The following is a 144,179-nucleotide window of genomic DNA, read 5'->3' on the forward strand; positions in this document are numbered from 1 at the left end:
CACCTCTATTCAGAGCTGTTAAGGAAGCCAAACAGAAGTTTGGCAACAGAGCAAACTTAGCATTTCCAGATTTACACAAAATTATTTCTTGTGAGTTCTTCTTCTAGCCTTGCATCTCTCCTGTGTGGAGCTACTGTTCTAAGTAAATGAGAAAACGTGTGCCTCTTTACATCTGTTTAATTTACTTGCTGCTAGCTCCTAATTACTTGCTAACAGCCCCCACCTTGGAAGTCATTAGCACATTCATTAGAAAGTAAATAAACTCAGTAATTGTAAACATGGACCATAATACTCAAAGGAAAAGCACAGGCTATTTCATAGATTGACAAAGCATACACAGTCAAAAATCCCAAACTCCCAACAGCTGCAATATATTTAACGCGTTCTCATTTGAATTAAATTAAAAAATAATACTTTTTTCATTAAAGATAAAATTCGGCTCCTATTCCCACCCGGTATCTCTACAACATTTTAAATTTACAGGAGGATGTTTCTGTAATAGTATCGTCGATTTGCAGTCAGTCATCTGACAGAAAACAAAAGCATTATATCTAAAAGGTTTTTCAATGTCACTCTGTTTCTGAGAATAAGACACCTGATTTGAAAATGAAGGCTACCCACATGGTAGCCTAAACAGCAGATGCTTTTAACATATAGTTACTGTAAACAGCCGTGAAGACTGATTTTTATAGCTATTTTCTCTATTTTTTCTTCACAAATGTCATACCATCAGAACTTCTCTTACTCAGAGGTACGAATATTTATCAGAGAAAAAAACTTCTGAGTCAGACTTGACTTAAAATTTATTATCTACCAACAAGTTTTGGAAGGTGTTCAAGATCATGATATAGAAAGCTGTCAAATCTGAAATGAATTATTTAGTTAGAAGGAAGCAGAAAGAACTGGTGGATTCAGCCAAATTAGTGAAACATTATTCACTTTCAGTGTCTGACAGAAATACATATTAATTCTGTGGAGCATAATATTTCTGACTTTGTGAAAAGATGTAGTGTCCTTGATCCTAATTAGGATTTTCTTTTTCATTCAAATTTTGTGGTATTGTTATGTATACTCTTCAAAGCATTTTTTAGAGTGAGCTCTCAAGCCCTTAGACAACCCAATTTTTTATCACAGTGAGTTATTTGTATATACCCCAAACTGGAATGAAGAATATATGAGAGGACTTCTAAATCTAGCGGACTTCTTCAGTGTGGCTAAGATTTCACCCTTCTAGCAACTCACTTATTCATCACTGAAATCTGCTGTCTCCATAATAATCACTCCATATTTTTTATTCAGCTTATTAAAAGTCAGAATACCTCTAAATTGAAAGATGCTGAGGAGGTCAGCCTTGTCCAAGCAGAAATGCTTCTGGGGCTGAGTAGGAGGACTTCAGAGTCTAGAAGACCGAGGGGTTTATGAGTTTAAGTATGTGTATTATGAGACAGCAGCTGTGGAGAGGTTCTCAGGATTGAAATTTGGGATTTGAAGGCTAAATGTTGCCTAAAGCCCTTTTTCAGAGGTACACATACTTTTTTAATATCCCTAATTAAAATTTAAGTTTTTTATTTTCCACCCAGAAAGCAGAAATACTAGCGTTTCTTGCATCACTCGCACACCGTGAATGAAAATGTTAGGACTGCAAGATGATCCAGACACATCTGCAACCTGCCTTATGAAGCTGCTAAGCTAAACCAATTCAATCTACTGAAGCTAAACCAATTCAGCCTATAGCAGCTCCATCCTTCCGAGCATCTGAAGACTTGGACACTCATTTAATGTGTGATAATTCATAAGCAATCCTCTCTGGAGTAAACTTGATCACTCTGAACAGACATTTAACTCTTTACAAAATATTTGAAAAAGGCTTCCAGAACTGTGAACCCTAGAGAAATAAGTTATCATTTACATTTTCTGTTGAGAAAAGCAGTGTCCTGACAAAAAAAAAAAAATCCTAAACACTTATTTAGATATTCAAATATATATGAAATACATATGTTCTTCTATGTTCTCCATATATTCTGAGATTGTTTCACTACAGATTCGTTGCCCTTGCATGTGGAATGCTGACACCAAGAAGCATATTGCAGTAGTTCTGTAAACCACAGCAGAGAATTTGCAGCCTTAAGCAGATATAAGTAATAAACCAGCTATGATTCTTGAATCTACGGGACTGAAAAGCCAGACAACAGAAATGAACACGGAAAATCAATATTTAGCTGACTCTAACAACACATCTATTCATATCTCCAAAATGTACAGTAGTAAGATATTACATATTAATAGAGAAAACAATATATTTGCTTTTAGATCAAGTAACAGTAAAAAAATCTTTATTCAGCATAGGTGAAAAGATTAACTTTTTCTTTCCTCTGTCTAGGCTACTTCTTCAATCTAATTTTCTAATTACTTATGTCTGTAGTTTTTTAGGACTCTGTAGAACATTTGTGGTTCCATATCCTTTCAACTCTCCATAGGCAAATACATCATCTTTTAGGTGCTCATTTTCATAAACACAAATATTATTGCCTTTTTCTTATGGAATACTGACCTCAAAGGGATTTTTCATAGTTTTTATTAATTCTCTCTTAATCTCTTATAGAACTACATCAGAGTATTAGGAATAGAATCTAATAACTACTTATGCAGCTACCAGTTTGGGGTTTTTTCCTCACTTCAAATGTAATTGTAAAACTAAATTATATCCATTAGTTTGTTGTAAGTGACTTGACAACAGCCTCATAAATACTTTCAACTTGCGGGACATATAGACATGCATTTGTCAGCTTGCATATTGCTGAATGTACAGAGCACAGGTATGGGAATACAAGCAGCCCTGTTGTTCTGTGCACAGAAATTGCTCCCAGAATCTCCTTTGCAGTTCCTGTGCAGTTGTCGTTGCACTCCCGTTGCTGGTGCTGGGTTCAGTATCAGTGTCTTCTACTTTGCGTGGGTCATTCTGCAGTACTTCATTATCATTTTCTAATTGTTTGTGATAGCACAAGGGACACAGCACTGTATTTGTGCAAATTCAAAGACCTACAAACTCATGACTTACTGAGCACATAGCCCTTACTGAGTGTGGTTAGGCAGTCAGTGACTATACAATCACAGGATACTCCACCTTATCCCTTGCTCTTTGGACTGGGGTACTGCATCGATTCTGCCAGTTTATTTCATAGGAGGCACATGCGATTGTAAGTTTACAGCAAGTTTTCCCCTCCTAACACTTCCACTGACCATGTGGATCTTTGTGATCTATGGATATCTGTGAGTTAGCAAATGGCAATTAAACAATTATTTACGTGAGATAACAGACACATCCGTACTAGGATACTATACACACATTATAAAAGATCCAAATTTGTCAACTGAAATAAAAGGTGCTCTAATTTTGTGCTGTATAACAAATGAGCAGCCTAACAGTCTGATTTTCCCCATCAATGTGCCATTATAAATGATAAACTGACATAGTTTAATAAAAGCACAAAATAGAACTAACTACATACAATAGAATTGTATATTAAGGCATATTTATTTATTCACTTTGAAGAACTCTTCTGCCCTACAATCAGTGTTATTTCCTGATGCTGTAAGAAATTGCTGCCAAATAAGTTTTTCATTTTCAGATTTGTCTGTCTACTTAAATTGTCAAGTAAACCATCTAATTCTGACTTTCAAATGTCAGCTAACTTAATCTATACTGCTGAGTAAGTTGTGCTAATGAACAGTTGTACTTAGCCTAGTTTACGAGGGTGTAGCTTCAGTTTCCAGTCTGCTATTTGCAACATCTGCTAAACTATCAATCTCCAAAATCTTTTCTCAGAAGGTAAATGTAGAGCACAGTCCAAAACACAGCTGACATGTCCCTTACTACAGTGGAATGATTTAGTTGTTTCTGGTCTCCAGCAATGTAAAACAGGATAATCATTGCTACAAAGCATGAAAACCAAATAAAAATATTACATTCTATTGTTTCAATTCTGCTCAAGGTCGTTGCTTATAGGCCAACCGGACTTTTTAAACCTTATGTCATTAACTTGGAATCTTAGACCACTTGGAAAGGCTCTCTGATTTTATGGTATCAGTACAAAATAAAATATGATGATGTCATCTTCAGAAATTTAACAGATGGTTTTCTAGTTAAAACAAAGTTCAGAAATATTTCGGTAGAATGTGGAGGCTGAAAATTTTCCAGACTCCTAGAACTAAAAGTCAGTAGTTCAGAGATGGCATTATTTTCAGGGACAGAAAAATTATTCTGGGAAGAAAAAGTAGATTTGAGCAGAAACTGAAGTACCTGATAAAACTAAATGCCAAAGGATTAAAGAACCCCCTGAAAATGGATGGTTCCTTTCTCCTCTGTTTCCTAGATGACGTATTTCTTCACAACTGTACAGCACACAGTTTGCCTCCACAGGTCATCCCCTCCTGCTACTCCACTCTGAACAGCACATTCATTCCAAGCAGTACAACCTCTCACACGGGCTGCATGGTACATGTGTCTGACAGGCCGTGGGACTTTGTAAGCATCATCATAAACATTGCCTTTAATTATGACCAAACATGGATATGGAAAACAGCTATCTGAGAATCTTGTAGTGATTATTCATTGCTGTGTTATGCTTTCTCAGACCCAGATATATAAATATATCTCTGTCTTGATATATCTGTCTCAGACTGTCTTATTGTCAGTCTTCTAATTTAGCTGCTTTGCTGGCCCCTCCTGCTGTTTTATCTTTGTATTATTGATTTTATGTTTTTTTAACTGAGAGACAAGGCAGCGAGATGAAGATTAAAGAAAACAAAATGCCTATGCTCCTCAAACTACATGTATTCCCATTACAGACTATAAATACCAACTCCTCTTCACACAGCTGTTAGAAGTGAAGGTTCACATCACACAGTGGAGCATATCACACCAGATTATCCCCTACAAGCCTTGTAGATTAACTGTGAAGTTGATTTCTTCTGGGAAGCTTCACTTTATCCGTAAGTCATCTGTATTTCAGTTGCATGGATAAGACTTGAAGCTCTCTCAGTTCATCAGAGAACTTTCCATGTTGAAGATAAAGAATGCATGAACATGACACATTTGTAATAGTGAACTGGCAATTTGCAAACAAAATGCAAACAAAGTTAAAAGTTAAAAATACTTTTACAAATAATAATAGCTTATTAAGTGGCATTGGTCTCACATGGCCACTGTAATTGCCCATGTAAAATTAACTTCTAAAATAGCTATGCTTTGCTGTTTTCATTTAGCTTGGCAGAAACTATAATTCATCCAAGAAAAGGTTATCAGCTTTTTTAAATCAATAGTTTAAAAGAATCAGTAAATCTCTCAAAAAAGCATCTAGGACAGGATCACTATTCCTTACAGAAGAAAAATACGGCTGTTAAGGAAGTTGAGGAAAGTGTATCTTTTATCTGTACTATTGTATATGTACCAGCTAACACTTGGCACCTGAATCTGTTTCCCATTAGACAGCTTTCTGGTCCTCTTTCAGATCCTCTTTGAGCTATTCATTCTCATTTCAGGATCTAAATTCTGCTTTCTTTAAGCTCCATAATAATACTTCCCTTAATACTGCTTTGGTCAGAAATTCCACCGGAGTTGTATAAACACAGGCAAAATAAAAACTGTCCAAGGAGCAGCAATTGCAGATTTCACTGAGTTAAACCTACTGAAGGCATTGAGTAATAATGTCTCACATGCCAGTTTGTGAAACATTAATAGTCAATGACTAAAGCAAATTTAGAGCAGGCGCTCATGATAAGTCTTTAATATAATGGATAAAATACCAAATAGTAGCAAATATTCAGGACTTGTAAAGGAAATAAATAGATTTATATTTCTTATTACCAGGCTATCAGCTCTGAAATAATTCAAAGTGAATGGTTTCCAAGATTCTTATATTTCTTTCCAAACCTTTTTAAGAGCCAGTAAGAGTATGAAACATTAATGTCTTAATTTTAAATATATTTCCACTTGTAGTAGGGTTTTTCCAGGTCATCAGCATATATTTAAAATCATGCTTCATTTTACATGAGAGGAAACACCCTGAGAATGAAAAAAATACTTTTACAAGGAAAAGGGATGAGTAGGAGAGATGTCCTTCTCCTACTCTGGTACTCCTGAAAATGTTAGCTAGTTCTCCTTTCCCCCCTCTGGTGGAACACAGCTGAGTCTCCAAGTGATGTTTTTCCATTCCGGTGGAAGCCAATGATGCTTCCCAACACCACTGAGTTATTTCTTGTATTTCCTATCTTGCACACTGTGGTTTGGGTTAATTTGCATAAACCATTTCCATTTTCCAGACACATTTATAAAGTCATTTACATAGCTGACAACTGCATTTCAGTGAAAGATTCAGACTGTAGCTTCTGATCTCCTGCTAATTGAGGTTAGAAAGGCATTACTGATGTAAAAATAGTATTGATATCCTGCAACTCAATACAAACCTGCTAATAATTCAGCTGTGGAAAGAAAATAATCTTTTCATATTCATTAAACGTCATTTAAAAGCCTCATTAGTATTCCATGAAATAAGATCTTAACTGTTAGTGCAATACAGTCTACCAGTAAGAGGTTTAATTGTTTTGCTGATGGTTCACATTGTATGTAAACACTTTTATTTGACTTCAAGTTAATATTCTTCAGAATTTTAGGAAAAATAAGCTCCTAAAAGATTGAAGGCAAAGAGCTGGACTATTTTAAAAGCCTCAGCTAGAATTTATTTCTATCAAAGTTCACATAGGATATTCCTGAAAACCAGTTTTGCACAACACAGTTCAATGAAGAACCTCAAAATAAGATATAACAACTTTAATGAACCTCTTGGCAAAAGTGACTCACAAAGGAACATAATCTCATTTTCAGCTGCCTACAATATTCACATCCCTTGTGTCATATGTGAGTGTACAGCAAGAATTTTATGAGAAGTCTGCCAGGCAGGGACAGTTGAACATCTCATCTCCCTTAAAACATCTCATACACAGCATATGGTTTTGTACTGACCATGCAGAAGGCTTCAAGTAATTTCTGGCTCTCCACAAATTTTCTTCCAGCCTAAGGAGGTCTCTCTCCCTTCTTCCCCCCTACTTCTCCAGGAGAGGGGTCTTGCCCAGCTACTGGGAGGATATCTGTCTTCAGTCCCTGAATCCATTTGAACACAAGCACTAGCTAATTGCTATCAAATTTGAAAAGGTTATGGCCCTAATAAGGTTAAATTCCCCCAAGTATCCTGAAAATATCTGACTAGTAAAAAACCCCTTATAACTCACCAGTGGAGGAAGAGCTGTTTTGCAAGTTCTTAAGCTTTTTAGGCTACAGAGAAAAACCAGGAGAGAAAGACAACATTGCCTTCATTGCTCACAGGAAAGCTTGAAGCTGACTACACCTCAGGCATCTGTCAAGGCCCCTCCCTTGTTCCTTCCTTCCCTCTCTCTTCCTCCTTGTTTCCCTCGGGATGAGCACCAAGGCTGCTGTCTGACTGCCAAAAGCGGGGGCAGCGGGTACACTCATCCCAGCACCTGTACCGGTGGGTGTATCAGGGTGTAGGGATCCTTCTGAATACTACTGGCTGCTTTCCTCCCCCCGGTAGTGCCCTAAGGGAGAGATAAATTTCCCCTTTGTGACAATCACTGGTTGAAGGGTGCAATGAAGTTCAGGAGAAAGCTTTGACAAAATCGATCGACAGTATACAGTAGTGTATTGTATCTGTGTAGTGTAAGAATCTGCCTGTTCTTAACTGTCTAAATTTTTAGAAGTTCTTATGAAACTGTTAAAGGGTGATAGGTATCAAATATTTCTTTATAACTCCTAAAATGGACTTCTACTCCATGAATTATGTGATTCCTAGATTAGATTCTCATTACCAACACTGTAAGTGCACACAGAGATTTTGTATTTAGTCCACAATAAAACATAACCTTGGACAGCCTCGTGTAAAAGCTCTTTGTGTATAGCTGTTTGGTGGTATGGGTGAACATGATTTTGTAAACTTATCTGCATATTCCATATTGTTTTAATAAAACTGGAAATTCCAACGCAGCAGCATCAAGACATATAAGCTTCTTTTATCAAGGTATACATTATTAATAATAAAAAAAATCTACTTTATTCTAAATTATGTATTATATTATATTAATGTATTTTTATTAAGTTTGTGCTCCTGTTTATTTTTCCTTCCAATGTCTTCCTCGTTGCTAAAATGTGGCATAAATGTAATGCTCACAGTAACATAATAGATACTACAGGAATCAGAAGATTTATAAGGCATCTGGGAGAGGTGTCGTGCCTTTGTGTACAACTTACAAGATGGACCATGCCATCTGACTCTATTGTAATGCAAAAAAATGATCATTCCTCTCCCACTGATTCTGAGGGAGGAGTCATGTCTCCTTATATAATCTATATGATGGATCAGGTCATTTGATTCTACTGTAATGCAAATAGTGGTCATTCTTCTTCCACTGACTTTGAATAATACTTTTCTTTCCTAAGCCACATTTCAAGGCATTAGAGCATATTAGTAAAAATGATTAAATAAGCCTCTTAAAATCCTTGGCAAGAAATTAACATTTTAGTGACAGGGAAAAAGAGGAACAGAGATGTTACAGATTTGGCTCCATTCTAGAATTTATTTTGAAATTTTAGAATCCAATCATGCTCTCTCCCCATCCTGCATGTCACTTTCTTGGCACACTTTCTGAGCTGGCATCTGCACTGTGTGCTGCAGGAGTGATGAGGAAATGCTGCTCTTTCTCCAGGCAGCATATGAGCCCATACTGAACCTCACTTCTCATGTGCCATGATGTTAGGAGGCACAAACTTGCTCTCCTGGGAGGTCACCAAGATTTTCCTTGGAGACTTGGCCCAGAATATTTTATGTTTCCTATGATTCATAAACACCATGAGTCAGACCCCAGAGTGACACGTGCACAAGCATTTTGAACTTGTACACACATGGCACATGCTGGATATGTTAGATTCACATCAAATCAACTGCACACCAGCAGTGGCTCCAGTACCTCTCCTGCCTGAAATTTGGCACAGGATATGCCAAGTAAATGCCAGGCATGAGAGCCAGGTGCCTCAGACCTGCCTTGTTTGCTGTCTGGTTTTGCTATCCTTTCCAGACTTCTTTCCATTACTAATTTCTTAAGAACTGTAGTCTCTGGAAAAAGCCTGAAGCAATTTGTACAACGCGTTTGGACAATGTTTTCAGGCACATGGTGTGATTCTTGGGTCTGTCCTGTGCAGGGCCAGGAGCTGGATTCGATGATCCTTGTGGGACCCTTCCAACTCAGGATATTCTATGATTAATATACAGTCAGTCACACTGTAGCTGGTCATGATTTGCCAAGTTACAGAAAACTGAACTTTGTAAAACAGGATCATGTGGCCAGAATCATCCCTGTGGTCAGTGGTGATCTATGAAGGAGGAATGTCGTCTAAAGCTTATAACGCTGACACTGTTCAGCAGGAAGACATCAGAGGAACTTTAGAAACCAGATCCATGATCATGTATCCTGTCAGGAAATAGGGATGCTGACTAGGGCACTGGGAGAATGTTTATTTTAATAATTACTAAAGCATAACTTTTACATACATACGGAATATGTAACTTAAAAGACAGTCAGATTGAATAACAGATTTAATTTTTAATAAATTAGGTTATCCTAATAACCTTGTTTAAAGAAAAATTATCTTTATAAATGAAGATTCATGGATATGAAATTCAGATATCTTGTCTACATCTTCTTTTACATCAGTGGAGTATATGGACACTGAGCATTGCTGTAGTAAGCTAACACTTGCATTTTAATTTAATGAATTTCCAACTGAAGTATAAGTAATTAGCACATGGATTCAAGTCAGAAGCATCACTTTAAGTAGAGTTTACTTGTGTATAGTGTCCTCTCCATCCTTCCCGAACCATTCTGGGAAAAGTTACTGTCTAGAAACCACCAACCTGACCCTTTCCCCTCGTTCAGGATTTCAGAGAAGAGATTTGGATAAGAGGGTTCAGCTAAATATTTGTATTTCCTGTGTAAAAGGACTTTAAAATACCAACCCATCTTTACTTGGCTATGTAGAACTACAGGTGGTAATTACTGAAGAAGATGGTGGTCACTGAGCAGCAGGGATATAAAATGGTGTTGTCTAGGATGGATAAACTGAATAAGGCCTCTTTAGCAAAACATAAAAGGGAAGCAAAAAGTGTCACAAGTCAAAGAGCAGGGTATGGAGTTTCACTAGGCCAAGGCCAGCACTCAGCGATAAAAGACATAAAAGCTGTCTGGTGAGCTTTGAGCTGTAAGCCAGGACCCAATACACAACAAAGCAATAGCTGGTGGACCTTGAACCAAGGAGCAATCCACCACTGGATATGGGCTAGTGGATCTCAAGCCATCCACAACAAGATGTGGGTTTGGTGCACTTGAACTGGGGTTAAATGGGGTAAAAACCTTTTATCTGTAGGCAGTTCTCCAGACCTTTTACCAAACATTTTCCCTAAAGGGACAGAGGATTGTGGTTATTGTCCAATTATGGGTTTCCAAGTAGAGTTTTTATCCATACAATAGATGGATTGTTGTGGTAGCATAAATGTGTAGACTGTAATTTAATTCTAACTCATATATAATGTATTTTTTTGACATACAAGTGACAATGACTTTTCATGGTACTTTCAAGCAAAAGTTACTTCTGTTGGTGAATGGGCTGTGGGAGATGGAATCTTTTTACATGGTGTAGCATAAAACATACCCTTAGCTTGCTTTTAGCTACATTTATAGCAAACCATGAAGAGAACATGCAACTTCTTATTCTGAAACATAATGATCCTTTCTACTCCATAATTACTTCAGTTTTCAATCCCATGCCATAAAAATTGATGTGATTTTGTTACGGACTTTATTAAAAGCTAGATAATGTGCTCAGGTTTTTAGTAAGTTAAAAGAGCATTTTCTTAGAAATGCATTAATGCATCTTTGTGAAGAACAATGTTACACCTTCTTCCCAGTTGCTGCACTGCATCTGGCAAATAATTCAAATACAGAAATGAAGTGTATTCTTATGGCACAGTGTAGTGCTATGCAGAAACACACAAGTAAACTCTGAATGAGCCACCACAGAACAGGAAGTCACATTGTCCCCTTAGCACTGTGCTCCATCCAGTACAGGTAATCAGCCTGGCTGCTGCAGTCTGTGCAACAGCCTAAGAAAACAATCTTTATTAATATGCTTTGGATGGGTAATTTGTTTATAATGGTCTTTCTGGAAAACAAGGGGCTTGCAAAAGCTTTTGCAGATTTATGTTCAAGCATTAGCTTCTCTAATTAGTCATCAAATAAATTGTTTTGTGCATGATTTGTTGACTCATGAGAAAACTAAAGAGAATTAAAGAAGTACATGATGGTTTGTTTTTATTTTTTTAAGTAATTCTTCAGTGGACAAGCACAAAGCTAGAATAAAGCTAGCTCCAACAGCCAGAAATCTTGATTCACATTTTCAGTTTTGCTGGACAAAGAAAAAAGGATGATGTCTGTTCCACTTGTCTTGAGAAATACACTGTAGGAAACTGCTCCACCTAGATACAGGTCTGCAAAATAGTGCTCCTCTCCCTGAAAATCATGGCACTCAAAGTCTCTGTTTTTATTATCTCTGCTTTGACTGACGAAAGCCTTTCCCATGTATCTGGAAGGTCAACATAAACAGAACATAAATCATCAAATTAGTATTTAATTGCATCTTATGAACCATTGGGACTCTATGCTTCATTCATCCCATACATTTGTTCTACTAAAATGAAAAATTACTTTGACTTCCACTTTTTATTTTAAACATATTAGTCCTCCTCTTTAGACATTACTGTTATTAATGCTCAGGCTGCTGCAATGGCTCTGAATTCTTATCATTCATTCAGCTGATATTATTACCCAGTCAAAGCTCACATCAGAAATGGTACCTTAATATTAGAGAAAGAAATCGTGACTGGAATTATTCATAGATTACACAGCATACACTACTTGGAAGACAAAGAATCAGCAGAGGCGTTTTTTTAATAAGAATTTATAGCCTGATCCAAAGTCAATACAAAAATTCTCCATGACTTCGGTAAATTTTGATTTTAGCCCTTTGTAATGAAATTTAGGAGGGAGACCAGCAGTTGCGTCCATACTCTTTCTTCTCTATTTTGATATAATTTAGCAGTACTGACAAGAAATTTATAAAAATACAGCAGAGATTTCTGTGTGTGTTCCCTGCAGAATTAAACAAGATACGGAGCAGCTTATGATACTGAAAAGTAACTAAAGGAAAGAATAAGCAGAATCACAGCATTTTTTCAATAATAATAAAGTAAATAATAATTATACTTACATTGCCCATGAGCTAATATAAAGCTCAATACTTCCCAAACATAACTTATATAAAAGTGAGAAGAAAGATGTTTTCACTGTTAACAAAATTTAAAAGTGTTGTAAAGGTGAAAGAGACTGTACTTTCTTTCTAGATATTTTCTACTGATGCAACTACAGATATTGTTTCTCTTTCCCTCAGCTGGTCCTTCACTGTTGATGTGTATCTGACAAATCAAGCTTCCTGAGGTCTCCCTCAGGATAACCTCCACTATAACTGTAAAACAGAGATGATTCTGAAATCAAGAACAAGAAAATAAAGTGGAATATGTTAAAGCCACAACTTTATATAAATACACCCTTTATATAAATGCACACTGGAAATTTTGCTCTTAGCATATTTACTGACTTTTAAAATCTTATTATGAGTTTACTTGATTTTTCAACCCGTAATCCTACACAGATCCAAAGCTATGAGATAGGAAGTCTTTGTAGTTACAAAGTGTTAATAATCCCTTGAACTGTGTATGGAAAGGCCTAGGATGACTAGGCAGGGATGAATATGATTACATATGTTTGAGGAAGCTCTGAGTCCCAGCAACATGGTTTTATCAAAGATAACAGGAGCCCAGGAAAATATCTCCTTGCTTATCTTTTAAAAACAATAAAAGGCTATTTTGGCAGATATTTGGTAACAGTTTTATTAAAAGAACATTATATTAAAAAAAAAAGAAAGTAGTTGGAAAACACAATGAGACAAGATGACTCTTATCCCAGGAAGAAGTTGTCATCTATGATGGAAGTGCATTAAGATCAGAAACAGCTATGGTTCTCTGACAGTATTTAATAAAGTTTTGAGTCATTTTGATGGGTGAAACTGGCAGTTCTGTCGGTACTTGCAATGATTTACATATGGTGTCATCATTAGAGAACTTGAAAGACAATTGCACACAGTATTCCTCTAGTGACTTGAATGATCAATTCTTTTCTTGACAGTCTGGGTGGCAATGAGCAGTGGCTGGGATCAGCCTCCTTCAGTCATTTAAGGTCTTACAGAAGGTGTAGTTTTACACAGCATCTGGTTTTCTTGACGACACTATTTGGAGAATACAACCAGGAAGAGCAAGACTGATAACATCCTGAGCCCACTATCAGTTTTGTCAGCTTAAGAATATGGGAGCAAACTCCTGAGTGATCTGAGTTTGTTGGAATAGGAGCATTTTGAGTGCTCTCATTTGCTAAATAGCATTAGAACAAAACAGGATGTTAAGTTACAAGGATACTGATGAAAGATGCTGGCATCACTCCTTTTTGAAGATACTGAATTCTAATTAAAAATAGTCTGTTACCTAGCTCTGCTTCTGTGTGTTTAATGTTTTAGTTTTATTTAAAATGTCTCGTCAGCTGTTACTTAATTGCACAATGGATCAAGATTTAATTAGCAAGTGGGTTTTTCTTAATAATTGAAGCTTACCGCTTAACAAAACAGCAATTGAAATATTTGATACTAACATAATATCATGCAATATCAGCTTTTCAACTTGCTAATGATGCCTGTGACTAGATAGGCTGTTTTCATAATCTGTAATTGTTGAAAGTAGCAAGTTAATAATGAAGACTGAAAACCTGTTTAGCAAACATGTAAGAATACTGACATTCTGGTTACTTATTTAATAATTTGATGAAAATCATGTCATTATTATTATCATCTTAATAAGATTCAAGGGCTTTCAGATATGTATTGGAAGACTATACAGGAACATTATACAGGACCTTTTCAGATGGTTTCCCTGCTTGTTTTTTTTTCCTTTTTATTCCTTTTGCAATAGAGTCATGGAGTAATCTGCTAATAAAATATATGGTCTGTTTGTTATGTAAATGTACTCATCTAATTTAATTAGAGTTAGTAATGACAATCAAAAAATGGTAGCAGTGGTAAGAGAGTTGGTAAGACATGTGGAACACCCCTTTTATAATAGACACCTTTTTTTTTAAACAAGGAGTTCATTAATAGTTTGGGAAAATGAGACTGACATACAAATTGCCTCAGCACGGTGTCTGAAAATGACACACCTATAGTAGGCTGCTATTAAAAGATTATAAGAGCATCAACAGGATGGGTAAGCTGCAGTCTGCATACATCTTTGTTTATTTCTTTAACATGCTTTTTCTTCCTGTACGTTGTCACTGTTAAACAAAACATTGATGAGTCAGTCATTTTAAACCACTTGCTGACTACTCATTTAGGCTTCCTGGCAGGAAGAACCGAAGATAGTAAGAAACAGCTGCAGACACACTGGCTGACTGACTATGCACAGCTGGTTTGCAAAGCTGGGGAGCTCAGGGCACGGCCTCCATGTGGGGGGCTGCCAGGGAATGGGCCAGAAAGCCAACAGGAGTACAGTTAATCATCTCAACAGAAAAATTGTATTCATCTCACAGGCTCATACTGTGAAATTATTAATATGAATACAAACCAATCAATGGAAATATAACATAAACATAGTAAATAATAATCACAGAATCGCAAAGTCATAGAATATGCTGAGTTGGATGGGACCCCCAGGGATCATCGAGTGCAACCTTTAGCCCTGCACAGGGCCATCCCCAAGAGTCACACCGTGTGCCTGAGAGTATCATCCAAACTCTGTCAGGCTTGGTGCTGTGACCATTTCCCTGGAGAAACTGTGTGCTGGACATTTTGTCCAGAGGGATACTGTGAGAAACAGTATCAAAAGCTTTTTTGAAATCCAAAAAACATTCCACTAACTGGCTTCCCTTGATCAACTAGGTGGGTTACCTTGTCTTATCAGGAAATCAAGTTGGATAAGCAGGACTTTCCTCTCATGAAGCTGTACTGGTTGTGACCAATGACTGCATTGCCATTCGGGTGCTTTTCAATACTTCCCAGAATAATCTTCTCCATAACTTTATCAGGCACTGAAGTGAGACCAACAGGCCTGTAGTTTTCAGGGTCTTGCCTCTTGACTTTCTTGAGAATTGGGATATGAGACCCAGTTATCTCTATGTCTAGATGGAATCACGAGTTCATTATTGTAGTACTATGAGATCTAAAAAATTAGCTTTCCTATGAGATACTTTCAGTGTATGAAATAAACATAAATTCAATATGATTAAAATGGATTTGAAACATTAATCATGTCAGTATCATTTCCACACTTTGCTGTAAGAAGCTGTAGAATTCAATGTGCTATTTATAAATTGCATATTGACTCAAGATGTTATTTCACAACATCATAAGGAGATTATATGTCTAAACACTCTGAGTTGTGAACACCTTACATATGGTTAATTGGGATATTATTTTATAGAAAATGTAAGTAAAAATGAAAAATAAGCCCCTTAATGATGTAACTAATACCATAGTTGAAATTTTGGATAAACTGCTTAAATTATCAAATATCAAAAAAACTAGAGGACCATTTTCTACAGTAACCAAATTTTCTTTTTGTAATGTTGTTTGAGACATAGGCATCCAGTGTGACTGAGAAGTAAATAATGAGTACCTTCTCAACATCTGTCCAAAAGTTGGGCAGACACAAGACTAATGACCCAATTGCACTTTGACAAGTGGAGAGAAAAGAAATGGTACATTTATTTATTGTTTTGTGCACTGCAAAGAAGATACATGGGGTACCCTACAGCAATTAAACAGGATGTCAGCAGGAGGCCATAGGCCTTCTCATTGACCAGAGTTATTGCATCCTTCCTTCTGCAGCTCTACTATCTAGATGAATACTTCTGGCATACTGCAAGCTCATTGAAGTAGGAGCTTTGGTCCGTATTTATATATCTTGTACAAATACCAGTGCATCTTGGTCCAATACTGAGCGTCCCAGTTCCTACCACAACACAAATATGAAAGCAATTAATGATATGGCAACACGTTGTAATTGAAAAAGACAGTGCAGCTTCTTTAGACCAGCGGACACCACAGCTGAAATAGGAAACTCTGAATGGGCTCTGTGATGTTGTTTGCTTTTCACTGGAGTACTGATTAATCCTTGTGGTATCACCCTGGGAAATAAATTCAATCCACTGCCATATGTAGTGATCCACATCTTTAGTGAAAGCAAGTGAAACACATTTATGCTAAAGCAGCTCAAGGGGTTAAAGAATGAAGGGGAAATGATCTTTGCAGGTCAGACTTAAATCATTCAGACAGCTGAAGATCCAATAGTAATAAAATCTTCAAGTTTCCAGTTCGAGTTGCTGTATGCTGCAGCAACGTGGTCGTTACTTCTAAATACACTGGGGGGCAGGGGAGGAAGGTGGAAAAGCTCCACTGAGCACTGAATTTTCATGGTTTTGTCTGTCACAGCCCTCGGCGCGGGACTACAACCCCCAGCAGCCCCCGCGCGGCCCGGCGGCCCGTTCGCGCACCCAGCGTGCCGCGCGCGGGGCGCTGTCGTGGCGCTCGTGGGTGAATGAGGCGCGGCCGCGCCGCCGAGCCCCGCTGCGGCCCCGCCGAAGTTTCGGCCGCCGCCTCCTCATCCTCCTCCTCTCCGGCTGCCTCCTTCTCCTCCTCCCGTGGCAGGCTCTGGGCAGAACCATGAGGCGCGCGGGGCTGGGTAAGCGCGGCGGCAGGGCCGGGCTGGGCTACCTCACGGGCAGGGCCCGGCCCCGGGGAGGGTCTGGGGCAGGTGGGGCGTGAGAGAGGCTGTGCCCGTGGGCGCAGGGCTGCAACGGAGCTGGGAAGCTTTTTGGGGGAAACGCCGTCACCCCTGCTTCTGCCTCTTTCTAGCTGAGCTGGATTTACGGAGCAGCGCTGGGGTTTGTATTTATCATAGAATCATAGAATGATTTAGTCTGGAAGGGACCTTAAGGATCATCTAGTTCCAATCCCCCTGCCATGGGCAGGGACACCTTCAACTAGACGGGTTGCTCAGAGCCCCGTCCAACCTGTCCTTGAACACCTCCAGCGATGGGGCGTCCACAGCTTCCCTGGGCAGCCTATTCCAGTGCTGCACCACCCTCACAGTAAAGAATTTTTTCTTAATATCCAGTCTAAACCTACTCTATTTCAATTTGAACCCATTCCCCCTTCTCCTGTCACTGCATGCTCTTGTAAACAGTCTTGGCTTATTTAGCTCTGATCATGATGTTCCAACGTGGTGTTAATTTGAGCCGCGTTCCCATGGATGGACAGATTTGTCACTCTTCAGTCAAGTCCTTTCCAATTTGGAGTTTGTTTTTTTTATTTTAGTACTTCCATATGTTTTCCCGTTATGTTTGCGGGGGGGGAACAAAAAACCCCAACTATTATAAATTTGTTACAAATACAATCTGGTGCAAATGCAGAAATCTTTGCAGGGTTCCTGCTGAGTGTTTTGAGCAGCTTAGGCCTCATTTTTCAACCAGCAGTCATGTGGATGACTGTAAGGAAACTTTGAACTCCCACGTCGTGTTCTACAACCACGTGGGTGCTATGACAGCATTGTTAAGCTTAGGGGATGTTTATGCCCCAGAAGTTTATGACTTAGTTCTGGTGCTTCTTCCTAGAAAGTATTTAGAGGCGGTAAATGCCACATGGCTAAACCAAGTGTGTCTAACACCAGCTTACGTTTACTTCTACATTTTAGATTTGTGTCGTGCAATGGTATTTTCATGACATAAAACAAGTCTTGGGAACACTTCTTAGTAGAGCAAGAGAGGTGTTGGGATATTTATCATAAAAAAGTGGGTATTTGATAGGGCTTAGATCTTCAGTCCTTTCCTTTGTCAGACTGACAGTTTGCTGTTGAGTATGAACTGAGAGGGATTGGACTGGAGGCCACCCAGTGCAGTGTGCTATTTCTGAAGAGGTGATGGATGTTGGTGCAAGGAGCACTGAAGAAAGAGCATGCTTTCTTTTAGGTTGATTCTGGCAAACAATGCCTTAAGAATCATCCTGAAACTGCTTTTTAAAAAAGTCTGCTGGAAGGTCAAGCAGAAGACTTAAATGTCTGTTATCAGCTGCAGTAAAATTTTCTGCTTTACCTTGACATTTCAGCTGTCAGTTTAGAACTATTTTTTATGTAATAGTCTGGAAATAGAAGCTGGGCACCAGCACTTAGACTGTTGTCATCATCTACCTGGTACCTCTTTTTTAGCCTGCAGTTGTGTTATGGCCATGTCCCTATTACGTGTCAATGAGCAGTGTTGTGGGACTGTCCGTAGAACTGCCACGCTGGACTTTCTGCCCTTCCCATAAACAGCTGTAGCCAAATGTCTTCATTGTGCTTCCTATGACATTTAAAGAAGCAGCCATGCCTGTTGAAAAGCTTTGGGGCAGTTGTTCATATCTGCATTGTCACAGTCCATGTAAGAATCATAGTGTTTTGGCATGAAGCTGTGTGTTGTATTAACTTGTAGACACACTCAAAATTGTGTCACAAAATACTGTAGTTAGATGCACTTGTAAAACAGACACAAGTGAGAACAACCCTAATTCTCTAAATGATAGAATTTTAGTCAGATTTCTCTATATATGACATTGGCACTTTTGATTTAAGTGGGGGGAAAAAAGGCTTCTTGACTCAATGTGGTGAAATGAAAACATATATTTCATTGCAGTCAACAACTCCCTTATGAGGAGAAGAGGAGGGGCCGGCACTGATCTCCTCTGATGACCAGTGACAGGACTGAGGGAATGGCCTGAGACTGTGTTTAGTGGAGGTTTAGGCTGGATATTAGGAAAAGATTTTTCACCCAGAGGGTGACTGGACACTGGAACAGGCTCCCCAGGGAACTGGTCACAGCACCAAGCCTGACAGTTCTGGAAGCGTTTGGACAATGCTCTCAGGCACATGGTGTGATTCTTGGGGTTTTCCTGTGTCATACTTAGATTTAAGGAATGGCTTCATGGGTTCATAAAATGATATCTATTGTCAAAATAGCATTGTAATTCTCTTTTAAAATATTAATATTATGTATGCCAAGCACACAATGAAATTATTTGAAATGGAGTTTTCTCTGTCATTGGGATCGGTGTCTCTCTTCTCACCCTTTTTCCTCAAAAAGAAAAAAAACCTCCACAAACACAAAAATCTTTACAGCGTATTTAAAGTGCAATCAAAGGCATTCAATTTTAGTGTGCCATTCTGGCTAACTATATAAGTATATATTAATGTTATAAATGGATTGTTAGTTGAATTAATCTAGTGGGATCTTTGTCATAAAGCTTATAGTAGTTCTTTTCTGTTTGCCTTTCTAAATCTTGATCTCTCTTCATTTTTTTCAAATCTTAGATTTGAGGTCTAAGACTGATTTTTGTCCTGACTGGACGTGGCTTTAATTCTCCAGTGCCTATGCTGCTGTCCAGCTGCTGTCTGTAGGGAATCTTTATTAGAGGTTGGAGGAAGTGAATGTGTGGAGCTGAGCAGCTTTCACTCCTTTCTGCCCTGCATACTCTGCTGCCTCAGTTGTCTGGAGGACAGTCCTGAATCTCCATCACCCAAAACGCCCAGGCAGGAGTGGGAATAGAACTGCAGAATGGTGACTGAAACAGAAATGCTCTGCTCAGAGGCCTGGCTTCTGCTCTCAGGTCTTGTTTGTAGAGAAACTCATGTAAGGATCAGAGTATGGTTTTTCCTTTAAATATGTAATCAAGTGATATTTGTCTTTGTTAGAGGATGGTCTCAACTCTCCTATTTTCAGTTTAGTTTCCCACATGTAGTGGCCTCAATGCTTCCTTCACATCTGTGTAATGCCTGGGTTGATTCCACAGAACTCATCTGAAAACACTGTCAGGAGAAAAATTTGATAGTGCTAAATTACAGCCATTCTCAGTTTTTCTTCTTTTATTTGCATATTGAAAGGTAACTTTCACATTTGGAAAAGGTAACTTACACATTTGAGTCTCTGTCTCAGGAGCATGCAAATCACTTGTTCCAATGGTGTTTTCTGTCTGTAACTACAGACTGTTGTGTTTACAGGTGAGGGAGCACCTGCAGGTAACTATGGCTATACCAGCAGTGGATACAGTGTTTATGAAGAAGAGAATGACAGGTTAACAGAAAGTCTGCGTACAAAAGTCAGTGCCATTAAGTCGGTACGTATTTAATTACAGTGATATTGTCACATTTATTGAATTAAATTATATGAATCATTGAAGCAGTAGACTTAGTTTAAAACATAAATTTAATACTGTGGAGAGTTAACCATGGCTGGATGCCAGGTGCCCACCAAAGCTGCTCTGTCAATCCTCTCCTCGGGTGGATGGGGACATAAAAATAAGACAAAAGACTCATGTGTTAAGATAAGGGCGGGGAGAGATCACTCACCAGTTACCATCATGGGCAAAACAGACTCGACTTGGGGAAATTAATTTAATTTATTGACAGTCAAATCAGTAGGGTCATGAGAAATAAAACCAAATCTTAAAATGCCTTCACCCTACCCCTCCCTTCTTCCTGGCCTCAACTTCCTCCCCCTCAGCAATGCAGAGGGACTGGGAATGAGAGTTGCAGTTTGTTCATCACACGTTGTCTCTGCCACTCCTTCCTCCTCGCACTCTTGCCCTGCTCCAGTGTCCTGCCATGGGAGACAGTCCTCCATGAATTTCTCTAACATGGGTCCTTTCCACGGGCTTCAGTTCTGCACTGACTGTTCCTGCATGGGTCCTTCACTAATTGTTCCGATGTGTGTCCCTTTCATGGGATGCAGTCCCTCAGGAACAGGCTGTTCCAAGGTGGGTCCCTCACGGGGTCACAACTCCTGACAGCACACCTGCTCCAGCTTGGGCTCCTCTCTCCTTGGAATCACAGGTCCTGCCAGGAGCCTGCTCCAGTGTGGCCTTCCCACAGGGTCACAGCCTCCTTTGGGCATCCACCTGCTCTGGCCTGGGGTCCTCCATGGGCTGCAGGTGGATCTCTGCTCCACTGTGGACCTCCGTGGCTGCAAGTGGACAGCCTGCTTCACCATGATCTGCACCATGGACTTCAGGGGAATCTTTGCTCTGGTGCCTGGAGCACCTCCTCCTGCTTCTTCTCTGGCCGTGGTGTCTGCAGTGATCTTTCTCCTACATGTTCTCACTCCTCTCTATGCAATTGGTCTTTTGCAGTTTTTTTGCCCTTCTTAACTATGTTATCCCAGAGGTGGTACCACTGTTTCTGATGGGCACTGCCCTGACCAGTCATGAGTCTGTCTTGGAGCAGCTGACATTGGCCCTTTTGGACATTGGGGAAGCTTCTGGCAGCTTCTCACAGAAGCCACTCCTGTAGCCCCCCCACCAGTACCAAAAGTTTTCAAAAGTTTCCAAACCCAATACAAATACAAGAAGTAATTAATGTCAGCCAGGATGCACAATTATTCATGTGTAAAACTGATTCTTTCTTTAATTAGTTTTTTAAGCTAGAGATGCCCTTTTTTGTCTACCTTGAGCACACCTGTGGTTTAACTTATGGCTTACTGTCCTACAGAATCTAAAATCTTTGAGTTTAGGTCAGTAACCCTGTTTCATTTAAGAAAATGGACTACTACTTTTTGGTCTTACAGCAGAAACCGGTGAGCTGTAGCGATATCTGCTTATAAATGTGTAATGTGAAAACTGCTCTTAGAAACAGCATGCTAATAGCCTCTGAAGAAGTTGTTCTAATGATTCTGATTCCTTCCAGAGACTGAGGACTTCTTTCAAACAAGTCTAACTGAAAGACAGCTCTGTGATTAAAATTATGTCAGTTTCTTATTCTTAAAAACTACAAATTTTGTCAAATACATTCTTAGCAATTTGTCAAATTTTGCAGGTACTGTTTCTACATGTAGAGTACAAGCTAATGAATTCTTTCCATTGAAATTCTGAACTCATTCAAAGTCCTATTGCTAATACTGCTGCTTAAATGTAATTTGTTTAGTCTCAACTAGAAACTAAAACAGATTTAGAATAAGAATTTAGAATAAGTTAAGAGGGTAAAAAGAAAAGTTTTGACCTTTGTTAGCAAATTTTATTTCTTGTCTTCTTCTTGGTATGTTACATTTCAAAATCGATGTATGTCAACAGTGCAGTTGGCAGTGCCCCAAGGAGCAGCACATGTGCTCTTTCTGCAGTTGCATCTTTTAGTGCAACATAATAATCTTGGCGTATGGAGTAACCTTCAGATAATCTTCCCAAAAGCCTCATGTAAAATCAGTTTCACTCTTGCTTTACTATAGATTGCACTGAAATGCAGCAGTAAGAAATAATGAGATTCAGGCTGTGACACATAAAACCAAACGTGTTCAGTCTAATCCAAAGCATGGGGGCCTGGAGCACATTTCTCTCCATTCTAGGAGTTGAGCTGGTTGTTCAAGGCCAGTGTGCTGCTAAGAACTGTGGCAGAGGAAAAGCTGCTAAAAATTAGGATCAGTGTCAGTTCTCCCTTATTTGATTCCAGAGCTGCTTTTAAGCCAAGGCTCTTCTGGCTGGCTCCTGTCTTTGAGATGTTGCAGCTGTGTTGCAGCTCCATCTGTGCCTGGTCTCATATCTCCCTGATTCCAACCCTAACCCAGGTTCACTTTGTGGCTTGACCTTGGACTGTCTCGGGCTGCTCACCAGGCTGTTGCTGGCCCTGGTCATGATCAGGACTGACTGGTCAGTCAGGACTCTCCCTGGCCTATGCAGCTTTCCTCTTGGTCCTGTGGCTCCCTTGCTGTGAGGAGGGCTAGACAAGTTCACTAAAGAAAATCCCATTTATAGCATAACAGGAATTTGTCAAAAGAGATGCTTTAGCAGGTTATATGTGTCAGCTCGGGCTACACTGAGTCAAACGGGTGCTCATGGTCCTTTGTGCTGTGTGCCAGCAGTTTTAACAGTTGTTCCAGGAAATGGGCAATTGCTACTTTAGACTTGACTAGATCTTGAATTTTTGAAAGTCCATGCAATAATTCTAATAAGACATTATCTGGAAGAGGACCATTGAGCACCTTCTGTGACTCTTTAGACTCACCTGATGAAAAATCTTCTCTTATGAGTTATTGATAGAATACTATGCATGTTATTTTGTTTTTTGAAAATATCAGGTACTGTTTTCACATTTTTCCTGGGGAAATGCTAGTCATGTTATGTATTTTAGACTGGGTTCTCTAATCTATGTATTATTACTCATGCTTCATACTTTTTGGTGTTTTTTAACAGCTTTCCATTGAAATTGGAACAGAAGTTAAAAACCAAAATAAAATGTTATCAGAAATGGTAAGTATGTAGTAACTAAATTTCTTTAAATACAGGGCAGGATTGAGAAGTTAGTAATGTAAAGTATCCGGGTTTTTAGTATGAACATTTTTATTAAAATGTTGACAGCTTATTGACTGTAACATGTGACTGATTTGGTAACAGTATTTCTGTTCAGAAAGATAAGATGTGCAAATATGTTACTTTCAAGGCACAACCAAGGCCTTTTTACTTCAGATATGACTTGATTTTCAATTAGAAAATGTATAGTACTATTAAAGAGGCAGTTCTATATTTAATTGTATTCAAGAATAGAAGAAGGAAGCAAAAAAATTAGAAAGTCAGAAATGCCTTTTTTTCTTGCACTTTGCTTTGGCTTGGGGAAAAATGAAGTTTTTCGTGGTTAATTTTTGCCTCTAAAATAATTTTAGTTTTGGAAATTTTGAAAAAAACAAGGAAAACTACACTTAGCGAGCTGTAAGGGTATTTCTTTTCTCAGAGTAACCTGTTTTTTATTGCTTTGTTTGCTTGGTTTTTTTTTTAAATGTAGGAGAATGATTTCGACTCTACAGGTGGACTTTTAGGTGCAACTATGGGCAGACTGAGAACACTCTCCAGAGGAAGCCAGACAAAGCTATTATGTTATATGATGCTCTTTTCATTGTTTGTTTTTTTTGTAATATACTGGATTATTAAACTGAGGTGATGCACGGTACCTCTGTTTTACATTGTGTAATTTCAACTACAGTCTTAATTAATGAAGACACTGATCTAAAGTGGCATATTCTGTTGATAAAAAATGGTGAAATTGTTCTAAATTGCATTAACTATTAATGCAATGGTATATATAGTTTTCTTAATATGTCAGAATTTTTCCCATCATCCCCTGTTTTGGGGGGATGGATTGTAAATACACAGAAAGTGCATAGTAGGTGGCTTTTTTAAGGGAAAATAGTTTTTAGAATTGATTTTAAAAATACAGAAAGCAAGGTTTTTTCGAATATGAAGTAATTGCAGAATTACAAGGCTTTCTCTTTCATTCTGCTTTTCATTCTGCACCATGCTCTAAATTAGAGCTCCAGTTTCAGGCATGTAGTAATTTCTAGATTGCAAAAGCAATTGGCTTAATCTGGGGATTTTTAAAAGGCTGGCCTGAAGCTAACAAATGTAAAAGTGGTACCACCAAAAATTACTTTTGTGGCTAGATCTGATAGTGTTTAAGTAGATTAAACTGTGTGCTTAAATGGTATTTTGGGGAGAAGTTACTTAAAACTGGATTTTATTTTTTAATTCAAATGTGAGAAATTATGCTTACACATCTCTTTTAAGCAAATGCCTTTGATCATTTGGGTCAATCAGTATGGACACAGTACAAATGTTTTCTTTATATTTAAAGTATCAGAACTTAATGATTCCATTGAATCACAAACTTTTATCATTAGGATGTTTACTTTTCAATTTGTGATGGTCCCTAGATCTACACTGCATGATGCCTGAAATACAAGGGCAGATATTTTGAATTTTATATTAAAGTTATGATGCACCTGTTGGAGGTGCAATCACAGTAAGGTTTTTTTATTTTGAAGACTTAGCTTTGGCTCACCAAATAGTTTCTAATCGTTGAAGCTATTATATTAATGAGTTTAACGTACAAAAAAATTAAGTTTCCTAGATATTCAAGTTGTATCTACAATTTTTGAAAGACTTTTCTAGAAATACTGTATAATGTGTTGCCATTAATGACTAATTATGAAGTGTCAAATAAAGTGTCTTGTAGTATTATTCTAGCTAGTGTTGTTCATATACATTCTTCTCTATTGTAGAATACCAGTATAATTTTTGGAAATGGTGCTGCATTTAAGGGGCAATTTTTTTTTTTTTAAATCCATAATACAGGCTGTCTCTTCTGGCTTAAATGACTGTTCTAGGAAGAGTTTAAGTAATTACGCGCAATTTTCATATTAACACGTTTAATATTTGTCTTTAATAATTACGCACAAAACATGCTACTTTGCTGCTGAAGTTCAGGCCTCCAAAATCTTCAGATACAATTAAAGAGTTGTTTATGGAATTCTGCAAATAAAAATCAACCACTACTCTCATCACCAAACATCCATGACAGAGTTGATGTGAACTTGGCAAAGATGACACAGGTCATTGTCACGATTGCTTGCTAAAAGTGAAAGATAGGGAAGGTACCTGTAATTGAGAGCAAAGGCACTGTTCTAGTATTTGGACATGGCAGAGAATCATTTGTGCCTTAATTACAGGTCTTAAAAGCAAAGCTATGCTGAAATTAGATTAAACTACTAATGAAATTGTAGCCGTATCCATATAGAAGTTCTGTTTCTTTATTGGTGGCGCAGATGCTCTAAAATGTAGATAAAGCTTGATTAAAGAACACATTTTTTCTGTGTGCTTAGCATGGATCCTTGAAAAACTTCAGTAACCTACTGAAAAAATGGAAAAATACCTTGCAGGAGGCTACATTCTCTCAGGCTGCTCTATATCAACAGAATTTTGACATTGGAGAACACATAGAATGGTAATGCTGAAAGACCTGGATGTGCATTTTGATGACAAAATTACCGTTAAGTTTTCTACTCAAAATGTACTGGCTGTTTACCTTCACTGTGCAGCACAAGCCATGCTCTTGCTGTCCTAATTTTCCAGAAAGAGTGGAGCTGTTTCACTTGCTTGGAAGTATTTCCATGTATTTGCATATGATGGAAAGCATGGTTTCATCTGTCCCACCTCCTATTGACATCAATCTCAAGTCTCTGTAGAAATACAAAGAGTAGATTTAAACATGTGCATGCTGTTGTGATGGTTTTCTGCTGGGAAACCTGATGAGATTACCTACATGTGTCATACTAATTCCAGATGCCTGCAGAACACCTCATCCACTGCCTCCTCCTGGGGAGGTGGTCTGTGATACTTCCCTCAATATCCCTGCTGGTCCTCTCCCCAAGCGGTAGGTGCCTAAGCCTGCAGTTGAACTTTAAGAGGGGAGGGAGTTTTTCCAGGGCCAGCAGCAAAAAGTGTTGCAGCCCTTAACTTTGATGAACTGTGTGGTAAATAAGAGTCAATCAGTACACGAGAATCGTACAGAGAAGGTACAATTTTCATTCAGGTTTTTTAACCAGTAAGCATCCTGGTCTCCCTAATGGCTAATGTGAGACCTAGCAGAACACATATATATTATATAGCAGTATAGTGTTGTATATAGTATTCTAGTATAGTTTTATATAGTCTGTAAAGCTGCTGTGCTTTAAAAAGCAATGGCTGCTCCAAGAATATTTACTTTCAGTTTGATACATCTAATCACAGTCATTTAAAACCTGCCATTAACATCACTGAGTCATCCCTAACAGTATTGCCTAAGTTTCCTGTGCTAGCCAGATTGCAAAATACTGCAACCTCAAGCAACTTTACTCACAAATTTCCTTTCTCCTTTGGGGAGAATTAAAAACCACCATCGTCAACAAAAAAACCTACCCAAACAGTTCTAAACTACCCCTACTTAATAATCTGAAGATTCCCCACCTTCCTACAGGCCTTGTTGAAGGCTGCGGAGCTGGAACAGTGGTAGGTTACTTGTTCTTAGTGCTGCAGTGTTGTCTGCTTTGTCAAGCTGCAGAAAGCCCCTGCCCATGCTCAGCATTTTGCATCTTCACTGTAGCACCAGCAAGTAACTAATCCTTAGGACTCCTCTGTGATGCCAGTAAGAATCCTCCATTTGCAGCAGGATTCCTGGACACATGGCTTGTTTATAAGATGTTAGAAATGGGCACTGGTTTTCGTGGTGTGTGTGACAAACAAGTCAGGTTGTCATGTATAAAGACACGTTTTAAAAAAATAAAACACCTTTCACATATGTTTTGTGCATGTGTGTGTCTTTACAAAGTTCCTAGTAATTATGTTTTTGTAGGAGTGAGATAAGGAGTATTTCTTACATAATCTACAGAGAAGTGACTAATGGTGATCTCTCTCCTGGGGAGACAGGGTGGAAGGTTTCTCCTAATTTAACCAGATCAAGATGACAAAAGACTCAAGTGATTTTAATCTAGCAACCCTCTTCTGGGAAAGAGGCTTTCAGAAGAAGAAAACAAAATCATAGGACCAGCTATCCTGCCAGGAACTGCAAGGAAGCTGGGAAAGAGGACATAGTAGTAAAGTAAGCTTTTATATCAGCTATTTATTGTATGCTTTTGGTTTGATAGTTTATATTATATCAATAGTGCATAGTTAATATGGCACATAAATATTTTAATACCTATAGATATTAGAACTTAATTGCTTTACTTAAGCTACCTCTATAATCTTTTCATCTGGCACAGTGATACTTTGCTTTCTGATTTCTCCATCGCCTTGTTACTGCCTCATGACAGAGCAGCAAGTCCTGCTCTACTACAGCCCCACTGAGGTGAGCACTGACCTGTCATGGCTTCACCCTGACCAAGGACAGTTAGGAACCTGCCTGCAATACACCATGCAGTTTTGTGAAGGTGTCATTCTGAGGGACCAAACCTCTAGCTGCTTGTTGAATGCTGAGAGAGTGGGAGTTAGCCTGAGGAAAGAGAGAAATCCAGCTATTGTGTTCTATCCCTCTAAAACACTCCCTGCAAAGAGTTTCTTCTCATTCGGGAAATGCCATGCATCTGATACACTCACTATAGATTATAAGACTTATCCTACTCAACCAAATCAAGAGATGTAAATGTTAAAAAAGTAATCCAACTTTTTGACAAAGAAAAAATTCTTAAAAGCCGAGTTAAAAAACTACACTTATAAGGGAGCGTAAGGAGCCATTCCCACTCAATCCAGGTTATCAATAATTTCTAGTTATGTAGCAAAAGGAACAAAGAGAACCCTCTGTGTTGTCAAATCATGTTTCCCATCTCCATAGGTAATGTCATATAGCCTTCAGAAACGTGTCAAGCACTGCTTTGAGGAGAAAAAACAAGCTCCCTTTAATCTTGGACTGTCCTAATTTGAAGGCTGTCAGATAACAAAGTTATTCTAATGATTAGGAACCCTCTAATTTACAGCCTGAATGTGTTTCTGAGTAGTATAATCCAATATAGTCTGCAGGTTAACATTCCTCTGTTGGCTGATGTTGACCTCTCTGCGTTCTGAGGGCCATTCAGCCTTTGCTTCGCACAAGCTAAGCCATGTCCATTACACTGCCTGTAAAGCAGGCAGCAAGTTTTGGTTTTCAAGCCCTGGTTTTCCCTAGTAGCCTGGCTTCATGGCAGTAGTCCCTCAGGAGTGGTGCTCTCTGCTTCCCTGGTTAGGAGGCCATTGGTAAATCCATACCAAGGTTTATGTGGCTTAGAGTAGCACTGCTTCCCAGAAGGACATTTTTTACACTGCTTCTTTTCAGCACAAATTGCACTTGATTACAAAATGTTTACCCTTTTTTTCTCAACAATTACTAGTTTTAGGTTGCATTACTGGCAAGATTTTTCTCCACAAAATATACTGATGCACCCTCAAGCTTAATATTTTGTGATTTCTTCAATTTTCAGACTCAGCTAGTTTGCCTATAGGCTGTCCAAATCAAGCAAAATCTAAAGGAGACTGATCCACAGGGGGAAGTTTGAGCTGATGCCACCCAGTACAGTAGGTCTCTGGCCAGGCTGCCACAGCCCAGACACCCGAGGCTGTGCCTGCTAGTTCCCATGGCCCTACTCTTTCCATTTAGGGACATTCTGAAGACCTAGCTGAAGAAATGGGCATCACCTTGGCCTGCTCTGGAGTGTAGCTCTGCTGTAAAGTCATCACTGTACGGTTGCTTGCTTTGATTTGCCATCTTAGAGCTAGGTGTCACGTGCTTTATCTCCTAAATTCCCTGTCAAGATACTCATAAAAGTTAAACAAAGTGGTAGACAGGCATCTGTCTGTCTCAAAGCCTCTGCAGAAAAAGGCTGAAACTACAGATTTTGTTTCACAGATGACAGAAATTGATATTAAGCCTTACCTCAACAATTAGCTACAGACTTCAAAGCAAATTGGTTTTGTCAGCAGAAATGGATGGATAGGTTTCATTTTGTTTGGAACAACCATAAATGGTTATAATGACAAAAACTGATTAAAAAACCCAATTGTCTAGACTCACTCAAGTTTAGAGATTCTTTGTAAAGAAAGACTATAAACAAAAAAATAAACTGAATAAAATATTTCAAATTACTTTTTAAATATGTGAAGGATACAAAAACAGAAGGAAATGCATTACTTATAAAAAATCCACTTAAAACTGTACAGAAGTTTGTTTTTTTAACTATCCTCAGTTACAGGTAGAACTTCATATTGCAATAACGGGAAAATTGAAATCTATGTTTGTTCTGCAGCTGTGTGCATTTGCAATGCTACTTACACTTCTATTTCACATGAATAGTCAATATTTTTCACTGCTGCTTTCTTGATTCTTTCACAATGCAGCAAGTAAAGAAATGATAGCATTCTCCTCCTCACAGCCCACAAGAGTAAAACTTGTAAGAACTGGCAGCAGTTAGACATGGTGATTAGTAACATTAGTCACAATCTTAATTTAAAAAAAAATCATCTCTTTTAAGAAGGCCACACAAGTTCTTCCTATAACAATTGAAGTGAACATAATTAGTATTATAATCACTATTAGATCACTACCTGAAATTTTTAAAAACTCTTTAAATCTGAAAAATTGCAATAAACTTGCTACTAGTAGGTTTCTTCCCTCTGATCTCTCATAAACTGGGGTTTTCATATAGATGATGGGTTTGTTCAGTAATTGATTTTTCCCAAGTCATGATGTCTTTGAGGCCTTTCAGACAAGGGAGAGAAAAATAAACACTCATGACTCCAGGCTAGTGCTCTCCTTCTCTAGAATCCTGCTAGTAGGGTATATGCTGGAAAGTCCATTCTTTATGGTTTTTATATTGGCTTTTTTATTGGCTTTTATTTTTCTATGAAACCCTTTGATATTTGGGCTCTCAACTTTTTTAAAAAACCCATTCTCCTTATCAGAGTTCGTACAACTGAAAATAAACATTTACATATATATACAATCAGCCCCAGTATAGACACCTACATGGTGAAGCAGCTCTCTTTATGCCTTCTAGAGAATACTGCACTTAAGAAATGTCAGTTGTTCCACAAGGTTTAAAATACTCATGATTAAAATTACAGAAATGAATAAAGTAAGCTGGCAAACAGTTTTGTTCCATTTCTGTTAATTATCTCTGACCGACAGTAATAACTAAAATTGAAAGACTTCATGCACTAACCATGCATTGTGCTGTGTGTTCTTTGAGAAGTCTTTGAGCCCAACATGTCAAAGACTGTCCAGCATTTCCTTGGAAACTTTGTGAGGATTATGCTACAAAAATATTTGTGCATTAGGACTAGATGTCATGCTGTGCAGTTATACTGCTACTACTTAAGAAATATCACAGTGACGTGAATGGTTACTCAAACTGCTGTACTGAAAAGAACAGATTTGGGAAAGTTGCTGCATTGCTTATCGGTACAGATTAACAAGATTCTCACTTGAACTTGTAATTGTTTATTTAGGTAATACTCTACTTGTCCTTTCCTGGACCTTTGGTTACTCAATGATGGAATTTTACTGATTCACAGAACAGTTTAGAGTATAAATATCTTACCACCTTCAGCCTCATTTATAAAGGTGTTTGTATTAGAAGCAGAAAGATACGTTTCTTTAGCCAGCTGATCATGTATACCAATAGGAAACACTCTGGATTTCTCCTCAGGAAAAATGTGACTGTGCTGGTCTACTTGGAAACCACTCTGGAATCCACAGAGAAAACCTGTGCTCACAGCTAGCAATGCTATGCTGGGCTAGGAAATCTTAAGACAAAACAAAGCTATATATAGCACATACACATTAATCTGTACAGACTACAACATTTACAGTAAGTGCTTCAAGACAGAGATTCATTTTATTCAGAGTGCCTACTGCAGTAGCTTTTAACACCTCCATCACCAGGGACCATTAGCTGTTAATAGAGGCTGTGAATAACATAACTAAGAAAAACCATCATAATGAAAGCTAGCTTAAAACCACCACCATAAAACAGGCTGTACCTTCACTAGGAAATTTCAGGAATCCACAAGTCAAAAAACGTTGAGTTTCTCTCTGATTTACTACAATGGCATTCTTGTTCATAAAATGCTATTAAAAATAGAAAAAGTAACTCAACCTTCTAAGAAGAAACAAGCTTTTTGCAGATTTTCTTGAGTGTTCTGCTCTCACTTTACACAGATACATTTACCAAAACTTTCAACTAGCTGAACCACTTATTTTGCTAACCTTTGATTAGGTATTTTGTATGTAAGGGCTGAGTGTAAATCTGTTACTGCAAGAAAATTCAAGTTCTATTTTGGTCCATCTACAGAACATAAGACACTGGAGCCAGAACTTTCCTAAAGCTACCAAGGAAGCTGTTTGCTTAGAGAGAATTTTGCTCTAAGTAGATATAGAGTAAAATTTGAAGGGACTTCAATTAATTTGCAAAAAGGCCTCTGTACCATTTTAATGGTCTAACAACTTGCTGGAAGCAACTACCTGTCTCACAGGTCTCACACAGTATCTGGTGTGACTAACCAGGTGGAAACTGCTATCAGAAAAGACAACTGCAGAAGCTAAGTGGGGAACTCCAGTTTCACACACACGTGGGGAAAAAGATAAAGCTGATTTTCATTCATTTTGGAAGAAAGCTTCTGGTTTATTTCTGTCCTTATAATCAAGACTACAAGCAAACAAAAAGCAATGAGAAAAGAAAAAATCACTTGCTGCTAGCCCTTTTTTCCTTTGTTCTACTGTCTGGCAGATACCAGAGGACCATCAGGGAAAATATTGAGTTTATTTGACATCTAAGCCAACCTGTGGATAGTTCAGACTTCACAATTGTAATGCAAAGCCAAGATTTGGCAAAGGAATAGTCAGCCTGTGTCGTGACACACATCACCCCAAAATCAATTGCACTGTGTGTCCTTGCATCCACAATGCACGTCAGTGACGTACCATTCCGTAGAACAACACCGTTCACACTGGCTGGGAGCTGGTGCCCTTTTCAAGTAGGTTATCTTTTAGCAGGACGTTTAAGAGGCCAAATTTCACCACTTGCTTACCTGTAAAACCTGCTCACCAGAACTTCACTGGTGAATCCCATTCCTCCCCAAAACTGGAGACAGCTGTCAGTCACTTCACGGGCCAGACGTCCTGCCTTTAGCTTAGCCATGGAAGCATATTTGGTCACGTCATTTCCTTCTACATACAGAGCTAATAAAAAAAAAGAGGATAAAAAAGGAGTCACTGGCCACAGCCTGCCTCTCTGGAAAGCACCTCCCTGTGTTGCTTTAGCCTGACGAGGTTCTTTGCATGAAGAGAAGCACATCTGAGAAGGCAGATGTGGGAGCTCACCAACAGCACGGTGCAGCAGCGAGCGAAGGAGCTCCACTTCGGTTGCCAGCTCGGCCAGGCGGAAGTGCACGGTTTGGTTGTGCAGGACAGACTGGTCAAACACCTTCCGCTGGCGGGTGTAGTCAATAGTTTCTTGTATTATAGTTTCCAGTGGTGTCAGGACTTGAAGAAGCAAAGCACAGAACAAGACATGGTTTTAGCCAGATCTGTTGTTTAGCTTCTTGTTGAAAAAGATGTTTTTCTCACATTGTATAACCAATACATTAGGTTTTCTAAAGCAAGTTGTTCTACACACTTAGTTGGGGTGCAACTTCAATTCTGAAAAAAGCCCTCCTTGTACCTTAAAGCCATCTATCTCACCTCAGCCCCAAACTGCCAAAACTTGGAAGAGAATCAAGGGAGGTGGATAGAAGGGAAGGAAAGTCATAGAAAGCAGTACATCATGATGAGTATGTAAACTTTATCCTTAATGCCTCATTTGGGGCCTTAGCAAAAGCCTGTGGTAACTCCTACTTTCCATTCTGCCTGTGTCCTGAGGGTTTGTTACAATCCCTGAAAAAATCTGAAGGCAGACAGTGTAGTGTGCTCAGTGAGGGATGCTGTAGAAATGTAAATTGCAGGAAGCTTTCAGGGAGAAGGCAGAAACCTATTCCAAGATCAAGGAACACAAATTTACTGCTTATTATATCTGCATTCTGTAATTGGATTCCAGCATAGAAAGGAAGGGAAAAGATTCACAGCCACTTTTAATAAATGTTAAATAGTTCTTCTAATGGGAACAGAATCAAAATAGGATACTGCTGGAAAACAGGTTAGAGAGATGGCAGATGCTGCTTTAAAGCAAGAGAACTAGTTTGCTGCTTCTCTTTGTGCAAACTGAAAGACACCCCATTTTAAACAAGAAGAAAAGGGAGAAGTTTCTTTTCCAAGGCCAGCCTTGAAGTGAAGGACTAGGCTATCAGTCTCTTGCAGCTTAGCTAGGATAAGAGCAGGTGCTGAATATGTGGAGAAATTTGTTTGGCAAATGTGGGCCCATGTCCCCATGGCAAGGAGCAGTGACAGTTCACAAATCCATCTGTGTAAGAAGGGTCACATTTTCTCTTTTCAAAATATGCATATCCACCTCAATTTACATTTAGAGTCTAAACCACAAAACTCTGAATCTGAAATGCAAAATAGAACCAAGCCCTGGACTACTACAAAATCCCTTTTCCTACCTGTCAGTTACTCACATGAGAGTCCCTTACAGGAGCCTGATGTGGTTCCATATTCCTTTTTGCATTGCTTTCAAGATCACCTCTATTTAAATTTCATCTCTGTTCTGCTCTCATATGCAGACTCCACATCCCACCAATTTCCCCGTGCCATGATCATTTACCAGCTCTTCCACAGAGCATCATTTTTCACGTGATGTCCCCACATTCCGTAATCATCAGCTTTTGTCATTTCCTAAGTATTTTCCCTTTCTTTCTCATACAACTAGCCTCAATGCTTATTTTTCAAAAGAGCATATACAGTAATGTCCTCATTTCTTCTGTGTTATTACACTATGCTGCCACACTAATGCTGGTTTTCTGGACAGGAAACTAAATTTCTGTTTTCAGGAACATCTCTTGAACAGAAATATTGTTATTCCAAAGGATTATGTCACACAACACTGTGGTATGTATAATACCAACAGCTTTTTCACTTGTATTTCTATGGTCTCCACCTTGAGAGATGCTAAAGAAACAGGAAGAGGTGTCCAGGTACCCCTTGTCCCCTGCCCCCAGACCAAAACCTGGGAAGCATACAGCTGAGTCTGAGCTGCTGGGAGAGAAACTAAACTGAACATGCCAGTGCTAGAAGAGCAGAAGGAAGGCAGTAGGGATAAGGACAATCTTTAGCTGATCTGTCAGAACAAGGTGCTCTAGCACAGCTTGTGTGGTTCCCAGCATCCAGTACCAGGGAAAGAGGAGATGGGAAACAACAAAGAGGAGGAAGGAGCAGGACCAGATGGGAGGGAACAGAACAACAACTGTTTAGGTCCTGCTTGCAAACGGTCTGAAGATCATGAAGGGGCTTTGGCCCATCTCTGCTCAGGCTGTCACCATGCGTCATGGCTCAGAGCGGGTTCCTGAGAAAACTGCTCCCATAGTGTCCACCTCTCCACTTCACTGCCTCCTTCCTGCCCCTGCTGATCCAACCTCCTATTTCCTTAGCTGCCCTTCTGCTTTTTCCAGGAACTGCCATTTGCACACAGAAATAAACAGAGAAAATCTTAGGACTGCCCTGGGCTGCATCAAAAGCAGCATGGCCACCAGGTCAAGGGAGGTGATTGTCCTCCTCTACTCCATTCTTCAGAGACCCCACCTGCATCCAGAGCTGGAGCCCACAGTACAAAGCAGACACTGAGCAGGTCCAAAGGAGGATCCTGAAGAAGCTTAAAGGGATGGAGCATTTCTCCCATGAGAACAGGCTGAGAGAGTAGGGGTTGTTCAGCCTGGAGCAGTGAAGGCTCTGGGGAGACCTTATTGCAGCCTTTCCATATATAAAGGGAGCTTGCAAGAAAGACTGTGACTTTTTACCAGAAGTAGTGACAGAATAAGGGGCACTAGTTTTAAACTGAAAGAGAGGAAATTTAGATTGAACATAGGAAGAATGGTATTGGGGTAGGAACTAGATGATCTTTAAGGTCCCTTCCAACCCAAGCCATTCTATCATTCTATGAGTCTAAGAAATCCTTATGATGAAAGTGGTGAACAGGTTGCCCAGAGAAATTGTGGATGTCCCATCCCAACAAGGAGGTTGGATGAGGCTCTGAGCAACCTGGTCTAGTGCAAGATGTTGGACTTGATGCTCTTTAAAGGTCCCTTCCAACACGAACTATTCTGTGATGATATGACTACAGGTATTTAGAGCTATGAACATAGCTCTAATGTGGCAAGGTCTAGCTGTGCAGCAAACAGCAATGAAATCCAGCAGATCATGAATACCATGATGGCCAACAGCCTTGTGCAACATAACAGCACACAATACTTCGCTGGTCATACCAGTACAGAGAAATGCCATTCACAACACTGAAACCCATTTCCCCTAAGAACTTTTTCCCCCGTATATTTGTTTCCATTTTTCATCATAAAGTGTTCTCCACATCATCAGACAAATGTAGCCCCATGGGTTTCACCTGACAGGATATCCAGGAAATCTTACTCTAGGGCAGCCTAAGGAATGCATGATCTACCACACAGCTGAGAACTGTGAAAGCACTTGAAGTTGCCAAATGCAGAATAATCTTTTCCTCATACCTTCATCCAACTTATATTTTTCCACTTGAAACTTCTTCTCAATGTAAAGATGCTTTGCTTTGCTATGTTTCCTCTCAAAAGAAAAGGAAATAGATATATTTTTCTTAGGTTGTGGCTGTAGTGAGACGTCCAGTGAGCTCTTAAGCTGAGCAATCTGTCTCTTAAGGACATGTGTTGCCCATGCAAAAGGACCTGTCATCCTGGTTACTGGCCATGACTCAATGGTGCTCGTAAAATTGAGATTGCAGGAGCAGATAGAAGTAATTAGAAAAGTGCCATTCTGCTCTCTCATGGACACTGAGACACCCTCTTTGTCTCCAAGTTAAGCAATTCACAGAACAAGTGTTTGCTTTCTTGTCATAGCAACATTCTTTTCCTGTGATCAGTGCAACAGGTCCTCAAATGGACAGTATTTACCGAGTGTCACAACATGGCAGACACATGTGGCAGCTCTTCTCTTTCCATGAAGCAAGAAGCACAGCAACTTTGACCAATGTCTTTGATTATGCGTCACTCAGAAGGAAAGACCACACCTGGGACCAAATTTTGTGATTCCAGGAAGTTAGTTTTCCATCTGTATTTTAAATCTGTTTGACCAAAAATACATTTTAAAAGAAAAAAAATCAGTGAAGAAGGAAACTGGCCACAAAGAATATAATTAATAAAGAGAAGGCTGGGGCACATGGTACTTGAAACTAAAAATACATAAAAACCAACCAACCAAACCAAAAAACCCCACCCACAACAACAAAGAAAAACCAAACACAACAAAACTACACCCAAAACCGAAAGGTAGACAAGAATGGTGATCAACTGCCTTCTCCAAGTTTTAGGAAGCAGTGAAAGTGAGGATGCCAGGACTGATCTGGAAAGTGTTTAAAAGCAGACTGAAAATTTTCAGTGTCGCATGAATAGCCATGAACTGGGAAGGAATGGAAACATCATTCTGAGGGGAAGAAGTGACGATGAGGATTAAATGTGCAGACCTAACCACAAAACTACTGAAGGCATGTACATTGTTTTGCACATCTGAGAGCCTTCAGCGAAACACTCGTGGTTGGACATATGTAAAACTATTTGCAGGAGTGGAAGTTAACAGCTAGATGTTGTGGTGTAACAAATCTCACTGATCAAATATTGGGCTCCCTTCTAAACAAGGGTTTCTAGTTTACCACAAATGGTTACTCCCAAAGTTTGGAACTCTGCCCAAACCATAGGTCTTGTCCCTGCTCCCGGTGCTTTCATGCATTTTATATCAGAGAGTGGATAAAAGCAAAAGCAGGGGGCTCAGCAAGGTATAACACAGTAGCCAGCACACTGCAGGAGGCAGATCCCTCTCTCTTGGTGAGCTCCAAGGCTCTTCCTCCGTGATGGCCTCTCCCTGGCCTTCCCAGGCTGCTCATCCAAGGTAAGGGTTCACCTGCTTCCACTGGGTTGTTCTAGGGAAAAAGAAGAATTGAAATCTTGTGTCCCATTTCCTGGCAGAGCACGGTGACTGCCAAGCAGTTGTGCAAGGCTGGACAGTACCAAGCTGTCAGTGTTTTTAACAGGAATGATCTAACCTGCCAGGCTTTGTGTGTCAACGCTGTTAGTGCACGTCACTTTTGCCTGGGGCATGACTAATGCTGCGAGCTACTCTGCTGCCTGGGGAGACTCACTGCAACGCAGAGCTTCTGATGGTTTGTCTAATTTAGACTTCAAACCAAGCATAAAAATGCACAATGCACATCCTTGCAGTCTGCGTACTCCTTGATTAAAACAGGACCAGTGGTAGGATCACATCTCTGGCTTGCCTGAGCCTGCAGTGACATCCCTTGCAAGTGTAACCTCCGGTCCTTTGCTAAAACTACTCTCAGGCTTCCTATTTATCTCAGGCTCTCAAACCAAAGATTTTTGTTTTAAAGCATTTGAACTCCAAAATATTTGGTCTGGGATCAACTCAAAACAGAGAGTCATTTTTTATTTGCTCACTGAATCAAAACACCACTTCTTAGTATTCCAAATTCCCCAGCCACACACAGACAGTAGAGACAGGGAATGCACAAGAGCACAAACACAGTGACATGATTAAGACAACCCCGAAATTTAAAGAGGACCAATTTTCTTACCATGAACCACATTATATTTAACTTCAAGAAGCAAACACTGGTGGATAGGGGGAAAGTTTGGAGGTTGAAAATGGACCATCCACACTTGGATCTGGTTTTCTGGAATATCCACAAGCCATACAACTCAAGTACATGGATTTGAGTACTGCCTGAGTTCTGAGTAACAGAAACACTGAAAACATAATTTCAGGGAAAGGAATTTGGTGCTGTACAGAGGTAAAACAGATCTGCAAAAACAAAGCTCTGGCATCCTGTAAGAGACACTTCTTTACACAGCCAATAAGTTAAATTTCTAAAATCCAGGATAAATATCATAATTTACTGTACTACAGGAGAAGTCAACGTCCTTCTATTTCATGCCAGTATTTTGTTAGCCTTTGCACTATATTTGTAGCAAACATAACAGGATGCCATATTTTCTTATCAGCAGAGAAGCACCAAGAGAAGGAAACAAAACAGCCTCTGTGATGCCTCACAAAATGCCTTCTATTTCAGGTTTTTCTAGAGAAATTGAAGTTTGTCTGTATCTAGGCTATGACAGATTTCAAAAACAGATCATAAAACATCATTGCAGTTTACAAGAAAAGGAAAGTGCTGTTAGTCATGCGAAGAGTGACCCTTGTGTCCCTACCCAGCCGCAGAAGCGCAAATGATGACTTACCAGTGGCTACTCCCCACAGCCGCTCTTCTTGGAATTGCAACATCTGATATGTAAAACCCTTTCCTTCCTCACCAATGAGGTTTTTGCTGGGGACCTTTACATCTTCAAAAAAGATCTGAGCTGTATCCGATGATCTCATGCCCAGTTTGTCTATCTTTTTAGCAACATGAATGCCTAAAGAAAAAAGGGTATTAGAAAGGCCTCAAAAAATGAAAGCGCTATGAACAAGTACAGCGTTTTCAGAAAGAAAAGTTTGCAGATGTGAAGGTACGTTCCAAGACTACAGTGAAACCTATCTTTAGGAAAAACCCAACAGTATTCTGGAGTAAAATGGCCCAAAACCCCTTTTGAAGACTTTTTCCATTTTATTTAACCAGCAAATCAGAAACTTGAATTGTAAAGGTCCCACTTTTCATTATGTCCCCAAATAATAAATGTTTACTAGTCATAATAATCTCACTTCAGGCACACATTCAAACAATGCATTATTTATTTGCTTATGTTTGATTTTTATCTAGCATTGTAATATAGTGCTGGAATTCAATCTGGCAGTATTTGCTGAGTGCCTGCACTGCTGTGAAACAGTAGAGAAATATTCAATAATGACAAAAATAGAGCTATGTTTTAAGGTGCAACTAGAGAATTTCTCCCTCTGGAAATCCTCTTCCTTCTCTCTCTTCCTCATTTGTTCTCCCCTTTCTATCCCATCCTGATTTTTTCTGGAACAATGATCATTATTCATTCCTCTGATTTTTCATGTGGACGTGTTTGTGGGAGGGTTTGCTTCCACAGAGACCTTCCTACACTGCACTGAATCTGACCCCACATGCAATGGTCTGTTGAAGATGAACCCATTTCCTTCAGGTCTGTCTATGTAAGAGTTCAGCTACCCCATCACACCAGGCAGAACTCCTTCCTGTTGTTTGTTTTTTCATAGCTTCAAGTTCTTTCTTCCTATTGTTCAGATGCAAGCATGGCTTATACCACTGTGCCATGAGAGTTTAACAGGCACCTACTGTTTTCTTGTGGCAATTCCATTGCCTTCAGGTTTTACCTTCCTGTTGCTCTGAGGCTAATGCAATTTTTCAGGATGAAAGCCAAGAATGGTTCAAAGGTAAAAGAAGGACAGCAACCAGGCACGAAATATCGAGCAAAACCTGCTAATTTACAACTGCCAAGTCAATACGTAGAAAAACTGTCTTCCAAATCAACATGTGTATCTTTGCAGAAAACCAAGCCTTTTTGCTATCCACATACATAGTAATCTAATCAGTTTTGTGATGAGGAGGTGTTCTGTTAATATTTTTCTCTTTATTCTATCTTTTTCAATCCTCTACTACTCTCTAACATGGCTCAGTAGGAGCTGGTCACCACACACGGATTGTTGTGGTCCCTCTGTACTGGTTTGTACCTTGCTATCCTTCCTGGATTTCAGAGAACATCTATTTCGAACTAATGTAGACATCTCAACTTCTACTCATAGGAGGCTTTCAGCCATGTGAAAATCACTTTGGTTTTGCAGGCAGAAGAAGTTGGCAGTCATTTCCTTCAAATTCACTCTCTGGCTGCACTGAATAAGGTTGTGGAAAGTTTCATCTCTTCACAGAGATGAAATACTGACAGTATTTCCAAATGCCAAGACTGCTCTCAGAATAAGGTCCACATAGAAATCCACAATTTTCACTCAAGATTTTCCCCCGCCAATCAATCTGTAAACAGATTATGAGTTAGGAATACTTGCTTTGATATGTGTTCAATGCGGGAAGAAAATCAGGACAGCTGTAAAAAAATTCTTGACTCTTGAATTGAAAATTATCCAGCAATTTGCACCCAGTCAGCCAAAAAAGCATTTATGGTTTGTTTCTGTATTAAAATCAGAGCTAAACAACCACATACTGAGCCATTTACAGGCCCAAATGATTTCTGGAACATTGTTTCCCATTGGAATATTACTACTTGGTTTCTTTGAGAGTCTCAAAGATCATGTCTTTGGTCTAAAGCCAGCTGGTTTTATGCAATCACTGTTCCTCACTCATATGAAGATGCACTTACTGCTCTTGTTAGTGGGTGGTTTACTAAGGTCTCTTCTGGAAAAAGCACAACTGCTGCCAGTTCTTATATTACTAAATCAATCCTGTTTTCTTCCCAGATCCACATACAACAACAACTGCTGAGGAGAGCTCTAACAGGTTTGGTTGAACTAGCTAAATGTGCTAATAATTTCTATTTGTAATTCTTCCAGATTGGGTTGTGTGTTCAAGTTTCATGAATCCAGCAGTATCTTCCTTTGTCATGCCCCACCAGTTTCACTTGCTCTTAGATTAATTCATGTTTCTCTCACAGAAGGAGGCCAAACTGCACCAGCCTCCTATAATACTCCTTCTGTTGCTAGCACAGGCTTTACATTTTGGAAGACAGTGATACATAATTATCTCTTTGGCCAACATATGGGCATAAAAATCTTCCTTTACTTCATTTAATTATCTTCCTTCTCTTCATAAGGGGTACTATAAATGAAAAATTACCAGCAGCAGTACATGCCCAGATAACTCCTGGAATTTGTCTGTATTAAATAAATCACACACAATAACAAAAAAATCTTTATTTATTAAGGCCAAGTGCTTGACTCACTAAAAGCATTCTAACAGAGCTATTTATGCTTCTTGCACCAGTATCACTGGATGGATAGAGATGGATTGCTCTATTTATTCCTGGGTAGTTCTTCCCAGACATCTTTGATTTTTCATTTTCTCCCACTCCTCAAGCCATCTGACAATCTCTTTTATTTCCTATATTCTATCTCACGAGAAAGGCAGTTGCTCTCTCCTAACACCATTTAGTGCCATTACAAATGGAAACAGACATGTTTGAAATTGCAACCTGAGAAATGTGCTCTTTTCCTTCTCCTGGATGCTTTTCTCTTTATTAACTCCTCCTTGCAACCTACTCTAGTGCTATCTGAGGGCTCAGAGGACAAATACTTACCAGATTAGAGCTGCAAGCCATTTGTCTATATACCTTACACACAGACATTTTACAACTTGTTAGATTATTTTTCCTCCTATGAAAAATTCAGATTTTTTTTTTTTTAAAGAAACTGTAAGTATGAGGACTATTCACCTAATTTGGATATCTACTGTGCATCCACACTGCTGCTACTGAAATTCCCCTTATGAGAAATGTATTCAGCAGTCTCTGTCAAACTTGGCCATGATTTGCTTCACCTCAGAATAGACAGTGTATACATCTAAAATTAGACAAAGCAAACCCTACTTCATATCTCCAATGAACTATCAATTGCTGAAATTAATAATTTGCTTTCAGACTTGAAACTTTTTTCTCTTTTTTTCCCCCACCACATCACAGAAGTATGAAATTATTTAGATTTTCATGAAAAATTATGGACCTGCATGATGGATCATTCATTACCCAGACATATAGGCTGGTGACTGCAGCAGTGAGTCAGACATTTGCTCTCCATTGCAGCTGTTCTGGAGCTTTGACACACGTACATCCACAGACGTTTGAAAGTGCATCATTCGGTGATATCCTCCAGACACTTCCTGTAAGTCTTGGTCTGCTGCCCTCCACAGAGTACAATCTTTGGCCAACAGACATCCTTAGGATGTATCAAAACAGATGGAGCTTCCTGAAAAACCTCACTGATACAACTCACCACTGAGCACAATCAGCTGTCTCAATACTTCATTTCAAAAGATCACCAATCTTGGTAGAGTGACCCTTTTGTAGAAAAATGTCTATATCACACATTAGAATTAAAATATACACTTTGAGGAGTGCAATTTTTGTTTATAGGAAGACTTCTACACTTCCTGCAGATCAGCTTCAATCAGGCAATCTTTCTACTCTAAATCTATTTAATGCAGGTAAAGAAGGTCTGCTTTGTGGCTGTGAGATCTAAAAACTTCCCCTTCCTAAAAGTTAGAACAATTCATGTGTCTTTTTGGAATAGGCAAAGTAGCTGAAAACCTGTAAGTCAATTTCTGCATATTTGATTTGCCACTGACAGCGGGTCAGCTGCTTTGTTTTTTAGGGAGACTGATCTCAGAGTAGTAGTATTGGATCTGCATTCTGACCCTTTCGTGAAAAATCACAAGAAGGACTTCATTCACTTATCAGCACACAAATCTGATAAGTGAATTTATCTGGAAATTCAGGGAGATTCTGGCTCTGAGTTATATGTTCACTGATCATTTATCGGCAAGGACAGTCTACAACTAGTGAAGCAGTTCAGGTCCGTCTCCTGTGAGCTCCCATTCAAAGCCTGTCCCAAATGAGCAGAGGTTGTAGAAACACAACCCACTCAGAACTTGCTTAATTCCCAGAGCAACTCACTTGCTCAACTTACTCCATACTGAAATTCACTTAAAAGACATTCCCTTAGGAAGCTCTCATCATTCTCTTTTGCAACACTGGAGACCTGGGTTTTGTTCTCAGTCGAATCTGAACATACCACATTCACATCACTGCCGTGGTGGTGTTCCTACATGTGAAATGCCCGTAATGCCAATAACGATATATATTTTGTATGTAAAATACTCTGAACTGAATTAACAAAAATGCCATAAGCTTAAATATTTTATATGTAAAATAATATACATTATTCAATATTAAAACAACATTAAATTTTAAATTATGTATTAAATATATTATATATATTATATATTACATAAATGAATACATTGCATATTTTAAATATTAAAATGAATGACTACCAAAAAGATTTTAAAACTTTTGAACAGGTGTCAAACTGCAAAAGATCCCCACTACTACAACCTTAAGTGCATCCTCTGAATAATGTCCTTCATGCATACAGCATATTATGTCTGCAAGGTCTGCAGACTACTCAGGAACAGACACTGTGGACTGTACCACTGAAACTTGTACCCATGGATCAGGATGTGTTTCTTCCACATCTTCACCCAAATTATTAGTCTTCTTCAAAACCAAATCCCTACTTCCAAGATATTTGAATCTTTTGCTCCAGCCCACATTTAACTCACAGGCTGTTTTTGTAATTTAGACTGATAGTGCCCTGGCAAAAAGATCCCTTTGCACAGCACAGCCATGAAGCACTCAGTATGCCTGCACTTCTTTTCAGCAAGCCCATCAGGCTGGGTGGTGGAGGATGGTTATCGGAGGAAGATCAGGACCACCCACACAGCACAGCATTGCATCCTTCTAGCATTTAATCCAACTGGTCAGTAAACCCACCCCAACAGCATCAGATCTGCTAATGGGTTCCTGGGAGGAAGGTAATGGCGTATGGGATTAGAACTATTTTGAGAGGTATTTCCCAAGTTTGAAATCTTTAAATTCTTTATCCTTCTATTTTCATATGGTTATTAAGTATTCCCATGCAAACATATCTTAAAAGCATCTATAAATTCATTGGTGGTGAAAAGGGCTCTCCATGTAAAATTATCTGGGAGTCACAAGCTGAAGTCTGCAAAATATTTAAATTTCTTCCCCTTTCTATTTTTTCATAGAAGTGTGCAAATGCAATTCAGTATCAAATTTGTATGACGCCTAACTTAGAATAACATTTATGGGTGCAGTCAAACACCTGTCAAACACCTTTCCTTCTTGTATTAGGCATATAAAAAAACACCAATAAAATCAAATTAGATGTGTTATTACCAGGTAGATTCATTGGCAGACATATGAGAGATTTATTTCGATGGGGAGGTCCTTCACTGGTGTTTGCCAGCAGGCACATCCAGTCTGCTTGGCTCCCAGACGTAATCCACATCTTACCGCCATTTATGACATATTCATCACCTTTTCTCACAGCTGTTGTCTTGATATCTATTTCAAAACATAGGAAATGAAGCATTATTCCTGTGAAGGGAAGATAAGTTGGTCCCTATACAACTGGCAGAGTCACACTCTTGCTCTGACAGACAACTAATATTTGGTTCTCCCTCGTACCTCCCAAGTCCTCTAACCATTCCAGGCACAAGGTAAACCAGTATGGACAACTCTTAGAAGACAATCCAGGGAAACAGGACCACTACTCTTACCCTCCTTTAGGTGGAGTCTTCATCCCAATGGATGAAAGCAGAAAACTCCCTAAGTAAATGTGGTGGTCAAAAACTTGGGACAGAAGCATTCCACTCTGAGGTGATCTATTAGTGGTTCTGTGCACATTAGTCACTGAGGAGGCCTTTAATTTCAGAGCCCTGACTTAAACATAAGTCTCAATACCTGTGTATGAATAAAGATATATCTACGTGCACTTCCTGCATGTTCTTGGTCAGAATGGTGCAATAAGTTCAAAGCTGGTTAACTATCAAAAGGCTAAGTCTAAATGCTATGAATGGCTGTACATGATGGAGTTCTAAACACCTACTATTTATAGCCACTGGCAAAAAATTATTTTCTTCTGTGTGTTTGCACAGCCCTGGCTGCAACAGACAGCCAGAGTGAATCATTAGTTATTATTTACACTTCAGCAGAATTTCCAAAGAACTGGCTTTTTTCCCCTGCAATTGAATTTCTTCAACTAGAACCCCATCTGAGGAAGACTCTCCAGTATATCCAGCTATAAATTGGTGATGTATAAGAGAACCCACCATACCCCTGATAGCATCTATAAATCTAACGAGACTATAAAGTCTGTAAGAGCCCACCTACTGAGGACAACTGTAGATTTGGAGAGTGGGAATCAGAAAGCAAAGTGGAAGCACATTTGAGTCATGTAGTTATACTTTCATACACACTCAATCTGCACATGAATGTTCTTCCAAAGGCTCTAAATACAAACCAAAAGCAAAACCAAGTATCTGATCTTCATTTACAAGACAAACTAGGACTGAGGTAAGCATGGCTGAAAAACAGTCTTGTTAATGAAGGAACAGGGGAAAAATGATGGGAAAAAATTGTATAAGGTATAAAACAAAGGACTATGAGATATAGCTACGGCTAAAGGAATGTACAAGCAGATAATGATGAACAGCAAAGAGATAGTACTAATGTGAATAAAAACAGCAGCCATAGAGCTATTCAGTCTGTGAAAGGACTATGCCAAATCTGTCCAAGGGACAGATATGAAATCTGTATAATAATGAAGTCCAAGAAAGTGAAGGAATCTAAAGTACTGACGCTCATAATACATGGACACAGACACTGGACAATCATATACATGGAGACTAAATAACAAGCGAAGGACATAAAGAGCTGGAAAAAAAAATACAACTATACTGAAATAGTGTTACAGGGATGGCAGCATACACAGCAATTTACATCACACATGTCTTTGTTGTGGAACAGCTAACGAAGAGATTAGATAGAGGTTCCATGGAAGGTCTGCAGAGGAATAATGAGCACTGTGATGTTACCACAAATGTAAATAGTTCTTGCAAGCATGGCGTCACAGGCTGCTAGTCACCCAAATACAGATTAAAGAACAAATGCCTTACTAATGAGAATGTTCAAGTACTCTCAGATTCAATGGTTGACATTTTACTTCAAACACTTGAGAAACAACTATTAAAAATGAACATATGAAGAGTTGATTCTTTTTAATTACAGGAAAGATGATCAAGTCAATATGTTTTATGTTTAAAATACAGCAGGCTTTGGAAACCTACTTAACAACTTACTAAAGTCAAGTGGACTCAGTCTCAGGGATATGGCTATGAAGATAATTTGGAATGTTTGACTAACTATTCTCCCTGATAGAGCATAGCTCTGGGAAAAGCCTACTTCAGTGAGTATTTCATTTTTGCAAACCCACACCACTGACTCTCTAGATTTTCTAACTCAACAACTTACAGAGCATGCTGTAAGAACCCCTTCTATGAAAGAGCACAGGGCATTACTGAAAGGCATACGATACAGTTAGTGCCATATAAGCAATCAGGGCTGGTCACTTCACTACTCAAATCACATATACTCGAGCCTCAACTTTCTTTTCCACTGTTCTCTTGAGTCCAGCCATGCTTTAAATAGATTTGACTAAAGGCAAGGTTGGCTCCAACTTCTAAGGTTAATGTTATAATCAAAGATAAGCAACATATATTCTCAAAGTAAAATACGAAGAACACATATCTGGAATTTGCATCATTAGCAAAGGAAAAAAAAATCCAAACTTTAAAGAAATACCTTCAAGTCTAACTGAATGAATAATCACTTCAAAAAAAACATGAGATGACCTGCAGGAAAGGAACAATTAATCATCAAAGTAAGCTACAGTTTGGAGGTCGGAAATAAGAACCGTGACGAGTCAAACAAAGTTAAATCTTTTAGATGAGAACTAACAAAATCAAAGAAGACTGAGGTGGCAAACAAAACTCTTTTAGCCACAGAAATAAAAAGTGAATGGGAAAAAAATGAGGCATATAGAAGACACCTCAAAAAGTAAATATTCCACAGGAGATTACAGAGAGATTCATGATATAGATGACAAAGTAAAACAGCTACAGGAAGGACTGTACAGAAATTGAAATTAGTGTAAAGAGAAGTTGCTGGTTTTGGCAATCTGTGCAGCCTCAGAATACATTTGTAAAGAAAAGAGAATTAAATTTTTCTGTGATATCTTGCTTAAACCCACCTGATTTATTATGAAAAGGGATTTTCTAGAGAAGAGCAGAACATGAAAAATCCTGTTAGACCACTCAAGCTAAAATTGACACTTCTAGGTAACTATGAATTAAAATTTGAAAAGAATTAGGAAAAAAGTGGAAATGTGCATAAGGACCTAGTCAAAAGGGGAAATTGCATCAGGTCACATTAAAAGAGGAAGTGCTGATGTGCAGGGAGGGCACTGGTTGAGGTCCTCATTGAATATGAGCCTTTGGACAAAAATTATTGAATATTTCCATTAATGATCTTTAAAAGGATAGGAATACACTAAAGAAATTTGCAGGTGACACAAACCTGGGAAACATCATCAACACAGACAACTGAGATATTGCCTAGCAAGAAAGGAAAGATCTTTTTTCAAATTCAACATGGTAAGTACAAGTACCTCGACCCAGAAAAAGAGAAGGTCTGGATTCCACTGAGACAAAATGGGGCAAGATATCTATGTTAAAGAGGTAGATATAAACAGCCTTATTAGGTACAGTTGCCTGGAAGATAGAACTTGAAGAAAGAGGAAGTGTCTTCCATGCTGTGTTCTTACATATCCCCCACAGATAATCCGCAAAACATTCTATAAATTGTGGAATAGTAGTGAGATAGAATGAGACAAAATCATTAAAACTAACACAAATGTGTATGATATGTGGTACCAAGAATCCAATCATTAAAACTAACACAAATGTGTATAATTTGTGGTACCAAGAATCCTGAAATTAAAGACATATTCCATACCAACCGTACTGTACCGTTCTTCTTCTCAAGCCAAATCTGTACCAGATTTGTTGCACATAGTCATTGTACTATGTACATTGTATTATGTACAATATACAACAACTAAATTTAAAAGCAGACAGGTGTTTCTTCAAATTGACATGAATTTTGTATTAGACTAATGGTCACAGTACTTTTTGTTCTGATGAATTTTGAATGAATTAGTTTAAGGCACATTTCAGTTCTCATGTAGATAAACACTTCCTTTTTCTTCCGTGTTCATATCACCTTCAGTAATCTTGGAACTGGCAGCAGAAAATGCTAGAGATACCTTCCTCTGTGTTATTATTAAGTATAAAATATACCAGCTCACAGAGCAGAAGCATGTCCCCAACTCACTATGTCCCTCCACTTATCTGAGGGAGACAAACATCCTAAGAGCATAAGAAACCAAAGCAAGTACCATGAGCATCTTCACACAGTCTGCTTTAGAGCTGGACCACCTGAAGATGGTATATTCTCTACCTTGTGCAAAACAGTGCTACTCAGAACACAAGCTAGTGCTGCTCATTACTAAGTTGTCCATTAAATTATTCTTTGGAAGCACCGTAAGTTGTTTCTGAATTTATACCAGTAATCGGATCTTCCATGACAGGTTAGAAAGCATTGTCATTTCACCCTGCAGTCTGCCTTCAAGCTGCAGCATAGGTTCATCAGATAATCCTAGTTGATTCCAAATTTGTTTGTAATTGCACTAATTCAGGTATATCATACCAATTAAACTAGATGATAAACAACAAGAATATTTATGTTACTTATTATCTGGAACACTGCATCAAACAAATTATATTCATAATTAGAAATTTCTGATAATCACCTAATTAAACTAGAGAGGTATTCATTAAAATAAATGATGTTGTATTTCCTACATTAGCAAAATTCAAATTTCTGATTGTTTTAATGAAAAACAAGTCTTTAAAAATTATGGAATTTTTCTTATGAACAAATTCAATTAACTAGAAAGGAAAACAGCAATGATCATTTAGTCCCATTATTTCATTATCCCCATTAACTCTCTTGAAATCTACCTGCTGCACCACTGCTCGAGCACTGGAAAATTATCTATTTGTCTTGAGACAACAACATGAGTTCGGTCAAGGAGATAGACATAGGACTCCTCTGATCAAGAAACTTCTGTCAAACTCAGCAAGTTTGTCTACAGGAAGACATTGTCTCAGGAATTTTTAATGTTCAAATTAGCCATGCTCTGTTCAATAAGTAAGCCTCTAAAAGTGGTTTCTTATCAATCCCTTTTCCTTGAAGCCCATGATTCATTGTCAGAAGAGACACCTTTCACGTCTTCTACAACGTGTTTTAATTTAATTCTTCAAATTTTCTACTGCCTCAGGCACTTCAGAATAAAAGTTTCATTTGTCCGTATTTTTAAACATATTCTTGCACTAAACCAAGAAAAAAAGATGCATGCGAAGTAACTAAATCACAAAGCTAATAGATCTGACATGCCAAATTCTTCATTAGCTCTAAATAAAATAATCACCAATTCAGAGATATTTTTGCTTCTCAGGAATGACAGAAGGGGCTGTGGTGAATTAAGGATGAGCGAGAGGAACCCATTGTGAAAGTGATGCCATCACTTTCAGAACAGAGTGGCTCCACAGTTTGCCCACATTTAATGGAGAGGTCTGTTTTAAGGCAGTGCAAGTTTTAGTACAGTTGAACAGCTCATGTTACCTGTCATGTACATGTGCAAATTTGCATGCCTGACAGTGGCTGTGCAACCACCACGGTGCTGGAGCGCTCTGGCCAGGGGTGAGCCCGGACAGACCAGGGGAGGCAGCAGCAGGACAACACTAGGAGAAAACTGGGGCCAGCACAACAGCTGCATTTAGCCTAGACAAGGTTATAGCTATTGATTCACCTGACAAACACATTAAATTTAATTGATTTTGGATGCATCAGAAGCATGTGTTACCGCTCCTGGAATATTACTTTTTGCCCTCACCATACCAGACTTTCTATCCTTTGTGTTTCTTACAAAGGATAGTGGCAAACAGAAGGATCAGGTAAACACAATTTTTTCTATTAAAATAACAGGCTGTCTAAAGTTGTCAGTTTGCTAGGTTAACTTACTTGCAACATCAGATCCAGCTCCAGGTTCACTGATTCCCAAGCAAGCCACAAAATCACCAGCTATAGTTGGTGCAAGGAACTGTTTTTTCAACTCATCAGAACCAAACCTGCAATAACATAATGAAAAGGATAGGATCTTAAAAGCTTTTGAAGGTAAATTTTATTTAGAAGTTAGTTACAAATTTTTCTCTACCCATACAATGATCAATTTTCCTATGACTAGGTAAAAGCTGTCCCAGAGCTAAAAGAGAGAATCGATACCCTCTAAAGGGTGATTCTATGACTCTATGATTCAGAGTTTTCACCAGAAATGCAGTCACAATCATTTCAAACAAGTTTTAATGAGTATTCAGGCATCTTACTCCCACAGAAATGTGTGGTCTAGATGCCCAAAATCTATCTTTATGACTGTTGCTTTGAAAGCTACCAGAACTAAATAAACGTAACCCCTGGGGTCTCCCCTCAATACTCCTACACCAGTCTACAGTCAGCCAGGATGGAGGACCTGCTCTCTGTACATCTTTTGACTTTTGCACATGCCAGCTCTTTGCCAGGATTTAGTGGTGACTGAAAAGTTATGACGTGTGATGGACACCTTCTGCAAATATCAGTATTTAAATTATTAGTATTTCACATCTGCATTTAAATCACACAGTGAAATCCATTAGTCCTTCTTCTCAGCTGTCCTTCTAGTCTCCACAAAAATAAAAAAGGAAACAGCAAAGTGTTGATGGCATTTTAACACAAAAAATTCACTTGGCCACGTTTTAATCCTGTTAAGGGACACATGCTATTTTCCCTTGCTTGCATCCATTCAGAATTTAGCTGCTTGCATCCATTCAAAATATTTCATGGTTGATTCTGTCCTAATTAACATTAACTGGTTTTGTCTTGCAGTGTGAATTGTGAGTTTGTGGTCTAGTTCTCGAACCTCTCTTGTGCAACTGAAAAATTCCTCAGGTCATGTAATGAGTTTTCTGTGTGCAGAAATCCATAAAAGTCAAGTTCTTCCTCAGCCTCGTCTTTGGTATGAGGCTTCTCAGGTCATCATTGCCACTCATCTCCTTGGGCTCACTGGCTGCCTAAGAAAACTGCAGTTACCTGGGCTGTCCTTCTAAAATATTGACCCAGTACTTCAAAAAAGTGATGCCATTCTAGCTAGGACTAAGCTGCCCCTTCCAGTCCAACCCTGGCACAAAGGACATAGGACAGCCAAGGAACAGTCTGGGAGCTGGCAGACACTTTCACTTAGTTCACAGAGGGAGCTCAATTCCTATTTCTGTCTCTGCTGATAATCACTGCAGGAATCCCAAATAAATACAAGAAGCAAGTCTCCAGCATACTTGAAGAAAGTCCTCATGGCTGTTATGTAGTGTAGTGCTTTTTTTTTTTTTTTTAATTTTCCTTGGGTCATGATCAAGTATGGCCAGCTGAACATTCATTAAACAGAATAAAAAAAAATCCCAACCAACAACATGGAAAATCAAATTATGAAAGTAGCTAGTGGGGATTTTTGGCAACGCTTTCTGACGCTTGAAACTTTGCCAGCCTTTAGTATTTCAACTGAGGATTTTCACAGCAAGAACTTTTCTCAGAATAATGTTTTTGGTTTGATATCTTTGTTTGTATTAAGTTCCAGAAAACGGTTCAGTTATTTCCAAAAATGAGGTTACAGAAGAAGTTATTTTGCAATTAAAGAAGTCTGGTAACACTATTTTCATACAATCATGGGTCTCTTTGCCTTGCAGGAAGCAATGCAGCTCAGCAAGAAGCTAGCTATTGTGTTAGAAATATGTAATTTCTGTAAAATTCTACCCGTCTTATATGCATCCCAGAAAAATCTCAGTTTTGCACAAATGCAATACCCACTTCTTCCTAGTTTAACAGCTCCAGAATTAGAAAACTGTTTGCAATGAGATCATGCTCTGGCTCAACACAGACATGCTTTCTGGGCTGGTGCCACATCCCTGAGCAGTTTCCCATGTGATTAACTGTGCAGACTTAGCATCACTCTAAAATACATTTCTATGCATGTGTGTATGCATACACACACGAGTCTACAGTCAGTAAACCTTGCTGATGCTGAGTAACCCCGAAGTCCCAAGTGTGAGATTGTGACACAGGGCATTGCATGAAAGTGATCCATCCTTTCTTGCTCCACATTTTATAAGTAACATTGGTGTGATGTCATGAAAACAAAGACAAAAATGCCAGTGGTATACAATCTTGTAAACAGAGGGTAAAAGGAAAATAAAACCATGGCAAAATACAGAGGTAAGAACACTTCCATGATCCACACAGTTACCTTTATATGTTTGGATTGTCAGCTGCTGCTTCTCTCCTTTACAGCAAACAAGAAATCAGATAGTAAAACTAACTTTTTGGATATTAATTCCCAGGTATGCTGCTGTCTAGGGTGGAGAAAGAATCAGTGACAGGTAAGCTGATGAAATCGAAAAGCACTCTCTTCCCACTAAATAGTCATCATTATCCTTACTGTTTTCCTATAAATGATAGGAAAAAAAAAGGAGAGTTCACTGCCTACTGCTGAGATAAAGTAGCTCTACATTGATCTGATATCACTCTGGATTTGACACCCTACGGGTTTGTTTATAAGGTCTGACAAATGTGTATCCTTCACTTTCTCAGCTAAGAGTTGCTTTCTTCACTCTACTTGTAAGCAAGCAACTGAAGTATTAGATCAGAATGCATTTGGAAGACCTGACAGAAAGTTATGTTCTGAACCAGGTCCATTTGTGAATTATCTCTTTGAGCTTGTCTAGAATTGCCACAGTACACAGATATCTTTATAGAAACCATCCCTAGGCAAAATTTCCTGTAGCAACCAGCTTTCTCTTTTCATTACCAAGTTTCACTTTTACATGTGAAGAGTGGGAGATTTTACTGTATAAATAGACAGTGGAATTGACTTAACAGTGGGTGGAAAATTCACTAATACAGACACAAATTCAGTTAACAGATTTCATCAACTTAACAATATTTTCACACTTATTTTCCAAGAACATCCCCTCTAGGATTTCACTAGCACAAATGTGCATAGCTTCACTGCTTTACTACAGAAGACCAAAAAAACTGCAGACGTGAAACAAAATCACGTCTTCTTTTACCCACAGATTTTCTTTAAACTCCTGGAAATAAAAAGCTGCCATGAGGGCAAGGTACTATTCTCTGAAGTCTTTTAAAATACAATTTTTATTATCGGTTGGACTATAACTAAGCTGTTTTTTCAACAGACATAGTGAACTCCATGCTTGCAGCAAGCTTTTGGTGTATTACACAAAGGAGAAGAAAACTTTAGGAAAAATTTGCCATAGATGAGACCTCCAAAGTCACACATACTGAGCAGAAGGATAAGTGGATGTCAAGGGAATAGAGCTTACATTCCAGACTACAGTAGATGTAGAGGTGTTTTCATTCAGGGGGGATGGGGAGGGAATAAAGCTGAAAAAACCACTAACAAATAACCCAACCCTAAAATGCTCTTCAGAGCAAAATTTCCCCTCTTGTATATCTGTTTTGTGCAGAGAAATTCCCAATTTCATGATAATCATTTGAGTTTCATTCCTACCCCCATCTTCCAAAATTTTAGGCATATCCATATTCCAGGGTCAAACGGCTGGACCAACCTGTTGCCTCCCTCTAGTTTTGCAAACTGATGTTATGATGTAGAATGATTGTGAAACTATTACATGAAGAATTTGGTAATTGTCACTTCTATTGAGGGAGGAAAAAAAGAACAACAAAAGAGGTTCAGAAAGTACAGGAGCCTAAATGACAGCAAGTGCTAAAAAAAAGGAACGCTGACATAGCAGTTAAGAAAAAGTAAAATGATTAATTGCATGGAATGGGCATATTTAGGAAGCATGATACATCTGCTACAACTTTAGGACATAGAATGACTCCTTGCAAAGCTGGAAAAGAGGAAGTAAACTATAAACCAGAATTAGACTGATCCTGATCATTACAACTAAATGCATCCTTAGTATGACTGCACTGGGAATATCTGCCTAAGAAAAAAGACAAATATGAACAGAGGGATTCTGGAATTAAAAATTTTCTATTGGCTGTGATACCAACGTTTTGTGTTTGTAAACATATCATCTACTAGTAAACAAGGCTTATGTTTAAATATGTAATAATCTAACATTAAAAAAATTTTCTTCCCTAAACCAAACTGTCTGAGAGAAGTAAAGAGTGGGTTCCTTCCTCAAGCATTACTGAAGTGCGACTGCACAGTATTGTTTTTTCCTACTCTTATATAGACTGGGTTTAAGGCCTAAACCTAAAATAATTTGGGGTTTAGGCTAAACTAAATTTTCTGAAAATTACCTTGTAAGAGCAGGAGTAGCCATGCCAGCTTGCACTCCAATAGCCATAGGAATACCTCCACAGCGGATATTTCCCAGCTCTTCTGCCACTGCAATATTATAGGAGAAGTCCAAGCCCATGCCACCATATTCTGAGGAAAAAACAAATCTATGATTCTCATGTTCTAGACTGGCATAAGCAACAAGAAAAAAAATATATTGCTACTGCAAGGGCTTGCCAACTGCAATCTCACTATTAATTTTTAAGTATTTGACAATTATCATCTTTCCTTTCACAAAAGCGATACCACACTATTCTAAATTGAGAATTACACCTGCTCCAATTACCTGTGTGCACATCAGGTCACCTCTAAATATCCTAAGTAGCCTCATTACTTTTACTGGAAATGGCAGGAAGAAGTGACATGCTGCTGAAAACAACATCGGAAGGCAAAATTATTCTTTCTAACAGTAAGGTCATACGAACAAATCACTCCATGAGGTAATAAGTGCTTTTATTTCTCCATGATAATGCCTGACACTGGCTCTCACCCCGCAATGCAATCATTTTTCTCAGACGCAACACTCAAGTCAGCACAGAGCAAGACCACAGGCAGGTCGTGTTTGTATGCTGAGTTACTGTCATAGCTCAAAGTCCAGGATTGGACACAACTACAATACAATGAACATGTGCATTTCATATCCTGGCCCTTGGTCTGGGCAGTCATTAAAGCATTCTTCGTTAGCAGGAGGCTGACAACCTGGGGTGCTGGCCACGTCCCAGCACAGGCCAGTGCTCCCCCCCACACACACATTCCAATCTGAAAATTCAATTAAAGAGGAAATTATTCTTCACCTTATTTCCATGCCCACTGATGATAAACCCACCATGTAGTGAAGCACAGAAAAGGGCTACGTTGCTATGATGGATGAGGTAGTTTCTAGTTGTATTAAATAGCTCGTAGTCCAAAGGAAATGTGGTGAGAAAGTGAAGGTTACTGCTTGACGTCGTTGGTTGACTGAGAAGCTTTGATTAGATAACATTTCCTCTTTTTTTTTTTTAAACTCATTTGAAGACTGACGAAGAAATTGTCAAATAAATAGATATAACCCCCACCCCTCACACACACAATACAGGGCAATCAACCCTTTCTCTTTTCGCTCGCTGACATCAAACACTGAGCTCACCCCTCTACTGACCTGCTCTGAAGTTTTCGAAAAGCACCATTAAATAAAAGTCAAAACACCACAATGTGTATAAACACAGGGCTTTGCATGCTATCATCTGTTTTGTAAACCCACAGAAACTATCTTTGTGCATCCTTTTTCTGCTGAAAGAAAGGAAAACATAAAAGGAAAAGGCAAAGCATAAGTTCAATTTTCAAACAGCATTTCTTCTTGGGTCATTCTGAATAGTCTGGATTGTCAGCATTAAAAATTGGCTACTTTTCCAGACTTTTGTCTGAAAGGAATGTGTCTTAGAAATATGCACAAAATTCAAGTTCCTACTGGGAGCTTAAGCAGTGAAAGGAAAAAACCAGCACTAGGGGAATGTGTTTAATATAATAGATAATCCAATTCTCCTGCCTTTACAAAGCCCCCATCAATAAATACATGCTCTGAGGAGCAGTAAGGAATGTATGTGCATGTAAAGGCAGGAGTATTTAAAGATATCTGGCATGAGACAGTTTTCACTAATTTTATATGAATCCATAGCAGAGTTATAATACCTAACCTCAGTTTTGGCACCACACATATGCTTTTCAATTCATTTTTATTTTTTTTTTAAATCTGTCATTATTTTTATTGCCAAACTTCAGTTATTACTGATTTTATCTTTTGTTTCATCTACCAGGTAGTTATATTCCTGTCTTTCACTTAAATGTCACAAATCACAACCTTAGTTTTTTTGATTTGCATGCACAAAACTGACCCAAAGAAGGACCACTTTATCCAAGTACACGGCTTACAGGCGTTCTTTGTCCATACCACAGTTCATTACATATTACCATGTAACAGCCTGCCTTGCTCTTATTTGAGATTAGTTACTAAGCAGCACATTTTAAAAACAAAATGCTGCAAAAGGTCAGCTCTCAAAGGGAGAAGGAATTTCCTACCAAAGGGAGTAAAGGAGCAGAATGAAGCTTTGGGAGCCAGAGGTGGAGGGGGAAGCCCTTCTAGGCAAAGAGATGATAAAATCCGAAGATTTTATAATCTGGAAATAGATAACACAAGAGACATCCACAGATGCAGGCAGGCAGGAAGGGCAGAAGTAAATGGTAAAAACATTAATCAGACCACACCTAAGCTTTCATTAGGTCTGTTCCAGGAGGCAAGGAGATAGAAATTCAGGGAGAAATGTGAGTGGTTGGATGGACAATTATAGGGAATGCCTCTTTTGAACTGAAAGTACTTGATCGAGATAGAGATTCACTTATCAGTGCAGTCTGTGCCGCTATATCCTCAGCAGTTTGGGTAACATGCCATGGCTGAGCACAGTTGTGTCCCATCTCTTTGGAGAATTGGACCTCTGCTCCAAGACAGGCTGCCAGCGATATCACACACAGCAACAGCATGCAGTGCTGGCTCCCAGTACTGAAGGAACTTTCTTTCTTCCCCAGCACATGGGTGGCAGCCTGGTTCTTGCAGCCCCGCTGCCGGGCACTCCAGGGGGCTATTTTGGGGCTGGTCTGAGCACACTGCCTTGTGTGTCACGGGACTCAGCTCTTAAACTGAGAAAAAAGCCACTAGGCTGTTCTTATTTCCACCTGCTGCAGTGATGCTGGTGGATGTTTAATGGAATAAATGTTTAGGTTTTTTGTGGAATGAGACTTACTCTTTTTGGAATAACTCTTACTTGCAAAAAGAGAATATACTGTTGTTAGGAGGGTCATGTTTGCCAGTCTCATCAAAAAACACCACCTCCTGGAAGTATCTGTAACATGATGCAATGCTAATAGGCCAATTAAATTTTCATTCAGAAAAGTGAACATCATGCCTAACATAATTTTTGGTGAAACATCCATAAGGAAGGGAACCAAATCAATTCCAGACTGGAGTGCCCCAAAAAAAGAAAGGAATAAAAAGCTATATATTCACTCTCAAAACATTTCTAGGGTAAATATTTCATCTAAATTTAAAATAAGATGAGGTACCTTTAAAGAATTCTTTGGCTACATTACTGTATTTAATTTACAAGAAACTTAAAAGAACAGACCAAAGACAAGCTAGGCAGAAAGTCTAATGCACTAATGCTTTTATAATCCAATACAGGTAGAAGAAGGCAACTGCTATTTTCAAAGTGGTTTTGATGACAATAGAACAATTTCCAGCTGTTAAATGGCTTAATTTGATATCACATCCATTGTTTGATTTCAGGTTAAATTACAGAACCCTAAGTGAGAACACAGGAACATACAAATAAATAAAAATACAAATAAATAAAAAATCTGCACAACAAACTACAGGCAGGACCCACATTGGAGGAGGTAAAAAGTGTGAGAAGCAAAGTGTAGCAGTGAGAAAATGCTGTAGACTGACTGCAATCTCCTGTCCCCAAGCCCCTGTGCCGTTTGGGGTGCGGAGGGAGGTAGATGACTCAGGAATGAAGAACTGAAGCTGAGCTTAGAGGCGAGGGTGGGGGAACATGTTGTTTTAATTTGCCTTTGTTCCTCACTACATAAATCTATTTTAATTGGCCAGTATCACTGACTTTTTCAAGACAGCCAAGCCTGGCCATTGTATTTTCTCCCCTGTCCTGTTGAGGAGGAGGAGTGAGTGAGAGGCTGGCCAAGGCAGGCCACCACACCACAGTCAGTATATTAACCTATTCTTTTAAATTTGCTCTGTGCTTTTCTACTAATCACAATCATCACCACATTATTTTAAAACTCCCAGCCCCCAAAAGCTCCTTACTTCATACAGACAAGCAAATTTCTAATGTTAAGTTTGTGATACTAGCAGTGGAGTCCAAGAGAACACAGTGAGTTTTAAAAAACATTGTTTTTAAAAGATGCAGATGTACATTCTACTAAATCTGATAATTAAGGATATCAAGACTTTTATGCATGAATATAGGCACAGAGCATAGATGATGCCCAAAACTACAAACAGAAGTACAAGACTACCTCATCTTCAGCTGCAACATGTCAAAACAGAAACACTGCTGGAAGACCAGCTGGGAAAACAAAAGAAAGGACTGTCTATGAAAAAGGACTCATAAAGGCAAATGAGAAATTAAAGTCTTTCATATAATCATTTCATTTTTATGAAGATCAGGTCATTTCTTGTCACTTGTTCAGGCTCCCTATTCAAACATGACTCTGTGCAATGATGAGAGAGGCTCAAAGTCTCTAGTCCAAATTTTTTAAAAGTTTAGAAGTGTCTCTATTTGCAATTTGCTTCTGAACCCCATCTAGTAACTGCCAGTGGGAATGACACTATCTGTGGTGAAAAGCGTCTGTAAGTGAGCTGAGACAAGGTGAAACGGGGGCCTTCAGAGTGTTTTACGAATTTAAGTGAGCCTTGAAAAACTTTCCAAAGATTGCAAAAGTGTATCTACACCAAAGAAAATCACACAGTATTATTTCCACCATCAGCACCTACCTCAGTGCGAGAACAAATAAATGTGTGCTTTCTATTTCTAGGGACTAGAAAGGCAAATAATACATGAATAAAGTCCAGTTTTGAAGATAGGTCTGAGAGACTCCTACATCTGATCCTAGGATGACAGAGCTAATTGCCAGTTTGAATCGCAGCCCACAATTTAAAATCAACAGAAGCAAAATTTAAGTGCTCAAACCTTACTCACCTGCCATAAATATAGTTCAAGAATTTTAACTCCAAGGAACTACAAAGAGCCCTGAATTAACATAACTGCAAATGTCATCAGGTAGGACAGTACAGAAATCCTACCATAATTCCTTTCCTCTTCTTTATATAAAAGGAACTTAAAGAATTACCAGAGGTGTACTCTCTGTGTTATACAATTTCCCATAAACCAAATCTGAAAAGCTGAAGCTGAAGAAGCTCAAAAAACACCTCCTGCTTTCTTGGTTATTTGCTCTGGCTGGGTGTAGAGGAAAAAACCTCTCATTTTGTGTAACAGGAACACCGTGATTCCACTTTAGTCTTGTTAAAATTAAGACATATGTATTTTTTGGCTACTTCCACAGAATCATTTAATGAAAAAAAAAACAAAACAACACAACAAACCATAAAAACACAACCAAACAAAAAACCTGCCCACATAAATGAAACCCTTGTGCCAGATGCAAAGTTCCTTTTAACATATTACCTTAGCCAGATAGACCAAACTCCCTCAGTGTGACTGAAAGTTTGTCCCAAACCAGAAAAAATAGTGCTTTATGATTTTGTTTGCTTGATCCTAGAAAGATCACAGCCACATGCAGTAGTTTATCTCTCATGGATATTCACTAGTTTATCCAAAAAATCCAAGGCAGATAAGAACTTATTCTGCTAACCAAAATTTTACTGGTAATACCGCTCTTGTGATCCACTAGCCCTTGGAAAAAGAAAATTATGGATTGGCTGCTCATTACTTTTCAAACACCCATGGTTATCAGCACAAGTAAAATTCCTGAGCAATTAACAATGCAAATTATGCATTTCTGTAATACTTCTGTATTCTATATGCTGCTCCTTCTTGCTATAGAAGTCATAACAGTTGCCCCCATAGAAACTAAATTTACTGAGATGAGTAAGGTGATCAGGTCTGTATGTTTTAGATTAAGACAGAGCTACACTGGAAAATACAGTGTAAGGATAAAAACTCCCCCCCCCAGTGTAAGGATAAAACAAGAACACAAAATGCCACAGAGGAACTTAGCAGTGCCTGCCACTGAGCAGATAAATGCACGATAAATGTGCCACACTGACCTTGCCATAGCTAGTGACAGCATGGACATGTTCAAATAGGACACTGCTTTAGAAAGCCAGAACAGTACATTCTAAATCACTACTTGTCAACAGCTGTACTTGCTGCCATCTGATTTCCAGAACTTCCCTCCCAACTTTGTAAGTTTTCTTAATTTTCTAAGGGGTTATGCAGTGTCACCCAGCACCATCTGAGTCAGCAATCACATCTTCATAAAACTTCAAACTCAGATGGATATCAGAGCTCTTAAAAAAAAATACATACAAACCCCCCAAATTGTGTATGAACAATATTACAGGGAAAGAAAAGCTAAGTTGCACAACACCATAGAATAAAATGCCCCCAAAGGGAACACAAGAAACACTAACAATCAAAAAGATGCAGTAGTCAAAAGAAAATGAGAAAGAAACAGAAAACCCAAGACTGCACACAGCCTCAAATACCAGCTGTTGTGTCAGCTCCAACTCAGAGAATAACTTTAAGCAATCACTGCTCACAGACTCCTCAGGCATCTTCTGTATCCTTTTAAATTGAGTTTATTTTTTCCCCTCAGCTCTGACCCAACATCAAACTGGAAATTTAATCAAAATAGTTAAACCACCCTAGAATTTTTTTCTTTAAGGTTAAAGAGTACAGATCTCAATTACTGTATGTTTGAAAATGTCAGTCAAACTAAATGCCACAGCATAAAGAAAACAAACAAAAAAAACACACAGAAAAATGAAGTCAAGAAGTGTTTAGGCTGAATATCACACCTCCTGAGCTTCAATGGAAAAGCCTGCTACTTCTCATGGGGCTTTTTTTTGGACAAGCTCATAAACAGACAGTAGAACAGATTTCAAGAATATCAACTCTGCAACCTACCCACTGCTTGAGGTCAGTCAAACAGCAGCAATTGCCGACCTCCTTATGTACATCAAACACACATTCCTACAAGCTGTTGCACATTCCCCTGGTTTAATCTTTGCTTGTGAACACTCAGGTTTATTCTCTGAGTTAAGCTTATCCAGCAGTGAATACTGCTTCTCTCCAGCTTGAAGGCTGACACCCTTCTGATGAACAGGTAAACACCATATCAACATACTCAAACACCGTGCACGTCCACTGCAGTCCTACTGACACCACTGTGAGTCAACCCTCAGAGGCACCAATATCTGCAGTCAGGCTGGGTGAGACATCTGTAAACATGTAAAATGTGCTCTTCCTCCCAAGAAAATGTCTGCACAGCTGCTAAGCTATCTTCTTTTAAACATATTTACTCATTCTGAACAGGTAATAAAACAATCTCCCACCTGTACAAGAATGAAGTAAGTACATCATCTTTACGTGCTGCTGGTGCTCCTATTCAGGACTCTTGCTTTCACGTGAACTAGCAAAAACTCCTACAAAAAGTTCATGTTACTCTGCATCTGACAAATTTTCTTCCAGCAGCATCTGACGTGTGAACGCGCAAATAGATATTATAAGGAATCTGCAGTATTGTACAGACATTCAACAATGCAGAGGTCAAAAGGGAAAGAAAATGGGAATTGACTTATCAATAGGCAACAGACAGATATCCCAAAGAACCTTCCCCCTTTTAAGCACAACAGAGAGAAAAGATTAATAACAGGACTGAATACTAGTATGTACATCGGTAAGGATTTTTTAAAAGCTGGATGAAAAGGGGTCACTGTACTTCGTTTTGTAGCGAATTCTATAGTAAAAAGCATATTTACTGCTTTCATTTCTTTAAGGGATTGAATTACTTTCATTTCTTTAAGACTTCGGGATATAGAGTTGATATTAAAAAAATCCGGAGTTAATTATGTCTCTTCTGAATTCCAAATAAATAAATAATTAAACCAAGAAGTAATACTGAGTGATTCAAGGATTACAGATTTATTAAATTTGCTACTTCTTAAAATTTCTATGCTAAGGTTTAATACAAAGGCTGACTATTTATCAGCTGAAAGCTATGTTTAATTTTCTTCCCTACAAGATCTTTTATTCCAGTCCAACTTGACAAATAGCTTGTTGGAAATCCATATTGGTCTTACATGAAGAACTTTAGCCACTTAGCTCAACATGTCACACCCAAAGACAAAAATTTTACTGCATCACATGTACCAAAACTTGCAATCTTCAAATGGAATAATAAACTGAGAATTGAAACTGTGGGCATGTGAGGAGAACCCTGAAAAATGCTGATTTTGAATAAATTAGGAAAAGAAGAATTTCATCATGGGTGCAGTAAATAATGAAATGAACTTCAGACATGCTCTGGAGCTAGCACAGGGGTTTTAGTTCAGTAGCACCAAACTTGGAACAGAAGTGCACCGCAGGGAGTTTCCACAGGAATTTCTGATCTGCACAGGCTTAAGGGGCCAAATGGCTTTCCAGTGGCTGAGTTTTTAAGTCCTTGAGAATCTGGACTAGATGCTGAGAAAAACATGCCATGCCATCCTAGAATACCTGCCACGTTGCAGGTATTCCTAGCATATTCCTAGCACAGTCGCAGCGAAGACATTAAAGAGACGTCTATCAACCAGTGCTGCACCTAGAAGCACATTCCTCTCTCACTAGGAAATTCCTTGTTTATAAGCATTCACTGGCAAATTTCTCTTCAGCTGGTAACATCTCCACCTGCCCGTGATGCAGCCTTCAGCATGGGTAGGGCTGGGACTGCCAGTTCCACAGCTCCTCGTCTCTGTCAGCTCCCAAATCCTCACCCTGCGGGACAGCCCACTGTACTGCTGGAGCAACTCCAGAGGTTTCTGTTCCCAAGTACAGCAGAGACCAAAGGAGAGCATCTTCTGTATTTTGTGATTTTTTGTGAAATCTGATTGGTTTTGGAACTGCTTTGAGTTAGCAGAAGCAAAGCAATAAAAGAGCATTCCTAGTTCTGAGCACTGGAGTCTGGTAAGCTCTTTAAGAAAAAAATCAAATTTGCAATTTTCTGGGAAAGCCAGTGGGTTTGATCTCAAACTGGGAACAAAAGTCAAATAAAAATGCAAAAATCTAAATATTTTTATAACATTAAATTGTATTCTTTTTTCAGGTTTTTTTTGTTAGTTTGTTTTTTCCCCAAAAGACACACAAAGGAAATTTCACAATAAAAACCACTTCTAGGATAAAAATGAAAGATCTTTTGCAATGTCAGAACAATGCATTTCCCCTTCTTTTTCTCCAACAAAAGGGACATTTCAGAAAAACTTATATGTTCCCATGCTTGCTCCATTCTTGATAAATTTAATGGAGAAAACATTTCATTAACAACTTTTTAAGGAGGCTAAGGTTTTTAAGGTTTAAGGAGCATGGACAAACACTTTATGCCCTATTCTAGAGCTGAAAATATTCTGATTTAGTTCTGTGTGCATCCTTGTCCTTCAGATTTGTTAGCCAGGCCATATCATGAGGCGGATTGTCCTTCCCTGTTTGTTAAAGAGCTAACAGAGCAGGGATTATAATATGAACTGCAATCTCCAATGTGAAATAAACTACACTGCTATTTCTATTTATGTTGACATTGGAGGGTGTGCCCTGTATGTGATACTGGACACAAATGAAAGAATTTTCAGTATAGTGGAAAGCATACTGGAAATCAAATTCCCTATTCAAGATTGTTTTCTTCAAAAAACTTTCTACTCAAAGTATTATATTATTTTCATAAACATTTCATCATCCTATGTACTATGCCCCAAGAAATTATTATTGATCAGGATTACCTGTTTCTTCTTATTGATTTGGTTCTAAAATCAGTAACAAATCAGCCCTCAAACCAATGAGAAGCAATTTATTCCAAGGGGGAATGACAGTAACCTTCTGCAGAGCAGAAAAAATTATAATATAATTTACTATTAAAATCACATCAAATTGCCTAATACACAATTATTTGTGTCACACAACATATCTAGAGAATAACTCTCACTCTATGTTTAAAATAGTTGAGGAAAGGGCGAAAACATTGTTAATTGAATACTGAATAGTCAAAATTAGTAATAAGGTTTAAGACCATGCTATATGACATTGAAACAATGAAAAGTTACAAATGTAACTCAAATGTAAAGCTGAAATTCTCTTTCCATTAAGAAACAAAAAAGAGAGGGGGCAAGTGAGATAAGTTTTTCTGTCTGGAAAAGATCATAGCATCTTCTGAGCTACAGCCTCACCGCTTCAAGTTGGGAGATATAAAACAAATCAAACATAAATGAATGTGTATCTTCCTCCTCCAAAAAAACCCAACCCAGAAACAAAGGAAAAAATGAGATTATTTATTTATTTTGTTCCCATTTATGCAAACATGGTAACTGTAATGACTGAGCTACAGATCTTCTGTTTTTCTTACAACACCAAGTGTCAATAAAGAGTTTTTTCTTGTTTGAAGTACTTCTCACATTGTGACTGTGACTAATGCTGTTTTCTAAATTTTGGAGTAGCACTGATAAAGTATGGACTGAGAACAATTAAAGCAACACATGAAAAATTCAGCGAATACAAACTCACCTAAATAGCATGCTAAAACACAGACCTTAACAATTACACTTCCAAACCAAACCTTGCCACCATTCTCTGCATTTTAAGGAGGTTTACACAAAAAAATAGATACATTTCTCTATTGTACAGATTTTTCTTATGTGTAAGAAATATTGCCATGGAAAGAGAAAAAAAAAGAAACACGAAAGAAACACCAAACTTTTACCATTTTAGGGAAATTTCTATGTTTGGGAGCGCTGCTGCTGCAGACTGAGGTTACCCTGGTTAATGTTTTACCACTGGAAAATATCTCCCACTTGCAATTTAATTGCAATTCACTCTGAGAGATTTGGCTTGCTCCTGATTTTGTGTCGGAGTGGTTAGTGCTGTTGGAGTTCTGTTTAATCTAGCCCTGCTGTTGAAAACATGTGTGCAGACAGCCAACTTCCAGAAAACTTTGGGCTAAATAACTTTAAGCAAAATAGAAGAAAAACTACCAAACTTTACTATATTGGAATGAAGAACATAAAGAAACTGGTTGCTCTTATTTGAAGATGAGTACAACATATCTTGATATGATTTTTGTTTGTTTTCCAGTTGTTTTCAATCTCTCAGAGTCTCCTTCTGTGCTGACTTTCCAGAGCTAGGATGTGTCTTCAGACAAATCCTGTCCTCTGGCTGATTTTTTTCCACCCTAACTTGGGGTGAAACTGCTCCCTAATCTCTTCCTCACTGGAAGGTCCTCATCAGTGCAAACCAGGCTTTGGGTCCTGTGCACCACTCAGTCTGGCTCCTTATGCTAATGAAGATTTATATTCTTTTTTGCCACATTCTGGATGCTTTTAGAATATCTTATCAAGATGAATGGAAATTGCCAATTTGATTATTTGGTTGACTACAAACACAGAAAAGATGGAAAAATCCAAAACAAATTCATACAGATTTTACACTGGATCAGGAGACCTCTCTCTTCAGCCTGCCAGCAATGGAGAATGTGCTACAGCAAGGTTATATAAAAACTAATCATATTGGAATTTAATTATCCCTAATGTTTCCCTATTCACTCATTTGACTTTTTTTTTTTTGATCTGACATCTTGCTAAGTTTCTTAACTGCTGTCAACAGCAGCCACAGTGCTGTGCTCTACCAACTGCTGAGCAAAAAGTCCTCACCTTCCCACACTGCTGTGCTGCCATCCCCATTTCTTGATGGTAAGATTTCATTTTAGAGTTACCTGCTATAAGGTCTTTCCTGCTGAGAAAGTGTCATAAGGAAAAGAGGGGCCAAACACTCATCTACCTTCATTTTCTTGTCTCCTTGCGTAAGCACGAAAGCATTTTTTTATGTCTTTAAAATAAATGGCCAGTGAGGCAATAAAGCCTTGGTATTATACTATGGCCTTTCTTTTAAAATGCTTTACTACTTAGTGAAAACATTAAATATTTTTTCCCATTAATGATGACAGCGGGATTTATAAAACTTGTAAAAGGCGTGGAAGAGGATGGCATGGAAGGACAAATTAATTTAGAAAAAGTGCATTGCCTGAAATTTAATATTGTGTTTTTTATGGTCTCTATGGCGAAGTAGATGCTGTGAGATAACTAACAGAAGTATAACAAACAAGTCTCTTGATACACAAATTACAGGACTTTGCCACAATCTCAAAGAAGTCAAAGGAGAAAAAAAAACAACCCTGAAGCTAGAAATAGTATAATTAATTAAGGAACACAATAGAGGAGCAATTTCAGGGAAGTGCACAGGGAAGTAAGGCAGACAGCTGGGGAGAATGATGCTCTGCATAGCACAAAACAAAGGAGAAGGAAGTTTAAGAATAAAAGTATTGTATTTTTAAACCTAAGTCAGTGAAGCAGAGGGTGGAAGGCAGCATGAATCCTCACAACCAACTTGTTATGTGCTTTAACTTGAGATTCCTCCTGGGAAAAGCAAACATTAAGAGAAAGCTGCTTCAGAGAGAGAAGAACTCTGAGTGGAGACTCTCGAGAAGCACAACCCAGCGCCACTTCTCAGAGTAACTCAGCTTTAACAGACTCAGCTTTTTTTACTGCCATCCCATAACCTTGTCTGGTATAAGAGTGGCCTCCGAGGAAATGGGCAGATACAGGACAAACCTGACCTTGGGGTGCCATGCAGAGACTGCCACCCCAAACACATTTGGGACTTCTACCAGCTGGGACTGTCATTTTCTTCATCCCACTGTGAAGACTGGTTTGAAGATAACAGATTATCCCTAAGTAAGTATGAACCACTGCCTCTTCTGCAAGCAGAAGTCAGCAGGAGGAAAATTTTTGACTCCTGGAGCTGTGATGAATGTCACACTATCCTGCTGTCAGCAGCTCTGCTGTTATTCCAGCCTAAGCAAAATTTGCCTCTGCCTGTTTGTTTCCCCATTCCTCAGCCACACAATCAGAACTGCCTGATGCAACAGAAAGAGTTATGAAATAACTGGTGCTAAAAAGTGGTAGATTGGTTTAAATTATACTACAGTATACTTCAGTGGTTATGCTGTCTCTCTACACAACACAGTGGGCCCCTACTTTTAATTCTTAGAAAGATACTTCTTTTATTCCTGAAGTTGTAAAATTTTTATCAGCTTTTGAAGAACCTTTGTGGCAAGAAAGTATGCTTCTACTTTAAAACTCCCTTTTTGTAATGCTAATGCCCACGCTACATGCTCTTTAATGACAAAAAGACCATTTGAATAATGCAAAATCAAACTAGATGTATACGAAAAACCTCCTGACCCATATCTAAACTCTATATGGAAGTTTCAGATTTATCTGTTTAATATCCTTCCTGGGTCTCTTAGATGACAGAATAGCAAAAAAAAAAAAATGGGTAAAATCACACCAATTTTGGTGGTTTGTTCCACAAAACTTACTTTAAAAGTCTTTCCATCACATACACTAACTTCATTGTGACTGAACAAGATGTCTAGAGGGACTAACATGAAGACTGATGTTTTTCTTTTTTATATTATTCTGTTTACCACTGAGATTATTTTCTCATCAGTTTCACGATAAATGACTTCAAATTTTTCACTACTTTAAATGATGTCATGAGCGGGTTTTTTTTTTTTTACACTGAAACAGAGCAAGACCTTTTTTTTTAAATAATTATATGTGATAGAAATGGGCATTGCAAATAATTGGCAGTGAGAAGTGGTCTTTCTGCCTGTTTGCTAAAAGTCAGCAAACTTAAAAATGTGTTTGAAATTGCTTAATAAACACTTTTTTTGAAAAAAATTATGAAGACTCTGAACACAAACTGCCCATTGGCAATAACAACCTGATTCCCTTTTCATTATTCATACTCTGACACTGTTCAGAGTCTCTGAAAAGAGACTTATTTATCTCTCTCTTATCTATAAAGATGCTCTTAAAGATGATTGAAAAATGAAGACTTGAGGACATGAAAAAGAAAGCCAAGAACGTCTACCGATGCAATAATTGTAAAAGTAGTTGGCATATAAATTAAAGAATATTCATTTATGGAATTCCTACTTATAAACTTCAGATATAAGTATTAATATTGCCCATAGCACCTACTCTGTTTTTATCTTGGCTTACTGCCATTCCTACACTAAGTTATGAAAACGAGATTTGAAATTACTCATTGCATTGCTATTGCATTGTTATTTAAAGGAAAACCTTTAAAGCATTTCCTGAGTTTAATGGAAAAAACAATTTGCGATCCTCATAACTTTTTTCATTCATCTTTGAAATGATCTAAAGAGATCCATAAACCACAGGCTGAAATTAGTTCCCTAATTTATCCACAAGTACTGAATTTGGTCAGTTGATTGCTACATGGAACTTAATTACCCATATTAAAACTGAAGTCAGATGACATGCTCTGACAAGCAGTCCCTTGCTTGCCACTAAATCTGAATAAAAAATCCCAAGAAATTAAAGAATCCCATGAGTCCCAAAAGACTGAGTCCCAGCTACATATCTTCTCCTGCCCGTTTAATGCAACTGGTATGTCTCTAGCAGTAAGGTTTCCAGCTTTTGATGACAAGTCATAATCTCCCCATTTGCTGGCAGTTTTTCAGGCTGTATTTCTCCTTTTCTTCCACTGTCCTAAACAGCTCCTCCTTTCCTTGCTTATACTTGACACATACGTTGTAATCACATGCCTCTAATCACTCCCTAGCTCAACTATAGAGCTCTTTAATTGTTCCTACAAATCAATCCTTTGAGCTTTCTTTGCTTCTTACCTGACCTCATTAGTTTGCCAAAAACTTTCAGGCCGAGACATGCCCAGCTAAAAGCTTCCATTCCAAATCTGTCCTCAGTGTTAGTAAAATATGCAGTTAATTTGGTGTTTGTCCAAAGAGTTGTAGATGAAAATTCCCCAAAACACAGAAAAGACAGATTCCCTCTTTTTTGAGATTTCACTAGTAATTACAGTGATGACCTCTGCAATGTGTGGTAAACAGATGCAGAAAGCAGCCTTGTAGCAAAGAGAAAAAGAAAACAACTTTTCAAAATAAAGAAGGGATCAAAATCTACTCACGCTTGCATAAAGGATAACTGCAAACTTCTGACAGTAGAACACGGTTCAGTGCTACTTACTGAACTTAGATCTTCTACTGGCAGAAGCAGTCCAGCATCACAGCAAAGTTATTCCAACAGTCAAACATGAAGAGCTTTCAAAAATGTCTCTGTAGCTGATGGAAAGATAGCTTACAAAAAATTAATTTTAAATCAAAATCACAGACCAAGTAAGACTAGATCAAATATAATACCTGTCTTTAGCAGCATGTAAAAAATGGTCTTTATTCAGTATTTTTTATTTTGGAAAAATAAAAGAACCGTAAGAAATTAAGCTGAGTTAAAAAAAACCCTGAAAACAGATCTAAGATTTTTTTTTTATTGCCACTAGACATGGCACATGCCAGGAAAAGGGCTCTGTTTTTTCTACCCTCTTAAACAAATTAACCACAGCTTTCCTCGTCAATAATGTGTACTGCATTAATTATAGATAATAGACTAAAAGACACCTCACTTAAGAATATCCTCAATTGCTACTTGGGATTTGAAGCAGCCAATGAATGGAGATCCAATACTAATCTTACTGCAAGTAAGTTATCTTACTGTCATCTAAATATGAAGGGTAACAGAAACTGCAGTCACCCTTCCTACCACAGACTCAAGTCATTCAGCCTCCAGCTCCTCATGAATATCCTCATGAAAATAGCTACACTTCATCTCCTATGTATTTCAGGAGACAGCACGGGAGGTTGGGAGACAAGCGTGAAAGGAGTCACAGTCTTTATGTCAGTGTGAAGAACAAACCCTCAGACTGCATCACTGCAATTTACAGCAGCTGAGGATCTCTGAAACTACAGGGCACCTGCAGTATTTTGTTTGGAAATACCTATTGCCACCACATCAGGAACAATTGTAAACACACAGAAATAAATCTTGCTAATATTTTCTCATCACAGTAACTTTTGCACTGATCTTAATCAGGCAGAAGTTGGGTTCACACTGCCATTTGAACAAAATGATGGACAGAAAAGTCTAATCTCCATATTTCTGCATGTCCAGACCCCACAGCAGCAACGTGGTTTCTCAGACAGCAGGCTCTCTGCTCTGCCATCCACACCCTTCGCTGCCTGGCAGGGTTGCAGGTCTGTGGGAGAACAGCTAGCTGGGCAGGATTTGCACAGCATACCACAGCAGTGCTTCCACGCCCGTAAGTCCACTGCTAACAAGTCACATCCAAACCATTCAGCAAGATATAAGACTGAAGTCTCAGGTGAGAACCAAGCTGCCAGCAGGAAAAATGGACATCTTTGTTTTGGAAAATATAAAAAAAAAATAGTACAATTTTACTTTTTATTCTTCTAATAGTGAGATCTGAGTCTGTATTTTTTCTGAAGTAACAAGGAAGTTCAGGTGTATGTTCCTCATGACACTTTGAGATTGCTTAAGAAATGCTTACACAAAACTGTAAGACTTACAAAGCATGAGCAAACTTCCTCACTTCAATCAAACTGGCACATTTTCAAATTTCAGTATGACACATTTATTGCAAGTTTACAGTAATGTCCATCTGCCCAGAATTGAGAATGCAAAGCCTAAGAGTTTGTAATGCTTCACTGGAATTTCACTTGATGATTAACAGATCATCATTTCCAACTAACAGAAGTATGTCTACTAGCCAAAAGAAAAAAAAAACAAACACGTTGAAACTCTAAGAAATAAAGCCTCCTGCACAGATACCCATACCTGTAAATCCAGTCAGGAAAGGGCCTAAGAAGAAAAGATGATGTTCCACAAGCAGTGCAATTATTTTGCCCTTTAAAATTCATGGCAAAATAAAAATTGTTCATTAATGCTTCTTTAAAGCCTGGCATAGTTACATGTTTGGATGATGCTCTTAGTCACATAATTTCGTTTTAGGTAGTCTGGAGAGGGGCAGGAGAGCTGGACCCTATGATTCTCATGGGTCCCTTTGAACTCGAGGTAGTCTATGATTGTATGATGTGCTGTAAGATACATATGCACACACATTTGTATATGTGTAATAAAAGACACACGTGTATACAGAGGGTGTACAACGTGTCTTGCCACTATAGTGGCAAAGCCACTAAAGTGAAAAGTTTCTCCTTGTAGGACAAACTCCAAGCACAGCATCAAGCCTGTTATGCCACTGACCTCTTTCCTCTTTGCAAATGACAAAAGGTTATAGACAAAGCTGGAGAGATTTCATTAAGTCTGTTCAGCCACGGCTGAGCTTCATCTTTGATGTAAAACTGAATCCACTGTCTTCATGTGGACCAATTTCTACATCTGCAAATCTGGGTAATTAATAGTCAGTGAATTAGTCCAATTAGTTTCAAATTAAATCTTTTAAAAACTGATGGAGAATTACAGCGACTAAGCCATCTTAATTAAATATTGAAGGAATAAGTGGAAATAAGCATCAGGAGAGGTGTTTCTGTGCTCCATTCCCAATGCACAAAGGTTTTAAGGGCATTTACTGGAACTCATTAATTGGATCTGTGAGCTTCTGCTTGACCCCTGATTTTTCTTTAACACATTAAGGCTGTGTAAAATATTTATAAATGCATAAATATGTAAAGCACAGCTACTGAAAATGGATTTGTAAAGATTTCCTTCGAAAAACCAAACCAGTGAAGCCTTTGCTAAAATATCCTAAAGAAAAAAAAAATACACTCAACAATAGTAACTTACCATCTCAAAGCAGTACAGAAACACTCTATTGCCTGTGTGAAAAATATATAGCAAAAAAAGCACTCCTGCAAAAATAGCACAATCATTTCTCTCACAATATGTGCAACATTACAGTAGCCCACAAGTGTAGAGTGGTGAAAAATGAATCAAATGAGTAACCTGACAATAAGCAGAGAAACAGTGAGGATGAAAAATTCTCAGTGAAAGTGGAAGATGGGATGGAATATTTTTCTATAAATATTTATGGCATCAGTGATGAGCATTGCTCTACTTGGTGAAGAGCAAACAAAAAAGAATTAGATTGTGGTATCTTTTGCCACCATGCCAAGGGAAATCCTATCTCATTGTTCTCTGCTCAGGGCTCTGCATCACCAGCTCCCCCCCTCCAGCGCCTCAGGCTGCAGCCAGGAAGGAAGCAGTGCATGGGATAAGTGGTTCCAAATGCAGCTGCCCCAGCTCATACCAAGGGAGCAGCTAAGACAGGTGTTGGGCCAAGAGAGTGAACAACTTCAACTCACACCACCATGTCTCTTTTCTTGGTGGTATGCATTATTGTCTTGCTCCTCTCACCCATTAATGACTTTCTCGGACACACTGGTTATCTTTGGGACCCTGAATTAATCTGACTAAGCTCAGTAATATCCAAAAGTATTAAAGGAAAATGAGCACTTAATAATGTAAGAGATTTATAAAAATACCTTTCAGTGTTCCCCCTTGCTTCGAAAGACCACTGATGCATACCAGGTAGCATTGGTATTTTTTCATCACAGCTATCTCTTTGCCCAAACTTTAAAAACTGTTCTGTTCTGGACAAGGAAGGGGGTGTGGTGACATCTGCTCATCCCCTGGGTGACATATCCACCGGTGGCTCAGGAAGCTTCCTTTGGTTACAGAAGTTGCATTAGATGTCTCCTGCCCTTTAATCCAGGATTTAATAAAGTCAGTGAGGATGCTGCCTTTAAATCCACCATGAACAGTACTTGCCACCTATCTCATCGTTTCCTTTCTCTGCATTGCACCAGCATAATCATTCTGAGATACAGGAGAGGTCTACAGCAATGAAACACTTTGGACAGACTGACTGATCTGGTTACATGGTTCAAGGCAACTTGAAGGCTTTATCAGAAACCAATGAGGAAAGATATCCTAAAGAAGTAAACAAAGAAGAAAAATATTTATGACATCATTTCTTTCCTCTCATTACAATCTCAATTTTCAAAAAACAAAAATTGTAAATATATGCCCAATTCTCATTGATGCTCAATAGCATTCAGGCCTTATATTGCACAGAGGTTATTTAAAGAAAGGCAATTTTTGCCTCATAGTAGCTAAAGAGGCACAGGCAAGCAATAGTGACACTATATTCCATTATCCAAGTCTCAGCCAACAGCCCGAGTGTTTCAAGTACTCTTGCAAGAACAAGATACACCTTCACAGAGTATCATCTTGAAAAAAAGTTTAACTATAATCCCTTGAGTTTCATCTTTTGAGACTGGATTAAAACACATCTCATCAACAATGCGTTGATTCTGCTTTTTATTTACCATCTTCACAAACATGATGAATTCAAAGCCTATGCTGAAGATGGATATTTTCATCTGGCCCTGTGCTTTAGAATGACTTGATATTGTTGAGCTATTTTTCATCCAAAATGATGCCCAGATCGGTTGCAATTTATTGCTTATGAGTAAAATTGCAGCTGACCATTGAAGGGTCAGCTGAAATAAAACCACCTCTGCCAAGTGATTTCACAGCCTGATGTTTGAGCAGCAGGAATGTTTTCTAATGTGTTTTAAAAACATTCCCCTTGTTTCTGAAATTAACTACTCTCACAACAAAAAAAAAACAACCTTGACTGCAAAACATCACAGACCACAATGGCAAGGGTGATGGGGAGCTGAACAGGGATGTTGGGAGATGCTGGAGATAAGCACTTTTCTGCAAGGTTCATCTGCTGCAGTCTTTCAAGTCTTGGACTATAGTAACTCCCTCAAGATTTTCTGAGATCAAACAAAAACCATCCTGATCAGGAATCCCCTGTCTCCCACATTCATCGCAGCTATCCAGACTCCTAAATTTAGGGCTCAGTTTCTGGCTCTGCTCCAGATTTTGTTATCTCTGCATTTCAGCTCCCAGTTGTGAAGCCTCCTGACTGCAGGTGGGCAGCTACAAACAACCCAGCATCACGGGCCTGCTTACACTGGTGGCCTCTAGACAAAATTAAAAAAAGTATGACCATGTGAAGGTTTTCATCCCACTTTAATAACCCTGTAAGTGTAGCTCTTGGGCTGTTGTTTGGGTGGTTTTTTTTTAGTTAGTTGATTGGGTTTTTTGTTGTTATTGTTGGGGTTTTTTGTTTGGTTTTTTGGTGTGGTTTTTTTTGTTTTGTTTTGGGGGATTTTTTGTTGTTTTGGTTTGGCTTTGGGGAGGTTTTTTTGGTTTTTTGTTTGTTTGGCTTTTTTTTTTGGTTTTCTTTTTTTCTTTTAAAATAAGACAATATTACCCTGGCATAAATAGAGATAAAAAGGTGACATTCAAGGGCTTGTGCAGCTCCAAAACCAGGGATAATTGCAAAACACAAGTCTTACCTCATCACTGTCTACTGCACATTTTTCAACTTTAACCACAGACAAATTGGTGTTTATGTTATGTTTTGATTTTTCCTCTTATTTGCTGTCTGATTTTCCTATTTCTTTTTAAAAAATACATCAATTAAATGCCAATCCTTTTCTTTGCAAACTTTTGTTTACATTTGCATGTCCATGACATTAACTACTTAGAATTATAGAATGGTTTGGGTTGACCTTTAAAAGTCATCTAGTCCAACCCCTCCTGCACTGAGCAGAGACATCTTCAGCTAGATCAGAGCTCTGTCCAACCTGACCTTTAATGTTTCCAGGGATGGGACATCTACCACCTCTCTGAGCAACCCATTCCAGGATTTTACCAACCTCCTTGATTATAAAAAATGTTTATCTTGCATTTAATCTGAATCAACCCTCTTTTAATTTAAAACCATTCCCCCCTGTCCTATCACTACAGGTTCTACTAAGACCTTGTCTCCATCTTTCTTATAAGCCCCCTTCAGGTACTGAAAGGCTGCAATGAGGTCTCCCTGGAGCTTTCTCTTCTCCGGGCTGAACAACACCATCCCTCTCAGCCCTTCCTCATGGGAGAGGTGCTCCATCCCTCTGATCATCTTTGTGACTCCTCCTCTGGATCCACTCCAACTGGTCCATGTCTTTCCTGTACTGGGAACCCCAGGGCTGGATGCAGCACTCCAGGTGGGGTCTCACCAGAGCAGAGTAGACGGGCAGAATCACCTCCACTGACCTGCTGGCCACACTGCTTTTGATGCAGCCCAGGATTCAGCTGGCTTTCCAGGCTGTGAGCACACATTTGCCAGGTCATGTCCAGCATCTCATTCACCAGCACTCCCAACTGCAGAGCTGTTCTCAGCAAGGCTGCTCTCATAGTTCACAGCTAATAGATATTTGGGACTCTGAGTTTGGTTATTTTTTGGATATTGTTCCATTTCACCTTTTCTCACCAAGCTCTGTTAAGACCAGAAATTACTGAATTCAATTAAGCTCTTCTTTATTATTATTCAGTAGAACTTTACTTGTCTTTCCCCCAAAACTGTTGACATGCTTCTATAACTACTTTTAAGGATACTTCCTTACAAGAAATTAAACTGCAAAGCCTTTTGATTATTTCTAAGTGTTGTCAGATTAAACTTAATATTAAATTAAAAGCTGTTTCATAATGTCAAAAGGAATGCTCTGGATAATAATTTGCCTTCTGATGGTAATTTTGTATAATCAATGCCACCTTTTCATGCAATCTTTTGTGTTCTGAACTTTATTCTGTACTCCTATGTGGAAAATTGGATGTGGAGGCACAGAACACAGCTCACAAATACATTGAATAAATAAAATAGTGAAATGAAGGGAAAATCATTTTAAAATATCAACTATTTTTTAATTTTAAGCATTATCAGTGTCTTCATTCAAATTACAAGGAAGGAAATGATGGTAGCCAATGTTACAGATTACCACCCTTCACATCATCACTTCATCTCCACATCAGGACATCAAAATTTTCTGCTGGATGTTTGCTCCATCTTTCATTACAGACAAGCTAGTTACAGCCCTCACTGAAGTGGCAGGTGAGGGGGCAGGTTCAGCCCCAAAGTCTACTGGTCATATCAACATACCCACAGTCTATCCAGTTTCTCCTGACTAAATCCAGCAGTGGAAGATGATGCACACCACACCAGGGGACAAACAGATCCATCCAAATGCACGCAAAACATTTTAAAACCATGCAGGGCAGCCACATCCACTCAGCATGAGTCCCAGACAGCTTGAAACTAGCACAAAAGACCTGATAATGCCTCCTGACTCCCCATCATGCAGGCACAAGGTACAACACAGCACGTGTCTCCCCCTACATCCTCCCTCTCCACTTTGGTTCACACTTTTCCTTGCACAAACCACACTAAGCTATAGGTCTAGATAATAGTTGCTGCAATAGTAAAAATCTCCTATGTAATAATCTCATCATTTTAGCTTTGGAATCTTAGATTGTTTCAAAGTCCTTTGCCTGAAACCTGGCGGCAATTAGAGCCTCAGCAAGATTAGAAGTGGAAGATGTTCATAATCCTCCATATTTTCATGTTTTATGTTTCAGACACATAGCTAAACTGCTCAAAAAATACCCTTTGAGAAAGTCCAATTCATTTTGTTCCACTGTTTTACCTCTTTCCTAAGAGAAAACTGGTGTTTTCCCTCCCTTCCCTAGTTTAGCAGGCAGCACCATAGAATCTGTGCAACAGCCAGATTCTGATCCATCTCAGACAGGTGCAACTCGGAAATCCCAGGAGCTGCTTAGGGATTACACAACGCTGTGATTCTATAGGACAGGTCAGTTCTTGTATGATCAGTCTGCAGAAACATATTCAGTGGGCCCCTCCAAAATTTAGGGTTCCTTTGGTTTTAAACATACTACCCAGGAGAACCCTTAACACCTTTCATGTACATTAAAGATCTGCTGCTGACTCAAAGTTGATGAATAGATAAAGTTTGCAAAGATCAAAACACACATCTCTTCTATGACAGAAGAAACCGGAGTAGCAGGAAGTAAATGCAAAACTGGTATAAAATGAAATTTGTTTCTTGAAAACAGATACAAAGTTCTGCCGGAAGGAGCAGAACATTTCCTGTTGAAATGATTCCTCTGTAAAAAATTTTCCTCCTGGTATTTGTTTCCTCTTGTGTTCTCCTCTTTCCACATCCTCCTATGGGATATGGGACCTGATGACATCCAGTTACAGCCTGTACAGAGACAGAGGATGGGATTCCCAACTCTGTGTTGTAGGGACATAAGGCGAAAATATAGGAAACTGCTTTTATTCTTGAGAGAATCTGGTTTATCTGGGCATCTTTTTAGTGTGGTGCCTGGAAGTCCAGGAGAGGCCTGTCCAAAGGTAGCAAATGCATAACCATTTCCTTTATAGGTCCACCAGGCCACAGGTTTTACAAGCACAACCAAGACATATGGTTTACACAACTTTTCCCATGCAGAGGTGTGTAAAGAGAATAATACAAAGAGGCCAGAGCATTTATCGTGATCAGCTGAAATCCCCCCCACATCTGAAATGCAGCATTGCTACAACTATCAGCTGCCATAACTACTTTTTTAGCAATGTAGAACCTGATATGTAGAATATGAATTAGTCTATTACTCCAAGGAGGACAGCATACAGGTGACATGGAGAAGAAAGACAAGGAAGGCTTTTAAATGGGGGAAAAAAAAATTAAATTTTACATGGTTCTTTTTCATTCTTCCAAACAACCCCAAGTACAGTTTCACTGTCCAAACAGCAAGACAGATTGTCTTCCCTCCATGGAGCCAAAGGACATGGTTAAAAGCAAAATAAAAAGCAGTCTCAAGATTTTTTTTTTCTTTTTTTTTTTTAATCACATGCCAAGTATGACACCAGCCTTGTGCACAGGAAGCATCTGGACACACTGGAAAGAATTTCCTGACTTGCTGCAAATGACAAGCTCAACTAACAGCTACTTTACACCAGCTACAGAAGAGCAAATTGCTCCCATGCTACTTCTCTTAGGAAAAAAGGGGGGGGGGGGAAATACCTCAGTATTCTACTTAAAAAAATGCCAAACAAACAAAGTCCAAAAAGCTAGTAAAATGGATTCAGAGGCTTTTTGGTTTGTTTTGTAAACATGAACTTCCATAATACCAGGATTTAGCCTGAACTGCTCCGCTATGAGGAGAGAAACTTGGAAAGCAAAACCTAAAAGAATGTCGAAGGAGTAAGATAATCTATTTATCTTCCAAAACATAACTCCGAAAAGGTTATTGAGCAAAAACAAACAAAAGACCAGGTAAAGAAAGCACAGCATGTTACTAGCTTGAGGCGAAAAACATGCAATTTAATCTTTAATAAGCTTTCCCTACAATGCAAAATCTATTTGTCTAAATTTCTCTTAAATGACACTGGCTTTGAAGAATAAATCCACAGTAAGCAGATGATTAAAAAGGCCTCAATATTCTCAGTCTTCAGGATCTTAACTTCTTTTGGAATATCATCAACATCTGACTAAAAAAGATTATTTCCCCTCCCCCCTTATGCCCAGATTTTCATTAGTTTTTCACAAAATATTTTTATTACCCTCAGTCCTTCCAAGGTAAGTTGAAATAGAAGAAGTAGCAAATAGCAGCTGTTAGAGCAGTTACACAAGGGCCTATCTGAATCCTCTTAAGAGGGGAAAAAAGCAAGAAGGAGATGAGAGGCTCAGTGAGAAACACAAGTAAACAGAGGTGCCTGAAAACAACTGGCAAGATTTAGAAAACAAATATGGATAGTAATGATCCGTAAAAAATGGGATCATAACCATTTCAACATACAAAGAAGGAGGGAAGTGCAAAAATTAGCTTTGCAGTGCTGGGTTAAGGGTTGTACTCGATGATCCTAGAGATCTTTTCCAAACTTAAAGATTCGATGATTCTAATTAAAGGCTTCCTTTCTTGGGCTGGGAAAAGATTCTGTAAAAATTGAAATATATATTGTGGTTGTTTTTGCCAGGCTTAGGCCCCAGCACACAGAGTAAGTGCTATTCAGTGGGGAATTAGTGAGCCAATAGAAGTCACAGAGTAGAAGATGCTGTGAAATGGTGTATTCATTTGCTAAGTGAGTAGCTGATGATCAGAAATACGATTACTCTCCCTGACATAACTGTGGATGGTGCCACCATCTATACCTTTATGTAATAGCTTCTGGATTCCTATTAAATTTTGCTCCTTGTGATTTCTGCAGAATGAGTTTCACAGGTTATACATAATGTAAAAAAAAGGAAAAAAATAATTCCTTACAGCAGGCTTATTAATCACTGACCTTCCACTCTGCTGAGAGATCCCCATTCTTGAACAAAAAAGCAAGGGTGAGTACAACAGTCTCATTCATTTCCTCTGACACACAGTATAGGAAACAGAATAAATGTTGACTAAAGTCACCTTCGGACAATTTTAAACCATTTAATGATGCCATGAAAAGCTCAAATATGCACCCCTGTGATACTCATTCAAGGAAAATCTCCATTAATTCCCACTTTGTTTCCCCATTCAGCTGTACAAGCCAAGCTGATTTGTGAATGGTTGAAGTTCTGAGCAAGTGCACATTTTCTCCCCGTCTCACAGGCTCAAGGAAAGTGCACGTGCACAGGTCATGGTGTTTCAAAGGTCCTACACAAAAAGACCCTGCCCTTCTTCAGAGCTGTGCCATGTTCCTGACTCCTGCTACCCAACACTGAAGAGATCTCCTGGAGCGGACAAGACCACAGAGCGGGTTTGTGGTCTTACGGGAAACAACAGCAATTGCAATAGAGATGATGGAGAAACCAGCTCTTCTAGGCCACCCAGGAAAGGCACAAAGAGAACAAACAGGGATGTTCTTCAGGAAATACCACTGTCCTGCAAGAAGTGCTTTGTTTATCACAAATGGCCTCCCATGCCTCTGCTTGAGAAACAAAACAAAGAAAAAAAACCACACAAGAAAAAACCCCTGACACTGAAGTCTGACTTCAAAGCTTACTCTGTAAAACTGAAAAAATATATTAAATTTCAATGTATGTACAATTGTGGTGATCGGAAGAACACTTTCCTTATTGCTCTGTTTTTCACAATTGATCTACACTTCACTACTCAAACAGATACTTTTTAACAAATCTCTGCATTTGAAAAAGGCTCCAACCTCTTTATATTACTGAAAAAGACCCTAAAAGATTAAGATATTTAAAGGGTTTCTTGAGCGAACTGAAGGAAAATAATTTTAAGAAAATAAAATTTTACTTCAGCTTCTTTTTCACTTTTTTTTTTTTTTTACTGACACACACTTTTCATATGTTTAAATTTCCTCTCTGCAAACAGGGTGAAGCTGTATTTCCTCCAGGTGATCATGCCTTTCAAGTGACAGCACAAAACCAAACACACCTGGAATAAAAATGTTAAAAAATCTCCACCCTGTCTTGCAGCTTCGTCCCCATTTTCTCCCAAACCCCATATCTGCTCCGCAACATCCGCCCTAATAAGCTTCTGACATATCTCCTCCCAATGTTTCTGTCAACAAGCTCAGCTGCAAAATAACTAAACCAGCTGCTCAAATTTCACTGGCACCACACAGCAGAGACAAGACTGCCACAAACTGCCTAGCACACCTAATTCACCAGCCCTGCTCAGTGCACCTTCTGCCCTCAAAGACTGATATTGTTCCACACAGCCTTATGGTTCTGATGTTTTCCCATCCTTCATTTTACATTGCACTGTTCACCCATTCCCTGTGGAGATCAATCCAGTTTCCCCTGAATGCTGTGTGTGTTTCCACTTAGAAGATGCTCTCTGCACCATTCTTTTAAAACATGTAGAAGATCAGAAAAACAAAACCCATTAAGACTACTACACTGACCTTCCAGTATGTTGATGATAGTCTGCAGAGAAAACACCTTATCTAAGCAGGACTAGGATTTACCTGGCTGGGGAATAGCTCTGTGGAAAGAGACCTGGGGGTCCTAGTGGACAACAAGCTCAATATGAGTGAACTGCACCAAAGAAAGTCAACAGGATGCTGGGCTGCATCAACAAGGGCAACACCAGCAGAGATAATGAAGTCATTTTCCCACTCTAGTCAGTGCTTGTCAGGCCATGCCTGGAATATTACGTTCAGTTTTGGTTCCTGCTACACAAAACAGATGTAGACAGGCTGGAGAAAAGCCATAAAAATGATCAAATATGGAGACTCTCTTTTCACAAGAAATCACAGGGAAAAGACAAGGGATAATGAGTACCAGGTACTCCTGGGGAAGATTTTGATTAGACACAAAAGGAGAAGTTTTCACAATGAGAACCATCAGCTATTAGAATAATCTCCCCAGAGGAGTGGTGAGTTCCCCAATGTTGGACACTTTTAACAATTTAAATGAACAACGTGCTGGGCCATCTTGTCCATGCTTTTGCCAAGAAATATGTGAACAGATGATCCTTGACATTCCTTCCAACTGGCATTTTATGATTTAATGATTTAAAAGAACAAAAACCATCAAAAAATCCCTCTATCTCTCTATAAATATATATATATTTATTGCAGAATTTACTGCAATATATGTAAAAATTTATAATGTATATACAATAATGCTTATCACTATAAAGTACTATGCAGGACAGAATATTACTTTTCCATATGGGGTACATATTACATTCTGGAAAGAGCGGTTGCACACACCTAAGCTTCTGGTTCAGGGAATCTGAATTTTCATAATCAGGGAATTTTCATAATCCTCAGAGGTTTCAAAGCACACAGTAAATAGCACAATTCAAGTTATGATGGTGCCAAATACCTGTTTGCCTTCCCACAAATGAGCCAAGCAGTTGTCTTGCACTGGTGAGACTGTCCCATCAAAGGAAGAAATTTCGAAGTTTTAAAGCATCCTTCACTCCTGTCTCCAATGTAACCTTCACTTCAAAAACAATTCACATGTTTTTACTAATCAACTGACAAACTGAGGGTACACAGATGATTTTTTGGACTGATACCAAATCTACTATACACACATTATTCAGATAACGTATATGTTATAGCTTCATTATTCAGATGAAGCTATGAAAGACTTTCAACGTGATTGTACCAACAAAAAAGAGTGTAGACTCCAAATATTTCTCAGACCAATTTAATAGACTTTAAAAGTATTTTGTAATAAAACCCATCTTCTCACTTCCTACTTCACTTAGTATAAGATACCATACAGTCTCTGATGTGCATATCAGTGTTACATGAGAGTAAACAGTGAAATCAAAGTAGGTCTAAAAGCAGCATAAACATAAGACCCATATCAAATAATAAGTTACAGATAACTTCCGGGTTTGCTGTTAAATGATGATACCTATTCCCCACAATACAGCATGATTAAAACCACATTTCAGTTCTCTTCATCTCTACCTCCAAACTCACTTGTTCCAGTCTATAAATGGCCAGCTCTAACCCTATTTAAGTATTAAGCCTGAAGGAAAAAAATTCCTTGTATTACTATCCCTCCTTTACACCTTTTTATTACTGTGTAGCATATGAATCTGTTTAGTGTTGTGTGCGCTACTTATCCTATAAACAAGTTGCCTGTCACATGCAGACTCACAAATACTGGGTCCATGCCTTTGCCTGTCCTCTTTTCTGGGATAAAACAGAATCATAGAATAGTTTGGGTTGGAACGGACCATAAAGGTCACCTCGTTCCAAACCCGTTGCCATGAGCAGGTACATGACCTGTTTTTCAGCTGCATGAGAAGGCACTTTACTCTTATGGGAACTTCTGGACTTCCTCTCAGGTGCTGGAGTGACCAAGGGCTTATGTAAAATCTCCAGGGATTAGATTATTAATGATGCTTATGATTTTGCATGAACTGGGTCACTAGGGATTAAAAATGTTAGAACAGAATAGGAGAACTAAAACTAAACACCTTTCTTGTCTAGTTTTTCCCCTTTCATTTCTTCTTATTCAGCTAAACACGTTCAGGTTTGCACAGCCTGGACACTAGCTTCTTATCATGTTCAAATGCTGGGGATAGAAACACTTAACTAGGAACAACACATTTTTACTGCAATCTTGTTAACCCTCTCTTCAAGCCACATATCATTCAAAGTTTTTAATTTGGTTATTGACCCATGGGATCTGCAAGTGTTGACAAGTCAACATCTTTTTAGAGATTTTCTATGTCATCCTCAGAATGACTGTTTCACAATATTTTTCCCCATTTCAGCCCCATGACAGAAATCAACCTTCACTTCCAGCAGTTCATAATGCAAAAATGAGTGGGTAAAACTGAATTAGGCCTACACTTCACAAAGATAATCTTCCCATGCTCACAACACTCAGTGTATTGACATGTCTCAAAGAGTAGTAGGTGCACTCATACCTTTCAGAAAGATTTTTGATTATGCCATCCAGGCATATGACAGGATGTCAAGAATCTTGATGGGAAAAGACAGCTATGTGTAAATTAGAGAGACTTGTAATATCAATTTTATTTTAGTATAAGCTAATTCATTGGCCAGGCTTTATCAAGAGGCAGTCTTGCCATTCGATCCACAAAAGTAAAGAATAAACATTATTCTTCTAGTGCAAATTTCCCAGACAGTATGCCTTATCAAATAAGGTCTCAATTCCCATATTCTTTTCAGGTGTTATATGATTTCATATTTCTTTAATATATTCACCTGCTCTCTTTAATGTGCATTCCTCTCTTATTCACAATTATAAAATCAAGACCATCAGATTTTTAGCAGATTTACCTCTGTGAAAAATCCCCAAACCAAACGATTTCCTACAAAACTGAGGGAACGTCAAGTACAAGAGAGGACAGACTCTCCTGCACAACCCAGAGCAGAACAGGTACAGAACGGGAACAGAACAGCAACAGCTGCTTGTAACTACCTCTTCTCTACAAATGTAGTCTAAGTGCTCCCAGTCAGCTTCAAGACACTATAGAGGTCTGACAGTTTGTGCAAAGCCTGTGATACACAGAAGGGAATTTGGCACGGCAGGTATGACGTGAGAGAATCGTGCGTCAACAGCTCAAGGATTTCATTGCACACACATAGGGGAGCATTTGCTTCCAGTTAAATACTTCTCACTTCCTCCAAGAAAGAGGCATTTTAAATTTCTTTCTCAATATCATTTTGATGTAATCTGTAACTGCCAGTGGTACAAGTACCAGATTTCAGAAACTCCTAAGTCTGCCCCTGAGGTACTGGTATAAGCACACCTGAACCATGAGGTACTGCTGTGCTGTGCATTACAAGTCAGAAGTGTGAGGATTTGCCTTATCTCAAGTACAAAAACAGAATCCCAGGAACTAATCTGATCCCTCTATCAACAAAACCTTTAAAGGAAGATTATCTCTTCCTTAGAGACTGGCTGTCCTTCAGTAAGTCTGTTCTCTGCTGAGTGTTTCTACAAAACTGCTGTTGGTAGCTAACAAGCTATTCCCAGAGGTACTGCTGCACTTCCCAACCAGTCATGAAGAATGAAGCACTCCCATTTCCAAGTCATGTGCGCAGCTGAGAAAAAAAAACAAAGATGAATTCAAGTTCTCATTTCCTTGTCTGATCAGAAATATCTGATGATCTGTGAAATGTAGCAAACTGTCCCCTCCCAACTATTTTCAATTGAATTCAATTGAATTCAATCTTGCACTTGCAAGATGCTAGGTGGGACTTGAATTGTCAGCATTTCACAACAGCAGAGGAGGGGAAAAAAAGTCTTAACCACACGTGAACTTATATGTGCACTTACAAAAACCTGTTTTCCTGAGATTTCAATGCAATCCACCAAATTAACAAGGTCAGATAAGCACTTGAAACTTCTTATACTTATCTGATCAAGGTCTCCAAACTCCTGCCACCCATCACTAATTTTGTCATCAAATTGATTCAAATAAAGCAGTGACTTATTTGATCTATTGGTTTTTCAGAGGCCTGAAAAATTGATTGCAAAACAGGTATACATGATAGCTGATAAACATTTCAGAGTGCTGATTTACTGGTTCATTGCTGTCTGAAAACATGGCTTCTCTCACAAACTTTTGGAAAGCAACTATTATTTATGAACTACTATTGCACTCCTTTGTAAGTGAAAAAGAGATAAGCAATTAGTTCAGCTGACTATGCTTAAATCTAAATCAAGCACAAGCATTGGAGCCAGTCCATTGTAGCCATACAGAAATGGTTTGGGGCAAATGAATTCACTTCTGACAAATATATCCCTTTTCGCTTTTATCCACAGATGTACCAGAAAAACTTTCAGTTACTCTATTAAATACAATCAAACACTGTTTCACCTGAACTACTAAATCCCTTTCTAGTGACAGAATTTACTGCTCCTCCCAGGTCCTTCCTTTGCTCATTCCATATAATAAAAAGGCTTAGTATTATGGAAAGGGGAAAAAAGTAACCTCACATATTCTTTCCAAGTGATTCTCATAAGGTCCCACTATACCAGAGAAATGTACACATGTGAAGAAAACAAAATTAACCTTAGAGGGTAGTCTAGATCTATATTCCCACATTCACACACAGACACTTAGACAGGCTTTCTTAAGGAAAGATACTGCATCATTTTCCAATTGCAGTGCAATCAGTCATTTGAAACATTTGTTTCATCAGATGCTTATCTGTCTCAAATGACAAGAACATGCTGCTTATTACTTTCTCCAAGTAATATATCCCAGCAGTAGGGGAATGAGATATGTAGTGCAGAATTATACTTTCCCATTCATGTACAAGTCTTACCACAGTTTCCTGACTTTCCTGATATATTTAAGAACCTATTTTCTAAGTTCACTGCTAAGTATTTGACAGGAATGAATGAAGGTTATTATTTGGACAAATCTGTCATAATTATTTCTAGCTGCTAATGCATTCTTCTAAATATTCCTATAGTACTGCCAGTGAAAACACTAATGAAATACCCAGAGTGGGCATTTCATTTTCACTCATGTTTCACAGTGATGCTATGTGAGTATGCAGGAGAGCAGACACTGCCCTCTTACAAATCTCCCTCTCCCATCCTTTATGGGATTCCTGTACTTACGCATCAGCTGATAAAATCAACTTTTAATCATCTGCATTGGCCTACACAGGCACAGAACAGTACATTTTGAGCCTGTGTATTTGGCAACACATCCTAAAATTTAGCAACAGCCAAGGCTTTGATTCATAAACCGTAAGATCACAAATGACCACATAGATCTTTTCAGCTTTTACTCCAATATCTCATCTCATGTTTAATGTGCACATTAAATAACTGAAAGAATATGTCTTGCCCACTTCCTTTAGAAAAGCAGACAATGGCCAACAACCAAGACAACTTAAAATATTGTTGCTGCATACGCTAGTATTTTCAGCCCTTACTTTTGGGATTGTCAGTACCTCCATAATCCAGAATTTTATAATTTATGGATAAGTACTCAGTAAATATAAATGAAGAACAGTAAGTATATAGAGATGCTGGTTTTTTCCCCTCAAATGAAATACTTCAGGCTGGACTGAGTGATTCTGTAATAGAGCAAAAAGACACTTTCTATGCATAAATTTCACTTTTCTGCATGTATTTTACTAACAGGAAGAATCTCCCTATATAACAGAACACAGACTTTTTCCTAAGGAAAACCAGCATATGCACTATTTTTGAGTCATGTAAAAAATAACAGAGCAGACAAATGGTTCAACAAGAAGACACTTTCTCTGGTAGAGAATGGACCAGACAGTGTAATAAGTTAAATCTGCTTACCATCTTAAGAATTCTCCAATTATGGGTGCATGTTTGGGCCTTGCCCACAGTGTTTACACAACCCCTCCAACTAACATCCTGAACCACAGCCAATATTCACTAGAAGCATAAACAACTGTGAAAAATATATAGGAAAACTCTGTTAAGTTTGTAGTCCACAACTGACTACAGTGGGAGTCGATGGAACCTTTGCAATAAAAATAGTGCCCCAAATCAGTTCTCCACATGGAGAAAGTTTCCAATGATAAGGGACACATGTAAGGCACATTCTTTTAAAAACCTGCTCAAAAGCAGCTCATTGTTCATAAAGGGAATGGTGTTTACACAGGAAAAAGTCCACTTTCAACAAATCTGAAATCCAACAGATGTTTCCTTCTATCTAAGCAAAACAAGTTTGTGACCCTTTTCTGCCCAACCAAAAATCTTCAAAATTAATTCTGCAGGAAAAAAAAACTTCCATACTTGAGAGAAGGATCTTGAAAAATGAATTCAGAAAAATTTGTATTTCATAATTGCAGCTGCTACTGAAGTGAGTTAACTAAAAAAAAAAAGTGTTCTTTAAAGAGAATATTTTATGATCTGGATTTGAAGAGATGCAATATGATAATTATAATTTGGTTTGTGCTGAAAAGAGAAAGTAGGGCAGGCTGTTACTCACGCTGCTCTATATTGCAATTGTTCTCCTCAAATCAATTTAAGCTCTCTTCTCTAGACCTCCCACAACATCCCTCCAAAACTCCCAGCTGCTCTTGGCTTCCACAAATCTCTTAAGACCTCTCTTCCTCTGCACACAACACTTAAATAACAGAAGCATCTGAGCAGAGCATAAAAGGCATATCTCTTAATTTTATTTTAATACTACTACCAGTACCTGCTAATCACACATCAAGTGTAAGTACTTTGTAGAAGTGTAAAAGAGAAAGAATTTCAGGCTTTGCCTAAGTCATGCTGTTGAGATTGCGCCACACCTGAAACAGTCCCACACCTGACTGTTTCACTTACCATCATGAGAAAGTTTCAGGACTTTCAGGTTCTACCTGATGTCATTACACCAATACACAGCAAAGCTGGATCTGGTGACATTCTGTTGCACAACTGAATGCTGCAAAGACAGCATCTTTCAAGGGGTTGGTGCATTTTCTGTACCCACCAATACCTTGCTCCAGAAGATGAATTGAGATGGACCACAGGTTTCTGAGAATTTTATCCATTTTTTATATCTTTTATAAAATGCAGCTGCAGAGGCCAAATAAATTACATTAACAGCTAGAAACAAACATCAAGGCCAAAGTTAAAACAGTCTTAAACATGGGTATGACAAGTATAGTCAGTACATGCAACCTTCTGTGCCTAACTTTACCTCCACAAGTCCCTTCTTCACCAGATGTAACTCCAGTTATTTCTTGTCCTATCTATTTTGTGAGCATTATACAAAGTTCCCATCTCTACAATGTTTTATGTGCAGCACGCTCAGCAATGAGGTTCCTTACCCCAGCTGAAGTCCCTGCATGTTCCAAGATGAATATAACAAGACAGGACTGCAATCTGCCAGCAATATAATGCATCACTATTACAACCAACATGAATATTAGCAGTGTGAAGGAGACCCACTGAGATGCAATTCAAATCTGCCTATGAAACAATTATAGCAGAAGGCAGAGATGGTTTTCTCCCTCCCCCAATAATCCTATTTGTCCTTTAAATAGATCTGAAGTATAATCTCAAACTGTCAGCATTTCTGTAAAGAAATACCAGCTCAGACCTAATTGGATTTGTCAGACAATCATAGCTAAACAGTTCTCTGAGCTCCAACAGCTGAACAACTACGGAAAAACCTTCCACATTGTAATGTGTAAGAATATGAAAGTTTATTTCAAGAGGAAAAATTTCCTCTGAAAGTAGGTGGTAGAAAGGTATAATTTGTTCCACAGAACCCTATCCCTTAGCAACATAATGATGTGGTGTGGCATACCTAAGGTTGTGTGACTTGCTCCATATAGGCAACTATCTAGAGTTACCTGTTCATACATTGTCCCTTCGGGCTGCTCTGAATTCACCCCAGTTGCTAAAAGTTTGCTTGTGTAAACCTGCCTTTGTTTTAGACTTTTTGACCATGAATAAGAAAACGAGGGGAAAAGAACAGGGAATTTTGACATGAACATGTAACAGTAGCATTCAAGAAGAAAACAAGTATATATATATATATATATTGCATGTAAACAAAAAAACTAGTGGAATATGTATTGTATCTGAAGAGCAGAAATATTTCTTATTCCTCTGGACTTCCTGACTTTTTGCATCACCTATATATATCTACATACATCTATATATATAGATATACGTACACATGAAACTTGCTCTGTCATTATTGTATGTTAGGCTGTTCTGTTCAGGCTATTGTGGGCTGGAATAGTGCATTTTAAAGACAGTCTAGGGCATAATGGCCTAAACCCCACACTAACCTCATTCTTTGAACAGAATACATTACAGTGATGTACAGGTTGCAAGTTCAGGAAGTGTATAGGCCAAATCTTAAAACACTTTCAATGTCTTCAAACTGTGGTTTCATTAATGAAGATTTAGATTATTCCATATGTGTCCAGATCCAGAAGAAAAGTTATTATACAGATTTTATGTTGAAAATTGAAATGATGTCCATTTCACTGACTTTAAAATAACAGTTGTGCAAGTTTTAACATTTTTACGTTTTGAGAACAACAACTTGAGCATTCAGCAATGTTATTTTCTGTATTTGCAGAGCTGGCAACCAGCACATATGTGGCTGAGGAATAAAAGTAAACTTTGCATAAATTCCAACCCATGTTTTGATCTGGGTCAAGAGGAAATTCAGATAACGTATTTAGTCTATCACCATCAGCATCAGTTATACACTCTCTTACCTGTTGGCTTATCCACACCAAGGAATCCAGCCTGTCCCAGGGTTTTAAACACTTTATGTGCTGGGAACTGTCCTTCTTCTTCCCACTTGTCCACAAAGGGATTAATCTCCTTATCGATAATCTAGATTTGAAAAATAAATTTTAGATGTTAATAACACAGACATTTCTACACAAACAACTTTGATTAATTTTTCCTAAAAATTGTAATCTAGGAAGAAAAGAGAAAGGTACAGGAAAAAATTTGAAAGCCCAATAATTTTCTTATTTCCTGTTGGATATCCTTATTCTCCACCCATCCACAATTATTACAAAAGTCTTAATGAAGCATATATTAATAATTCTTTTAGCAATTACAACTACTAAAACAGTAAGCCACCAGGGATGGTTTAAACCTGTCCAAGTCCTATGAAAATGGTAGTTTCCCCTCACCATTTGTTACCTTTTCGGGTAAAGATCCTAGAAAGTGACAGGAAGGGAAATCTGGATTATCCTCAAAGGAATGTTGCCAAAAAAGGTTGATGAGTTGTTCACAATGACCACACACAGCACCAAGACAGGCAAGTGGGAGAGACTTCATTTCCTCTCCCTTTACCTGAAACGCTCCCAAGGAAGTCAATGCTGTTCAGGGCAGTTATGTTCAGTCTGTGTTTAGACTTTCCTACAGTCTGACAGAACATATACTGGAAAAATATAGTCTCCTTCCAGAATTTGTAATATTCCCAAGTCTAGTCCCTGGGCAACTCTTGACTATTCTACTGCTGCACACTTACTAAAAGTCAATGTCCCATGCTGCCTGGCTATTGTTCTTGCTCTATTCAGGCTGTTGTCTTCCCACCCAGCTGTTGCGAGCAAAACACATCTGGGATACAGCCCCTACATTCAGTAACACTTTCAGGTTTAAGAGCAGAGGGGCCAGATGTTTCACTCCACAAAATTCCACATTTCCTTGGCTATGGGCAGGAAGCAAAATGGGCAGGTGCATTTTTGCTGCCTACCAGCCCAGTGTGAGGCAGATGCAGTTTCAACAGCTCTCAAAAGGAGTCAGATGTATCCTGACCACCTCTCCTACATCCACCAGCCAAACCAGGAGTTGGCACAGGCTGCTTCTACCATGTGGCCAAGTCTACCATGCACCTGTGTCAGCCAGCACAAGGGGGTCCAAATGGAAACAAACCCTACCAAAACAAACACCAGTTGCCAATAAAAAGCTAATGTTTTTAACCTGTGACCATGATTTTACTGCTACACTGTTTCATGAAGAGAGAATTTACTTTTTCAAGAACTTACTCATCTTAGTCTTCTCTCCACACTAAATAAACAAGCCCTGTGGTGCTAACTATTTCTTGAGCTGGAAATAGAATCCTCTCCCTCCCGAACTGCTGTGTTCTTGAGACCCTGAGGAACTTTCTTCCAAACTATCTATTTATTGAACATTCTTTGGAGAACTCCAGCCCATATATGGCTGGTTTCTGCCTTCCAGTTGGCCACAGAAGTAAGCATACTTCATTGCTCATAACAGGAAAATCACTTCTTCAGTTCTCTCACCAAATTCTGAAAAATGAATATACTAGATGTTCAAGTCATTCAGTAATTATCATCTCTCTTCCTCTCTTATATTGATTAACATAGGCCTCATGATCAATAGTAACAAAATACCAGAACCCTATCTAGGAGAGCTCACCTTTCATTTCTATATTGCAATATCCTAGATGCTCAGATCCTAAGATGCTGACCCTCAATGTTGAGTTGCAGGTGGTGAAATACCTTTTTGACTGTAGTAACATCTGACAATACTCATCAGGTAATGTCCAGGGAAATGCCTGAAAGAGGTTATGAAATACATAAAGTTTTCCCAGTGTTTTGATGGATCTTGGCAAAAATATGAAGTAAATGTACTAACAGAATTTTATGTTTGTTATGGCTGGTGCAGGGCCAAGCGTTTCACAGCCTTCATACAAAGCTACCTTTGAAGTTAAACAAAGTCAGAAAAATGACTGAGGCATGATTTCTTCTGCTTGCTCCTGTGCCTTTGAGGAAAACTCAAATCATTTAACAAAGCTGAATTATTACCAGGTAAAGTTTGCCATGCTGAGGAAAAGAAGATCTGTTTTGCATGACACAACAAAAAAACCCAGAGATAACCTCACTGCACAAACCACAAATGGTTTATGCCCCTAAACTCAAAAAAAGGTTAATAGCACTGTCCAGATGCTGATAGCCACAGTTTTTTCTTAGCTGCTGAACGCTATTGGACTGTATTTTTACAAAGAATTAAATAGGTCCTGTCAGAAGCTTTTGCACTTCAGTCACAAACTTCTTCAAAAAGTCACACGTTATTTTATAATCATAAGGGGTTCGGGGGCACCCTTATAATTATAAGGTGTGCCTTGTACTAACACATACAAACACAAGCCATATTGCTGGAGAATTGCAGTACTGCTCAGCTGGCTGATTCTTCAGCACTCATTATTGGATATTATCATCCCTTCCTAGAAAAGACAAACGGAAACAGGGAGAGGTATTTTCAAAAGGTCAAGTCAGCAATGAGTGAAGGAACACAAGTAATTACTAAACATGTGCTTAAAACATTGCTGAAGATGGGTCAAACAGTGCTGTACTCCTAACCACTAGATTTGTCCCTTTCCTTGGCTTTAACAACTTCCTCACATTTGTACCCTCAGAGAAATATTTCGCACTTGAACTGAAGACAAGTATCATGTAGGCACCTTAACTTAAACCATAATGTATACATGCAGTGTTTGGAGAATATAGAGAAGTGAGCTTTAGGCAGCATGCAGCAACTGTTCTGCTGATTTATATATGCTTTATCATCCCATGGAAATCATGGGTGTCAGCATCTAAACTTGCATCACTAGGATACCAACTATAACAATATGTCAAACTTCTATCAGTAGAAATATTTAGCACTGCATACTACTGATGCTATCTGACAGATATTCCAAGCCACAAAGGAAATCCTTCCACCTGGTCTAGCTAGTCAAATCTCAATGGCATTTGGGATGTAAAGTTGATTTAGGAGCCATATAACTTTCCCACCTGCTGATAAATTTCCAGTAAATCACAACAGAAACTCTGTTATTTTCCTGACAGCGAGGGTACAGTAAGTCTCATGTATGGGACTGGTGTTTTTCTCAGGTTGCTTCATCTGAACAGTGACGATGCAAACCTAAAGGACTAGGTTCTGGAGGCAGCCTTGGTTTAGCCTGCACCCCCACGAGAATTCATGCTACTCTCTGGGGAGCCTCCCAGAGAATGGCCTCAGGGCTGGTATCAGCTGTGAATTATCTTGAAAAACACCGGTGGATATTTGCCCAGTCGGAAACTGATAGAGCCAACAAACTCGTTTTTTGTTGAATGATGGTAAGAAAAATAAAAGTGTTTTCATTAAAAATAGTTTTGACAAAATTTCGTGAAAACAGCACCTGCAGCTTCCTGCCCAGGAATGGGGAAATGCAATGGCAGGGTTATAGAGAGGACAGACACGGAAATTCAAATTTTTAAAAAGTAGATTATTCTAATTTCTCTTTAAAACAAAGCAATTAAAATATCCCTCCAAATGATTGCAAGAGTTGCATGTTTTGACTATATTCTATTGGAATTTATTGTATTATTTAAATGAGAAAAGTAACAAAAATTTACAGTTGGGGGTTTTCCTTCACATAATGCTCAATATTCTGTGCTGATATTGTACCTACAGGTACTGAGAAACATTAGCAATTGCCATTTAATTCTCTCTGCATTCTAAAATAAATGCATTCTACAACAGTAGAAACTGTAATTGAATTAATTTGGGTACTGAGAGCATGTACAGATGTTCTTTACATCAATTAAATTTCTTTTCATTATTCACCAGCAAGTTTACCTTCCATCATGCAATTCAAACCAGAAATTAAAGGCCATACCACTTCTACACACAATACCTCTTATATCCACAGCTCATAATACTGTACAGTGGTAGTACATTTCAGCACACTATTAGCAAAATGATGAATCTTGAAAATAATACACTGAATTCTTAAAAAAATTACAGAAACTTTTACTAAAGCTGAGTTATATCTCAGTTGAGATTAGACTACCTTACTAGAAAAGCAAGAGAAAATGTCCAAGCAAAAGCTATTTCATATTAAGATTAAATGGATTCTGAGGGGACAGAATTAGATTAGATGTTAGGAAGAAATTCTTTACTCAGAGGATGATGAAGCACTGTAGCAGGCTGCCTAGAAAGGTTGTGGATGCTCCATCCCTGGAAATGTTCAAGGCCAGGTTGGATGGGGGCCTGAGCAACATAATCTAGTGGCTGGCATCACTGCCCATGGCAGGAGGTTGGAAATAGATGATCTTTAAGGTCCCTTCCAACCCAAACCATTCTATGATTCCATGACATAACTGTACAATATTATGTTAGGAGCAGCATTTTTTTCCCTTTAAATCAAGTTACAGTAATCAAACTTAGCTCTATTAATATAATAACCAAAGATGATGCAATTAATAGGATCTTTAATGTAAAAAGCAAATAAATAAGCAACAAACTTCTGTGCTTCCAGTCCCCATGACACATGCTAGGAGACCCTAGCAGAAGTCAGGAGCTGCCTGAGTGCCTAAGTCACCCCACATGGTAGCAGCAAGCCCGGACCTGACATGGGCAGTGCCCCAGCAGGAGAGTCAATCGTTCAGTCTCTGATGACATAGGGTGCAGAAACAGAGGCAGTATGTGACTTAAAAAACCACAAGTTAAAAAAAAAACACATTAAACAAAAACGATTTAACCACACAGCAGCCAGAAAATGCTCCCTGCAGCACTAACCCTGTCTGCTCATATGAAGTTATTTAGTGCACTTTCTTCTGGCAACCAAAATCCAGTATTATGAGCTTGTCTGAATTCTGCCATGACCTAGAGAGCAAAGTTGCAGCCTACTGCTTCCTCTTTCAGGATGTATCACCACCACTGGGCAAAGGTCTCCAGGAAGTTTTGCAGGACCGTTTTCTGGTGATTGTTTTCTTTGGAGTTTTTTGTTTGTTTTTTTGTTTAGTTTGTTTGGTTGGTTTTTTTGGTTGGTTTTGGTTTTTTGGGGTTTTTTGTTGCTGTTGTGTTGAGTTGGGCTTTTTTTAATACTAACTGAAGAAAGGGGGATAGCCCTCAATTCTTCTCTTATAAAACATACATTATTATTAGTTATGACTTACCTAGGAGATCTATGTAAAATATGACTCAGTGCTATGCAAGGGGTCCTGCCAAGGTAGCAAATGTCCTAGATGCTGCCAAAACACTTCTCCCCTTTACAGAAGGAAGGCAGGTCTCCCTCTTGCCCACAATGGAAAAGATTTGGCATTTGGATACACTCTGCACCTCATTCTATATTCATAGTTGACTACCCAGCCAAACATATGATGTGACCACCTGGGCAAACGACTGTCTACAAGAGTTGTCAATGAAGAATTTGTCCTACTGCAGTATGGGATTTGGGACTAGGCCTCAGTGATGATACAGAAACTTCTGTACTCTGAGCTATCATTGGACTGTTGCTACAAAACAAGCCAAGAAAGTGTTTTCCACAATGATATGGGGTTGAACTGAAAAAGTTCAGTTTAACAGCAGACATCTGTTTCATGACCCTGTGAAAAACATGTGGCAGGAAAAAAAAGTCCTAAAAGCAGAATATGCAGACAATTAAAATAAAGAACAAAAATGAAGTAATTTTGACTTGAGCTTTTTAAGAATTTTTTTTTTTAATTCCATACCTAAAAAACCTTAAACAGAAAACAAAATAATGGTTCCACCTACCCCATTTGAAAACATTGTCAGTCCCCTTGCTTTGGTGGGATTACAGAAAGATAAAGTTAGGACCACACTGAAGTACCTGGCTGAGCATGGTCTCCATGGCAGACACTTAGTCTCACCATGCTCCTTTTCCATGGACTGCATTGCTGATCTTTTATTTTGTTTGTAAATGTACTAAGCACTTGACAGAATAAACAAAAAGACATATCAACTATGTCAGGTTACAAATAACCCCTCCTCAATCTACTCTGTGCATGTGTGCACATTTACTTGTAAATACACAGATATTACTGATCGTTTCCCCTTTTCCCTTTCACTATGGGTGTTACATAAGCTTGAGACATTCAGGAAAAAAGTAATTCCAGCTTAGCACTATAAAGCCAGTTCAAAGGGGCAGATAACACATCATCTAGTGCTTCTGGTATCTTTAGGATACTTCTACTTCTTTGTTCCTTGCTGCAAAGTGAGGGTGAACAGGCCTGGCTCACATCTGGGTTTCTCCACTGCCATTGCACATAGCTGTGGCCAGAGCTGAGCTTCCAGAGATGCTTCCAGTGCATTTTAAACCAATATTCACTAGTCTTATATAAGGGGGAAAAAACCCAGAAATTTTTCCTAATAGCTGAAAAATATAAGTCTGAAACGGAAAGCTGTATTTAAAACTGTTTAATTAGAGCACCACAATTCTTTTGTACCTTCAATAAAGCTGTGCCACAGGCAACAAAGTAATCATGAAATCTGCTACAGCACTGGGTACCAAAGACTGCAGTGATCAGCAGATACAGGAACAAACTGTTACTAAATTAAGTTTTCCATTTCTCAGAGGAAAAAGAAATAGTGGAACGAAAACCTCTATAACATAGAAATTGGCAGCTTCTCATTGTATAATAAAATATACCTGTCCTCATCTGATTTTACAAAATCTAATTTTTTCATGGAAAAAAGCATGCACTTTATTCTGTAATTTTGCCTGGTCTATTCACTTGGCAGTAACTGGACATACTTCTGTTTAAATCATTGTGTTCCTTCCCTTTCACTGTAACACAGTTCCTTGCAGCATACCTAATACATAAAGCATAAACTGGTTCAGAAAATCGAATACTGATTATCTTTTGATGCCATACATCTGGCTACAGATTTTACTTCAGGAAACCAGAAAATCCAAACCCTGAATCAACCACAAAGTTTTTGCCAACACTTGCTGAAAGCTTAAAATCCTACAGGTCTGCCAGGAGTGCAGAAGCATGCACTGCCCTCCACCCTGTGCGTATTTGTTGGCACAGATCTGGGAGCTGGCACATCTGGGAGCCCCATTGAAGAAGCAGAGGGCACACATCATCATCATACTAAGAAAATGAAAGACCAGTCTAGGCACTGATGTTGGTTGGACAAGCCTTTTGGATGACTGGGAGCTCTGGCTACTCGTATAGTATAGTATACTATGATATACTATACAAATATGCTTGTATAGTATCCAGACTACTTGTATCAAGTTGTGAAAGCCGTACAAAACTGAGCAAGTGATGGGTTTTTTTGCTCCTGCAACTCATACTTTTCAACACACAGATGCTGAGTTGAGGTACAGTGTAATGTCTACCAGATGCTGGGATGCTGGGATTTGGGTCCTCCTGGCTCTGGATTACTTCTCTGTAGGAACAAAAGTTTTCTCACTATGGCTCACACCATTACATCTGAAATGTCATGGCAAAACCTGTCTAAGCCCAGATGTTTGCTCAGTCATAAACTGCTTATTAAGACAAAACTTCAGTTGTTGGAAGAAAGTAACTGAATTGCCTAATCTAATCATATGTGGCAATGATAAAGCAATATAATAACTAGACCTGAGGCACAAAAATATCCCTTAGGCACACAAAGTCTAACTCAATGCAGTGGAAATCTGTTCTAACATTAATAGGGGGTAGGAAAAAAATCCAGTGTTTGGACACAACAACTGCAATCTCAGATGTATGCAATACTCTGACACCAAGTAACAAATAGGAGCATTGCTTACAAAATTGTCTTTACTGCATTTTTGCTACACAATGAAATATTCATACATTAACTAACATTTGTCCTACTATTAGAAAAAGCTTTTTACAGATCTTGCTTGAATATGTTGAAGCTCTTTTTTTTTTCCCTCTTACTCCTCTACACTGATTTAAAAGCAACTCTTGGTAGGGCACTCGTGGATGTACTGGATGGTCCCTCTTATTACAGTGGTATATCCCAGCTGCCTCTTCCAATAACAACAAAATTCAATTATACAGATTTCCTCTCTGTTAAATCGACACCAAAATTCTTGGCACCAGCAAGACAATTGGCCCCTAAATGCTTGTATGATCTTTCTATCAGTCACAAGATGACAAAGGCTATTTCAAATACCCCAGAATCTGGGAATACATTTGCTTCCCTTAGACAAAAGGGACAGAAGGGCACTCAGTACAGACTCTGTGAGCCTTATCAATGTCACATTTACCTGTTTTCTTCCTGAAACTTTTACCTCAGGTACATGATAAATTAGGTTTTAAAATTACAGGTGCCAGTATTTTTCAGATTCAGTTATGTCTTTTCTCCCCCCCAACTCAGTGAGACACTAACTTTTAACTGATTTATTTGTAATACCAGCAACTTATTACTTTGCTGTTCTGTGACAGGGGTTTATGATTTGTTACAAAGATAAATAAACCAACTCCATCCAAAGTGCTCCAGTGGTAATAGTGGTCACCATTCAGTATTTTGCAGATGGTCAAAAAGAGCCATATTATTTTGACAGAGAATTTACAGTAATTTTACTAGAAAGCTAAAGCAAATGTTAATATTTAATTTGGATCATTCGTGCACTAATATGAAAGGACATTAATTCTTGTAAAAATACATATATGAATAAACAGAAACTCATGACATACAAGCCGAGACTGCAAATAAGGTATAGATGTCCTTTGGTGGAGTTTCATTGTCAAGGGGGAAATCCTCATCCTACAGACACACTACACAGTGTAACTAGAACCAGTCACCACTAGGCATAAAATGAAACGTCATTCATATTACATGGCACTCCAGAAAAATATTAATCAAATTTACCAATTTCTCAATATCACTAATGCCAGAGAAAAAGAAAAATGGATAGCATGTATACATCCTGTATGTATAGGAATATTGTTATGCATACGTATCCAGAGTAGGTTAAACCTTTTTCCTTCAAACCAGTTATACTGTAATTTAATTATTGCAACAAGTCGTGGGATACCAGAACACTGCAAGCATTGTCCAACAAGTTAAGGAAAAGTCACATTTTCGATTTCCAAGAGGAAGGGTGGTGACCTATAAAGTTGTAAAGGAAACCACTCACAGGGTCATTTCAATACCCTTGCTAAAAACAGCCCCCTGGAATTATAAGAGTCTCTTCCTCATCCTGCTCAGAACAATTGGAAAATTATAGATAATTTAAAATACGTTAACTTAATATACTAAAAAACAAAATAAATGGAGACAAAAAAAATAACAATTCTCACTCGTGGAATTGCACTGCTAATTTCTCAGATTTCTCTGATAGTGGCATTAGGATTTAGCTAGTGGAAAACTGCCCCAGATTGCATAACAGGTATATTTAAAATGTGGTGCAGATCCTGAGTGGTCTTTGTATCTCAAAGACTTTACTTTTTAGTTTATCCTGAAGTCATCAGGGACAGGCTTAACTTAAGGCAGAACAAATACTGATTGCTAGAAGCTTTAGGTGAACAACATCAGACTGGATTTGACATGAAGTAGTGATTTTTCTTTTTTTCCTATATGATCAGATCAAATCTAAAATAAATGCTACATAAATATTTTTTAAAATAGAGGACAACGAAAAAATCAGGTTTATGTTGCCTATCGTGATTTCTTCTACAATATATTCATCACGAAGTTTTATGCAATACATGTACCACTACATTCCTTCTTAGCCCATGATGCAATTACAGGCACTGAACCCAGCAAGGCAGAGAATGTTGTTAGCAGCACTTCAACAGGTGTGGGGGGCATAGAAACAAGGGAGGGGAAAGTTTTTATAAAAAAAAAAACCACATTGTGTCACACAGCAGAACAGCAAACACTGCACCAGCAGACACTATAGAGCTACTTCCCCCTGCACTTCATCTCATCTCTGAGTAAACAAACAGCTGTGAACACTTGAAATACAATATAATGTGTGCCTTAACCTATCCATGACAAAGAAGCAGGACTTTTAAAATCTTCCCAATCACTGTCTTCACAATGTCTGGCTTTGTCCTCTGTGTTTCAGGACACTGATTTTTCATCAATGCACTTGTAGTGCCCGAGCAGGTGATAGGGAGCGGTGTGCATGGAACAAGGTCATTGGGCAAAAAGCTCTGCAGATATGCAGATGCACAGATACATGAAGGCTCCTTCCAGATGCGATCAGCACAAATTTGACACGACAGTATTAGCTACAAAATTCTGCATTCTCAATCCAGGTGAGAGAGGAGGATTCATTTCCAGCTTCTTCTAGTGATTCTTTCTCTGGCATCTTATTTCTGCTTTGCAAAGGGCCCAGGAATTTAGACTAATGAAACTAATTTACTAAGAAACTGACTGGTCATGGATCTCTTTCTCTTATTCCTCAGGTTTCTTTCATCTTTTTTTTTAACATAGAAAATGAACTCATAGGTCCTAAAGGTCAGTGAAAACAGGCCTCATCTTAGTGACAGAAAACACAATTATTTAAATTGCTTTTGGGATATTTTAACACTGGAAGTGTGAAAATTAATGCCTGAAGCAACACAAACCTGAGGTAAACATCACATGACTTAGAGGTAACTCCACTATCTTTTGTCCACAGTGAACTGGGGAAGAGGCGAAATTGGGAAAAAGTTAAATTTATCCATAGAAATATAAGATTCTTCAAGTAATTTTTAAAAGCATCTATTAAAGATAGAACAGCACAGCTCCAAACCCACATAAAAAAGAGTCAATATCTGGCAATTCAGAGCATACTGTTTTTTAAAAAACTACAGCAGAGCACTGCACTACCAGATAGAACTTGCAAACTTACCTACAGGTAAGGGTTAGGGTTACAAGTCTGGGACAAGTCCTTACACTCCTAACACCTTCCTCTGAACTCACATACTGTTTGGTCCTATGTGGTTGCCACAAAAATGCTGTTTACTCATTGCAGCAGTTACTGAACTTCTGCACTTTTCTCACTGGTTCATAGTTCAAAGGTGGATGTCTCTGACAAACTGCTGCCCCGGCCTCGCAGCGTGCACCACACCAGGGCTCCCTGCCGTCACAGCGGCTGATTCTCTGGCTTTGGCAGGTGCTCTTAATCCTACCACGGTGTTCTACAGGTGCCACTGACCTCGCTGATGGGAATGCACAGAGTTCACCAGCACTACCGTTAGTTGCAGATTGCCATTTGACACTCAATTTGCACATTACCTTACCAGAAGTGCCTCCCTTCTTCGGGACTTATGATCTAGTTTCGCAGGAGCCTTCCATCACTCCCACCTAGAACCGGCTCAGTGACCGGCAGCATCCGGGGCCGGCTGGCACGGCCCGCCCCGCTGGACCGGGGCAGCACACGCCGGGAAGGGCTGTGCCACCCTGCGGGTCACAGGCAGGGGACCAGGGGACACGCTGCTCCGTTTCTGGCACTGGCAGCGACAAGTTACTTATCTAAGCACACCCCGGGCCGTTCTGGGCCACTCGCTGCCCTTGCCCTGGCTCGCTCTCCCCGCAGGGTGGCACGGACGGGTGTCCCCCGGGCCCGCCGCTCCGAATGTCCCCCCCGTACCTTTCTGAGGGCCGCCCGCAGGTCGCGGTGCTGCGGGGTGTCACCGCCGTCCCTTGGCCCGGAGCTGCAGCCGCGCAGGGCCGAGCCCAAGCGCGCCCAGCGCCCGCCGCCCCGCAGCGCCATGGCCGCCGCGCCCGGTCCCGCTCCAAAGGCAAGGCCGAGGGCCGCCAAAGCCTGTCCCGGTCCAAGAGCCAAGGGCGAGGGCAGCCGCCGTGCCCGACCAGCTGGCCCGGGTCACCCCGGCAGCCCCTGCCCCGCCCCGCGCCGTCCCGTCCCCTCCCTCCTCCCGCTCCTCTCTTCCCCGGAGCAAGCCACGGTAGCTCTCGGGTTACGGACAGGTTTTCTTTAATGCCAACGAACAGCCATGAAGCGACCGACAAGCGGGTGGCGAAAGGGCCCCGCGCAGCGACAGGAGCCGGCCCCGCCGGGGAGCAGGGCACAGCCGGCCCTGCTGAGCGGCCTGTGCGGGTCTCGGCAGCTTTCGGGTGGGTTTCTGTATTTTTGTAAGGAGAAATAGAAAATAAGAAGAAATCCGCTCCTGTGCTCGTTCAACACGGACCGGTGGCGGTAGGGACACGCTAGTGACTCCGTAGGGGTATAGGAGCAATCTCTGCTCCGGGGGCAGGCGCAGGGGCCGTTCTTCTAAGCGATGACACAGCCTCCCTTCTCCTTGAAGGGATTCTTGTCCTCGGGAACCCCCTTCACCAGCGGGTCTTCGCCCGACCGCTCCTCGATGTAGTTCTTGATCTCTTCGGAGCACTTGGACACCTCGAGGGAAAGGACAGAGAAGAAGCTGCGTTATGACCGGAGCTAATGAACATCAGAGGAGGAAACCCGTGAATTCACAACTTTCTCATTTACCTTCCCGCCAAGCATAAAACATCTGACCACAGAGCAAGCACTAAGCAGATGCAGACTCAGCTTCTTTCCTCTTTTTTCATAGCCTGATATTCACAGAACATGTGAGTATCTCTGGGAATGTATATGCCACTTGTAACAGCAGCTGCTGCGTACTTAAACTTGCATTTAAGTTTACATAAACTTAGTTATCCAACGTAGTTTTTTTAAGCTGCAGATCACACTCTTCCTAAGCATTGGCATGACTTACGGTCAATGGTTTCAGGGTCAGTAACTTTCAATTCAGCTTTCAAGTATTCATGTCTTTACGTGTTTTTCCCAAACAAAACATTCAGCAGTGATTTTTCAGTGGTAATACAAATTCTTACTTTGTGGTTCTACTAGAGCAACGATGCATCTCGAGTGACAGTAAAGAGCTGACCGGGAAAGACAATATACTTACAGGTTACCCGGGGTTATTTTGAACAATAGTAAATAGAATAGTCTATTTTGTTATGAGAGAACATAATACACATAACACTATGCGTGGCATTCATAGCAAACTAGCACTGATGTAGGTAAGCCTGCACAGAACCTGCCTGTGGAGAAGAAACGTGTTCAGTTTTTGTTCACTAAGACAAGAGAACATGCAGTGACAGAATCTGGGGAGCATGAGAGTGCACAAGCGAATCTCATGAGCTCCAGAGGTTCCTTATCCACAAACTCCTCTTGCTTCCTTTCCCTGTGTCAGCAGAAACTGTCCTTAGATGCTCGAATACCTGACATGCCTGAGGACACACTCTTGCTCTGTCCCCACCTCCTCCCTTCCTACCCACAGTCCCTGCAGTGGCGCAGCTGTGCAGCGTCAGCAGCAGGAACCAGCTGTTGGCCAGGCCACTAGATGATTAGTATTTCTAATTTAAGGCCTTTTGCCTTCTTTGTTAATTATATTTTACTTCATAGGTAGAACTATAGCAAGAGAACCAATGAATTTGCCTGCTCTATCACAGGCAACAGAGCACGACCTGTGCAAAATTAAGCTTTAAGCCATCAGAAAGAACAGACTTAATTCCCAGTTAAACAGTGTATAAAATAAAATGTAGCTGCCTTTGGACCTACAAATCCCACTGTATGTCTTACTCTTCTCTACCTTGCAAACCCTGTTCATTCAAATTGGGGCACCTTATCCTGTAGTAAAGTTGTGCTCCAAAGTCTATGCAGGACCAAGGTTTGTTTTACTTCAGTCAGCATTACCAGGATCATTCTCATTTATAAGAAAAAAAAAAGCTTGCTTAAATACACGTTCAAACATTTTTATTCATTCAAAAAGTTATTCAAAAGGACACTTCCTTTTTGTGCTGTAAAGGTATAGGAAGGAGTCAAGAAAACTTTGGCTAAAGTTTTTACTTTTGGTAACAACAGAAGTGTGGCTTCTGCATTTCCCTGTCCCTGTACCAGCATACACGTACCAGGGGATTGTGGTGATTATAACACAGATTTCATTCTCACAGTGAAACTTCTGTTACAATGCACTGGTAAAACTGAGCATGCTGTCTGTGCTTTACTTCAGGTGGATCTAAAATATCTGTTCCTCTAAAGTGATCAGGCTTTTGGTTTATTTCGAAAATGTAGACAAGTATTATTATTATTATTATTAATAATAATAATAATTAATATTGTTATTATTAATAATAATAATAGTGAATAATAATAATAATATGAAACCTTTAGCTCCTGCAGAGTAAATTTCAGTTGCTTGGGAACTCTCTGAGGGATGATATTGCTATCTATAGTAGTTCGATATCAGGTCCTCAACACTGCTGGAGCTTTAGACTATACCATGACACCTACAATCACCGATACCTAACTCACAGCTAAAATGTAACTCTGGCATTCTTATTTTCTGGGCTAAACACCTAGACAGGTGATTAGTAACTAGTGTGACTAATGCCACTGATTCCCACATATAAATGTATTTTTAGTCCTAACTAGAAGTAGTTTGCTTCTGCTGGCATGCAGAATAAGAAAAAAAAGAATATTAGCTTCACAGCAAGATCAGTTCTACACGTTTTTCATTTATAGAAGATGTAGATAACCACAAACATTTAACTGGAAAGTACTTCACCTGTGGAAAGGAACAATCAGTGTAAATGTCTAAAAGCACAACTTTTCTATGGGACAAAGCTTGGCGGGTCACGGCTCTGCACCGGCAGCCTTTTGGCTCCTGCCCTCCGCCCGGGAACTGCATAGCGCAGGAAGAGGGAAGCCGGGGCAGAGAGCGGTGCCGCGGGCAGGGGTTCCCGCCGCACAGCACCCATCTCCTGGCACCGACAGGTCCCAGCGCGTTCTGTCTACAGAGGAGAGGAACACAGCGCGACGTGCTCCTCCCTCGCCTGGCAGGGCTGCCTTGTGCCGGCCTTGAGCTCCAGGGTCTCGCGGGGAGGGGAAGCCAAGGGGTGCCAAATGCACCGGGAACAGCCGCGGTCGGCGCGCCCATGCCAGCCTCTCGCGGCGCCTTCTCCTGCGGTGGTGCGCTCCTTTCCCCCCGCTCCACAGTCACCCCTGGGAAGGACCTACGCGGTGTTAGCGGTGCCGTGCCGACAACGCTGTCCCCGACCCCTGATCCAAAGCGGGTGGCAGGAGCCGTCGGTGCAAACCGCAGCCGTCCCAAAACATCCAGGGCTCTCCGGAGGAGCGGCTCTCACAGCCTCGCCGCCCCTGGCCCCGCCGCCCTCCCAGCGTGCCCCTGGCCGCCTCATGAGCCCCCGCACCAAAGTCCGGGGACGAACGGGCTGCTCCCCGCCCCAGCCCCGGCCCTGGCGTCCGCCCCGGCGGCAGGGCAGCTTCGAGTCCTTTCTCCGCGCCCGCTCACCGGCTGCCTCTCCAGCTTCACTTCTTTCCGGAGCTGCTCCACTTCCATTTTCAGTTTGTCCTTCTCGCTCAAGTCCTCGATGTTGATGGCTGGCATCGTCTACACTGTCAAAGCGCGCAGGGAGGGAGAGAGAGACAACAAAAGGTTACGTCTGGGCAGCGAGGGCGCCGGGGCCGGAGCCCCCGGGCGGTGGCGGAGCGGTGGGACGGCCGCCCCCGGCCCGCCCCCGGGCTCACTCACACGCTGCCGTCCGAGTTGCCCCGCTGGTCGGCGGCGACCGCTTCCTCTCCGGCGCGCCCGCACCCGTTCTCCGTGCCGCTCCGGCCTTTAAACCTCCACGCTAATCCCCCCTAACCGGATTAGAGCCCGCCGTCCGGGCCGACTCCGCTGCCGGGGCGTTGACAAGGGCCCTGCCTGCACAGGGAGGTCCGGCCGTCCCGGAGCTGCCCCCGGGCAGTGGGTTCGGTCTCGCCGCCCCACCGGCGGCAGGAGCTGGGAGCTGGAGGACCCTGCTGTGCTGATCTCTCCGGCCTCTCCCTCTTCACCACTGCTGCGGAGAAAACGCAGCGAGGTCGGCTGGGGGGTTTGGCCCAGCTGTGAAATCTTTCTCCCCGACACCTCCTTCTCCTCTTCCACCTTCTGACCATTGCAATGTCTCATGCTTCTCCATGCCACCAGCATCCTTTGGCTCTGTGTTACTCTGCCCAGCAGCTAGGGTAGAAGCAGGTGGTTTGCATGGGCACATTCCTTGATACTTGTGCGTTACCATCACGAAGCGATTGGACTGAAAAGGTAGAGAGGGGAAGGAACCAACTCTGATGTTAACTGCCCCAGCAGGCAGCCAGCCCATCAATGCCAGACACAGCAACTTTTGTTGGTAGATGTGTCTGCAAAGCAGAATTGCAGCTCTGCATGAGACAGTTATTGTGCCTGGCTTGCATCAAGGGTCTCTGGAATCATGGGGTTAGGAGAAGTGTTGAGAGTGGAGTATTCCACATAAGAGAAGTAAGGGTTTCAGAAGACACAAGAAGGAACTAGGAAGCTCTTCACCTGTGGTTGCATACAGCTTTGAGGTCTAGATACCAAATAGGTCACTATGTTCTTTAGAACGGGGTGGTCCCTCCCTGCCTATTTGTACAGCCCCTAGCATCTCTCATCCTAGCAGCTGCTTTCCTACAATACCACTGGAGGCAGAACTCAGGACCCTTCAGACAGAACATAGCTGCAGGCCATTAAAATGGGCTTGTAGGCCTTCTGTTATCTAGCAATTCAAAGGTCCATATAGGCAATCACCCTTCTCTCTTTCCAACTCTTTTTTTCCTATTAAATACACTCATTTCTCCTCCTCTCCCCACTCACCAGATGTAAGCAGCTGTCTGCAGTATGTAAGATTTACATCTTTCTTCTCCAGTGCTCTTCCTATAGTGCTCTTGGGGTCCGTATTCCTTTTATTTTAGCCAGTTCACTAAAATCAGTTTTTCTCCCTCTGTCTATTATCTCCCCATTCCCAGCTGTTGATATGCAACTTCTACACCCACATAATCTACACTGACAGCTGCATCTCCAAACTCCACCAGCTGCTGGTCCTGGGCCAGTCAAAACAGAAGGAAGGAACTGGCCAGCCAGAGTCTTGGAGAGGCCAGGGCTGTTGCAGGAGCAGAAGCACTGTGGTGTGGAGAGGCAGAGAGCATGTGATGTGGTGGTGGTGGGCAAAGGTGCGGGAGTGAGCTGAAGGTGGGTTCTGGTACACCATTGACCTAGTTAGGGTGAGAAGAACTTGGTATCCATAGCTCTGTAATGGAAAGCCTCCAGAGAGCTGTTTGCTGACATGACTAGTTCTGTTGATGGAGTCAGTAGTCAGTAATGGACTTTCTACCACTTGCTGTGTTAACTTTTACTGTATTTCATGTATTTTTACAGATAGATGTTTACCTAATCTGAGTTATAGCAAAGGAGAAGCTAAAAAGCAGCATTGATGGATAGGTGGCTTTAGCTCACACTTTGATTGGTATGTGTGTGTGCACAGAGGAAATGAAAAATATGGAAAATGGTGTTTGCATTATAGCATTCACTTTGCTGCTATTATTTTAAGTGGTATTTCAATTACTTTGTTTGCAACTCAAAAAATTATGATGAAAACCAAAGCACATCAGTCTAGGACATCATATTAAAGACCATCATATTAAAATCACTTGGGAGTTTCCAGTATTAGAAGGATGACTTTTTGCTTTCTTCTGGAAATAGAAAATGTACATTGTTTTTCTATTTGTTTGTTCTTTCCTGCCAGAGGGACATAAACTTTAATATAATTTCTCTGCCTAATAAGATGAGCAAATTCCCTAAAAATGAGGACACCTGTTAGTAACAGTTGTAGCTATAAAATACTAAAGGATGGCAGATATGTCCCACAGTGATGACTCAAACTGTACCAGGGTTTATTTTCTTGTCACTAAAGCACCCACTTATCCTTTGGCAACTGGAGATTCTAAAAAAAAAGGAACAGTGCTAAAAAAGAAGAGGAAGAGGTGCCATTCATATCCTTTCAGAAGACATGTAGGTGGGGTAGGGATTAAATTTACTCCTTTCTTGCCTTTAAGAAAATTAAAATTATGTCAGAAAACTAGGTTGTAATCCTTCATGATATAAGAAAAGCAGAGAAGTCATGGAGGGAAAGTCAGCTCCTGAAATAATCAGGGTGCTATTAAGTTCCCCCTCCTTACAACCCCTACGGACTCTGCTGCTTTCCTGCAGGCCACAGATTTCCAGGGCCCTGTATCTCAACCCCATCGGCAGCAGCGCCGGCCTGCAGGGCTTTGGCCAACGCCGTTGCTGTAAAGGGAGCAGAGAAGAACAATAGGAGATCAGATTATCTTCTTGTTATCTATGGAGAGCACGCCTAATTTGCAGCCACTCTTATCTCTCTTACTGAATTCTATCTGGAGTAAACACTAATTAATGTAATGTCTCTAATAGATTAGAGAGGGAAAAGTATGTTGTTCCCCGCTCATCCCTTTCTTCCCCTGATCACAACCCATTACCTAGTGGGATTAAAATCTGCAGAATAAACCAAGTCATGATATTTCCTGAAATCCATCTCTCTTTGCACTGGCCAGAGGTGTCATCGATTCATCTCCGTGGGTTTTCCAAGAATCCAAGCCCTTTGACGATGCTTCGGTTTTCTCAAATTCATCAGCGTTTTACACAACAGTATTAAACTAATTACGCGCGTTTGCTTCAGTGGCACCCGCTAGGCAGCCTGTACTTGACCCAGCTGTATCAGGACCTGCAGCAGGCTAAGCCTTTGATTTTCGGCGTCCCACCGCCCTCTACCCGGAGCCTCCGAATAGAGAGCGGCCTCAGGGGGGCGACGGCGACGGGGCGGGTAGAGAAGGCTTTCGCTAAGTGACCCGTCACCCATTTCGCCGTGATTAACAGGAAACGCTCTTTGAGCATCATCCCGTAATGTGAGGAGGGCGGGGGACGGGACCGCCGGGGACCCCAGCCAGCTCCCCGTAGCCACGCAGCGGGAGCTCCTCCGCCATGGGCGGTGCAGCGCGGCGTGGAGCCAGCCCCGGCGGTGCCCCCCGCCTGATCTCGCTGCTCCCCCCGACGGCGGCGGGGCAGGGGGGGCTGCCCGCGCCCCCCGGGCACACGCAGGCGCGCAGCTGCCGCGCCCAGGTGGCGGCCGGGTCAGCGGGGACCTCCTGCCCCGCTGAATCAGACCTTCCCCTCCCACCACATGCGCAAGGAGGGAGGTGGCCCGGGGCAGCCGCCTCGCTGCATATAAAGCGCTGCCGTCGGGCCGTCCAGAGCCGCTCGCTCTCAGGACCTTGCTGCCGCCCGGCCGCCGCGACATGGACACGGGCCGCCGCCTGCCGCTGCCCGCGCTGCTGCTGCCGCTGGCCTGCGCCGCCCTGGCGCAGCGCTCCCTCACAGGTAGGAGCGGGGGCTCGGCGGGACCCCGCGGGGGACACGTGGGGGGCTGCGCGGGGCTGGGGCCGCCTGTGCCGGCAGTGGCCTGAGCCGCTGGTATCTCCCGCAGAGAAGCAGCGCGCCTGCCTGCTGCCCCCCGACGACGGCCCCTGCCGCGCCCTGGTGCCGCGCTGGTACTACGACAGGCACACGCAGAGCTGCCAGGAGTTCACCTACGGGGGCTGCTACGGCAACGCCAACAACTTCCTCACCTTCGACGACTGCGAGAAAAGCTGCTGGACCATCAAGAGTGAGTCCAGGGACCGGCAGCGCCCCAGAGCGCCCCGGGGTGGCAGGGGGCTAGAGGGGATCTGCGGGGACACCGGGGAGGCTGCGCAGCTTGCGGGATGCTTTGAACCCACCCGGTGTGTCATAGAGTCATAGAATTGTTAATGTTAGAAAAGACCTTTAAGATCATCGAGTCCAAGTGATGTCCCTCCTGCTTGTTGCTGCTTCTTGCTGATGTCAATTTTAGGCAGAGAAACCAGAATTAATTGTCTCAGAGATGACATGTGGAATTTATCTATTGCCGGAATTTAATATTGCAGCTACTGGCTAATCAATGCATCAGATTCCTCCTGTAAATCTTATCCCACTTTATTAAAGAATGCAGGTGGGACAAGCTGGGACTTGCTTACAGCTGGAGTAATAATGTTTTGCCTACACTACCATGTTGTTCTCTCTGTGAAGAATGATTTTACAGAGGATGAAATTATTTCTATTGCAGAAGTGCCCAAATTATGCCGGTTGGAGGCTGATGGAGGACCTTGCAGGAGTTATCTAAGAAGATATGCCTTTAACTTGAGCTCAGTGAGGTGTGAGGAATTCATCTATGGTGGCTGTTATGGAAATGGCAACAACTTCAGAGATTTGCAGTCTTGTGTGGACCACTGTCTGCCAGAAAGAAGTAATGGTTGTTTCAAATTTTTAATAAAATAGATGATTTAAAAGTGATATGAAGATGATACTTTATTTGATATTTTCCTCTGGATACCCATGCAGTGGTAATTTTGAAGACTTCTGTGAAGCAGAAGTTTATATTGTCCACATTAATTTTAATGTGTTACTTGTCTCAGCTGTTACTGAAAGAGCAAAAATGCTGTGGCCTAAATACTTCCACGGCTACACGCAACTGATTTCTTGACTTCTAGAGTCAAGGTACGGGTGTAGCTGAAGGGAAATAACAGGGTTGGAGATCTGTGTTGAGGCAGATGTGTCAGACATTGTGGCAGTCGTGTTCAGGGCAGTGATACCATAATATAAAGCAGAAGTGCCTTTCTAAAATTCAGGCCTGAGAGATGGTGTTAGGAGGCTTGGGTTTTTGGCACTCAGCAGCTCAGATTCTGATAGAAGTTTTGCCTGATGTGATTCTTCACTGTCTCTCCATACAAGCTTTAAATAAGAAAGGTTGTAACTATGAGCAGGTGACTATAGCTAAGCATTGTCATGACCACCAGGTTAATGTCCAGTGCAAGATAGGATCTTTGAAGAAGAGAGACCTACCAGAATGTATCAAAGCTATCACTGCTTAACCTTTATTAGTGCTTGATGACAGTTATTTGTGACTGATGACAGACTGTCAGCATTTTCTTAGGTGAATGGTGAATTATTTTTAATTTCTCTGTTACACATCCAGTGAGCTGATAAAAGGTTTACAGCAGGAAAAGTAAAATTTTGTTGAGGCAAAATGAAACATGATTCTTTTGAGAAAAGCGGTGGAGTTTGTATTTTTTGCTGAAAGCATACAGAATTTGCTGGCAAAATCATAGCAAAATAGTGCCTTTATTTTCTCTACAGCGGTTGTTCCACTGAAATTATTGTTATATTTCTATATACAAGGAATAAGACTATGTAAATATCTCAACCATCGTATGCATGGCACCACAAATGGGCAGAGCTGATGAATTTCAGTTGTGGGACAATAATCCTGTTTTCTGGGTTGATCTGTTGCTTTCTCAAATTCGCAACTCACAGGAATTAGATGCAGTAAGTCTCTGAAGTCTTCAGTAACAGTCATGTCAATTCACTGGGAAAAAAAGCAGTTTAGACACAAAATTTATTGCAGGGTAAATTTTAAGAAGCCATGCACAGAGATTATATTTATATAATTTTTCTTCCTCTCTCTTTTGTTTTTCTTTGTCTTTTTTTTTTTTTTTCCCAAGCTGGCCCCTTGCTATGCTATAGCCCTAAGGATGAAGGATTGTGTTCCTCTTCTGTGCCTCGCTATTACTACGATGCCAAGACTAAATCATGTAAGGAGTTCAAATACACTGGCTGTGGTGGAAATGCCAATAACTTTGTTACTGAAACGGATTGCTACAATGTCTGTAGAAAAGGTAAGATTTTTTTGTATTTTGGCAATCATAAGCAGGTAAAGCAATGCACATACAGCAACCAGTATTTGCAGTGTTCTTTTACTTGCCTTAGCTTGCTACAGGGGTATGCTTTTTGCATTTTGGACTTGACGTTTTCACATTCAGGGAAAATTGAAAAGCAATGCTAAATCCTTCTGGCAAGATCAGTGCAATGGAGGTGGTTACACCATATATTAATGAAGTGTAGAGAAGGCCACACAAAAAGACTGAGCCCACTTACTTACTGGAGCCCACAAGGAATCAATCTTTAAACTGCTCAGTATCTGCATGAACACTAATTAATATATCCTTTTATTTGGCATATTTTTTAAATAAGATTAAAGTGAGTTGTGAAATCAATTTACCTTTTCCCTTAGTATTTTCAGAAGTTACCATCCTACCTCGATTCCTGCTGTTAACTCCCATTTCCTATTCCCATTACTAAAGATTTCTGCCTCATTAATTGTGCTGAGTAAACTGTTTCTGTGGCCTTGGGGGGAAGGCTTGGAATGATAATAGATTTTTCCTAATGGTTTTATTTAAACCAGCTACTGGCTGTGCTTGTAAATCAAAACAGTTATGCTTTTACTTTCAGTCATATGTTCATACCAGCTATTGAAAGTTTTAATACTCTAGTTTAACTCATTTAATATGAAAATAAGTGAGAGAGAGAAAAGCATAATTGTGTGTTGTTCCCTGGAAGATTCAGGAAGCAGACACAGCACAGTATTTTAAAAATTGATACTAATGGGAAAAGAATTTAAGACTGTATCTAGCATGTACATTGCCTTTGGAAAAAAGGAAAAAAGAAAAACTTTAAAAGTAGCTTTGTTTTAAACATGAAATGCATGAGAGTGGAGTACTTCAGTATTGAAGATACAAAATCTGAAGTCTTAAGTTGGAAGAAAATTCTTCGTGAAATCAAGAGCTGGGGCAAGGATTGCACCCCAAGCACTGTCCTCAGAAATAAAAATATTGCTTGCCAGTTAGTCATGACATTAATATTTCTGTGGATGACAAATCTGAGTGTGTCTCTGCCATTGTAGTATTATAAGAGAGTCTTTAATAGCATGCTAAGTTTATCTGAGATGCTTGTGATTATCTAATTTGCATCTATTAGTACCTGTAAAGTGGTAGGGCCAGGCTCTAGTCTGGAGTGTGCAGGGAGAGAGGAGGAAGGAAACTGCCTCTTCAGTGTCTGACCTCCATGCTCTATCCCTGCCCATGCCCAGCCAGATCCACCTGCATGTTCTTTCTTCCTCACTTTTTTTTTTGTGGAAGAAAGAAGTAGGGAAACGCTGTCTGTCTGGTAACTGGAGCACCAGGATAGCCAGACATCAAGTATCAGTTATAAGCTTTTTCACCAACTTCTGAATTTCACAATTCAGTAAGGCTTGGTACAGCCAAAGACCAAAGTTAAGGGCATAATTAGTGCTAATTAATGTACTGCTGTACATATTCATTTCTATAGCTTGGGAGTGCATGGCAATATTAAGCAAATAATTCAGGCAACTTAAGCCACTCCTGTCCTACTCCCAGAATTTCCTCCTCAGCATCTTTCTTGTTACCTTCTGGAGTCTCAAGTTGAATTCAGTTGACCTTCCCTGTGCAAATATACAACTGCTCACTAAATTCACCTATAGTGTTTTAAGTGAAAAGGTTTCTGATTAATTTAATTTCAAAAAAGTTTATATTGGAAAAGAAAAATGCATTGGGGTGACAGCAAAAGGATTGAGAACTGCTGCTAGTATATAAGTAGCAAAAAGACAAAGATTTTCTATCAAAAATGTTTTCTGAATTGCACTCAAACATTTCATGCAGCCTTTGTAAGCATTTCTGGAATTAACTCTGACTGTCTTAGGCCACTCTGCAGCTTCTCTGAGTTTTGTGCAGAAACCACATTTCATCTCTTGATCTCCCAAAAGCACCGGTTATATTTTAGCCTTTTCCCCACTGTTCAGAGAAATGTAATGATAATTTGAGTTTTTTTACTTGTGTATGGTTTTTGGTTTGGTTGTTAGGTTTTTATTTTTATTTTTTAGGGAGAACAGTGTATTTAATTTCATTCTGCTTTACTGGATAAGGACAGCTAGATAAGACTTTGATGACTGCTCAGGAAAAGAGCAGCAAAGTAGGATTCCAGTACCAAAAGTGAACACATGGGAGATCTTACAGTGTGTGAGAATAAGGTGTGCAAAACACATTTTACAGTTTCTGATTTGTTTGTTATTATTGGACAACTGTTAGAACAGCACAGTTTTGTCATGCTGTTTCCTTAAATCCCTCCTTTGTTTTGTTAGCAGGGACTCAGAAACCAAGAATCAACAAGCCAATGAGTGTATCTCGCAGAAAAATAATGAGAAAACTGATTAAAAAACCTCAGGTGTATAACCAGAAGTCTTAAAGCTGATGTGCACTTGGATGTTTGAAACACCTTCTGTTGATTCCACTTTCTTCTTTTGTAAGGTAGTTTCCACACAGTTTTATACTGACATGGTTCTGTCTTTCAGAACTCATTTTTATCCAACTTACTGTTTTATAAAGAACTGTATTTAATAGAGGAATGAACCTAAGTTTGGTTCTTCTGCTCTCTTGTCTTTGCAATAATACTTTGGCAAAGACAGGTGTTTAGATTTCCATGTTTTTATGGGGGAATATTACTACTGCCTTAGGAGAATATTTCAGCTGTTGCAAATCAATTAAAATTTGAAAAGTCAATTGTCTCTTAGAATAACTGAGAACAACAGTTAAAGTCTACCACGGATTTTTTTTTTTTTTTTTTTGGTGTCCTCTGTTTGCTAAAGAAAAGGAACATTTCAAAAGTATGTTCAGAGATTTATTGCCCTGGCATTTTACACACTTTGGCTCTATCATTTAAATAGACTGTATTTTACAGTTAACATTCATAGTCAAAGCTTTCAGAAGTCTTCATAACAGTAGAAGAAGTATAAACTTGAATCCAGTTCATCGCGCAAGAGATAATTGGGAGTAGGGATACATTGATAAACACTCTGACAAAGGCAATGAATAAGCTAGTTGAGTATTAAAATAACAATGTAGCCATTACCTTTCATGACATTTGAAATTTCTGTTAAGTTACACTCCAGATTCTTGTATGACATAAATCAGCATATTTGTACTGATTTTATGCTGATTACATCTGCAGAGGATCTTGATATTTGTGTTAATGCAGTGGCTGTTACAGCAGAACAGCAGAAGCTTCTGCAAAAGTGTAATCCCTCTTTTGAAGGCACTGTTTTATTTCTTATGGTAGATTATGCCTATGGTGATATTGCACATTCTTATATGTTTTGTATTTCAGTAACGTCTGAATTTCAATTTATTTCACCTAAATATTTTCTAAATATAAATTTGTAAGTAATGTTAATAAAATGTTTTTTGAGAAAAAGAGAGCTTGGTCTGTCATTATATGAGTTATATACACCAGTATGTGTAATGGAACCTATTATTTGCTAATTATGACTAGCAGAGTTTAGTTGTCTCTTGAATCGTTTCCTTATACAGAGGTCTTCATTTGAAGAAAGCCAATAAATTGCATAGATGTCAGCAGTTTTTGTGGCTCAGCTGGCTCTCTAAAGAGCTGCTCTCAAAGGGGTGTTTAGTTAAGCTGATTGTTTGCTGCTGGGTCTCCAGTTGAATGTTGCACTATCTGGGTAACACATTGTTTCCTTGCTTGAAACTACATGGCTCTCAGATAGAAAAATTCAGATGTGTACTTTATACCCATTTCAGAGAGGCAACATGATGGGCAAACTAGTCAAGATTTGTTTTCTTACAGATGTTTCTCTCGTTGCTGGATTTTTAATTAAAGCAGTTGTCTGTGCTTGCCACAGTTTTTTAGTTCTTGGTCTCAGAAACTTTTCTTATTTCAATTAATCTATTGCTTATTGCAGATGAATGAGGAAACTCTATGATAGAAAATTGCAGGTAACTAGTGACAGTTTTAAGTGTTTGTCCTATGCCAAACCTCTTTGGTAACCAGCCTTCAAACAGAAAGGGGCTAGTCTAAACTCCCTGAAGGAGCCACGGCACTACCTGTATCACTTCCTCTGCGTTGTGAATTTTGGCCATGCTGTTTAGAGCAGCAGCTCAGAGTGTCCTCTGAATATTTTTTCATATCTAACACTAGTATTTGGGGCACCGTAGCTGCATTTGTTGCAGATTTCTGACCATGGTTTATAGAAACACAAGCCTGTTTCAGAAGTTAAATTTAGACACTGTTTTTAACTGTAGGGGATGACTGTCTTTTAACAACATCCCCAGAGTATAGTCTCTGGTAACATGTTTGAGAAATTAGTATTATTCCTTATCTCTCTGGATCTTTGACTTTTACAGGAGTATCTTTGGATGGGATGCACAAATTGAAGTGGACCTGAGATTTAAAGAGAGCAGCTCCAGCTCACTGGAGACTTTTTGGTCTTGTAATTTGGTGCCTTGTCCCACATCATGACATGTCCTGAGCAATGCAATACCCAGCTAGTGTCCTGGAAAGGATCCAAGAGTTTATTCTTTTGCTCGTGCCCCCTCAGGGGCTCAGTGAGAGCTGTCTTGATGGCCTGGGCTGCACCCAGGATGCTGCAGTGGCCACTGCAGCCCTTTGTAATGTGGCTGCTCTGCAGGTGTTTTCTTTCCTTGAATAAAAACATAATTTAAATTTTAAGGAAAAACATAATTTACAGTCTGAGAGCTTATTGCTACTCAGTGTAATTTCAGAAGCTTGGGGTTTAATCCCTTATCTACCTCATATCACACAGAAATTTAATGTAAGCAATCCATAATTTTTCCAAGGTTTCCTAGTGAGCAGACTCTAGAGTATTCTGGAGGAGGATGAGGGGGCAGGGGAAGAGGAAAGAGGGAGGCCATGGAAGTTTTCTCAGTTCCTTATTGAAGCTATTCCATAAATTGTACCATATTCTCAGGTAAATGCCTTATTCTCTTCTTTCTTCTTTTTTTTAAGCTACAAAGAATTTCAGCTGTCACCGTGCTGCTTTACTTCACATTCTTAGGTTACTCTAATATCCCTTCAGACGGCTGTGACTTTGACTAATCTAAATAATTATCATCTACAGCCTTCTGTATGACTCATGACTTAATTCCCTTTTCAGTTTGCTGATGAAACAACACCAGCCCAAGCTTGGACCCACTGTTAGTGTTTTGCCACACTGAAAATTAACGCAGCCCATACCATCCTGCAAATTAGCTTTTATTATAGTAGCCAGTGTCCAGCATCTGGTGGTGTGTGTCACAGTGCAAATTTCTACTGCAGAGGATGGAAGCAGGGATTATAATCACTTGGGTTCATCTTGTCTTGCATAGGCAAACTGCCACTGAAACTCATGACTAGTGATTTGCATGGGGCAGTCATACCTGCCACTGAAAAGTAGTTGCTGGAATAAGCAGATTTTAATAAACTGCATTGCAACATCGCTGCTCTTTAACTTTCATTATGACCCATAATTTCAGTTCATTTCTTAGTGATAACTTGCAAAGAACTACAGAAAAAGCTCCATAAAAATGAAAAACTGCGCTGAGTTTTCATCATAGATCTGTGACAAGAAATTGCTTTGTAAAGTATTTCCAGAGTAGGAAAGTAGCTTCATCTTTTTATTTCAGTGGAATTTTAAGTGTCAAAAACAGAAAAGGAAAAAAAATCCATGGGGAATATTGTGGAATCCCTGTGGTAATATTTTTATTGATAAACTAAATGATGGTGAGCAGAATTCAGCCCATCTCATTTTAACAGTGATTTAGCCCAATAAATGGCTTTCTTGCAGTTCCATACTTCAGGAGCAAACTGGCGATGAGTTCAGCTTGTATCCCTGGAGTCAGATTTCTGATCGCCAAAAGCATCCCTGTTTCTTTGCCACTTCTCATCAGCTGAGGAGGTGAAAAACATAGAACTTTATTTTAGAAAAAAAACATCTATTAGAAATAATGTGCCATGTAAAAAAAAAAAAATAAATAAAAAAAATTCCTAAACTTGTGTTTCAGATCACAGATGAGAGGTTTTATCCCTAAGCTTGAAGTCAGCCATACTGCTGAGGGCAGCTGTTCTGATCCAGACAGGGATAATAAATCTGTTCCACTGGATGAATGCAGTCCAGCTATGACTATGTGAACCTGGAAGAACCACATTATGTATGTGCCAGAATTATTATGCATTTACATTAGCGTTATTGAAAGCAAAATCTGCCTCATTATCTTTCTAGAAAGAAAGACTATCACTGGCAATAATTAGCACAGAGATACTTGCTTCTCTTATTTTTCAGTATATGGTGGTCCTGTACAGTAATGTCTATCATCTGATAAATTACATAATTGCTGAGGAGAAGGGTGTTAATCATAGTATATACAGCCTAATGAACGACAATGATATTTAAAAAGTAATCTATGTAAACAAGATGCATCAAAGCATGCTGTTTGATGTGTTAGCCTCTGATGTGACCATGAGTTATAAATTCCAAGTTATTTGGAAATGAGCATTCCCAGCTCATACTGGGAACTGAACTATTTATAAAAGAGAGATAGTTCAGGCAAGTTAAAGACTAATTTATGAAATGTAAAACATTGTATCTATTATGTGGGAATAAAACAAGTCACTTTTAATGAAGGTTCCCTTTGTACTGGCAGCGCTGACCATAATTTCAGATGAATATGGGCAAAACTGATGTCTTCCAGACAAATAGGATTAGGTGCCTAACTGCTTGTGTGTGGAGGCTTTTGAATGCAGTTTCAGCTCACAGCACATCACATTGTCTGATTTGGTGGGGCTGAACTTCGAGCTGGTGAGCATACAGTATTATTGAGCCTTATTGTTTTCTCAGGCCAAATCCTTATTAAGCACCTTAATATATTAACTACAAGTTTATCTGCCATCTGAATTACAATGGTTTTGCTCAGTGAGCTTTCTTGGAGGGAGCGTAGTACTCAGGAAGTTTGCAGCATCTTTTCTAAGATGGCAATGCCTGTTTACATTTTTAAAAGCTTAGTGTGAAATGCAGTACTAAAACTCATAGTATGTAATAAATGCTTATGAACACTATTGTCTATGGGATATTTTTTTTTGTATGTGGGAAGCAAGATAAAGAGGATAGATTATACTAATAAAAGCTATTTAAAGAGGCAAGAGAGTAAAGGCATTTACTGGCATTACCAAAGCAGAAAAGAGCTTCCCATCATCACAGTCATTTTCAACAAGGAGGAATCTTGAGTTTTACTGATGTTAAAGAAGAATATTTTATAAAAATACCTCCAGTAGAAAACAGCATAACTAGCAAGGCTTTTTTCCTCTTTCTCCCTGAAAGGGGGAGGGAAGTCTCATGAGAAAAACAGTTATGACAAATGGTATTTACTCTCTCTCATGGATCCAGGCTGCTGCACTGGAGAAAAAGGAACCTGTACAATCCCCCCTGTGCCAGCCAAAGGGATCCTACCACGATTTCAACAAGAGCTGGAGTGAGTCCAAAAACTTTGGTAACCTCCTTTAAGTGCAGAAACATGATCTGGCACAAAGCAGCATTCCCTTGCAGCAGCACGTGTATTTGCCTTACCCGAGCTCTGCTTTGCCAGTGCTCATCAGTGGGTGAAAGCAAATAAACAAAGGCTAAACAAAAAATTTTTGACCTTTATTTTAGTGCCCACAGAGTTGCTGGATGTATGATGTGAAGGATTACATGCTCTAGTGGGGCAACTAACTCACTGCTTTACTCCAGTATGTCTTCAAATAGGATTAGAACTAAAATTGCTATGAAGCCTATTCTATAAAACACTGGAAAATATCTCTTTTAATATTAAAGGCATTTCCTTGATTAGGTTTTATCAGGGTTTGTTGCTTCCAATTCTGTCAAGAGTCTTCTTTTTAAATCTAAATCAATGTTCAGATAATTAGAGATCAGTTTATATTGAAGGAGGAAATTTAAAATCTCCCTAGTATGGTTTAATTTCATCAGATAGCTTGGATATTCTTCCTTCTGATATATTATACATTAGTAGATACCTAAGTGTAACTTTTGTACTGGCAATTAAAATGGGTTCCTTAACTGGTCTCATAATAGCTGTTTTGCATTCTTCTAGTGTGAATTAACTTAAGCAGTACTAAAATAAAACAGTAAAGTATGAATCACATAGATTTTAATTATCATAAAACTTTTTAAAGCCAGAAAGACTAAAAAAATAAATGTGTCACTGAAGTAGATCTCACCTTATTCTGTTTTCTAATTTTATATTTTCTTCTTTAATCTGGGACTCAAAAAAGATTACAGACTCTGCAGTTATGCTGATGGAAAACTGTTCTTGATCTCCAGATATACAATAAAGAAGCTCTTTCCAAACCTATTGTGATAGAGCTGACAGAGAGTCATCCAACTCTTTACTGCCTCATTTTTTGAAGAGACACCTGCAGTTTTTCTATCCCGAACAGACATGAATGCCTTTGAATACAACAGTGAGCATTCAGTAGCATTTAATATTGAAGTTTTCTTTTTTTCTCAGTTTTGAGAAATCTGATTTCTCAAAAATTTCTTTCTGATTTCAACCCATAAAGTGTTAGGGAGGAGTGTGCTGAGTCTCAGCTGCAGAGGGTGAGGCTCCAGACCTCAGAGCCTCAAAATGCCCTTGAACTATTTATTGCTGAAACCCTCAGCTCTGTGAAGAAGCCACTGAGAAAACAGCTCAGATGGCTTTGTGGAGAGAAAAGAGATGGGTCATATCTTAAGCACTTGAGAAAGGTAAATCAGAGGAAAATAAGATAGTCTCAGCTCTTACACTCTCCCTCCTGATCACAAGAGCTATTTTTGCTAGTCGTGCAGCAATGTTCATTCCCTGGCTAAGGAATCCTAGGCTGGAAGGAGGAGGGGAGAGCATTCTTTGACTCATTGCACTTCCTCCTGCTTTGCCCACTTGAACAGCCTCTGCCTGCACCATGTTCATGAAAAAACAAGGAACTGCCAGACCCGACCATGTTCTCAGTGCTTATTAGCCAGGTGAACTCCAAACTCCTTTCAGCCCAAATTTTGCCATGAGTATGAATGACTGTCTTAGCTGAAGTAATGCTGAAAATGCAAATAAATTTTCTGAGGACATCACAGAAAAACTAAGGATACAAGAGAGTCCATCCTTCTGGGTACACAGGGTGCTTCCCATTGCCATTGCCTGGGGAAATCCCTATTCCCAGTGCAAGTCACAGCCTGTGCTGGAAGCCTTGCTTTGATTTGAGGACATCTGTCTCAGTGTTGTGCAGAGCTACGGGCAGCTCACTGCAGGAGACATGGGCTGAGGGTACAGAGCAAGAGGAGCAGGGCCTGGGCAGGAACACAGGGCTGGGGGGTGTCACTCTGAATAGGGGTGGGGAAGTCACTGCAGGGACAGGGAGAGTAGGAGTGAGCAGAGAGGCTCCCACCACATGACCTGGCCTGCTGTGATGCTGAGGCCAGTGACAGAGCCCTCCTTCCCTGTCCCTTTTAGCAAATCCATCCCACTGTCTATTCTGTACCGTATGCTCTGTGATAAAAGCAGCATATTTTATTTTAAGGAACAATATTGATTTACACTCTTTGAGGACTACATGATAAACTTGTTGGCCACATGGTCATATTACAGCACTATCATACACCAGCCAACATACAAAAAGCAAAAGAGGACTTTCACATGGGAGCATAGAATATTAATAGAGCTTTGAAATGCATCACTCTACTGGTCAACAAGTCTAAAAGGTAGTGTTTTTCACCTTCAGACACCTGAAAACATAAAATAATAACAATTTTGTTTTCCAGTTGATGCAATAAATCTCAGCAGCACTGAATGCTCCATAAAGCCCACTAAAGCATGAGTGATATTTTTGCAACTGCTGAATGACTGTGACCGCTCTTTCCCTATGTTACTGCTCTCAAACTAAGCAAATGGGAAAAGAAATGGCAATAAATGCATACCTAGCAGTGGTATAGATTATTGGTAGCATTCATTCTCTATGGTCAAACTTATTCCATGAGGAGTAGGTTTGATAAAATCTATTCCATTAGGAGTAGGTTTGATAATGTCTCTTTCAGATGCTTGCATAGTCATGGTCCAAAACATAATTAGACTGTCTTAGTGGGTGGTTTTTTTCTGCTAAATTTCCATTTAAAAGTTAGTTAATGTTCAAGAGAAATGCTTATTTTCCTAATCAGCAGGTGTGAAACTGCCTTGACTCAGTGCACTGCCTTAATGCATATGTTTGGCCTGTACAATGTCCCCTTTACTAGTAATGGAGAGTTTGAAGTCTGTAGTTTGGTCTCTGTTATTTCTTCAGCTTTAGTAATGAAGAAGAACCAAAAGGAGCTTGCTGGGTAAAGAACTGCACAATACTGTATCTGTACAGAGAGTGTTTGTACAGCAAAGGTGAAAACAGAAGGGATCAAGAAACAAAGACTGCATTTACAAAGGTGTTTGATTTGTGGGATTTTAATAAGTGCCCAGCTGCCTAACTCCTATTGATAAAGTGGGAATTTCCCGGGAACTTTTAGAAAGTGTCTCGGGTGCCTTATCCTTGTTCTTGGACGTTTCTATCTATCTTTATTTATTAAGGTAAATATCTTTGAAAATCTGGTTTCACCTCTCATTTTCAAAGCAGTTGAAGACCAGACGGTTTACAGTTCATGCAAAATGTCCCGCTCAGAATCACACAATTTGGCATTGCCTAACATTAGGACTCTTTCCCTTCTTGTGTGCCAAGTGCCAGGATCTCACTATGCAGTGCTCAGCAGGTTAGATCACCAAGAAAAGGATGTGAAGAATTCTGCCTATTAGGTGGGCAGCTGTCTACTATGGGAAAGCTGAAAAAGAGGAAAATAAGCGACAAATGTACATATAAATACCCAACTTGGAGAACTGGCCAGAAATGAGTGTCTCCATCTATGCAGAATCTAGCAGAGACTGAGCAGAGACTGGGTCAGATCCCATTCTCTGCTACCTTCTGCCTTTGAATCCGTAAATTTGTGGCAGAGAATTTTGTAACATTGGGGGTTGCCCAAAAATTAATTAATTTGAATAAAGAAAAAAAATAGTATAAATTCCATAAATACTGCAGTATGAGAAAATATCAAGATGTGAACCACCCCTGTTTTCAGATTTGCAAACCAGAAACCTGTCTGGCATTTTGTGTAATCAAAACCACACCCTTTTCCATTCAGCTTTGATTTATTAACTAGAAAGCTTCCATATCATTCCCTCTTTCCATGGTTGCTTGTACTATCTACAGTTTTAGATAACATAAAAGAAAGCTTGCTGTGCCAAAGATGGTAGTGATTATAATTTCCATTTTTTAACATAGTTATCATTTTGACTTCTACTTTATGTGTTTTCCAGTTCTGAAATGAATCATACATGGAAAAAAATAAAACCCTTCATATTAAATCAGTCTCAGAATACCAAAAAAAAATCTACCGCACCCTGTGATTAATTCATTAATCCATCTTTCAAAACAAGCAATCTAATTAGCTTGCAAACAAGAATATGACGCACACGTGGCTCTTCAAACAGTGTTGACATACTGAATACTTTGGATTCCTGCAATACACAGCCTTTCACTTGCTCCTTCCAATTCCAGTAAGACTCAATACCAGAAAATTTTTGATCTTGAAGGTTAGTTGATGGAATGAGCTCCTGGTCCGAGGCCGGGAAGCAAAGAGCAGATCTCTTTGAGGAAGGCTGGAATTTCAAGTGCCTCTAACTGTCAACCCTGAACACAGTTGACTGAAAAATATGCAATTTTAAAAGATCTGAGTGCTGTCATTTGGCCTCTTCATGAGGACTAGAACACAATCAATGGCTCATACCATATATATTTATATACATGAAAGAGAAGGAGAACTGATGGAAGCAGACTGCCTGGTGAAGATTGCAAGGAGGGATAGGTCTGTCAGCTCAGTTACGGGAGCTATACCACAAGAGGCCACAAAGCCGTGTAAAGTAAGGGTGATAGTTTGCTGGGGTGGGGGGGAAGGAGGGTCTGGGACTGAAGCTGAATTTAATATACACCTATCATCCAGTTGAAAGGCAATCCAGAAAAAGTACCAAATAAAAACATTACCATTCTCTTCATAATGATACAATTAACTTTAAATATTTCTGAAAAATCAACCAGGATAAACAGGCTGGTTTTAATCTCTTATTTAATAACTTTTGTCCTTAGGTGATGGTTGTTTTTATTCTCCCTGTTTATGTCCGACTCGCTGCCATGCCACAAAATCTCAGAAATGGGACTGAGATGAGCATGGGGTAACCCTCAAGGTCTCTGTCATGGCACCCACGGTCTCAGTCCTTTCAGCTAATGGAGATGCTGCTGCACTGAATTAGTCCTTGTCATCATCCAGCAGGGATGTGTTCTGGTACTGACTTCTTGACTTTTTGCTTTTTTGCCAAGGCATTTTTTGGCACAGACTACGATATAAGTGGTTTTTTTTCTTTTTTTCTTTTTCTTTTTTTTTTTTAAATTTCAACACAAAAACCTTAAGATGTTAGCTGTGTTGTTCATGACTTTGTTTATTTTTGAAATCTGTAAGGAACACAATCAGTTTCTAAGACTTAAATTCTCCCATTGATTGCAGAAAAAATAAGAAAGCTATAAATGTTACAGCAACAACAAGGAAGGTGAATGGTCTATCACATTTACCCATGTCTGACAAGATGTCTTCTGTCACACCTAGTATCTGGTTAGTGGCTGGGATGGGTGGAGAGTAGCATGAGAAAATACATATACACCTTACATGTTGTGTAATGGTTCTTGCGTCGGTTCCCTGCACATGAGCTGAATCAGAAAGCGCTTACAGGGTGGCCTTGTAGCAGATTATGGGAAAGGCCAGAGATTTGGGTTCATGTGGATCCAGTCATGCTAATAAAACAACAGGGAGGTTCACAAATGCATTGATGGTTGAGAATGACCAACATAAGAGTAAACCACAAACTGATGGAATTCGTCCTGTAGAAGCCACACAGTAAGGAACTTATGGGAAGAAATCAGAATACTCAGTACATGTGAAATGCAGGCCTGGTAAGCAGTGCTGCTTGTCATACCTCAAAATTTCTGTCCTTTGGTTAATCCCAAAGTCTCACAGATGATGCATTGTTAGTTGTACTTACGCTGTCCTGGGAACAAGGGAGGTCCTTTCATGATCATTTTGCCAAGCAAGAAAGAGAAGTCAAATAGTTTCTTCCACTGCTAAGCTGGAACAGAAATAAAAGCCTAAATATCATGATTTAATGACAGACTAGTGTTGTAAGACTGAATCGCCTTTCAAATGTATAATTTTTTGTAAAAAAGTACAAGAGTAATCAAGTCCAACCAAAAAGTCTGTAAAGTAAGGAAGCAAAATGCTTTGTTCCTTTCTTCCCTGTGAAGTGTACAGAGAAGTATGTTCTCACTAAACAGTCAGTCTCACGCAGACTGATATTTCTCAACACAGTTTGTTTCTTTTGTTATGCTTTGATAAAGCTTAGTCAGAGATTTCATGTATACCCTGTACATATATACTTTTCATATCAATGAAAAATATTGGAAACCTGACAGATGAAAAATTGGTATGTTCGTTTCACTGAGAAGTTACAAAGAAATACAGGCAAAAACCAGTGTTACATCATCTGAAGATCCACAAGGCCTGGGAGTCCTTTCAGTGTGCTTATATGTACATCATTGACACTGCACATGAGCTAGGAAATCCCATCAACAGGAAAACTGGGGACATCTTGGTCCCCAGCACATGGCTGAGCCTCAAGTCACAATCTCACAGATGCATTGTTAGTTCTACTTAGGCTGTTCTGTGAACAAGGAAAGTCCTTTCATGGAAAGATCACAATGCAAAGCAGGAAAGAGAAGCCATGTTCTGTAGTCCAGTTAGACATGTAGCTCTCACAAAGTTAGTGAAAGTTACTTGCAAGTTGAATCATAGAGGACCTAACTGATTTGACTAAAACAGAAGAGAAAGACTTTGATATCAGGCAAACTTCAGTTTGGGGAATTCTGGTACCAAATGCCAAGAAAACCAGCCTCTCAAATAGGTAGTTTTTAGCACTACTACAGTCATGTCCAACTGGACCTCAGCACAGCAAGGCAAAACTGGTCCATCAGCAGAAAGAAAGATGGACATACCCTTAGTTTATTTAGCCAAGTGTTTCCTATGTCAGTGCAATTTTATTTTATATTTAGTCTTATTACATACTTTTTTTTTCTTCTCTGCATTAAATATTTAGATTCTTTGCCTATAAACACATAGATTTGGAGTCTAGTATAGTGAAAAGCAAAGATGCTGCAGCAATATTTGAAGGCAGACATCAGTGGAATTATTTTCACATATCATTGACCCATGCCCATACCTCAAATCTGCTTCAAAAAATAAAACTCATTAATATTTTACAAGCTGCATAAATAGCCACACTATTTTTCCGAAGCTAAATCTGCTCAGCAGTTCCTCTTGTTGCACAAGACTGTCCTTTTTAACTTAGATGAACATCTTCTTTGATGTTTAGTAAAAGGTGTGGTCCCTAAAGGTTTACATCTAAAAGATGGATGTATAGAATACAAATTATACCGAGAAATGTATAAGCATATACATGAGCTCACTTGTATTCATTTTTTTTATTCACATAAAGTGGGTTTGGAAATCTTAATCTGAGTAATAGGCTATTCCTGCAAAGTCATAATCGTGGAACCAAACATCTATTTTTTCAAACTAAAGTTTATTGATACACTGTAATGTGAAAGGAGCCATTGTCTCCAGTTTAGTTTACTACATAAAATAATGCCTAGTTAGAGCTATTTGGAGGAAACATGGATGGTTCCTTCACTTCTGAAGTCATATTTTCCCCCAAAGTTAAAATAGAAAGATTCATTTATAAAGTGTTTGCAATTAGCTTTTATTATGGACTCCTGGTTTTATAATCCACTGTTTTACAGTGTTCCATAAAACTAATCCAGAAGCATCCCGCCATATCCATATTGTCAAAAGTCTAACCCTCCAGCCTTTTTCCAGGTGATATTCACTGAAAGTCTTAGGAATCCCATAGGATTTGGCTTTAAAACCTTCTTAGCTAATTTGATGTTTCCATTTGCTTCATCACTTTTAATTTCAGGCATGCCCTACCACAGCCAAATATGACAATAGCATCTTTCAGAAAATCATGCTAGTTTTGCCCCATTAGTTTACGTTCCCTAAAATTTTGCTTTGTGCTCTTTTAGCCCATGTGAGTCAGCTCATACTTTACTGACTTTACTGTTGATAGGCACTATTTAATAACTCTTCCCACACATTTGGTAAAAAAATGAAAACCAGTTAGCATTGCAAATTAAACCAGAAAAGGTTCTTAAAATGTAATAACCAGGAAAAATGCTGAATTAACTCATTTCTTATAATAAGGATTTCTTTCCAAGTTTAAAAGTTGTTTGAATTGTCCTGAGGGCTGTCCATTTTCTCTTTTTCTTTGAATTGTTATGACTCAAAAAGATATAATGTCCCCAAAAATACAACCATTCTGTCTATAAAATCATTCTTTTTCAGTAGTGTTTTTGAGAAAGCATTTTCATGGCTCAGAAGGGGGAAAAATTCACTTTTGGAAATGGATGTCCATCAGATATCCCAGGTCCTGCTGTCACAGTGCCATGAAACTCAGCCCTTGTGGTACCATTTCTGTTTCGCTGGGGTTTGGCAACAGATTGGGCTGAGGAAGTGATCGTCTTATGTGTTATTAAAAACAAAGTTTGGAACATGCTGGGCTGGATTTGGACAGAGAAATCATGTGGCACTGTGGCACTGTAGGACAACTATCTGAATTTCTGCTATGGAGCAGACATTACCCTGTCCCTGATACAATTCTTTCTTTAATGCATTTTGATTTCAGTGCCACACAGAACTGACATACTCCACAATTAAATGAGATACCATTTCACTGATTACTAGAAAAGAGAATAGGAAATTATACTCATCAATCTTGACTAAGAAGTTTTTAAAAATACAAAATATAACTCAATTTGAAAATCTTTAAAAAGAAGATTTATATCATTGCTCATTACAATTCATAAATGCTGAACTGCTTCAAAATAAAAATTCCCTCATCTTCCAGGAAAGCCACAGGCTGTGGAGTGCAAAGCAGGGTCAGGATGGAGGACACATCAGCAGCTGGGGCCAGTGCTCACCATGCTGATTTGGGTGGGAAGCAGCATGTCTCACAGAGTTCCTGCTCTGGAAAGGACATGCTGCTTCCCCAAAACCTTCCCTACACACTCCACAGGCTTCCTACTTGCACAGTGGTGTACCATGCCACCAAAGCCCACATTCGCTGGGTCCTAAAGCACAACAGCTTCAAAATGGGATTCAAAGAGACAAGAGTCCAATTATACCAAGACAGAAATTTTTTCTCCTCTCCTTCCAGCCTGTTGGAAATACCAAGGAGTTTATCTTCAGAGCTCCCAGAGACTTTGACGTTATTTTTGTACTGACAAATTAAATTCCTCTTTTAATGTGAGGGATATTTGTCTTATATGCAGTTAATCTGAAGAAATAAATATTTCATATCCATGAAAATTTACTATGAGCCTTGATCATGACCTGTTAACACCATACAGTAGGTGACTAATTTTGCCTATCATTTAGGGAGGTACAGCACTGTTAGGCTGTAATGAATGCACCCAACAAGGCCTAGTTGCTTAAACATGACAACTGTTCGTGATGTTTGTGACATCTCACATGGACTGCTGTCACAGTATTGCTGTGAAAAGATCCTTACCAGCTGCAAATTGGCACTGGTCAGCTGGATGGGTCACCTGAAAATCCATACCATATCCTTAAAAAAATAGTAGTACTGATCCATCTTTTAGAAAATTTTCTGACTTCATTGCCATTTTTTACACAGGAGCTGACTTCCTGTTGATGAGGAAATTAATGACTCAATAGCTTAATAATTATAATAACGCAAGGAACTGTTTTGAACCATTTTGATTTCTTCCGAATTGGATGGATTAAATATTTGCAATATTACTTGAACTTCTGCCTGAATATTTCCCCAGGTATAAGCTACATTTTCCTTGTTTCATGAACTGTTGATTTTCTGATTAAGTGCATTGGGTATCTCAAGAAATCCCCTAGGGATGAATAAGTAACAGGATGTTTCCTCTCTTCCTCTTGCATGATTGCTTTGGATGAATTACAAAGAAAGGGAGAGAAATGCTTCAGTAGGGCAAATTACAATTGTTCTTTTGTCTAATTTTATCTGCAAGTAGCCCACCTGAAGAAATTCTGCTGAGGGTGTGCCTGTACAGTGAAAAGTCTCTGCCTAGCTACAGTCACTAAGAAAGAGAATGAGAGGATAGGGAGAATATCAGTTTAGAAAGGACAGACGAGAGAAAAGACACTCCTCTGGTTAATGCCATTTCACCCCAAGTCCCATGAACATGACATTTACTTAGAGGTATTAGCTGCATCTCTGTGCATGTTAGTTCAGTCTCCTTTTTATCTGTAGCATTTGACCCCAGATCTCATTGTTGTACTGAACAGATAAATAAACATTTAAAGGATATTCTACCTGAACTGGTAGAAAACATTATTTCAAGCTGTAAAAAGCCCACATAAAGGCTTAAGATAAACAAGCAAGAAATATTTCTTGCTGAAGGGCCCCATGCCGGGCTGACATACAGCATTCCATGGGAGGCTTGCCTTTCAGAGCCACCATCAGTTTTCTGCTCCCCAGAAAAAAGAACTTGAGAGCATTTAGAAGCTGATTTAGATAGTTTCTAGAGAGACAACACAAACATGTTACAATCAAGGGCCAAGCAAGTGTGGGAGCACTCTTGATTGTTGCCGTTGGGGGAGTTTGCATGTCCCAACCTCCTGACGGCAGCAAGGTGCCAATACCATGATGTGTGCTTGTCTGTGTGCCAGCAGAAGCTTTGAAGTGTGCAGGAAAAGTTCAGCTGTGTTCAAAATCTGCATTATTACTTAAAGATGATTCACCAAGCAAAAGAAAAAATAAATTCAAGCATACTTAATCAGACTCATCACAGTTGAAATGTGGAAATTCATAAACTCCAATGACATTCTTAAGGCCTCTAAATTGTACATGGAGAAGGTTAACTCCCAACAGGTAGTATCTATTATACTTGGCATTTAAGGTAACCAGTACAAAGCGGTCTGCAAATGGGCCAGGGGGACTCAAGTAAGTCTCAGAAGAGTACTACCCTATCATTCCAGTTTAGTCACCACCTTAAACTCTTCCTTGTAGGGAAGTCTGTACTAAATAACATTGCTCCTACTGTTTCATCCATCAGCTCAATAGTTACAGCCCTTAGGTAGATGTGAAGACCCACAGTCAGTTCTTTACTCTGCTGAGACGTTATGAACCACACATTCTTCTTAAACACTATAGTCTTACAATGTAGCCTGTTTGTAGCTGTTTCTTTCAATCTCTTTTGTGGAAATTATTCCATAATTCAGTATTCATTGAAAGACAAAGATGTTACTAAACATAACTATATTCCAATGGAATATACGAAAAAGAGAGAGAACTGGACTACAGTAACCTGCATCAGGGAATATTTTATATGAAAAACTTGGGTATCTGCCATCTAAATCTCTGCTACTTCAGAAAAAACCTCATCTTTACAGTCAGATTCCAGCATCTGATTCATCTCCCATCTCCTATGGGCCCTGTGTGTGCAAGGCTTTTTCGTGTATGTGCTCTAAGAATGCCAGTGTCCAGCTGATTATGAGACATGAAAAACTGACAGCTTGGTAAATCTCACCAGGGTAGTTATGAATGAGATGTTGGTTTACTTCTGATCTTGTTTGAAAGATCTTTATTCACTTAAGATCTTTGGAAAAAAAAAAATTGAGTATCTACAAAATTTGGAATCTCCAGTGTTAGCTGGAAATCTGAGGACCTAAATTTTGAACACAGACAGCTGTAGAGCAGCCACTGACAAGTGCACAAAATTTCTTGTATGTGTCTTTTAATCTTGCTCTTTATAACTGTTTCCTGGAATGTTTCTCCTCTGTTACTTCTCTGGAGCTAGTGCTGTTACTGACCAATGACTAAGTTACAGAAATTAAATGTTTACTGTTCCAGATTAGTTAGTTTGCCCTAAATATTTCACATGTATTTCTAAATAACTGCATGTTCCTTCCAGAGAACTGACTTCAGTTTTCAAATGCAATAAATCTTGTAGGTTAAATAACTGCAGCTGCTAAGCAATCCTGTTTTATCTGTTCTAACCAAACATTGCACAATGCAGAGAAATAGCCAAGGAAGTTATCCAGCTAATGTGGTAAGGACACCTGTGTTAACTCAAGGACTCCTCATCATGCTTTAAAGATCTATTTTTACAGCAATACATTTAGACCAGTTGCTAAATCAGTTCAAGTCCCATGGAAAGTAAGTGTCATCTTGTGTTGTGATTTTAATTACCTTACTCTGTCACAGTGAACTCTCCCTTAGGCTGCACCTCTGTCAGAGAAGTGAGGGAGGTTTAAATTATTCAGTTTAAAAGGCTGGGTTAGATAAGTCTAGATCTCCTTATGGAATACGTAAGTGTTGAACACAATATCTTTGCAAAAAAGATTCTTGATTTTGTGGGGTAAAAGAATTGGATTGCAATTAAAATTCTACTTTCTCAGTGATTTCTTAAATTATATTTAGGTCTGATCTGTATTCCCTGAACAATTAGAGAAATTACTAAATACCTAAGAAAAGAATTCTGGCAAATTAAATACTGCCCTAAGTTCATTCCCAAGTAACTTTATAAAAATAGCACAAATATCCTCCTGGTTATTTTTTTTTTCTCAAATTTGTTTTTAAATAAAGCTTAGTAAAATAATGAGTGTATTTATTGCTATAGAAATTAGGATGAAATGGTGTTTGTACTGAAATCAGTGGATGAATATAATCTACCCACACTGATTCCAATGTTTCATTTCACTTCTTCTAGAAAAGCTGACCACCTCACCTACCTAAGTAGGCTCCAGGTATCTTCTTCTAAACTAAATCAATTTTCTGTTAAAATGATTAACTAACACATACGAATAAAATCCCCAGTGATGATTATCTACATTAAAGTACTGATAGATTCCTACATTTAGTCTCCAAAGCAGATGATGATGACTGCACGTAAAATGACTGAGAATTTGATAGACAAAAGGTGGTTCAGTGCTTACCTCAGAAGTTGAGGAATGTCAGAAATTGAAGCATCTTGTTAGTGGCTTTTTTGCACCTCCGAACCCTTCTGTTTTGCTCCATACCTTAAGCAAGACCAGTTGCCTGAAACAGAGTGTATGCAGGCTCTCAATAATACCCTGACATTGCTGTGTACATTATTATGGACTGATCTAGAGATATGAAGGTAATAATCTTGTCTACCCTTTCCTTCTTGTTTCATACATATTTATCCTATCACATTTTTACTCCATCTAGGTCATCTGTCAAAGGTTAAGGAGATAGAAATGGAAGAGGAAATGGCTTGCTAACTCTAGTTTTGTGTCTGCCAACTTGACAGGCTTAAGCATCTAATGAGAGTTAAGCTGTGGATGCAAACCATTTGTGAAGTTTGCTCCTTCAAGAAAACCTGCACTCAGCCACCAATTGACTTGTATGTGTAGAAAACCTTTCTCAACTTTTCTTTTTCACAGAAAAAAATCTGGTTAGAGTAGAGCATCCTCACTTATATAAAGAGGGCAGGAAAAAAAAAAAAAGGAAAAAAGGCTAAGAAAGATTCTGTTTCCACCTAAAACTTCCTCTAAATCTAAATGAAGAGGAACTTCTCTTTTGCTGTACAAGAAAGTTCTTAGCACCCACTTAGAGCTTTGTAGCTCTGGGTCTCAAGGAAATAAGTGGCAACTCACACCAAACCAGACCAATCTGTTGAAATACTTTGCATTGTACCTCACCTAGATCCCTTAACACTGTTTGCCAAATGTAAGTGGCATTCATTTCCCACCATTATTGCTGATGAATAGGTAGGAAACCACAGCCTCCAACAGTCCAACTGTGGAGGCTCCAATCCTCCAACAGTCCAACTGTGGAGGCTCCAATCCTCCAACTGTGAGCCAGGGTAGCACATTTGTCCTGTAAGGAGTCTGGTCTCACGACTAAGCACAGCTATCTTTTGATGTCACTCTTACATTTGTTTCCACAGCAATGCTGCCCTTCTACCCCACTTAACTCTCTTGCAGATTTCTTTTTTAATGTCATCTTGATGGTGATGCCTTAAGCCCCTAATGGTTTTCATTTTTCTAATATTTGTAAGACTTATGAGTTTTATAAGTAGGTTTAAAAGCAGAAACCCCTTCCTTCTTTGTCCCTTGTCCCTTTCCCTTTCTCCAGTACCCTTGTTTATACATTCCCTAACCCTCTTACCCCATTCTGTGCTCCCCATATCAATCCTGCTTCTGAATACAGCAGAATTGTTTAGTCTTTTGTCAAGGCAAAGGCCTAGACTGTTTGGAGAACAGCGTATCTGGGCCTAAACCACAGAATAGGTCAAGAATTAGGTAAATATGTGCCCTTTGTGCTCTGATGAAGTTGAAGATGATGAAGTAAGTGGTCCCAAAAAGACCCCAGACCCAATTCTCAGGGGGTGGACCCGGGGCGGTCCAGAGGAAGGGCCAAAGGGTGGACACATCTGGGATTGGATGGATAATGTTATAAAAGGTAACCTTTCGGGCACGGCCGGCGCGCGCGTCTATATCATCTATTGCCTTGGCAAATAAACCCTTTCTTATCTCACCCCTAATTAACTGCTCCGGAGATTTTTTCAGAACCAAAATACACCGGCAACAGTGGTGGCCCGTACGGGGAGAACCGGACCGGGGACTTCTTCAGACTGGAATTTTCATCAGCAGGAATATTCCTCAGCAAGCCGGCTTTTATCTGAGAGAAATTCCCGCCGGTCTGAGAAGCCCAGCTCCACGGAACCCACGAAAACAAGCACGGAGCATAGAGGTGAGATAAGGAAACGGTACCTATCTGGTTAATTAGCAGCTGCGGGAAAGTTTTGTGTCCCGGGATAGGGGGCACGGATTCCTGAAAATTTTGACTTGGGCCCTCGAAACAGTCTAGAGAGTCAATTTTCAGGGGGAGGCGAACGGGTTGGTTCGCCAATTACCCAGGTCAGGGCGGGAGTTCAGCCTAGGGGCTGTTCTGGTTTTGGAGGGGACGCCCTCCGGTGCTCTGACGCTGTGGGAGAGCCGGTGGGGCTCTGGAGTCGGTGTGACTCGGTAAATAGCTGAGAGGTTACGTTAACAGCCTCGTGACCTAAAGGTTGTCATCTCGAGACCCAGTGTGTTTGACTGGTTTGCTTCTGTTTTGCAAGCATGGGTTGTGTGGATTCAAAATTTAAGATCCCTAAAGAAACCCCCCTTAGTTTGGTTCTAAAACACTGGAAAACTTTAGCTGGTTCTGAGGCACCTTTAAAGAAGGAAGAGCTGTGTAGGTTGTCTCTAAATATTTGGCCGTTGTTTGGACAACTGAGAGGGATAGCATGGCCGAAATTTGGTCCGTTTGAACTCAATACAGTGCTTCGATTGATCTCGCTTCTTCATGTAGAACAGAGGTGGCGAGAAATTCGATACGCAGAGTTGTTTTTGTTCCTATTAACACGTCCTGGATTGGGGGTGGAAGATAAGAGAAACGAAAGCTCAGAAAGGGCAGAAAAATCGGAAATAGAGTTAGAAAAAGAGGGAAAAGATCAAGTTAAAACTACCCCTGTCTCACGAGTTTTATTTAAAAACACGGGGAATGGTGATTTAAATGTGTTAATGTCACCTAATGAGAGAACAAACAGCCCGGGAGAGGCTAGAGATGCAGGAGAAGCTGCCCGGGGACCAGCCCCTGCTGAGCAGGCAGGAGCCATCGGCGGACCCCCTGGTGTGGATTTGGCTGCACCGGGAGGGATTAGGCAAATTAAAGCCTCTGGAGAAGTTAGCTCAGGTCCAACGGAAGTGAGTCCTGTCGGTTTAGTTGGAGTACGCACAGAGGTGCAGGTGAAATCAACTTTTGTTGAAGCCGCTTTCAGCGCCGCAGAGCAGAGCGAAAGTTATGCAGACGCTGCGGGGCTGGCTAACCCAGAAATAACATCTAGTTTGATTGCAACAAGAGAAACAGCAGGAGAAACTCCTGGCCCCACAGGGGCAATGGCTGCGGAGTCTGCCCTGTCTGTTCCACCGAGCAGGGAAGCAGTCTGTAGCTCTGCAGCAGCTGGCAGCTTTGCCAGGGTAGATAAAGTTGTCATAACAGTGGCAGAAGTGAGCTCGAAAGTAGAGAAACTAGTAATAACTGAAGGTGATAGTTGTACCGGTAGCAGTGAAGAGAAGGCGTCGGCCCCAAATGTAGAAGTGTTTCTGAGAACGAGTAGCCCAGCACCAAGGATGGGTGCTCAGGCAGCTGGTTTTATCGGTGGTGATAGCGATATAAGAACTGTTAGAACGGAATTGCATGCCCCAAGTGCAAGGGATATGAACTGGTCCAAAATGTATGAAACCAGGCAAAAGGCAAATGAGTCGCCCACAGAGTTTTTGAACAGATTGAAAGATGTTGTTAGAAAATATATTGATATTGATTTAGAATCAGACGTGGGACGGTCCACAAACGATATAAAAAAGAAATTATTAGAGATAGCTTGGGCAGTATACCAGAACAGAGAGCAGAAAGCTAGTACGGTGGGCGGTGAGGCGATTATAAGAACAGCCATTGCCGCGGCAACAGAACTCCCGGCTCAGAGAGCAGGGGAGGCTTCTAGAATGGCCGTTACCATGGCGACAGAACTGGCTGGTGCCGTGAAGAAAAAAGTGTTGCCTGTGTGTGATACAGTGAGGATGCGTGTGATGGAGAAAGCGAGATTAGAGCAGGGAGCGATCCCGAAGCTTAAAACTGTGGCGAGCACAATAAAGCGAAGACAGGAAAAGCTAGTCCCAGTTGTTGCTCCGACCAATGAAGAGGTTTTGGCTCCTATTGGTATGGTCCAGGCAGAGACAGCAAATGCGAGTACCAGGAAGGCTATGAGACCGTTGAGCGCAGCAGCGCGAGAGAGAGATGGGGCCACTGACTTTGCAGGGGTGGCGGGACCCAGCTCTGCCCTTGCTGCTTCGGGAACCGCCCCAGGTGTGGCAGGCGTGACCAGAGGTCGGGAAGTAGCAATGACACCGGGAGCTGCGAGAAAGGCTAGGACAAACAGAATAGATGAGAGTATAGAGCCTCCCCTATCCGTACGAGCTGGCATGGGGGGAATAGTTCCTTCCCCTGTAACATCTAATCCCACGCAGGCAGCTGCAGTGGATGCGAGTGTCGTGGAGATTTTAAAGCCACCCGACGACTTTACAGTTGTCATAACAATAAAGATGCCTGCTCCCATAACAAGCGGAGCAAGGCCGAGAGCCAGAGCAGCCAGTGCCCAACCTACCCCAATGTGTAAGAAAGGAAGGAGAAAATCACATGACCGTCGCAGGCACTGGCACCGCTCTGCGAGTGCCGGGGCAGCGTTAACCACCAACACACAAAGAGTGAGTCCAACTGTGGGACAGTTAAAATCTAGATTTGCTACAGGAGCTGCTGCCGCCTCCGCAGACAGAGCGGGGGCCGTAGCAGGGGCAAAAGCAAATTATTTCCTGGCTGTGGCCAACACGAGTGGAGCAATTCATAACACCTTAGCGGCTGTGAGCAAGAGAGCGGTGTCAGTAGCTAGAGTCCCAGTCCAGTCTAACACAGGACCCTCCGCTCCCCCCATCAGACCGAAAGGGGGGAAGGGAAGACAAAAGCAGTATAAATTCCCGGCGAACACAAAAACTAAAATCCGCTGGTGCAATATATGTCATAAGGTAATAAGGTGATGCTTTGAAAACTGTGAGAACTATCTAAGGGAAAAGAAACTATTTACTAACCCTTGCATCTTCTATCTTTTAAAACTGCCGCAGGCTCATAACCTGTGAAAGAATATTTCCTACCCTAACTCAGAAAAGGGGAATACTGATCTATTTTAAATGTAAACTAACAATGTGTCAGAAGTTAAATGTTCACAGACAGTTTGTTCCAGCAAACAACCCTAGAAGCTGTACCACTAAAATTCAAACTGAGATGCCATGAGAACAACTTTTATGCAAGAGTAGACACATGTCTCAACTGCAAACGCAATACACCAGACCAAGAGTGAGTAGGTAAAAGCCTTCTGACACAATTGAAATCAGTTTGCACTAAAAGGTGGTACAGAAACGTATACATATACTGTAATTATTGTGTTTCTTTGTCACTTACTATTTTATATTGTTTTAAGCTTCGCTTTTTGTTAGCTTAATTGCTAAGAATTGAAGGCTTATATTGCTTTTGCTTTTGTTACATGAATTGCTTCGAAGCCTACAATGTTTGTACTTGCACTTATCTTGTTCCAACAAAAATTTGTAAACATCTATGTCTCTCTGCAGCTTGTGGAAGAATTTCTCCTAAAAGCAGTTTGATGAAGGGTCCGTAAAATTTGCATGTGATTGTGGAATCTGTTTATCTTTTTAAGATGCTTTTTATCTAGTGTCATCTAGGAATGTGTGTGAACCTGAATTTGCAAAGAAAGTCCTACACTGAAACAGAGGACGGATAAGAAAGTGGCATCAATGCTGTAGTGAAAAGCAGCGGAACCAAGAAAGCACAAAGTGACCCTTTACCTGGATGCCATCACAGCTTCTGTAAAGCAGCGGTACTACTCTAGCAGGTTCAACGCTGCATCATGAGAATCCTGCTTCTGATTGCTAACCAGGAATTACAGCACTGGTTTTGTGAACCCTCCAATAAGACCCAAAATCTGGCTTGCACCATTGCTTACAATCCTTGAGACAATCCGGTAACATCGTTGTTGGAATAATAGGTTTAAGTTACTTAAATAGTGTACTAAAAATGCTTTCTTAACTTTATTGCTTGGTTGATATTCCCATATCTATAAATGTACCTATTTTAACAGGTGAGGCAGCTTTTATCCATGGAGGCAAGGAGTCCCTGTAAGACTACTCCATGAGGTAAAGATGATTGACTGCAGTCTGGGACAGGTTGGAACAGGACAACCTGCCCCCGGTAAGGCCTAGAATTTGTCCAGAGAGTATAAGCTCTCTGCGGTGGGCTACTGGCACTGCCAGGGTGCTGTCTGCATCCAGACGCAGTCTGCTTCAGGTAAGCTCTTGACTGGCCTATTATATCTGTGACTGGCAGTTAATCGCTTTATTTGATAAAAGCACAAGCTCCTCTCTCAGAAGATTGAAATGCAGGAATTCCAAGATCCAAAATTCCTGTGAAATTGTCATCAGAGAGTCACACTTCATGGACTCCCTAGTTGCATAAAGAGGTTTATCTGTAGAATTGTTTAATGTTTTAAGATCTGCTTTGCAGGAACTGCAAAAATACATCATGTCACCTAAGCCTGTGAAGCTAGACACTCCTGCTCATCTGTTCCAGCCCAAGGACTAAGTTTATGTTACACTAAAGACTGAAACTCCTGCAAGCCAAATGGAAAGAACTGTTTTTAAGTCCAGCAGACCATCTCCAACGTGGACAGTTATCATCAAGGACCCTGAATTTCATCCAAGAAGAAGAGAAACCTCTGTTCCTGAGACGAGTAGAACAGCAAGGACTGTTACAAGAACTGTTAAAATAGTGTTTAAGTTTGCTTTTCTTGTTTGTATTGCTTAGTATGGCCAGGAACTATGAATTAAGTTTAAAGCCTAAATTTACATTTGGCTTTAGCAAAATGCACCAAACATTCTTTATAAGTGAGTGCTGAATTTGCACTACGGATTTGGCTGAAATTTAGCAACAGGTTTAAATTGCATATTGGTAATTCTTAAGATGTTTCATTAAGTCTATTTTCACAAACTTACTTCATGGTTACCAGGCTAAATCTGAATACTAGTGTAAAAACTGGATAGCTTATTATATAGTTGCTGTAGGTGTAAGTAGTAGAGATTGGACAAAGACCTTTGGGTTTTGTCCAGTCTCTAAGGGGGGAACTGATGCCTTAAGCCCCTAATGGTTTTCATTTTTCTAATATTTGTAAGACTTATGAGTTTTATAAGTAGGTTTAAAAGCAGAAACCCCTTCCTTCTTTGTCCCTTGTCCCTTTCCCTTTCTCCAGTACCCTTGTTTATACATTCCCTAACCCTCTTACCCCATTCTGTGCTCCCCATATCAATCCTGCTTCTGAATACAGCAGAATTGTTTAGTCTTTTGTCAAGGCAAAGGCCTAGACTGTTTGGAGAACAGCGTATCTGGGCCTAAACCACAGAATAGGTCAAGAATTAGGTAAATATGTGCCCTTTGTGCTCTGATGAAGTTGAAGATGATGAAGTAAGTGGTCCCAAAAAGACCCCAGACCCAATTCTCAGGGGGTGGACCCGGGGCGGTCCAGAGGAAGGGCCAAAGGGTGGACACATCTGGGATTGGATGGATAATGTTATAAAAGGTAACCTTTCGGGCACGGCCGGCGCGCGCGTCTATATCATCTATTGCCTTGGCAAATAAACCCTTTCTTATCTCACCCCTAATTAACTGCTCCGGAGATTTTTTCAGAACCAAAATACACCGGCAACAATGGCCATCACAAAAATGCAAACATAAATTGTTGGATTTCACAGTTCAGGCTGGACTATGAGGAGCCAGATATTTTGTCCAACGAGTTTGTGCCCAGTACGATGAGACACTGCCTTCATGGTGAAGGAAGGCAATCCCCTGTATCAGTTGGCCTTTGACAAAGTCAGAAACAACAAGGAGTGTTTTTACTCCAGAAATTATATCTATGCAGATTGCAAGTGGTTTATTGTGTGACTTAGCTTTTGGGGTATCTTTTTTCCCCTTTGCTTACACAGTGCCTCCCACAGCTCTGACAAGAGCTTCCAGGTTCTCTAGAGTCTTGGCAAACAAAACCAGTTATAGAAATGTTGAATATCAAACTAATTCCCATTTGGTAGCAAATGGCAATGCATCCCTGGGCAGTTCTTTCTAATACTTAATAGATCTGGAATCACTTTTCTATTTCAGTTTTATAGGTCTCCTGAAAAAATGCTTCTAGCAAACGTGTGGAGGAGGTTCATTGTGTTGTTTGAAGATTTCTAAGAGTTTGAGGAATGAACAAGAGGAAAATAGTAATATGAAATTGAAGCACTTTGCAAAAGAGAAAGAGCAGGTGCAAATATCTGTTTATTTCTGTTATATAAAACCAAATAAAATTCATGTCCACTACTGAAATAGCAGAGAATAACTTAACATTTTACACAGACTAGTTGGCTATTACAAAACCACAGATCATAGGAAAGAGAATGTAGAAAAGTGCTTTGGTACAAGCTTCATTGCTTTGCACATAGTTTTGCTCTGGAGAGCACTCAAAGAAGCCAGAAGAACAACATGGTTTGCTAAGATCAGCAAGAATTATTACTTGGAGAGTACATGCACTGCCAGGAGCCGGTATTGGGGGAGTTAGGGGGAGGGAATTACGTATTTACATGTGGGAAAGGCTAGCAGAGATAAGAAAAATGCCAGCTCTGTTATGGAATCCAAGAAAGAAAGGGAAACAGTTGGCAAAGGGGAAGAGAAAGAGTGGGAGTCACTACTGCAAAGCTGACCCAGAGGATACTGACATTTCATAGCAAGGTTAAAAGTGCAGACAATCAGATTTTATTGCATTTTGTCAGAGGAAATTTCAGAAGTTCACTTCTATTTTTTCCCTTTTATTCTGCAAATATCAACATGTTTACCTCATATTAAAACATACACTGAAATATAAATTTCAGTAATAATATTTCAGTATCATATTTACCTCATATGACCAAATAGTTAAGACTGAGTTATGTAGAATGTTTGAAAGTTTAAAATAAAAGGTTAGTTTATCTTTCAAAAATGACATTTTATCTTTCAAAAATGACATTTTATCTTTCTCAGGGGCATTTCAGTGGAAACTCCCTTCAGGTTCCTTAAAAAGATTCAAACTGATACAAATTAAATAAAACCTGACCTGGGGATTTTATATGAAGATTAGGTAGTTGAGAGTCTATAACCACTGTCAGGTTAAAGAGACTGTGAACTGTGCTAAATAGAGATAAATGATTTTCAGCATTAAATGAGATTAAATGAGGCAAAAGTAAACCATCGAGCAACCTCTGAAAATTAGCAGGACACCTGCAGAGTTCAGAAAGAAGCTGTTGGTGCAGCTGCACCTGTCAGCACAGCCTTGGCAGCTAATTCTCCTCTGGGCACCACTTACCTTTCAGATCCATAATCCATTTCCATAACCCAGGAACAGGGAAAGCTAGTCCCCTCATTTAGCCCCTGAAAACTGGATAATTTTACCAGTGATGCAAGACAGAGGTGACAGAAGTCCACACTCAGCTTTCTCTTTTAAGGGAAAAAAAAGAAGGAAAAAAACCCCACCACTAAACCTTTCAACTTGCAGCAAATTGTCACTGGTCCAGATCACTGTTTCATCCTTTTGGGACACTGACACAGTATCAATGCCATATGCTCTCTTTGTAGAGGAAGTTGTTGACCTACTAGATGCTTTACCACAAAACTGGAAACATTGGCCGATGGGGTTGGGTACCATGACTTTTGCCTTCTGGAGCAGAAGATGCTGCATTATGGACCTTGGAAAAGAGCAAGCTCCCATATGTGTGAGCAGCACCTGCAGCACTGCTCCTGAACTCATTTACAAGGGTTTGTTGGAGTGCAAGATAAGTGCTGTTTCCTTGGATTTGCAAGTAGAGGATTGTGAGCAAGCGCCAGTCATGTAGACAAACAGGACCTATAGGGCAAGAACTGACAATGGAGCAACTTCAGATGTTAATCCCATTATAGAAAAGGGATGGTAACCTGGGAGGCAGACTTTCAGATGTACAGGAAGCATGAAAAAAGTATTACAAATGAAATTATAAGCAATGTAAGGAAAATCTGTGAAGAAACACACTTCAAGACTTACAAGTAAGAAAAAGTAGGACATTTTGAAAGCATTCAAATTTCTAGAAAGTTCTGAATTCCAACCCTTTTGGAAACCAAAGCTGTTTATCTTGCAGCATAATTTCAAAATCAGACAAAATAATTCTTTAACCTGAGCTTGTTTGGATGTTGCAGCAAACTGAGCAAAAGCAGAATTTATTAAGCAACTTCACTTTTACTGCCCAGTTATGGGTGAAATACATATCTGCCCATCTCCCTAAATGTTTCATCAAGATAAAATGGGGACTATCAGTGATAATTTCCATTTGTTCTTGAAATGACACATTAGAGATTAAAATATTGTTTCCCATTGCATAAATGCAACTCTTAACAGCCTCCTGCTGTGAAATGCTGGGTCATCAATAGATTGAGAAACCTTAGTAGTTTCAAAACAAATTTTAAAAAAGTTCATTAAGAGAGTGATAGGATGTAGTTGGATATAATGCAGGCTGGAATAGCTGGGATCCAGAACATGGATTATATCCTTCACTTGAGTTTTGACTATCAGATGTAATGGTGTTATCACTGCTCTCCTCATGGCTTCATTTTAGGTTTTCAGAAAAGGGATAAGAGTTAGAAGAGACTCGTCATTTGAACCACTTGTGTGGCATTAAGTGGATATCACCTTCCAGAATAAAATTCCAGTGTTGGACAGAAATACTGCTGATACAAAATGCAGCTGTCTTGGGAGCTGCGAGTGCTGAACTTGCTCCTTCTGTGTGGGAAAGCAGCCAGGAGAGAAAGAAATGGTATTGTTGTTACAATGACTCATTATTTCTGCAGCTCTGACCCCGCTCCAGGCATCTCCTGGTCATTCTTCTCCCTCCAGTGATTCTTCCCACAAAAAAACCCTTCTATAATATCACTTAAAAGGATTTATAGCCATGATACCAACACAGCTTCTGTTTGGCAGCTACTAAGAGTCTTCTCTGTTAACTAGGGCCTGTAAGGAGCCACTGGTTCATATTAATTCAGAAGTGAGAGAACTGGATGGCATGAGCATTTTACATCAGCATTTTACAGCATGACCTACATCATCAATTCCACTAGGTATTTAGGAAAGGTTCTTCTGGTGATCTAAGCTGTGCGGGTTTGTTTTGGCTGTTGAAGTTCTCTTATAGGTAGAGAACAAAACACTTGTGAGCAGAGAGTGACAGGTTCCCTGGCAAAAGCACTCTGAAAAGAAAAACAACCTTTTGACCTTAAAGAAAATGTAAAGCTAGAGTAATTCTGTCATCTAACAAAAAGTCCATTACAAGGGGTGGCCAGGAAGTTTTATTCACCTCCTTAGATGCAGTTAAACCTGCTAATGGTATTATAGATCTGTAGAAGGACAAGCCTGGATGGTGCAGAGGGTACACAGAAAAAACATAATGCAATTCTTTTACATTATGGTGTAAGTGCATTAAAAATAAAAAAAAATCGTTTGAGACAAAAAAAATATTGTACCAAACCAATGGCATATCCTGGTATCTACTAGCTGTAGCAGGAGCTGTCTTGGCTGAGCTTCTGTACCTCATGGTTAGTCAACACCCTGTGAGGGGCTGAAGCTGCCTGGAGGGATTTGGAAAAAGGGATCAACTTGTGCGTCAGGGGCCAATCATGAGTTTGATGGTTGGGAGGAAATACAGAGCCAACAATCTCACAGAGGTGTTTTAAACTCTTCTCCCTGTGCCTATGATGTTTATGTACTTTAGCTTAGCAGTTATTAGGCAGCACCTGAGAATGCATAAATAAAATACCACCTGTTCTTCATCCTCACCTCAAAACTTAATATTTAATTCTTCACATAGCATTATCCAGGCCCACAGGTTTATGGGGCTTTCTCTGTTTAGCAGATGACTTCCAGTTCATGCTTTTTCCTCTAAACATCTATTTTTCGTGTAATTTCGGCTGTATAAAAGCCACTTTTTTTCTACAAACATAGAAGATTGTACTATTAACTTGAAAGATTGTCCTGTATAGATTTTCATGTGTACAACATCTGTGATAAAATGTTTTCAAGAATCCAACCAAACCACAGAAGAAAGCCAGGTCCAAGTGTTGTCTAGAAGAAAATCACACATTTTATTTTAATTATGGCGATGTATGACTAATCTAGTCTACCTTTCAGATGAGAAAAGATCTCACTTCTCTGGCCTTCTTTCAGGTCATTATCATAAATTCATATAATAGTTTGGGTTGAAAGGGACAGGTCATCTTGTCCAACTCTCCTGCAATGATCAGGGACATCTTCAACTAGATCAAGTTGCTATTGACAACTTGATCAACCTGAGCTTGAACACTTCCAGGGATGAGGCATCCATCCACAACTTCTCTGGGCAACCTGTTTCAGTGTTTAACTAGTCTCATTGTAAAAGTCTTCTTCCTTATATCTAGTGTCTAAATCTACTCTATTTTAATTTAAAACCATTACTCCTTGTCTTATCACAACAGGC

General features: G+C 39.6%; 4 protein-coding genes across 9 annotated transcripts; 2 read left to right on the plus strand and 2 right to left on the minus strand.

The window, feature by feature from the left end:
- The first annotated feature begins 16,774 nt into the window (after positions 1-16,774).
- On the plus strand, positions 16,775-25,302 carry BET1 (Bet1 golgi vesicular membrane trafficking protein). Its single transcript, XM_064677473.1, has 4 exons — positions 16,775-16,958; positions 20,304-20,419; positions 23,480-23,536; positions 24,066-25,302. The coding sequence occupies exons 1-4, from the start codon at positions 16,940-16,942 to the stop codon at positions 24,219-24,221; spliced, it is 348 nt and encodes a 115-aa protein (XP_064533543.1). The 5' UTR covers positions 16,775-16,939; the 3' UTR covers positions 24,222-25,302.
- A 166-nt stretch (positions 25,303-25,468) lies between these two features.
- LOC135425283 (probable acyl-CoA dehydrogenase 6) lies at positions 25,469-101,967 on the minus strand. Of its 4 annotated transcripts, XR_010435543.1 has the most exons (10): positions 101,725-101,962; positions 90,131-90,251; positions 54,818-54,947; positions 50,468-50,574; positions 44,660-44,827; positions 38,999-39,172; positions 32,943-33,104; positions 32,651-32,801; positions 26,142-26,295; positions 25,469-25,714 (listed from the first exon to the last, which is right to left on the minus strand). XR_010435543.1 is itself a non-coding variant. In XM_064677421.1 (9 exons), the coding sequence occupies exons 1-9, from the start codon at positions 101,845-101,847 to the stop codon at positions 26,205-26,207; spliced, it is 1,227 nt and encodes a 408-aa protein (XP_064533491.1). In that variant the 5' UTR covers positions 101,848-101,962; the 3' UTR covers positions 25,469-26,204. The 4 variants fall into 4 exon arrangements, 3 of the variants coding, with proteins under 3 accessions (XP_064533491.1, XP_064533502.1, XP_064533507.1); XM_064677421.1 differs by having other exon boundaries at positions 25,469-26,295; XM_064677432.1 differs by lacking the exon at positions 32,943-33,104 and having other exon boundaries at positions 25,469-26,295; positions 101,725-101,967.
- Positions 101,968-102,052: 85 nt separating this feature from the next.
- Positions 102,053-105,971, minus strand: LOC135425315 (guanine nucleotide-binding protein G(I)/G(S)/G(O) subunit gamma-11). 2 transcript variants are annotated; one of them, XM_064677498.1, is made up of 3 exons: positions 105,674-105,971; positions 105,434-105,537; positions 102,053-102,492 (listed from the first exon to the last, which is right to left on the minus strand). In XM_064677498.1, exons 2-3 carry the CDS (start codon positions 105,527-105,529, stop codon positions 102,367-102,369), a joined length of 222 nt encoding a protein of 73 aa, XP_064533568.1. In that variant the 5' UTR covers positions 105,530-105,537; positions 105,674-105,971; the 3' UTR covers positions 102,053-102,366. The 2 variants fall into 2 exon arrangements, with proteins under 2 accessions (XP_064533568.1, XP_064533557.1); XM_064677487.1 differs by having other exon boundaries at positions 105,434-105,871.
- Positions 105,972-109,166: 3,195 nt separating this feature from the next.
- Positions 109,167-115,170, plus strand: TFPI2 (tissue factor pathway inhibitor 2). Of its 2 annotated transcripts, none has more exons than XM_064677459.1 (5): positions 109,167-109,369; positions 109,476-109,655; positions 110,133-110,312; positions 111,568-111,741; positions 114,063-115,170. In XM_064677459.1, the coding sequence occupies exons 1-5, from the start codon at positions 109,288-109,290 to the stop codon at positions 114,161-114,163; spliced, it is 717 nt and encodes a 238-aa protein (XP_064533529.1). In that variant the 5' UTR covers positions 109,167-109,287; the 3' UTR covers positions 114,164-115,170. The 2 variants fall into 2 exon arrangements, with proteins under 2 accessions (XP_064533529.1, XP_064533520.1); XM_064677450.1 differs by having other exon boundaries at positions 109,180-109,369; positions 114,060-115,170.
- Positions 115,171-144,179: the final 29,009 nt, after the last annotated feature.

Source organism: Pseudopipra pipra, chromosome 1, assembly GCF_036250125.1.
Source record: "Pseudopipra pipra isolate bDixPip1 chromosome 1, bDixPip1.hap1, whole genome shotgun sequence".
Taxonomy (NCBI): domain Eukaryota; kingdom Metazoa; phylum Chordata; class Aves; order Passeriformes; family Pipridae; genus Pseudopipra; species Pseudopipra pipra.

Bases quoted from the DNA above. Each gene is read 5' to 3' on its own strand.
- TFPI2 (XM_064677450.1), top strand. From the start codon at position 109,288: ATGGACACGGGCCGCCGCCTGCCGCTGCCCGCGCTGCTGCTGCCGCTG. The intron at 109,370-109,475 runs GTAGGAGCGGGG...TATCTCCCGCAG, and splicing joins GGCGCAGCGCTCCCTCACAG to AGAAGCAGCGCGCCTGCCTG. The intron at 110,313-111,567 runs GTAATGGTTGTT...TTTTTTCCCAAG, and splicing joins CCACTGTCTGCCAGAAAGAA to CTGGCCCCTTGCTATGCTAT.
- LOC135425315 (XM_064677498.1), bottom strand. From the start codon at position 105,529: ATGCCAGCCATCAACATCGAGGACTTGAGCGAGAAGGACAAACTGAAA. The intron at 102,493-105,433 runs GTGAGCGGGCGC...CTTTCCCTCGAG, and splicing joins TGAAGCTGGAGAGGCAGCCG to GTGTCCAAGTGCTCCGAAGA.
- LOC135425283 (XM_064677421.1), bottom strand. From the start codon at position 101,847: ATGGCGCTGCGGGGCGGCGGGCGCTGGGCGCGCTTGGGCTCGGCCCTG. The intron at 90,252-101,724 runs GTACGGGGGGGA...TTTCAAATCTAG, and splicing joins TGCGGGCGGCCCTCAGAAAG to ATTATCGATAAGGAGATTAA. The intron at 54,948-90,130 runs GTAAGAGAGTGT...TTTTTTCCTCAG, and splicing joins TGGTGTGGATAAGCCAACAG to AATATGGTGGCATGGGCTTG.
- BET1 (XM_064677473.1), top strand. The intron at 20,420-23,479 runs GTACGTATTTAA...GTTTTTTAACAG, and splicing joins AAGTCAGTGCCATTAAGTCG to CTTTCCATTGAAATTGGAAC. The intron at 23,537-24,065 runs GTAAGTATGTAG...TTTTAAATGTAG, and splicing joins ATAAAATGTTATCAGAAATG to GAGAATGATTTCGACTCTAC.